The following is a 144,179-nucleotide window of genomic DNA, read 5'->3' as shown; positions in this document are numbered from 1 at the left end:
GCGGCGGGGAGGGGGAAGAACAACAACCCTCGCCCCCTACTTTGGAGCTGGGGTACTTGGAGGACCTGGAGAATTTCTTTGGCCAGGTATCTCCGTGTTCCCCGGTTCCTGGAGCGGAGGAGGAACCCCTTCCGCTGTCGCTTCCTGACCCAGCACCACTTTTAAAAGAGCCCAGTGGGGACTCCTCTGCCGATGATCCTGGGGGTGGGATCGGGGCAGAGCCAGGGCCGGATGGAGCGGCCATTTGCCGTACCTCGTGCGGTCGATGGGCCGGCTGCTAGCGGCGACCTCCCGGAGGGAGACGGAGACTCGGTGGGGGACGAGGGAGAAGATCTCGAGTCCATCGCCAGTGAGGCGGTGGATCTCCTCGTGCCCGCCGCTGAGTCCCCCCTCATACCTGCAAAGGAACTCCGGGACTTTTTGGTCCAGAGCCAGGGTCGCCGCAACCGAGCCCATCTGGCCCGGGAAAGATGGTCCGAGCCGGGGCTGCTCGTCGCGTCCGTCCGCGTCGCCGCTAAAACCATGGCCGCGGGCGGGCCCTTATCAAAGGCACAAGGCCTTGAGCTGCGCCGGCTCAAAAAGTTCCTCGCTGGGCTGCTGAAGGAGTGGAGGTCAACAAACGACTCCACTCCACCCCCCACAATAGGTTAGGTAGAGGTTGCACTATGCTTTTGCCATGAAGATAACCATAGCCAGCCTCAACATCAACGGCGGCAGAGAGGCACGCCGTAGATTTAACAATTTTTCGCTCCTGCGGGAGGGGAAATATGCGGTGTGCTTCCTGCAAGAAATCCATACCGTTCCGGGAGACGAAGCCACGTGGCTCCTGGAATGGCAAGGAGAGGTCCGCATGAGCCACCTCACCGCCACTTCTTGTGGGGTGGCCATCTTGTTGGCCCCGCATTTTCAGCCAGAGATCTTGGGGGTCGAGGAGCCCGTGCCAGGCTGCTTGCTGCACGTAACGGTTCGCCTGGGAGACGTGCCGCTCCATCTCGTGAACGTGTACGCCCCTCAGCCCGGCCCGCAGCAAACGCGCTTCTTCGAAGAGGTGTCCGCTCTTCTTGGCTCCGTCGACGTCGGCAACTGCATTGTCCTCGGGGGGGATTTTAACTGCACCCTCGAGGTGAGGGACCGCTCCAGTGCCCCGCAGAGCATGACGGCGATGGAGAAGTTGAGGGACCTGGTCGGGTCCTTCGACTTGGTGGACGTCTGGCGAAATCTCCATCCCGACTCCAGCGCCTTTACTTGGGTGAGGCCTGGAGTAGGATGGTCCAGAGTCGACCGCCTTTACGTGTCTCGGGCGTACGTTTCCTGCGTCCCGGCGGCCTCCATGCGGCCGGTGCCGTGTTCGGACCACCACCTGGTGTGGGCGGAGCTCGCTTCGCTCCGCGCGAGGACGGGGTCCGCGTACTGACATTTTAACAACCGGCTGCTGGAGGACGTGCGGTTCCAGGACTCGTTCCGTCGTTTCTGGGCCGACTGGAGAAGGAAGCAGGGGGGCTTCCCCTCCTTGAGGCGATGGTGGGACGTGGGCAAGGCTCACGTCCACGTCTTCTGTCAAGAGTACGCGAGGGGGTCGACCAGGAAGCGGGCGGCCAGAGTCGTGCGCCTAGAAAAAGAGGTGCTCGACCTGGGGTCCCGTCTCAGTCAAGTCGTCCAGGACCCGGCCCTGCGGATGGTGTACGAAGCGAAGAAGGCCGCGCTGAAGGACCTGCAACTCGTCGGATCCCGAGGCGCGTTCGTGAGGTCGCGAATCCGGTATCTGCGGGATCTGGACCGCGGCTCCCCCTTCTTCTACTCGCTGGAAAAAAGACAGAGTGTCCGTAAGCAGCTCTTGACGCTGCTGGCCGACGACGGCTCTCTCGTCTCGGATCCGGAGCGCGTCAACAACGGGGCCCTTGAATATTACGGGGCTCTGTTCTCTCCGGAGCCGTCCAGCGAGGAAGCGCGTAGAGGTTTGTGGGAGGACCTGCCGAAGGTCAGCCCGGAGGGCGCCGAAAATCTGAAAGCTCCGCTAAGCCTGGCGGAGCTGACCGGTGCCCTCGACCGGCTCTCGAGGGGAAAATCCCCGGGGCTGGACGGGCTGACCGTGGAGTTCCACAGGGCGTTCTGGGACGTCCTGGGGGGCGACTACGCGCGGGTCCTGGGGGAAAGTCTGGCGACCGGGGAGACGCCCCTCTCTTGGCGCTGGTCAGTCATCGTCCTGCTGCCTAAGAAGGGCGATCTCCGCCTCCTTAAGAAATGGCGCCCGGTCTCCCTCCTCAGCACGGACTACAAAATCTTCGCCAGGGCAATGTCTGCTCGTCTTGGCGCCGTGCTGGACCACATGATCCACCCCGACCAGTCCTACACGGTCCCGGGCCGGACAATCCACGATAACATCCATCTGGTCCGGGACCTCATCCATCATTCCCAGGAGGCTGGTCTGTCGGTCGCCTTCCTATCTCTCGACCAAGAGAAGGCGTTCGACAGGGTGGATCACGACTATCTGCTCGGAACTCTGCGCGCTTTCGGGTTCGGGACGCATTTCGTCGCCTGGATCCGACTTTTGTACGCCGCCGCGGAATGTCTGATTAAGGTTAACGGGTCTTTGATGGCGCCCCTTCGCTTTGGGAGAGGGGTGCGCCAGGGATGCCCCATGTCCGGCCAGTTATATGCCATCTGCGTGGAGCCTTTCCTGCGCCTCCTGTGGACGAGGTTGACGGGACTGGCTCTGCAAGGGCCGGGCTTGGAGGTCGTCCTCTCGGCTTACGCCGATGACGTGCTCCTCACGGTAGAGGATCCCGCTGACCTGCGGAGGATGCGTGAGTGCCAGGGGATTTACTCGGCCGCATCCTCCGCCAGGATCAACTGGGAGAAATGTTCCGGACTCCTGGTGGGTCAGTGGCGGGTGGACTCCCTGCCGGAGGAGCTCAGGCCTTTTGCCTGGAGCACGACCCATCTCCTCTATCTGGGAGTCTACCTTAGCCCCGATGAGGAAGCCCCTGGCCGGCGAACTGGCAAGAGCTGGAGGCCAAGGTCGCCGCTCGCCTAGAGCGCTGGACAGGACTGCTCCGAGTGCTGTCCTACAGGGGTCGAGCGCTAGTCATAAACCAGCTGGTGGCCGCCATGTTGTGGTACCGGCTGGTCACTTTGACCCCTCCCCCTGCGTTTGTCACCAAGATACAGAAGAAGCTGGTGGATTTTTTCTGGAACAACAGGAAGCACTAGGTCTCTGCCGCGGTCTTGAGTCTCCCGCTTGGGGAGGGCGGTCAGTCGTTGGTGTGCGTCAGCACCCAGCTCGCGACTTTCCGTCTTCAGACCCTGCAGAGATATCTTTACGTCGAGCCCCCTCCTAGGTGGCGTGATCTGGCGACGTATTTCTTCCGCCAGCAGCACGGCCTCAACTACGACACGCAGCTCCTGTTTGTGAGCTTGGGGGGCGTCAGGACCGTCTTCCAGGAGCTGCCTGTCTTTTACAAGGAACTCACCAGGGTCTGGAACAAAGTCTCCACCAAGCGCAGCTCTCCACTGGAGTGGCGGCTGTCCTGCAGGAGCCGCTGCTCGGGAATCCGTTCCTCCACAACCGAGGTTTTATGTGGCGGTCGGAGGATCGGGCTGTGGCTGGTGAGGTGACCAGGGTCAGGGACCTGCTCGATGGTGGAGGAGCGGGCTGGATGGCGCCAGACACGCTGGCGCAGCGCCTAAATTCCGCCAACGTCCGCCGCGCGGCCGATGCCATCGAGTCGCTAAAAACAGCTCTGGGCCCTGACTCCATTAGGTGCATCGAGGAGGTTCAAGCACGTGGGGAGATCCTGTCCGAACTGACCCCCGTCCGGTCGGAATTCCTCATCGGCGCCAAACCCCGGAACCTCCCTCGGGAGACGGCGCCTCACAACTTGAGCTGCCTCGGGGAAATCCCCTCTGTGCCTTTCAGTTCCGTGCGGATGGGTTTCCTGTACGGGCTGCTCCTGCACACTCTCAACTTTGCCATCCTCGCCTGCCGTCCGGACACGCCATGGCGTACCATCTTGCCGTTCGGAGGAGGCCGGGGTCCCCGATGGAGGGCACTCTACGCAGGGGTCCTTCCACTATTCATCGGGGACTTGGCCTGGAGGGTGGTGCACGGAGCAGTCCTGTGCAATAAATTTTTAAGCCGGTTCATGGGCTCCCAGGCCGCCTGCAATTTCTGCGGTCTGGAAGAGTCCGTGTTCCATGTTTTTATGGAATGCACGAGGTTGCAGCCCCTGTTTTATTATTTAAAGGGGCTGCTCCTGAAATTCTGGCTGCACTTCAGTCCCACACTCCTGATCTTTGGGCACCCTGTGCGGAGGGGAGCGGGTAGGTCCGAGGGCCTCCTCGTAGGACTGCTCCTGGGCACGGCCAAGGGTGCCATCAGCCGGTCCAGGCAGCGGGCGGTCGAGGGGGTCGTTCAACCTGACTGCCTGCCTCTCTTCCGCTCTTACATCCGGTCCAGGGTGTCCTTGGAGATGGAGCACGCGGTGTCCACCGGTACGTTCGAGGCCTTCCGCGAGAGGTGGGCACCGGAGGGACTGGAGTGCATCATCACGCCCGGCAACCAAATTTTAATTTGATTTTATGTTTTAAAGTTTAATTTGTTTTAATTGCCGGTGTTTTTAGTGTCTCCCTCCCCTTTTATAGGGGGCACTTGGAGAAAAAAAAATATATGATTTTAGTGCCCAAAAAAAAACTTTAAAAAAAAAACAAAAACACAAAAAACCCCACAAAAAAAACACAAAAAAAGGGCCTTGGAAATGTTTGGTGCGCCCCCCCCCCCAGATCGGGGGGACACGATTTAATGATTTAATGTTTTAATTTTCTCACAAAAAGAGTTCTGTTGACAAGCACGCCAAAGTCCCTTTGCTCATCCACTCTATTAAGTGGCTTACCGCTTAATGTGTATACCCTTTCCTTATTATCCCTCTCAAAGTGCATCACCTCACACTTCTCTGAATTAAATTCCATTTGCCACTGCTCTACCTACCTGACCAGTAGATTGATATCTTCCTGCAGCCCATGACTTTCCTCTTCATTATCAATCACACAGCCAATTTTAGCAATATAGCAATTAATAAAGCATATGTGATCCTGGACTTTATGAATAGAGGCATAGAGTACAAAAGCCAGGAAGCTATGCCAAATCTATATAAAACACTGGTTGGGCCCCAGCTGGAGTATTGTGTCCAATTCTGGGCACCACACTTTAGGAAGGATGTGAAGGGATTTACAAGAATGGTTCCAGGAATGAGGGATTATAATGATGTGGACAAACATGAGAAGCTGGGGATGTTTTCCTTCAAACAGAGAAGGCTAAGAGGTGATTTGATACAGATGTTTAAATTTATGAAGAGTTTAGATAGAGTAAATGAAGAGAAACAGTTTCCAATGCCTGAAAGGTTGATAACCAGAGGGCAAAAGAAGCGGAGGCAACATTAGGACCGACTTTTTAATGCAATGAGCAGTTGGGATTTGGATGGCACTGCCTGATCGGGTGGTGGAAACAGATTCATAAGAAGCTAAGATAAGAACATAAGGAATAGGAGCAGGAGTAGGTCATCGGTCCCTCAAGCCTGCTCCGCCATTCAATATCATAACTGATCTTTTACCTCAACTTTACCTTCGCACAATATCCCTTGGTTCCCTTAGTATCCAAAAATCGATCGATCCCAACAACTGAGCCTCCACAATCTTCTGGGGTAGAGAATTGCAAAGATTCACAAGCCTTTGAGTGAAGAAATTTCTCCTCATCTCAGTCCTAAATGGTCGACCCATTATTCTGAGACTGTGAAAAGAAACAGAAAGACTTGCATTTATATAGTGCCTTTCATGACCACCGGATGTCCCAAAGCGCTTTACAGCCAATTAAATCCTTTTTTTTTAAGTTCAGTCACTGTTGTAATGTAGGAAACGCAGCAGCCAATTTACGCACAGCAAACTCTCACACACAGCAATGTAATAACGACCAGATAATCTGTTTTTGTGATGTTAATTGAGGGATAAATATTGGTCAGGACACCCTGCTCTTCTTTGAAATAATGCCATGAGATTTTTTACATCCACCTGAGAGAGCAGCCAGGACCTCAGTTTAATGTCTCGTCCAAAAGACGGCACCTCTGACAGTGCAGCACTCCCTCAGCACTACACTGGAGCATCAGCCTAACTGTACTCAAGTCTCTGGAATGGATCTTAAAACTACACCTTCCAATCCGGAGGCGATGGTGCTACCAACCGAGCCATGGCTGACATGAGTTCTAAACTCCCCAACCAAATGAAATATCCTCTCAACAGCTACCCTGCCAAGCCCCCTTAGAATTTTATATGTTTCAATGAAATCACCTCTCATTCTTCTAAATTCTAGGGAATATAGACCTTATCTACTCAATCTCTCTTTATTGGAGGGTTTCAAACATGGATCTGCGGGAAAGCTGGGCACAGAGTTAGAAGGCTCTGGTCAATATGGTCAAAGGCTTTGGAGAGGATAGGGAGGTTGGAGGTGGGGCAGTAGTTTGCAAGGACGGAGGGGTCAAGGGTTGCTTTTTTGAGGAGAGGGGTGATGACGGCAGATTTGAGGGAGAGGGGGACAGTACTTGAGGAGAGAGGACCGTTAACAATGTCAGCTAAGATGGGAGCCAGAAAAGGAAGTTGGGTGGTCAGCAGTTTAGTGGGAATAGGATCAAGGGAGCAGGATGTGGATCTCATGGACAAGATGAGCTCGGAGAGGTCTTGCGCGGATATCGGAGACAAACTGGAGAAAGATGTGAGGTCAGGGCTAGGGCAGGGGGGTACCTTAGAGGAAGTTTGGCCCGGCGGGCTAGGGGAAAGAAGGGATGTGGCAGTGGTGTCTGAACGGATGGCCTCAATCTTAGAGACAATGAAGTCCATGAGGTCCTCGCACTTATTGTCAGAGGTGAGGTTGGAGACGGTGGAGAGGGGATTAAGAGGATGATTAGCAGTGGAGAATAGAAGCCGGGGTTTATCTTTGCATTTCAGAATGATTCTGGAATAGTGAACGATTTTGGCAGATGAGAATAGGACCCAATAATACTTTAAGAGGTCCAGCCAGATCTGGCGGTGAATGGCTAAACCAGTTGACTGCTATACTCGTTCAAGTCTGCATTCCTTGGACTTAAGGGATTAAGGATAAGGGCTGTACCAGGGGGAACGGCCAGGGTGAGAGAGAGTAATTGGGGGAAAATTGCGGTCGGAGGCTTCCTTCGTACAAACGCCTCCGACCCGACCCAAAAACAATTTACAAAAGTACCTGGTGGTCCCCGAGGAACGTAGGATCCCGGTCGGAGATCTAGATTCGCTGAACAGCGCTCAGGGAGATGCCTTTCACGTAAGTACGTACAAGCTGTAGTCAAGTGCGCCTGGACCACCAATCACAATGCAGATAAACTTGCTTTGGAAACAGTTCAGAGAAGGTTCATTAGGTTGTTTCCAGGGATGAAGGGGTTGACTTTTGAGGAAAGGTTGAGTAAGTTGGGTCTCTACTCATTCGAATTCAGAAGAATGAGAGGTGATCTTATCGAAATGTATAAGATAATGCTGGGGCTTGACGGGGTGGATGCAGAGAGGGTGTTTCCACTGATAGGGAAGGCTAGGACTAGAGGGCATAATCTTAGAATAAGGGGCCGCCCATTTAAAACTGAGATGAGGAGAAATTTCTTCTCTCAGAGGGTTGTAAATCTGTGGAATTCACTGCCTCAGAGAACTGTGGAAGCTGGGACATTGAATAAATTTAAGACAGAAATAGACAGTTTCTTAACTGATAATGGAATAAGGGGTTACGGAGAGCGGGCAGAGAAGTGGACCTGAGTCCATGATCATATCAGCCATGATCTTATTGAATGGCGGAGCAGGCTCAAGGGGCTGTATGGCCTTCTCCTGCTCCTACTTCTTGAAGGGACTGAAGGCCGATAAATCCCCAGGGCCTGATGGTCTGCATCCCAGAGTACCTAAGGAGGTGGCCCTAGAAATAATGGATGCATTGGTGGTCATTTTCCAACATTCTATAAACTCTGGATCAGTTCCTAAAGATTGGAGGGTAGCAAATGTAACCCCACTTTTTAAAAAAGGAGGGAGAGAGAAAACAGGGAATTATCGACTGGTTAGCCTGACATCGGTAGTGGGAAAAATGTTGGAATCAATTATTAAAGATGTAATAGCAGCGCATTTGGAAAGCAGTGACAGGATCGATCCAATTCAGCATGGATTTAGAGTGGATAAGGGAGAACCAGTGGATGTGGTGTATTTGGACTTTCAAAAGGCTTTTGACAAAGTCCCACACAAGAGATTAGTGTGCAAAGTTAAAGCACATGATATTGGGGGTAATGTATTAACGTGGATAGAGAACTGGTTAGCAGACAGGAACCAAAGAGTAGGAATAAAAGGGTCCTTCTCAGAATGGCAGGCAGTGACTAGTGGGATACCGCAAGGTTCAGAGCTGGGACCCCAGCTATTTACAATATACATTAATGATTTGGACGAAGGAATTGAATGTAATATCTCCAAGTTTGCAGATGACACTAAGCTGGGTGGCAGTGTGAGCTGTGAGAAGGATACTAAGAGGCTGCAGGGTGACTTGGACAGGTTAGGTGAGTGGGCAAATGCATGGCAGATGCAGTATAATGTAGATAAATGTGAGGTTATCCACTTTGGCGGCAAAAATAGGGAGGCAGAATATTATCTGAATGGTGGCAGATTAGAAAAAGGAGAGGTGCAACGAGACCTGGATACATCAGTCATTGAAAGTTGGCATGCAGGTACAGCAGGCAGTAAAGAAGGCAAATGGCATGCTGGCCTTCATAGCGAGGGGATTTGAATATCGGAGCAGGGAGGTCTTACTGCAGTTGTACAGGGCCTTGGTGAGACCACACCTTGAGTATTGTGTGCAGTTTTGGTCTCCTAATCTGAGGAAGGACATTCTTGCTATTGAGGGAGTGCAGCGAAGGTTCACCAGACTGATTCCCAGGATGGCAGAACTGACATATGAAGAAAGACTGGATCGACGAGGCTTATATTCACTGGAATTTAGAAGAATGAGAGGGGATCTCATAGAAATGTATAAAATTCTGACGCGATTGGACAGGTTAGATGCAGGAAGAATGTTCCCAATGTTGGGGAAGTCCAGAACCAGGGGTCACAGTCTAAGGATAAGGGGTAAGCCATTTAGGACCGAGATGAGGAGAAACTTCTTCACTTAGAGAATTGTGAACCTGTGGAATTCTCTACCACAGAAAGTTGTTGAGGCCAGTTTGTTAGATATATTCAAAAGGGAATTAGATGTGGCCCTTACGGTTAAAAGGATCAAGGGGTATGGAGAGAAAGCAGGAATGGGGTACTGAAGTTGCATGATCAGCCATGATCATATTGAATGGTGGTGCAGGCTCGAAGGGCCGAATGGCCTACTCCTGCACCTATTTTCGATGTTTCTATGTTTATGTTCTTATGTTATGTTCTTATTCTCATTGATAAAAATGAGGAGCTGTTTGTACGGACTCCGATTACTATCAATGAGGAAAACACCGAAACACAGCATAATAAATAAATAAAATTCTTCACATATTTAAAATTAATTGAAATTAAATGTTTTAGAAAAAATATATATTTTTGGGATATTTTTTTTTAATGTGTTTTAATAGTGTTAAAAATAAACTTACCTTAATGGACAGGGTTTATAATATAAAAATGAGTGTTTAAATTTATTTTTTATATGTTTTAAAACTCTTACTCTGGCAAAAGTAAGCTATGCGCCTGCTTTTACCAGGCGTAAGAGTTTGAAGGACATTTGCTGGGCATGACTTGGGAAAATCGCCCAATCTCTCCCACGCGAACATCCTTCTCCCGGGGTGCAGAGAATCAATCTAGAGAAATCTTGGCAGATCGGAAAAGTCGGATTTTGGTGCATGCGCATCACGCCCCGCAAACCGCAGACCTGGCCTCGCCAGGTCCATGCTCACTTCGTACAGACCTGGAGTGGCTGCAATTTGTGGCCCAATGTTTTAATCGAGACTAGGGCATCAGAGGTGGTGGTAAGGATGTGATTGATCAGCTGTGGAAATGTCATGGTGAATGGAGGGTGAAAGGCTGGGCAGTTGGGAGTTCACAAGTGCAGTTGTAAGTGAATTGGGAGAGTTTATTCCAGGAATGGACACAGAAGGAGGTAGGGTTGTGGGGGGGAGTGGGGTTGGTAGGGGGATGTGGGTGGGGAAGTCAGAGATGGCCTGCTCCGCCACTTTCCTGCACTGTCCCCATATCCCTTGAGCAGGTCTCCAGTCGTCCCGGTTAACCCTTGCCACTGGATAAAGGCCTAGCTCTGTCAACATAGAAACATAGAAAATAGGTGCAGGAGTAGGCCATTCGGCCCTTCGAGCCTGCACCACCATTCAATAAGATCATGGCTGATCATTCACCTCAGTACCCCTTTCCTGCTTTCCATACCCCTTGATACCCTTAGCCGTAAGGGCCATATCTAACTCCCTCTTGAAAATATCCAATGAACTAGCATCAAAAACTCTGCAGTAGGGAATTCCACAGGTTAACAACTCTCTGAGTGAAGAAGTTTCTCCTCATTTCAGTCCTAAGTGGCTTACCCCTTATCCTTAGACTGTGTCCCCTAGTTCTGGACTTCCCCAAGATTGCGAACATTCTTCCTGCATCTAACCTGTCCAGTCCAGTCAGAATTTTATATGTTTCTATGAGCTCCCCTCTCAGCCTTCTAAACTCCAATGAATACAGGCCCAGTTGATCCAGTCTCTCCTGATATGTCAGTCCAGCCATCCCAGGAATTAGTCTGGTGAGCCTTTGCTGTACTCCCTCAATAGCAACCTCAGATTAGGAGACCAAAACTGCACACAATATTCCAGGTGATGCCTCACCAAGGCCCTGTACAACTGCAGTAAGACCTCCCTGCCCCTGTACTCAAATCTCCTAGCTATGAAGGCCATCATGCCATTTGCCTTCTTCACCGCCTGCTGTACCTGCATGCCAACTTTCAATGACTGATGTACCATGACACCCAGGTCTCGTTGCACCTCCCCTTTTCCTAATCTGTCGCCATTCAGATAATATTCTGCCTTCATGTTTTTGCCACTAAAGTGGATAACCTCACATTTATCCACATTATACTGCATCTGTCATGCATTTGCCCACTCACCTAACCTGTCCAAGTCACCCTGAAGCTCTTAGCATCCTCCTCACAGCTCACACCGCCACCCAGCCCTTGTAGTGGCTGGTGTGCAACGGTCACCACACGTTAAAACAATCCACGCACAGGCATCTTCCACCCTTTCAATTGGATTTCAGGACTGGAACATCGGGTCCTTCATTGAAACATCTGTGTTCTCATGTGGAAGCAAGTCATCCTCGTTCGAGGGACCGCCTATGATGATCCTATATTGGCCCGATGGGAGTAGTGAGGCCACGAGAGATGGCAATTTCGAGGGGGCGGCCGTGAATATGGGTTGAGGAATTTACATGGAGGGAGAGATTAAGGGAGGATAGGGGGCTAGTGAACTCGGAGGAGAGAGAGCATGATGAATTGAGATGGAGGTTGAAATCACCGAGGTGCAGAGGCTGAGGGAGGAAAGCAGTAAAGAAATACCGGTAATAAAATGTCTATGGTACTTGGGTTGGTGGTAGAGAATGAGAGTTTTAAATCAGAGGTGAGAGGGATGGAATAGGGTGAGATGTTAAAAGGAGGAGAGAGTCCCGGAGGAGTCGGGGGACAGACCAAGGTGTGATTTGCTGATGAGAGCCTCACCGCCACCAGGGTAGTCTGAGTGGGGCAAGTGGTGGAAGGTATAGCCAGGCGGGGAGGCTTCATTTAAAGCTAAGGTATCATTGCCTCTCAACCAAGTTTCTGTCAGGGCCATGATGTCGATGCTGTCAGGACCATCCACGATAAGCTCATGGATGGCAAGGGCCTTGTTCGCAAGTGAATAAACATTCTGGAGGGAGATGTGGAGAGGGTTGGTGATGGCTGCCCCACTCCAGCATCTACGGGATCAGTGCTAGGGGGGGGTGAGTGGGATGGGGAGGGATTGGCAATATTAGCCCCCTGCTGGTGCGCTGAGCATGAAGGTTGACAAGCGAGTAGGATGGGCTGCTTTACTACAAGGTTATTCATTAACCCGGTCTCATTGCACAATACTAGATCTTAAATAGTCTGTTCCCTAGTTGGTTCATCAACATACTGATCTAAAAAACTATCTTAAATACATTCCATGAATTCATCCACCACACTATTGCTGCAAGTGCGGTTTTCCCAGTCTTTATGAGGCTTAAAGTCCTACATGATTACTGTATTACCCTTATTACATGCAACTCTAATTTCCAGATTTAGACTGTGCCCAACACTACAAGTCATAAACTACTCGCACCAGTGTTTTCTGCCCCTTGCTGTTTCCTCTCTTTGTAATGTATACACCTGTGAGGATGCTCATAGGTTGGTGGAGCTGTTGAGTTGGGAGTGGCTTAGCCAGTCATGTGATGTTCACAAGGCTCAATAAAACCCCAGCTAGTTGAGTTCGGGGATCCACGATGAGACACGTGATTGTGGTCCTGTTGGATGAACTGGTAATGTGTAGTGTTTATAAACCAACTAATTCTAAATAGCAATGTGTTGCCATGAATTCTTAAGCAAAGAAGCCATGAAGAAAGTACATTATGAACTGCATTCAAAATGATTCTACATTTTGATTTTCCAAGCTAAGATCTTTTGGACTACAAATTTGTTATAGTCCGGTTTGAGACGGTCCACTAACTTCAGCGCCGGGCGATGTTTACCGCCTCCAACTTCACCTTTAGTGCCCCAAGAGGGGAATGAAGCGCTAAGGGAATCGTTGCACACCCCTCTTAGGGCGCTAACCCTGATTCCTGGGGCGCTATCGCGGGAGCGCTGCTGGAGTTCTGCCGGGAGGAAACCGGCATCCCAGCGCCTGAAGGGGAGGTCAGCTGGACCGCGCGAAAAGTTACAGAAAAGCCAAAGCAATTAAATAACAGCGTCCAGCATCTGGGAGAGATGCAATAATAGAAAATAAAATTCATTTTCACCGCCTACCTGCTCCCCCTCGAACATATCGCCCCGGCAGCTTCTCCGTGACGTCTGCTTTCCCCGTTGGAAGACATGGCAGGCACTCCGGCAGGTGAAAGCAGTGAAGCTCATGACCGCAGTGCTACGGGGGCGTTGCACAGTCACTGACGTCACCCAGTGGGTGGCGCTAGAGAGCGCAGTGCTCACTGTTAGCGCTGCCGCTAAACCTCCACTGGAAGCACTGACAGTGCAGCGCAGCGCTCGGGTGGTAAGCGCATAGCGGCCCTTCCTGACCCACTCTTCTATATCTGCCCAAATCGCTATTCTGCTCTATAGCCTTGGCATTTCTCTTACTGGTTTTGAATTGACCCTTTCCTGAATGCTCCCCCCCTCCCCATTATTTTATAATCCTATCTACCGCCCTAGTTATCCGATTCACCAGGACACTGGTTCCAGCCCGGTTTAATGAAGCCCATCTCAATGGAACAGCTCCCTCTTTCTCCAGTACTGGTGCCAGTGCCCCGTGAACCCCCATGAACCCTGTCTCCCACACCACTCTTTGAGCCACACCTTCTAATCTGTTTGTCCCAGTGCTAACTGACAGGCAGTTTCTGTAAACTGTTGACTAACATGCAGTTTCTTTTATCGTTTTTAAAGTTCAAAGTTACATTCAAAATGTTAAACTAAATTTCAGTTTGAGCCCTGCTCACCAACTACTTACCAGAGAGTTCCACTCTCACCAAATTCCCACCTTTTGCACTCTGTTTGTGCTGCACTGAAATCTGAAAAGTCTGTCTGATCTCTCTCAATAGTAGCTTTCAAAAGGGAATTGGACAAATATTTAACGGGAAAAAAATGCATAGATCTGGGGAAAGAGTGGGGGAGTGGGACTCGCTGGATTGTTCTTTGAAAGAGCCAGCACAGACTCGATGGACCGAATAGCCTTCTGTGCTATACTATTCTGTGATTCTTTCGTCCGTACTTGCCCTTTTCCTTTGTGAAAACAGATGCAAAATATTCATTAAGAACCAGACCAACATCTTCCGCCTCCACACACAGATTACCCTCATGGTCCCTAATAGGCCCTACCATTTCTTTAGTTATCCTCTTGCTCTTAATATATTTATAGAACATCTTTGGGGTTTCCTTTATTTTACAGGCCAAGAATTTTTCATGCCCTCTCTTAGCATTCCTAATATCCTTTTTAATTTCACCTCTGAACTTTCTATATTCCTCCAAAGATTCTATAGTATTTAACCGTCGGTATATGACATAAGCTTCCCTTTTTTTCTTTATTCTCCCCTGTAAGTCCCTCGACATCCAGGGGACTCTACAGTTGTTATTCTCATCCTTTTTCTTTAAGGGCACATGTTTGGCCTGAGCTCTCCGGATCTCCTCCTTGAATGCCTCCCACTGTTCTGACACTGATTTACCCACAAGTAGCTGTTTCCAGTCCACTATGGCCAAATCACTCCTCAACTTAGCAAAATTAGCTTTTCCCCAATTCGGGACTTTTATTCCAGGCCTATCCTTGTCCTTATCAATAACCAACTTGAATCTGACTGAATTATGGTCACTGGCACCCAAGTGCTCTCCACTAATACCTCTTCAACCTGCCCAGCTTTATTCCCCAAAACTAAATCCAAAACCACCCCCTCTTGTGTTGGACTTGTTACATTCTGAATAAAAAAGTTCTCTTGAATGCATTTTCAGAATTCTACACCCTCTATACCCTTCACACTATATTTATCCCAATCAATATTAGGATTGTTAAAATCCCCTACTATTACTGCCCTGTGTTTTTTGAACTTTACAGCAATTTGCCTACATATGTGCTCCTCTATCTCCCTCCCACTGTTTGGGGGTCTATATTACATGCCTAGCAGTGTGATCGCCCCTTTTTTATTTTTCAATTCAACCCATATGGTCTCATTTGATGATCCCTGTAACATATGGAATAATAAGGGGAAAAAGTCACTGGTGGGCATAGTCTATAGACTCCCTAACAGTAACAACTCTGTTGGTTGGAGTATAAACCAGGAAATAATGGGGGCTTGTAAAAAGGGAACAGCAGCAATAATGGGGGATTTTAACCTTCATATTGATTGGACAAATCAAATTGGTCTGGGTAGCCTTGAGGAATATTTCATAGAGTGCATAAGGGATGGGTTGTTTGAGTAGTATGTAACGGAACCAACCAGGGAGCAGCCTATCTTAGATTTGGTCCTCTGTAATGAGACAGGATTAATAAACAATCTCCTAGTAAAGGATCCCCTCGGAATGAGTGGTCATAGCATGGTTGAATTTCAAATTCAGATGAGGGTGAGAAAGTTGGATCTCAAACCGCGTACTAAGCTTAAATAAAGGAGACTACAAAGGTATGAAGGCAGAGTTGACTAAAGTGGACTGGGAAAATAGATTAAAGTGTAGGACGGTTGATGAACAATGGCGTACATTTAAGGAGATATTTCATAACTCTCAAGAAAAATTTATTCCAGTGAGGAGAAAGAAGTGTAAAAGAAAAGATAGCCATCCGTGGCTAACTAAAGAAATAAAGGATGGTATCCAATTAAAAACAAGGACATACAAAGTGGCCAAAAGAGGACAGAAGATTGGGAAGCTTTTAAAAGCCAGCAAAGAATGACTAAAAAAATGATTAAGAAAGAGAAGATAGACTGTGAAAGTAAACTAGCACAAAATATCAAAACAGATAGCAAGAGTTTCTACAGGTATATAAAAAGGAAAAGATTGGCTAAAGTAAATGTTGGTCCCTTAGAGGACAAGACCGGGGAATTAGTAATGGGGAACATGGAGATGGCAGAAACTCTGAACAAATATTTTGCATCAGTCTTTACGGTAGAGGACACTAAAAATATCCCAACAGTGGATAGTCAAGGGGCTATAGGGGGGGAGGAACTTAACATAATCACAATCACTAAGAAGGTGGTACTCAGTAAGATAATGGGACTAAAGATGGATAAATCCCCTGGACCTGATGGCTTGCATCCTAGGGTCTTAAGAGAAGTAGCGGCAGGGATAGTGGATGCATTGGTTGTAATTTACCAAAATTCCCTGGATTCTAGGGAGGTCCCAGCAGTTTGGAAAACTGCAAATGTAATGCCTCTATTTAAAAAAGGAAGCAGACAAAGAACAGCAAACTATAGACCAGTTAGCCTGACATCTGTGGTTGGGAAAATGCTGGAGTCCATTATTAAAGAAGCAGTAGCAGGACATTTGGAAAAGCAAAATTCAGTCAGGCAGAGCCAGCATGGATTTATGAAGGGGAAGTCATGTTCGACAAATTTGCTAGAATTCTTTGAGGATGTAACGAAAAGGGGGGATAAAGGAGAACCAGTGGATGTGGTGTATTGGGACTCCCAGAAGGCATTTGACAAGGTGCCACATAAAAGGTTACTGCAAAGATAAAAGTTCACGGGGTTGGGGGTAATATATTAGCATGGATAGAGGATTGGCTAACTAACAGAAAACAGAGAGTCGGGATAAATGGTTCATTCTCGGGTTGGCAATCAGTAACTAGTGGGGTGCCGCAGGGATCAGTGCTGGGACCCCAACTATTTACAATCTATATTAACGACTTGGGAGAAGGGACCGAGTGTAACATAACCAAGTTTGCTGACAATACACAGATAGGAGGAAAAGCAATGTGTGAGGAGGACACAAAAAATCTGCAAAAGGTCATAGACAGACTAAGTGAGTGGGCAGAAATTTGGAAGATGGAGTATAATGTTGGAAAGTGTGAGGTTATGCACTTTGGCAGAAAAAAAATCAAAGAGCAAGTTATTATTTAAATGGAGAAAAATTGCAAAGTGCTACAGTACAGCGGGACCTGGGGGTACTTGTGTATGAAACACAAAAGGTTAGTTTGCAGATACAGTAAGTGATCAGGAAGGCCAATGGAATCTTGGCCTTTATGGCAAAGGGGATGGAGCATAAAAGCAAAGAAGTCTTGCTACAGTTATACAGGGTATTGGTGAGACCACACCTGGAATACTGCATGCAGTTTTGGTTTCCATATTTAAGAAAGGATATATTTGCTTTGGAGGCAGTTCAGAGAAGGTTCACTTGGTTGATTCCGGAGATGAGGGGGTTGACTTATGAGGAAAGATTGAGTAGGTTGGGCCCCAACTCATTGGAACTCAAAAGAATGAGAGGTGATCTTATCGAAATGTATAAGAGTATGAGGGGGCTTGGCATGGAGGATGTTTCCACTGATGGGGGAGACTAGAACGAGGGGGCATAATCTTAGAATAAGGGTCCGCCCATTTAAAACTGAGATGAGTAGGAATTTCTTCTCTCAGAGGGTTGTAAATCTGTGGAATTCACTGCCTTAGAGAGCTGTGGAAACTGGGTCATTGAATAAATTTAAGACAGAGATAGACAGTTTCTTAACTGATAATGGAATAAGGAGTTATGGGGAGTGGGCAGGGAAGTGGACCTGAGTCCATGATCATATCAGCCATGATCGTATTAAATGGCGGAGCAGGCTCGAGGGCTGTATGGCCTACTCCTGCTCCTATTTCTTATGTTCTTATGTTCTTATATTATCTCTCCTCACCGCTGTAATAGAATCTTTAATCAATACCGTGACCCCCCCTCTCTTTTTACCCCACTCTCTGTCACGTCTAAAAATCCTGTAACCAGGAATATTGATCTGCCAAACCTGCCTCTCTTTCCGCCATGTCTCTGTAATGGCTATAATGTCATGCTCCCAAGTGTCTACCTGTGCTCTTAGCTCATCCGCCTTATTCGCTATACTCCTTGCATTGAAGTATATAGCATTTAGCACAGGAAGACCTCCTTGATTACAACTTAATAACCCTTGTTTCCTCTGTCTTACAGATTTGCTTTCTAAATTCTTGCTATCCAATTTCAGCCTTACTTGCTTCCTTATTGAATTTGTTCTCAGGTTCCCAGCCCCCTGCCAAACTAGTTTAAACTCTCCCCAACAGCACCAGCAAAACTCCCCACGAGACTGTTGGTCCTGGCGCTGTTGAGGACCAACCAGTCCGGTTTGTAGACGTCTCATCTCCCCCAGAAGTGGTCCCAATGCCTCAGGAATTTAAAGCCCTCCCTCCTACACCAACTCTCCAGCCACGTGTTCATCCTCTCTATCCTTCTATACTTGTACTCATTAGCGCATGGCACTAGTAGTAACCCGGAGATTGCTCCCTTTGTGGTCCTACCCTTTAATTTTCTTCCTAGCTCTCTAAATTCTGCCTGTAGGACCTCATCCCTCTTTCTAACTATGTCAACGGTAGGAAGAAATGCTAATCTTTTATAAATCATTGGTTCGGCCCCACCTGGAGTAATATGTCCAATTCTGAGAACCACACTTTTGGAAGGATGTCAAGTCTTAGAAAGGGTGCAGAGGACATTTACTAGAATAGTACCAGGGATCTGGGACTTAGGTTATGTGGAGAGATTGGAGAAGCTGGGGTTGCTTTCCTTAGAGCAGAGATTTAAAGGGAGATTTAATAGAGGTACAAAATAATGAAGGGTTTGACAGAATAAATAAGGTTCCCAGTGGCAGAAGAGTTGGTAACCAGAGGACACAGATTTAAGGTGATTGGTGAAAGAAGCATCTCACTGAGCGAGATCCGAGCCTGAGAGCGGGAGAGCTCAGCAAATCACAGGCAGAAACTCTAAAGTGATAGGTGATTGGTTGGTGAGTATTAAGGCATCGAATGTAAGAGCAGGGAGGAGGAGGGGAGACCTGATTGAGGTGCATATAAATATGAAAGGCCTGAATAGAGTGGATAGGAAGGACCTGTTGCCCTTGGCAGAGGGGTCAACAACCAGAAGGCATAGATTTACAGTAATTGGTAGGAGGATTAGAGGGGACTTCAGGGGAAATTTTTTCACCCAGAGGGTTGAGGGGGTCTGGAACTCACTGCCTGAAAGGGTGATAGAGGCAGAAACCCTCATCACATTAAAGAAATACTTGGATATACACTGGGGGTGCAGTAACCTACAGGGCTACGGACCAAGAGCTGGAAAGTGGGATTAGGCTGGATAGCTCTTGGTCGGTTGGCACGGACACGATGGGCCGAATGGCCTTCTTCCATGCTGTAAATTTGTATGATTATGATAACCAGAAGCGAGATGAGGAGAATTTTCTTTACAAAGCAAATAATGCACTGCCTGAAAACATGGTGTAGCAAATTCATTAATAACTTTCAAAAAGGAATTGGGTAAATACTTGAAAAGGAGACATTTGCAAGAGGAGGCGAGGTGAACTGATTGGATAGCTCCTTCAAAGTGATAGCATGGACATGATGGGCCGAATGGCCTCTTCTGTGCTGTACTATTCCATGGCCCGAACGTGGTGGAAGCTAGGTTCCACCCAAGTGCCGCCCAAAGGACCCGCTGAGATCTTGACGGTACTTTGGGCAGGAGTTTGATAACAAGGTCCTGGAAAGACCGTCCAGTGGCAAAAAAGCAACACGCCCTGAATATAGGCGGCAATCTTGGCGGCAAATGCAATGCTCGGCAAAGTACCGTTGAGGATTGAGTCGGGCTCAGGGAGGGGGGAAGAGATAAAATAAAACATTTCCAACAAATAAAAAATACAACACTGGGAAACCTTCAGGGGACCCCATCCACCTGAATCACTGGGAAAAAAAATTAGGAAAAGAAGTTTCCTAACCTTTTTTTGCAGGACTTCATACTTACCGTTGAGGTTAGACCTCCCTCCACGCGGTGGTCTTTTCCCCTGCTGCAGTGGACTCCCGCCCGGACCAAACTGGCAACTCGGCGGGCGGGAGGACACTTACATGCGTTGCACGCCAGCGGATGTCAGTGGGTAGTCCCCAGCGGTCTTCCGTCCCCACCGGCGGGAGGCCTCCACCAAACTCGCTTGGAGGGGAGACTGCCCAGAAACCCAGCGTCAGCGGGCAGCAGTGGGCGGTAAGGCCACCAAGTTCGGTCCCTGTGATTCTATGAGCAACAGACAGAGGACGAGAAGAGGGAGAGAGATAAAGACAGGGAGAATGAAAAGTGAGAAAGAACAATAGAGGCCGAGGGAGAAAGACAGCGAAGAGAGACAGAGGGAAAGAAATTCACTTTGAAAACGGAATACTTGAGGCGGAACAATTTGCAGGACGATGGAGAAAGGGCAGGGGAATGGGACTAATTGGAGTGGAAAGGTCAGAGAGGGACTTGAATATTAAAATCAAAGTGTTGCCGGACCGGGAGCCAATGAGCACAGGGAGCACCTGGGTGATGGGTGAATCGGACATGGTGTGAGTTCAGATATGGGGAGCAGAGTTTAGGATGAGTTCCAGTTTATGGAAGTTTGTAACTGGGAAGCTAGCCAGGAGCACATTGGAATAGTCAAGTCTGGATTTAACAGGCATGCATGAGGGTTTATGCAGTAGGTGGGCTGAGGCAGGGGTACAGACGGGCGACATTACGGAGGTAGTAGTAGGCAGGATTAGTGCTGGAAAGGATATGGGGTCAGAACTCAGCTCAGGGTCAAAGAGAATGCTGAGGTTGTGAACAGTCTGATTGAGCCTCAGACATTGGCCAGGGAGGGGGATAGAGTTGGTAGATAGGGAACAGAGTTTGTCACGGAAACTGATGGATTTGGTCATCCCAATGTTCAAATGACAAGAATAATAATGCAGTGAAAAATGGTTTACAGGTCTAATGGATATAGAGACTTACCAGGGACACCAAGTGCAGCAAAAATGAGAGAGTACATTACAAGAACAGGAATGCAGTTAAACATTGTTCATAGAATTAACAGCTGGATAGAGACATTTATCAGAGACACCAACACAGGCGAGGAGAGGTAGTAAGTCTGTTCAATAATCAGAATTGCCCAATAGATCCGATCATCTAGTGATAGCTTATCATAATATGTAGTAAGAAAATCAAACTCCCAGGAGAACCCACTGCCCATTGTTGTAACATTCTGATCCATTGTTTTCAGATTCCGACCCATTGTTGTAACATTCTGATCTACTGTTGTCAGCTTCTGAACTATCCTCTCCCTCTCTGTAGAGCTGCTGATCCCTGTTTGTGCCAGAGGTGATGCTCCCACTAACACTGTGGAGTGACGTGGTGAAAGGATTCCCTTATTAATAGAAGTGACACAATTAGGGTCCATGGAAAGTGACATTAATTACAGTCACTGAACAAACAGCTTCAGTTAACCCCTTTCAATCCAACACAAATGTACATTTACCCAGTCTGGAAGGGATGTATGAGAGTTGCTGAGGGAAGGAATGGTGGAAATAGCAGTGTATTGTATAGGGTTAATCACATAGGGTAATTATGATATTCCGACATTTACAGTGTGTTTCTGCTTCATGCCTTGTGGAATGTTGTTGATGCAGAGAGAGAGAGTGAGAGAGACCTTGATGCACACACCATTTTTTTGGGGGGGACGATTGGTGCCTCGAGGTCTCATGCTTTGTGGAAGAACAGCTGGGGCCTTACAGATTAGGAGTTGGCCATAAGCCACATGCACCCATGTTTGTTCAATAGTATAAAGGAACAGAACTGTCCAGTAGCTCTTTGAACTTCACCTGGGACCGTGATTCGCGAGCGGTGCCGGGACCCCCAAGGCTCCTGACCAGCCATCGTTGTGGAGTTCCCGACGGGCCGAAGGCTGTGAGCTTTGTTGCATCTTATCATACTTCTCTTTTCTTCGTAAACTGTATTGTGTTTCTTTTCTCTCAGTAAACGGTGTTTTATCTTTACTTCATTTGTCTTGTCTCTTATTTAACATTCATCCAGATCCAGAACCTGGGTCTATTATTATCGATCCAAAACATTTTGGCGCAGTTGGCAGGATCTGGTAAAATGTTTAAGAGAAAAGTCAAGAAGCAGTCTCCTCCTGCGGGAGAGAAGTATAGAATACCAGGGTAGAGCACGAGGGATGAGGGTTTTGGCTCTCTTGCGGATGCATTGACAGTCATTGTCCAACATTCCATTGACTCTGGATCAGTTCCTCTGGAGGGTAGCCAATGTAACCCCACTTTTTAAAAAAGGAGGGAGAGAGAAAACAGGGAATTATAGACCGGTCAGCCTGACCTCAGTAGTGGGTAAAATGATGGAATCAATTATTAAGGATGTCATAGCAGCGCATTTGGAAAATGGTGACATGATAGGTCCAAGTCAGCATGGTTTTGTGAAAGGGAAATCATGCTTGACAAATCTTCTGGAATTTTTTGAGGATGTTTCCAGTAAAGTGGACAAAGGAGAACCGGTTGATGTGGTATATTTGGACTTTCAGAAGGCCTTCGACAAGGTGCCACACAAGAGATTAATGTGCAAAGTTAAAGCACATGGGATTGGGGGTAGTGTGCTGACGTGGATTGAGAACTGGTTGTCAGATAGGAAGCAAAGAGTAGGAGTAAATGGGTACTTTTCAGAATGGCAGGCAGTGACTAGTGGGGTACCGCAAGGTTCTGTGCTGGGGCCCCAGCTGTTTACATTGCACATTAATGATTTAAACGAGGGGATTAAATGTAGTATCTCCAAATTTGCGGATGACACTAAGTTGGGTGGCAGTGTGAGCTGCGAGGAGGATGCTATGAGGCTGCAGAGTGACTTGGATAGGTTAGGTGAGTGGGCAAATGCATGGCAGATGAAGTATAATGTGGATAAATGTGAGGTGATCCACTTTGGTGGTAAAAACAGAGAGACAGACTATTATCTGAATGGTGACAGATTAGGAAAAGGGGAGGTGCAACGAGACCTGGGTGTCATGGTACATCAGTCATTGAAGGTTGGCATGCAGGTACAGCAGACGGTTAAGAAAGCAAATGGCATGTTGGCCTTCATAGTGAGGGGATTTGAGTACAGGGGCAGGGAGGTGTTGCTACAGTTGTACAGGGCCTTGGTGAGGCCACACCTGGAGTATTGTGTACAGTTTTGGTCTCCTAACTTGAGGAAGGACATTCTTGCTATTGAGGGAGTGCAGCGAAGATTCACCAGACTGATTCCCGGGATGGTGGAACTGACCTATCAAGAAAGACTGGATCAACTGGGCTTGTATTCACTGGAGTTCAGAAGAATGAGAGGGGACCTCATAGAAACGTTTAAAATTCTGACGGGTTTAGACAGGTTAGATGCAGGAAGAATGTTCCCAATGTTGGTGAAGTCCAGAACCAGGGGTCACAGTCTAAGGATAAGGGGTAAGCCATTTAGGACCGAGATGAGGAGAAACTTCTTCACCCAGAGTGTGGTGAACCTGTGGAATTCTCTACCACAGAAAGTAGTTGAGGCCAATTCACTAAATATATTCAAAAGGGAGTTAGATGAAGTCCTTACTCCTCGGGGGATCAAGGGATATGGCGAGAAAGCAAGAATGGGGTACTGAAGTTGCATGTTCAGCCATGAACTCATTGAATGGCGGTGCAGGCTAGAAGGGCTGAATGGCCTACTCCTGCACCTATTTTCTATGTTTCTATGTTTCTATGTGCTAGCCCGGTTTGGACCCCCACAACATGGGGATACGCAGTTATTGGAACAGAACAAAGATGGAACGGTACCCCACGCGGTACTGTCTCTCCTCGAGGAAGTAGGCTTCCCACAGGAGAAAAATAGTTCCTCACAAATGGGATCAATTTTGTTGACAGCATTAAGGGCGATGTGTAAACAACTTAAGGAAAGTGAGGCAGAAAACCTACAGTTAAAAACAGCTGTTACGGTTTTGGAAAGTCAAAACTCGACTCTGACTGAAGCGGTCCGCACTGCACAAGAGCGGGCTGACAGGGTCAATGAACAATCAGAAACTTTAATATGCCGTCTGGCGACAGTACAAAATAAAAAGAAAGCCAGACAACGGAAATTAGAGATAGATCGGTCAAAGGTACGTACATTGGTAGCTGGACCCACTTGGGATCCGGCTCGTTGGGACGGAGACATCTAGTACTCCTCTGACTCAGAATATGAGTGGACAGATGCAGAGCGGGGGGAACGGGAGGAAACTAAAGACCCTCCCCCATATGCTCTGAGCACGGAATCTAGATCCCTTTTGACAAATAAGACGAAACAGCAAGATGGGGAACAGCCGGTAACCACTAGAGGGGTGCGTGACTTCACCACTAGTGAGTTACAAGAAATAGGGTCTCGATTTCGCCAAAAACCCGGGGAATCATTGTCAGAATGGCTAACCCGGATTTGGGACCAGGGAGCATAGAAACATAGAAACATAGAAAATAGGTGCAGGAGTAGGCCATTCGGCCCTTCGAGCCTGCACTGCCATTCAATGAGTTCATGGCTGAACATGCAACCTCAGTACCCTACTCCTGCTTTCTCGCCATACCCCTTGATCCCCCTAGTAGTAAGGACTATATCTAACTACTTTTTGAATATATTTAGTGAATTGGCCTCAACAACTTTCTGTGGTAGAGAATTCCACAGGTTCACCACTCTCTGGGTGAAGACGTTTCTCCTCATCTCAGTCCTAAATGGCTTACCCCTTATCCTTAGACTGTGACCCCTGGTTCTGGACTTCACCAACATTGGGAACATTCTTCCTGCATCTAACCTGTCTAAACCCGTCAGAATTTTAAACGTTTCTATGAGATCCCCTCTCATTCTTCTGAACTCCAGTGAATACAAGCCCAGTTGATCCAATCTTTCTTGATATGTCAGTCCCGCCATCCCGGGAATCAGTTTGGTGAACCTTCGCTGCACACCCTCAATAGCAAGAATGTCCTTCCTCAAGTTAGGAGACCAAAACTGTACACAATACTCCAGGTGTGGCCTCACCAAGGCTCTGTACAACTGTAGCAACACCTCCCTGCCCCTGTATTCAAATCCCCTCGCTATGAAGGCCAACATGCCATTTGCTTTCTTAACCGCCTGCTGTACCTGCATGCCAACCTTCAATGACTGATGCACCATGACACCCAGGTCTCGTTGCACCTCCCCTTTTCCTAATCTGACATCATTCAGATAATAGTCTGTCTCTCTGTTTTTACTGCCAAAGTGGATAACCTCACATTTATCCACATTATACTTCATCTGCCATGCATTTGCCCACTCACCTAACCTATCCAAGTCTCTCTGCAGCCTCATAGCATTCTCCTCGCAGCTCACACTGCCACCCAACTTAGTGTCATCCGCAAATTTGGAGATACTACATTTAACCCCCTCGTCCAAATCATTAATGTATAATGTAAACAGCTGGGGCCCCAGCACAGAACCTTGCGGTACTCCACTAGTCACTGCCTGCCATTCTGAAAAGTACCCATTTACTCCTACTCTTTGCTTCCTGTCTGACAACCAGTTCTCAATCCATGTCAGCACACTACCCCCCAATCCCATGTGCTTTAACTTTGCACATTAATCTCTTGTGTGGGACCTTGTCGAAAGCCTTCTGAAAGTCCAAATATACCACATCAACTGGTTCTCCCTTGTCCACTCTACTGGAAACATCCTCAAAAAATTTCAGAAGATTTGTCAAGCATGACTTCCCTTTCACAAATCCATGCTGACTTGGACCTATCATGTCACCTCTTTCCAAATGCGCTGCTATGACATCCTTAATAATTGATTCCATCATTTTACCCACTACTGATGTCAGGCTGACCGGTCTATAATTCCCTGTTTTCTCTCTCCTTCCTTTTTTAAAAAGTGGGGTTACATTGGCTACCCTCCACTCGATAGGAACTGATCCAGAGTCTATGGAATGTTGGAAAATGACTGTCAATGCATCCACTATTTCCAAGGCCACCTCCTTAAGTACTCTGGGATGCAGTTCATCAGGCCTTGGGGATTTATTGGCCTTCAATCCCATCAATTTCCCCAACACAATTTCCTGACTAATAAGGATTTCCCTCAGTTCCTCCTTCTTACTAGATCCTCTGACCCCTTTTATATCCGGAAGGTTGTTTGTGTCCTCCTTAGTGAATACCGAACCAACGTACTTGTTCAATTGGTCTGCCATTTCTTTGTTCCCCTTTATGACTTCCCCTGATTCTGACTGCAGGGGACCTACGTTTGTCTTTACTAACCTTCTTCTCTTTACATATCTATAGAAACTTTTGCAGTCCGTCTTAATGTTCTCTGCAAGCTTCCTCTCATAGTCTATTTTCCCTGCCCTAATCAACCTTTTGTCCTCCTCTGCTGAGTTCTAAATTTCTCCCAGTCCCCAGGTTCACTGCTATTTCTGGCCAATTTGTATGCCACTTCCTTGGCTTTAATACTATCCCTGATTTCCCTTGATAGCCACGGTTGAGCCACCTTCCCTTTTTATTTTTACGCCAGACAGGGATGTACAATTGTTGTAGTTCATCCATGCGGTCTCTAAATGTCTGCCATTGCCCATCCACAGTCAACCCCTTAAGTATCATTTGCCAATCTATCCTAGCCAAGTCATGCCTCATACCTTCAAAGTTACCCTTCTTTAAGTTCTGGACCATGGTCTCTGAATTAACTGTTTCATTCTCCATCCTAATGTAGAATTCCACCATATTATGGTCACTCTTCCCCAAGGGGTCTCTCATAATACTTCAGGCATCAGGCATAACCTCGAAGAGTTAACATAAATGGGGACTATATCTACGGACCACCATACCACAGCAGTGCTACGGAATGTCCAGAGCACAGGTTCGCTATGGGGCATGGTTCCTATAGGGGTCCGGCAAAAATATCCCTCAGCCGTTGATTGGGAAGGGGAGGTAAAACCTTGGAATACTATGGCGGAAGGTGCGATACAGTTGTGCAACATGGCAACACAGGGAGCATTATATCACCAACAATTATGGGGGGCCAGATCAGGAGCTCTTTATGACATGAATGCGGAGCAGGCTGATGAAGAATGGCCCTCCTATGATGAGGGGTGTGCTACTCGCATTACTGGGACCAGCCCAAGGGGCATGCTTGCCTATTGTTAGGACAGTTAGAGGATGCAGAAGATAGTGTGCGAGAGTCGAGAACGGCTAATGTAGGAGGGGATCGGGACCAGCGACAAGTTTCGACCTCTGGGAAAGGCACAGGGTCAGGAAAGACAAAAAAAAGAATTACGCGGAGGGACATGTTCACGGCATTACTGAAGGCAGGGGTCCCCATGGAAAAAATTAATGGATTCCCAACAGGAGTGATGTATTCTATGTGGTAGCAACACTGTGTCCCGGGAACAGGTAAGGATGAAAGGAGGGAGATAAGGGAGACTAAGTCGGATAGCGATAAGTCTGCGGATGCAGAGAAACCACCTCCCGTTAGCCTATACACCAACGTAGAAGAGCTGTGGAAGGCTAATAATCCCCTTGACTAGGGGTGTGGCCGGGATCCGGGAGTACTCCCTGTTATAACCACATCAACCCAAGCTCCCGGGGATCTGAGGCCACACATTCCGATTACGATACATTGGCGGGGGGGACATACAAAGAGATGTTGCTTTACTAGACACAGGGGCAGAAGTTACTGTTGTACATGGAAATCCTAGGAAGCACACAGGGACCTGTATGATGATTAATGGGTTCGGAGGGGCAGAAAGGCCCGCTGTCCGAACAACTATCAGAATGGCGTTGGGAAATGGGCCCCGAGCTGGGTAATGGTCTTAATATCGGCAGTAAAGGAAGATATTATTGGGATGGACCTTTTAAAGGGAACCACACACAACACATCGTTTGGCCGATTCTCATTTGGGATACGGGCGATCACTGTGATTGCAGGGGAAGCAAAGTGGGAACCAGTGGTAATACCACGGCCATCGTGTATAGTGACATTGAAACAGTACCGAATACCTGGGGGACTCAAAGAAATAGGGGAAACCATACAAGGGCTCTTGGACACGGATATCATTAGACATGCGGTGTCCCCCTACAAAAGCCCTGTTTGGCCTGTGCAGAAACCCGACAAAAGTTGGAGGATGACGGTGGACTACCGACAATTGAACAAATTTGCCCCTCCGCTGGCAACCGCTGTCCCAGATGTAGTAACTATAACTGAGCGGCTGTCTGAAGAAGGTGTGGAGTGGTATGCGGTAATCGACCTGGCCAATCCCTTTTTCTCCATTCCAATAGCGGAAGAATCCCAGGACCAGTTTGCATTCACTTGGGAAGGGAGGCAGTACACATTTAAACGCCTCCCTCAGGGTTACCTACATAGCCTTACCCTATGCCACGGATTGGTGGCTCGGGACCTGGACATGTGCACGTTGGCTCCTAATGTCTCACTGGCACACTACATCGATGATGTACTAATAAGGGGTCCCACCGAGGCAGTGGTGTCAGAAGCCCTAGCTACTTTAGTCCAACACGTGCGAGACAGGGGCTGGGAGATAAATCCGAAGAAGGTGCAGGGCCCTAGCCAGATTGTCCAGTTTCTGGGGATCCAATTGTCTCGGGGTGAGCGGATCATACCCGAGCCTGTGAAGAATAAAATTCAAGAAATGGCTACCCCCATGAATAAAACTGAGACACAATGGTTTGTGGGACTATTGGGTTACTGGAGGAGACACATACCTCACCTCACAATGTTATTAACACCACTGTATGCCGTAACATGAAAAGAGGCCCACTTCAAGTGGGGAAAGGAATAACAGGTGGCTTTTGAGCAGCCAAAGAAGCCGTAGCTCAAGTTTTACCCCTAGCCCCGCAAGTGCCTGGACAGCCTTTTGAGCTACAGGTATCCGTTACCAATGATACTACGGTATGGAGATTGTGGCAGGTGCAACATGGCATTCGTATACCGTGAGGGTTCTGGTCTAGAAAATTGACAGAAGCTGTTACTCGTTACACTCCATTTGAGAAACAATTATTAGCATGTTATTGGGCCCTAACAGAAACAGAAGGACAGACAGGGGACGACAAAGTCAGTTTAAGACCAGACCTACCCATATTATCCTGGGTTCTCTCAGAAAATGAGACACACAAGGTCGGGCGAGCGCAGCAAAGCTCCATAGTGCGCTGGAAATGGTATATCGCAGACAGAGCAAGTAAAGGAAAAGAAGGAATCACCCGACTACATGAGCATGTGGCTGAATACCCACAAACAGCTGAGAGTGAACTTACCCAGTCATCTGTCAGTTTAACCCAGGAGTCACCGATCTCCTGGGGCGTGTCTTTTGAACAGTTAACACCTGAAGAGCGTAGCCATGCCTGGTTCACAGATGGCTCAGCGGTCTGGCGAAACGGCCTTCGGCGATGGCGTGCTGCTGCCTTCAATCCAAAAACCCAGACAATTGTGCATGATGAGGGCGTGGGAGGCTCCAGCCAGCTAGCAGAACTAGCAGCTGTAGTCCTTGCGTTCGAAGAGGAACAGCAACAAGTACACATATATACTGACTCATGGGCAGTAGCCAATGGCATGGCGAGCTGGATGCAAAACTGACATGAACATAACTGGCAAATAACTGGGAATGACTTGTGGGGAAAGCACCTATGGGAACAAATATGGTCCAAAGCCCAGAAGGTGAAAATAACTGTGTATCATGTGGACGCTCACATGAAGAACACTTCAAAGACCTCTGAACATAATAACATCGTTAATAATATAGCCCGGGTATGGGCTGTCAAAGTGGTTCCAATATTTTCTCACTGCTGTTGATACCTATTCTGGACTTTTGATAGCTTATCTAGTGACTAAAGCGAATCAACAAAGTACGATTAAAGGACTGGAGAATTTAATCACATACTACGGTGAGCCAGCAGAAGTACAGTCCGATAATGGGTCACACTTCACAGGTCAAACAGTGCAACAGTGGGCGGTAGACAACGGGATCTATTGGATGTTCCACATACCTTATTATCCGCAAGCTGCAGGGTTAATAGAACGCATGAATGGACTACTTAAGCAACAGATTAAAATATTAACTCCCACTAACACATTACAAGGGTGGTTAAAGGTCTTACCACAAGCAGTGCGCAATCTGAATCACCGACCATTGCGGGAGGGGATCTCCCATAAGTCACGTGTTAGGCAAAGTTAGTGTCCCTATTATTGAAAAAGGAAATCAGACTCAGGACACAGTTTGTGAAGGAGGAAAAGTGTGGGTGCAGTACCCCCAGAAACCCTTACAAGCAGGGGAAATCTTAGCGAAAGGAGAAGGAAACACTTATTGGGTGCTCCTGACTGGTCAAGATATTCCTCTCTATGTTGACAAGGGTAAATTGACATTAACGGGGCTGAATTAACATACCTGTGCTTCCTCCCACAGGAATTCTGCCCAAAATGGTGACTTACCAACTCGTGCTGGCCAGTCTCTGTGTCTTGTTATCTGTGGCTGTGCTACATCCATCCTCAAACACAGCATGGGATGGCCGTATAAGGTGGCGGTTAGCTAACACTGATCGTATACAAGACAATTTTACCTGTCCTTCCGGGCAAGCCTGCACTATCGGACACTGGAACGTCACTTGTGACACATGCGGGTACTGGGGAGGCCCAGGACAGGTGCTATTAACAGTAAGCACGGGGGCCAACATCACGTTATCAATCAAGTGGTAAAAAGATATGTCAATGATATGCAATGTGCACTCCAATGTGTCGTTATTGCACAACGTCACATGGTTAAGGAGTTGGGCCCGCAACATTACGTCAAAGCAATGACACTATGTCAGACGAAATTACTGCTTGTATGTATTCTTTGGTGTAGATTGCGGGCGTTGCTTGCGCATACTCAACGTGTAACTGATGCATTATGCCTTCAACTTGATTATATTACTTAGAATGTTTAAATATCAAGGGTGGATTGTATTGTATAGGGTTAATCACATAGGGTTAATTATGATATTCTGACATTTACAGTGTGTTTTCTGCTTCATGCCTCGTGGAATGTTGTTGATGCAGAGAGAGAGAGAGAGAGAGAGACCTTGATGCGCACACCATCTTGTTTATAGGATGATCGGCGCCTCGAGGTCTCATGCTTTGTGGAAGAACAGCTGGGGCCTTACAGATTAGGAGTTGGCCATAAGCCACATGCACCCGTGTTTGTTCAATAGTATAAAGGAACGGAACTGTCCAGTAGCTCTTTGAACTTCACCTTGGACCATGATTCGCGAGCGGTGCCGGGACCCCAAGGCTCCTGACCAGCCGTCTTTGTGGAGTTCCCGACGGGCCGAAGACTGTGAGATTTGTTGCATCTTATCATACTTCTCTTTTCTTCGTAAACTGTATTATGTTTCTTTTCTCTCAGTAAATGGTGTTTTATCTTTACTTCATTTGTCTTGTCTCTTATTTAACATTCATCCAGATCCCGAACCTGGGTCTATTATTATCGATCCAAAACAAACAGAGGCACTAGATCTTTCTATCCTCCTTGGATATTGGAGCAGTGCCAGAGGAATGGAGGGTTACAAATGTTACACTCTGATTAAAAAAGGAGAGAGGGATAAATCCTGTAACTACAGGCCAGTCAGCCTAACATCAGTGGGAGGAAATTTCGAGAGGCCATAATCCAGACCAAAATTATTTGCCACTTGGAAAAATATGGATAAATAATTGACAAGCAGCATGGATTTGTTAAAGTCAATTTGTTTTTGACAAACTTGATCAAGTTCTATGATGAAGTAACACAGAAGGTTGATGAGGGTTGCTGAGGGTAGGGTAGTTGATGTTATGTATATGGACTTTCAAAAGGCATTTGAAAAAGTGCCATTTAATAGACCTGTCAAGAAAACTGAAACCCACTGGATTAAAGGGGCAGTGGCAACGTGGATACGACATTGGATAAAGGACAGAAAACAGAGAGCAGTAGTGAACGGTTGCTTTCAGATTGGTGGGAAACATATGGTGGTGTTCTGCAGGGGTTGATATTAGGGCCAGCGCTTTTTTTTTGATATATGTTAATGACCTGGACTTATGTATAAAGGGCATCATTTCAAAGTTTACAAATGACAAAAAGCTCAGAAATGCAGTGAACAGTGAGGAGGATAGTAACGGACTTCAGGAGGACAGACAGACTGGTGAAATGGGCAGACACATGGCAGATGAAATTTAATGCAGAGAAATGTGAATTGATGTATTTTGGAAGGGAGAATGAGTTGAAGCTATAAGGATTAAATGGTACAATCTCTGGTCGCACCTGTGAAGTACCCAATGGTCCTGCAACTGTGGCTCACACCCGCACACTTCCCCACACCCCAACAGCTCCGTGCAGAGAAGGTCAGGGGATCAGTGGGGTAGGGGGAGACGAGAGGGGATCAAAGGGGAGAGAGGAGAGGGGATCAAAGGGGAGAGAGGAGAGGGGATCAAAGGGAGAGAGGAGAGGGGATCAAAGGGGAGAGAGGAGAGGGGATCAAAGGGAGAGAGGAGAGGGGATCAAAGGGGAGAGAGGAGAGGGGATCAAAGGGGAAAGAGAGGGGATCAAAGGGGAAAGAGAGGGGATCAAAAGGGAAAGAGGGGATCAAAGGGGAGAGAGGAAAGGGGATCAAAGGGAGAGAGGAGAGGGGATCAAAGGGGAGAGAGGAGAGGGGATCAAAGGGGAAAGAGGGGATCAAAGGGGAGAGAGGAAATGGGATCAAAGGGAGAGAGGAGAGGGGATCAAAGGGGAGAGAGGAGAGGGGATCAAAGGGGAAAGAGGGGATCAAAGGGGAGAGAGGAGAGGGGATCAAAGGGGAAAGAGGGGATCAAAGGGAGAGAGGAGAGGGGATCAAAGGGAGAGAGGAGAGGGGATCAAAGGGGAAAGAGAGGGGATCAAAGGGGAAAGAGGGGATCAAAGGGGAGAGAGGAGAGGGGATCAAAGGGAGAGAGAGGAGAGGGGATCAAAGGGAGAGAGGAAAGGGGATCAAAGGGGAAAGAGGGGATCAAAGGGGAGAGAGGAAAGGGGATCAAAGGGAGAGAGGAGAGGGGATCAAAGGGGAGAGAGGGGATCAAAGTGGAGAGAGGAGAGGGGATCAAAGGGGAGAGAGGAGAGGGGATCAAAGGGGAGAGAGGAGAGGGGATCAAAGGGAGAGAGGAGAGGCGATCAAAGGGAGAGAGGAGAGGGGATCAAAGGGGAAAGAGGGGATCAAAGGGGAGAGAGAAGAGGGGATCAAAGGGGAGAGAGGAGAGGGGATCAAAGGGGAGAGAGGAGAGGGGATCAAAGGGAGAGAGGAGAGGGGATCAAAGGGAGAGAGGAGAGGGGATCAAAGGGAGAGAGGAGAGGCGATCAAAGGGAGAGAGGAGAGGGGATCAAAGGGAGAGAGGAGAGGGGATCAAAGGGGAGAGAGGAAATGGGATCAAAGGGAGAGAGGAGAGGGGATCAAAGGGGAGAGAGGAGAGGGGATCAAAGGGGAGAGAGGAGAGGGGATCAAAGGGGAAAGAGGGGATCAAAGGGGAGAGAGGAAATGGGATCAAAGGGAGAGAGGAGAGGGGATCAAAGGGGAGAGAGGAGAGGGGATCAAAGGGGAGAGAGGAGAGGGGATCAAAGGGGAAAGAGGGGATCAAAGGGGAGAGAGGAGAGGGGATCAAAGGGAGAGAGGAGAGGGGATCAAAGGGGAGAGAGGAGAGGGGATCAAAGGGAAAAGAGAGGGGATCAAAGGGGAAAGAGGGGATCAAAGGGGAGAGAGGAGAGGGGATCAAAGGGAGAGAGGAGAGGGGATCAAAGAGAGAGAGGAGAGGGGATCAAAGGGGAAAGAGAGGGAATCAAAGGGGAAAGAGGGGATCAAAGGGGAAAGAGGAAAGAGGATCAAAGGGGAACGAGGGGATCAAAGGGGAGAGAGGAAATGGGATCAAAGGGAGAGAGGAGAGGGGATCAAAGGGGAGAGAGGAGAGGGGATCAAAGGGAGAGAGGAGAGGGGATCAAAGGGGAAAGAGGAGAGGGGATCAAAGGGGAGAGAGGAGAGGGGATCAAAGGGAGAGAGGAGAGGCGATCAAAGGGAGAGAGGAGAGGGGATCAAAGGGGAAAGAGGAGAGGGGATCAAAGGGGAGAAAGGAGAGGGGATCAAAGGGAGAGAGGAGAGGGGATCAAAGGGAGAGAGGAGAGGGGATCAAAGGGGAGAGAGGAGAGGGGATCAAAGGGAGAGTGGAGAGGGGATCAAAGGGGAAAGAGGAGAGGGGATCAAAGGGGAGAGAGGAGAGGGGATCAAAGGGAGAGAGGAGAGGCGATCAAAGGGAGAGAGGAGAGGGGATCAAAGGGAGAGAGGAGAGGGGATCAAAGGGGAGAGAGGAGAGGGGATCAAAGGGGAGAGAGGAGAGGGGATCAAAGGGGAGAGAGGAGAGGGGATCAAAGGGGAGAGAGGAGAGGGGATCAAAGGGGAGAGAGGAGAGGGGATCAAAGGGAGAGAGGAGAGGCGATCAAAGGGAGAGAGGAGAGGGGATCAAAGGGAGAGAGGAGAGGGGATCAAAGGGGAGAGAGGAGAGGATCAAAGGGAGAGAGGAGAGGGGATCAAAGGAGAGAGAGGAGAGGGGATCAAAGGGGAGAGAGGAGAGGGGGTCAAAGGGAGAGAGGAGAGGGGATCAAAGGGAGAGAGGAGAGGGGATCAAAGGGGAGAGAGGAGAGGGGATCAAAGGGGAAAGAGGGGATCAAAGGGGAGAGAGGAAATGGGATCAAAGGGAGAGAGGAGAGGGGATCAAAGGGGAGAGAGGAGAGGGGATCAAAGGGGAGAGAGGAGAGGGGATCAAAGGGGAAAGAGGGGATCAAAGGGGAGAGAGGAAATGGGATCAAAGGGAGAGAGGAGAGGGGATCAAAGGGGAGAGAGGAGAGGGGATCAAAGGGGAGAGAGGAGAGGGGATCAAAGGGGAAAGAGGGGATCAAAGGGGAGAGAGGAGAGGGGATCAAAGGGGAGAGAGGAGAGGGGATCAAAGGGGAAAGAGAGGGGATCAAAGGGGAAAGAGAGGGGATCAAAAGGGAAAGAGGGGATCAAAGGGGAGAGAGGAAAGGGGATCAAAGGGAGAGAGGAGAGGGGATCAAAGGGGAGAGAGGAGAGGGGATCAAAGGGGAAAGAGGGGATCAAAGGGGAGAGAGGAAATGGGATCAAAGGGAGAGAGGAGAGGGGATCAAAGGGGAGAGAGGAGAGGGGATCAAAGGGGAGAGAGGAGAGGGGATCAAAGGGGAAAGAGGGGATCAAAGGGGAGAGAGGAGAGGGGATCAAAGGGGAAAGAGGGGATCAAAGGGAGAGAGGAGAGGGGATCAAAGGGAGAGAGGAGAGGGGATCAAAGGGGAAAGAGAGGGGATCAAAGGGGAAAGAGGGGATCAAAGGGGAGAGAGGAGAGGGGATCAAAGGGAGAGAGAGGAGAGGGGATCAAAGGGAGAGAGGAGAGGGGATCAAAGGGGAAAGAGGGGATCAAAGGGGAGAGAGGAAAGGGGATCAAAGGGAGAGAGGAGAGGGGATCAAAGGGGAGAGAGGGGATCAAAGTGGAGAGAGGAGAGGGGATCAAAGGGGAGAGAGGAGAGGGGATCAAACGGGAGAGAGGAGAGGGGATCAAAGGGAGAGAGGAGAGGCGATCAAAGGGAGAGAGGAGAGGGGATCAAAGGGGAAAGAGGGGATCAAAGGGGAGAGAGGAGAGGGGATCAAAGGGGAGAGAGGAGAGGGGATCAAAGGGGAGAGAGGAGAGGGGATCAAAGGGAGAGAGGAGAGGGGATCAAAGGGAGAGAGGAGAGGGGATCAAAGGGAGAGAGGAGAGGCGATCAAAGGGAGAGAGGAGAGGGGATCAAAGGGAGAGAGGAGAGGGGATCAAAGGGGAGAGAGGAGAGGGGATCAAAGGGAGAGTGGAGAGGGGATCAAAGGGGAAAGAGGAGAGGGGATCAAAGGGGAGAGAGGAGAGGGGATCAAAGGGAGAGAGGAGAGGCGATCAAAGGGAGAGAGGAGAGGGGATCAAAGGGAGAGAGGAGAGGGGATCAAAGGGGAGAGAGGAGAGGGGATCAAAGGGGAGAGAGGAGAGGGGATCAAAGGGGAGAGAGGAGAGGGGATCAAAGGGGAGAGAGGAGAGGGGATCAAAGGGGAGAGAGGAGAGGGGATCAAAGGGAGAGAGGAGAGGCGATCAAAGGGAGAGAGGAGAGGGGATCAAAGGGAGAGAGGAGAGGGCATCAAAGGGGAGAGAGGAGAGGATCAAAGGGAGAGAGGAGAGGGGATCAAAGGAGAGAGAGGAGAGGGGATCAAAGGGGAGAGAGGAGAGGGGGTCAAAGGGAGAGAGGAGAGGGGATCAAAGGGAGAGAGGAGAGGGGATCAAAGGGGAGAGAGGAGAGGGGATCAAAGGGGAAAGAGGGGATCAAAGGGGAGAGAGGAAATGGGATCAAAGGGAGAGAGGAGAGGGGATCAAAGGGGAGAGAGGAGAGGGGATCAAAGGGGAGAGAGGAGAGGGGATCAAAGGGGAAAGAGGGGATCAAAGGGGAGAGAGGAAATGGGATCAAAGGGAGAGAGGAGAGGGGATCAAAGGGGAGAGAGGAGAGGGGATCAAAGGGGAGAGAGGAGAGGGGATCAAAGGGGAAAGAGGGGATCAAAGGGGAGAGAGGAGAGGGGATCAAAGGGGAGAGAGGAGAGGGGATCAAAGGGGAAAGAGAGGGGATCAAAGGGGAAAGAGAGGGGATCAAAAGGGAAAGAGGGGATCAAAGGGGAGAGAGGAAAGGGGATCAAAGGGAGAGAGGAGAGGGGATCAAAGGGGAGAGAGGAGAGGGGATCAAAGGGGAAAGAGGGGATCAAAGGGGAGAGAGGAAATGGGATCAAAGGGAGAGAGGAGAGGGGATCAAAGGGGAGAGAGGAGAGGGGATCAAAGGGGAGAGAGGAGAGGGGATCAAAGGGGAAAGAGGGGATCAAAGGGGAGAGAGGAGAGGGGATCAAAGGGGAAAGAGGGGATCAAAGGGAGAGAGGAGAGGGGATCAAAGGGAGAGAGGAGAGGGGATCAAAGGGGAAAGAGAGGGGATCAAAGGGGAAAGAGGGGATCAAAGGGGAGAGAGGAGAGGGGATCAAAGGGAGAGAGAGGAGAGGGGATCAAAGGGAGAGAGGAGAGGGGATCAAAGGGGAAAGAGGGGATCAAAGGGGAGAGAGGAAAGGGGATCAAAGGGAGAGAGGAGAGGGGATCAAAGGGGAGAGAGGGGATCAAAGTGGAGAGAGGAGAGGGGATCAAAGGGGAGAGAGGAGAGGGGATCAAAGGGGAGAGAGGAGAGGGGATCAAAGGGAGAGAGGAGAGGCGATCAAAGGGAGAGAGGAGAGGGGATCAAAGGGGAAAGAGGGGATCAAAGGGGAGAGAGGAGAGGGGATCAAAGGGGAGAGAGGAGAGGGGATCAAAGGGGAGAGAGGAGAGGGGATCAAAGGGAGAGAGGAGAGGGGATCAAAGGGAGAGAGGAGAGGGGATCAAAGGGAGAGAGGAGAGGCGATCAAAGGGAGAGAGGAGAGGGGATCAAAGGGAGAGAGGAGAGGGGATCAAAGGGGAGAGAGGAAATGGGATCAAAGGGAGAGAGGAGAGGGGATCAAAGGGGAGAGAGGAGAGGGGATCAAAGGGGAGAGAGGAGAGGGGATCAAAGGGGAAAGAGGGGATCAAAGGGGAGAGAGGAAATGGGATCAAAGGGAGAGAGGAGAGGGGATCAAAGGGGAGAGAGGAGAGGGGATCAAAGGGGAGAGAGGAGAGGGGATCAAAGGGGAAAGAGGGGATCAAAGGGGAGAGAGGAGAGGGGATCAAAGGGAGAGAGGAGAGGGGATCAAAGGGGAGAGAGGAGAGGGGATCAAAGGGAAAAGAGAGGGGATCAAAGGGGAAAGAGGGGATCAAAGGGGAGAGAGGAGAGGGGATCAAAGGGAGAGAGGAGAGGGGATCAAAGGGAGAGAGGAGAGGGGATCAAAGGGGAAAGAGAGGGAATCAAAGGGGAAAGAGGGGATCAAAGGGGAAAGAGGAAAGAGGATCAAAGGGGAACGAGGGGATCAAAGGGGAGAGAGGAAATGGGATCAAAGGGAGAGAGGAGAGGGGATCAAAGGGGAGAGAGGAGAGGGGATCAAAGGGAGAGAGGAGAGGGGATCAAAGGGGAAAGAGGAGAGGGGATCAAAGGGGAGAGAGGAGAGGGGATCAAAGGGAGAGAGGAGAGGGGATCAAAGGGGAGAGAGGAGAGGGGATCAAAGGGAGAGTGGAGAGGGGATCAAAGGGGAAAGAGGAGAGGGGATCAAAGGGGAGAGAGGAGAGGGGATCAAAGGGAGAGAGGAGAGGCGATCAAAGGGAGAGAGGAGAGGGGATCAAAGGGAGAGAGGAGAGGGGATCAAAGGGGAGAGAGGAGAGGGTATCAAAGGGGAGAGAGGAGAGGGGATCAAAGGGGAGAGAGGAGAGGGGATCAAAGGGGAGAGAGGAGAGGGGATCAAAGGGAGAGAGGAGAGGCGATCAAAGGGAGAGAGGAGAGGGGATCAAAGGGAGAGAGGAGAGGGGATCAAAGGGGAGAGAGGAGAGGGGATCAAAGGGAGAGAGGAGAGGGGATCAAAGGAGAGAGAGGAGAGGGGATCAAAGGGGAGAGAGGAGAGGGGATCAAAGGGAGAGAGGAGAGGGGATCAAAGGGAGAGAGGAGAGGGGATCAAAGGGGAGAGAGGAGAGGGGATCAAAGGGGAAAGAGGGGATCAAAGGGGAGAGAGGAAATGGGATCAAAGGGAGAGAGGAGAGGGGATCAAAGGGGAGAGAGGAGAGGGGATCAAAGGGGAGAGAGGAGAGGGGATCAAAGGGGAAAGAGGGGATCAAAGGGGAGAGAGGAAATGGGATCAAAGGGAGAGAGGAGAGGGGATCAAAGGGGAGAGAGGAGAGGGGATCAAAGGGGAGAGAGGAGAGGGGATCAAAGGGGAAAGAGGGGATCAAAGGGGAGAGAGGAGAGGGGATCAAAAGGAGAGAGGAGAGGGGATCAAAGGGAGAGAGGAGAGGGGATCAAAGGGGAGAGAGGAGAGGGGATCAAAGGGAGAGAGGAGAGGGGATCAAAGGGAGAGAGGAAAGGGGATCAAAGGGGAAAGAGAGGGGATCAAAGGGGGAGACGAGAGGGAATCGAAGGGGAGAGAGGAGAGGGGATCAAAGGGAGAGAGAAGAGGGGATCAAAGGGAGAGAGGAGAGGGGATCAAAGGGGAGAGAGGAGAGGGGATCAAAGGGGAAAGAGGGGATCAAAGGGGAGAGAGGAAAGGGGATCAAAGGGGAGAGAGGAGAGGGCATCAAAGGGGAACGAGGGGATCAAAGGGGAGAGAGGAAATGGGATCAAAGGGAGAGAGGAGAGGGGATCAAAGGGGAGAGAGGAGAGGGGATCAAAGGGAGAGAGGAGAGGGGATCAAAGGGAGAGAGGAAAGGGGATCAAAAGGGAAAGAGGGGATCAAAGGGGAGAGAGGAAAGGGGATCAAAGGGAGAGAGGAGAGGGGATCAAAGGGGAGAGAGGGGATCAAAGGGGAGAGAGGAAAGGGGATCAAAGGGAGAGAGGAGAGGGGATCAAAGGGAGAGAGGAGAGGGGATCAAAGGGAGAGAGGAGAGGGGATCAAAGGGAGAGAGGAGAGGGGATCAAAGGGAGAGAGGAGAGGGGATCAAAGGGAGAGAGGAGAGGGGATCAAAGGGGAGAGAGGAGAGGGGATCAAAGGGAGAGAGGAGAGGGGATCAAAGGGAGAGAGGAGAGGGGATCAAAGGGGAGAGAGGAGAGGGGATCAAAGGGAGAGAGGAGAGGGGATCAAAGGGAGAGAGGAGAGGGGATCAAAGGGGAGAGAGGAGAGGGGATCAAAGGGAGAGAGGAGAGGGGATCAAAGGGAGAGAGGAGAGGGGATCAAAGTGAGAGAGGAGAGGGGATCAAAGGGGAAAGAGGGGATCAAAGGGGAGAGAGGAAAGGGGATCAAAAGGAGAGAGGAGAGGGGATCAAAGGGAGAGAGGAGAGGGGATCAAAGGGAGAGAGGAGAGGGGATCAAAGGGAGAGAGGAGAGGGGATCAAAGGGAGAGAGGAGAGGGGATCAAAGGGGAAAGAGGGGATCAAAGGGGAGAGAGGAGAGGGGATCAAAGGGAGAGAGGAGAGGGGATCAAAGGGGAGAGAGGACAGGGGATCAAAGGGGAGAGAGGAGAGGGGATCAAAGGGGAGAGAGGAGAGGGGATCAAAGGGAGAGAGGAGAGGGGATCAAAGGGAGAGAGGAGAGGGGATCAAAGGGAGAGAGGAGAGGGGATCAAAGGGGAGAGAGGAGAGGGGATCAAAGGGGAGAGAGGAGAGGGGATCAAAAGGAGAGAGGAGAGGGGATCAAAGGGAGAGAGGAGAGGGGATCAAAGGGGAGAGAGGAGAGGGGATCAAAGGGAGAGAGGAGAGGGGATCAAAGGGAGAGAAGAGAGGGGATCAAAGGGAGAGAGGAGAGGGGATCAAAGGGAGAGAGGAGAGGGGATCAAAGGGAGAGAGGAGAGGGGATCAAAGGGGAGAGAGGAGAGGGGATCAAAGGGGAGAGAGGAGAGGGGATCAAAAGGAGAGAGGAGAGGGGATCAAAGGGAGAGAGGAGAGGGGATCAAAGGGGAGAGAGGAGAGGGGATCAAAGGGAGAGAGGAGAGGGGATCAAAGGGGAAAGAGAGGGGATCAAAGGGGAGAGAGAAGAGGGGATCAAAGGGGAGAGAGGAGAGGGGATCAAAGGGGAGAGAGGAGTGGGGTCAAAGGGGAGAGAGGAGAGGGGATCAAAGGGAGAGAGGAGAGGGGATCAAAGGGGAAAGAGAGGGGATCAAAGGGAGAGAGGAAAGGGGATCAAAGGGAGAGAGGAGAGGGGATCAAAGGGGAGAGAGGAGAGGGGATCAAAGGGGAGAGAGGAGAGGGGATCAAAGGGAGAGAGGAGAGGGGATCAAAGGGAGAGAGGAGAGGGGATCAAAGGGGAGAGAGGAGAAGGGATCAAAGGGAGAGAGGAGAGGGGATCAAAGGGAGAGAGGAGAGGGGATCAAAGGGAGAGAGGAGAGGGGATCAAAGGGGAGAGAGGAGAGGGGATCAAAGGGGAGAGAGGAGAGGGGATCAAAGGGGAAAGAGAGGGGATCAAAGGGGAGAGAGGAGAGGGGATCAAAGGGGAGAGAGGAGAGGGGATCAAAGGGGAAAGAGAGGGAATCAAAGGGGAGAGAGGAGAGGGGATCAAAGGGAGAGAGGAGAGGGGATCAAAGGGGAGAGAGGAGAGGGGATCAAAGGGGAGAGAGGAAATGGGATCAAAGGGAGAGAGGAGAGGGGATCAAAGGGGAGAGAGGAGAGGGGATCAAAGGGAGAGAGGAGAGGGGATCAAAGGGAGAGAGGAAAGGGGATCAAAGGGAGAGAGGAGAGGGGATCAAAGGGGAGAGAGGAGAGGGGATCAAAGGGAGAGAGGAGAGGGGATCAAAGGGAGAGAGGAGAGGGGATCAAAGGGAGAGAGGAGAGGGGATCAAAGGGGAAAGAGGGGATCAAAGGGGAGAGAGGAGAGGGGATCAAAGGGAGAGAGGAGAGGGGATCAAAGGGAGAGAGGAGAGGGGATCAAAGGGAGAGAGGAGAGGGGATCAAAGGGGAAAGAGGGGATCAAAGGGGAGAGAGGAGAGGGGATCAAAGGGAGAGAGGAGAGGGGATCAAAGGGAGAGAGGAGAGGGGATCAAAAGGGAGAGTGGAGAGGGGATCAAAGGGGAGAGAGGAGAGGGGATCAAAGGGGAGAGAGGAGAGGGGATCAAAGGGGAAAGAGAGGGAATCAAAGGGGAGAGAGGAGAGGGGATCAAAGGGAGAGAGGAGAGGGGATCAAAGGGGAGAGAGGAGAGGGGATCAAAGGGGAGAGAGGAAATGGGATCAAAGGGAGAGAGGAGAGGGGATCAAAGGGGAGAGAGGAAAGGGGATCAAAGGGAGAGAGGAGAGGGGATCAAAGGGGAGAGAGGGGATCAAAGGGGAGAGAGGAAAGGGGATCAAAGGGAGAGAGGAGAGGGGATCAAAGGGAGAGAGGAGAGGGGATCAAAGGGAGAGAGGAGAGGGGATCAAAGGGAGAGAGGAGAGGGGATCAAAGGGAGAGAGGAGAGGGGATCAAAGGGGAGAGAGAGGGGATCAACGGGAGAGAGGAGAGGGGATCAAAGGGAGAGAGGAGAGGGGATCAAAGGGGAGAGAGGAGAGGGGATCAAAGGGAGAGAGGAGAGGGGATCAAAGGGGAGAGAGGAGAGGGGATCAAAGGGAGAGAGGAGAGGGGATCAAAGGGAGAGAGGAGAGGGGATCAAAGGGGAAAGAGGGGATCAAAGGGGAGAGAGGAAAGGGGATCAAAGGGAGAGAGGAGAGGGGATCAAAGGGAGAGAGGAGAGGGGATCAAAGGGAGAGAGGAGAGGGGATCAAAGGGAGAGAGGAGAGGGGATCAAAGGGAGAGAGGAGAGGGGATCAAAGGGGAAAGAGGGGATCAAAGGGAGAGAGGAGAGGGGATCAAAGGGAGAGAGGAGAGGGGATCAAAGGGAAAGTGGAGAGGGGATCAAAGGGGAGAGAGGAGAGGGGATCAAAGGGGAGAGAGGAGAGGGGATCAAAGGGAGAGAGGAGAGGGGATCAAAGGGGAGAGAGGAGAGGGGATCAAAGGGGAGAGAGGAGAGGGGATCAAAGAGGAGAGAGGAGAGGGGATCAAAGGGAGAGAGGAGAGGGGATCAAAGGGAGAGAGGAGAGGGGATCAAAGGGAGAGAGGAGAGGGGATCAAAGGGAGAGAGGAGAGGGGATCAAAGGCGAGAGAAGAGAGGGGATCAAAGGGGAGAGAGGAGAGGGATTCAAAGGGAGAGAGGAGAGGGGATCAAAGGGAGAGAGGAGAGGGGATCAAAGGGGAGAGAGGAGAGGGGATGAAAGGGAGAGAGGAGAGGGGATCAAAGGGGAAAGAGAGGGGATCAAAGGGGAGAGAGGAGAGGGGATCAAAGGGGAGAGAGGAGAGGGGATCAAAGGGGAGAGAGGAGAGGGGATCAAAGGGGAGAGAGGAGAGGGGATCAAAGGGAGAGAGGAGAGGGGATCAAAGGGGAAAGAGAGGGGATCAAAGGGAGAGAGGAAAGGGGATCAAAGGGAGAGAGGAGAGGGGATCAAAGGGGAGAGAGGAGAGGGGATCAAAGGGGAGAGAGGAGAGGGGATCAAAGGGAGAGAGGAGAGGGGATCAAAGGGGAGAGAGGAGAAGGGATCAAAGGGAGAGAGGAGAGGGGATCAAAGGGAGAGAGGAGAGGGGATCAAAGGGAGAGAGGAGAGGGGATCAAAGGGGAGAGAGGAGAGGGGATCAAAGGGGAGAGAGGAGAGGGGATCAAAGGGGAAAGAGAGGGGATCAAAGGGGAGAGAGGAGAGGGGATCAAAGGGGAGAGAGGAGAGGGGATCAAAGGGGAAAGAGAGGGAATCAAAGGGGAGAGAGGAGAGGGGATCAAAGGGAGAGAGGAGAGGGGATCAAAGGGAGAGAGGAGAGGGGATCAAAGGGAGAGAGGAGAGGGGATCAAAGGGAGAGAGGAGAGGGGATCAAAGGGGAGAGAGGAGAGGGGATCAAAGGGAGAGAGGAGAGGGGATCAAAGGGAGAGAGGAAAGGGGATCAAAGGGGAAAGAGAGGGGATCAAAGGGGGAGACGAGAGGGAATCAAAGGGGAGAGAGGAGAGGGAATCAAAGGGAGAGAGAAGAGGGGATCAAAGGGAGAGAGGAGAGGGGATCAAAGGGGAGAGAGGAGAGGGGATCAAAGGGAGAGAGGAGAGGGGATCAAAGGGAGAGAGGAGAGTGGATCAAAGGGAGAGAGGAGAGGGGATCAAAGGGAGAGAGGAGAGGGGATCAAAGGGGAGAGAGGAGAGGGGATCAAAGGGGAGAGAGGAGAGGGGATCAAAGGGGAGAGAGGAGAGGGGATCAAAGGGGAGAGAGGAGAGGGGATGAAAGGGGAAAGAGAGGGGATCAGAAGGAGAGAGGAGAGGGGATCAAAGGGAGAGAGGAGAGGGGATCAAAGGGGAAAGAGAGGGGATCAAAGGGGAGAGAGGAAAGGGGATCAAAGGGAGAGAGGAGAGGGGATCAAAGGGGAAAGAGAGGGGATCAAAGGGGAGAGAGGAGAGGGGATCAAAGGGAGAGAGGAGAGGGGATCAAAGGGAGAGAGGAGAGGGGATCAAAGGGAGAGAGGAGAGGGGATCAAAGGGAAAGTGGAGAGGGGATCAAAGGGGAGAGAGGAGAGGGGATCAAAGGGGAGAGAGGAGAGGGGATCAAAGGGAGAGAGGAGAGGGGATCAAAGGGAGAGAGGAGAGGGGATCAAAGGGGAAAGAGAGGGGATCAAAGGGGAGAGAGGAGAGGGGATCAAAGGGGAGAGAGGAGAGGGGATCAAAGGGGAGACAGGAGAGGGGATCAAAGGGGAGAGAGGAGAGGGGATCAAAGGGGAGAGAGGAGAGGGGATCAAAGGGGAAAGAGAGGGAATCAAAGGGGAGAGAGGAGAGGGGATCAAAGGGAGAGAGGAGAGGGGATCAAAGGGGAAAGAGGAGAGGGGATCAAAGGGGAAAGAGAGGGAATCAAAGGGGAGAGAGGAGAGGGGATCAAAGGGAGAGAGGAGAGGGGATCAAAGGGGAAAGAGAGGGGATCAAAGGGGAGAGAGGAGAGGGGATCAAAGGGAGAGAGGAGAGGGGATCAAAGGGAGAGAGGAGAGGGGATCAAAGGGAGAGAGGAGAGGGGATCAAAGGGAAAGTGGAGAGGGGATCAAAGGGGAGAGAGGAGAGGGGATCAAAGGGGAGAGAGGAGAGGGGATCAAAGGGAGAGAGGAGAGGGGATCAAAGGGAGAGAGGAGAGGGGATCAAAGGGGAAAGAGAGGGGATCAAAGGGGAGAGAGGAGAGGGGATCAAAGGGGAGAGAGGAGAGGGGATCAAAGGGGAGACAGGAGAGGGGATCAAAGGGGAGAGAGGAGAGGGGATCAAAGGGGAGAGAGGAGAGGGGATCAAAGGGGAAAGAGAGGGGATCAAAGGGAGAGAGGAGAGGGGATCAAAGGGAGAGAGGAGAGGGGATCAAAGGGGAAAGAGAGGGGATCAAAGGGAGAGAGGAAAGGGGATCAAAGGGAGAGAGGAGAGGGGATCAAAGGGGAGAGAGGAGAGGGGATCAAAGGGGAGAGAGGAGAGGGGATCAAAGGGAGAGAGGAGAGGGGATCAAAGGGGAGAGAGGAGAAGGGATCAAAGGGAGAGAGGAGAGGGGATCAAAGGGAGAGAGGAGAGGGGATCAAAGGGAGAGAGGAGAGGGGATCAAAGGGGAGAGAGGAGAGGGGATCAAAGGGGAGAGAGGAGAGGGGATCAAAGGGGAAAGAGAGGGGATCAAAGGGGAGAGAGGAGGGGGGATCAAAGGGGAGAGAGGAGAGGGGATCAAAGGGGAAAGAGAGGGAATCAAAGGGGAGAGAGGAGAGGGGATCAAAGGGAGAGAGGAGAGGGGATCAAAGGGAGAGAGGAGAGGGGATCAAAGGGAGAGAGGAGAGGGGATCAAAGGGAGAGAGGAGAGGGGATCAAAGGGGAGAGAGGAGAGGGGATCAAAGGGAGAGAGGAGAGGGGATCAAAGGGAGAGAGGAAAGGGGATCAAAGGGGAAAGAGAGGGGATCAAAGGGGGAGACGAGAGGGAATCAAAGGGGAGAGAGGAGAGGGAATCAAAGGGAGAGAGAAGAGGGGATCAAAGGGAGAGAGGAGAGGGGATCAAAGGGGAGAGAGGAGAGGGGATCAAAGGGAGAGAGGAGAGGGGATCAAAGGGAGAGAGGAGAGTGGATCAAAGGGAGAGAGGAGACGGGATCAAAGGGAGAGAGGAGAGGGGATCAAAGGGGAGAGAGGAGAGGGGATCAAAGGGGAGAGAGGAGAGGGGATCAAAGGGGAGAGAGGAGAGGGGATCAAAGGGGAGAGAGGAGAGTGGATGAAAGGGGAAAGAGAGGGGATCAGAGGGAGAGAGGAGAGGGGATCAAAGGGAGAGAGGAGAGGGGATCAAAGGGGAAAGAGAGGGGATCAAAGGGGAGAGAGGAAAGGGGATCAAAGGGAGAGAGGAGAGGGGATCAAAGGGGAGAGAGGAGAGGGGATCAAAGGGGAAAGAGGAGAGGGGATCAAAGGGGAAAGAGAGGGGATCAAAGGGGAGAGAGGAGAGGGGATCAAAGGGAGAGAGGAGAGGGGATCAAAGGGAGAGAGGAGAGGGAATCAAAGGGAGAGAGGAGAGGGGATCAAAGGGAAAGTGGAGAGGGGATCAAAGGGGAGAGAGGAGAGGGGATCAAAGGGGAGAGAGGAGAGGGGATCAAAGGGAGAGAGGAGAGGGGATCAAAGGGAGAGAGGAGAGGGGATCAAAGGGGAAAGAGAGGGGATCAAAGGGGAGAGAGGAGAGGGGATCAAAGGGGAGAGAGGAGAGGGGATCAAAGGGGAGACAGGAGAGGGGATCAAAGGGGAGAGAGGAGAGGGGATCAAAGGGGAGAGAGGAGAGGGGATCAAAGGGGAAAGAGAGGGAATCAAAGGGGAGAGAGGAGAGGGGATCAAAGGGAGAGAGGAGAGGGGATCAAAGGGGAAAGAGGAGAGGGGATCAAAGGGGAAAGAGAGGGAATCAAAGGGGAGAGAGGAGAGGGGATCAAAGGGAGAGAGGAGAGGGGATCAAAGGGGAAAGAGAGGGGATCAAAGGGGAGAGAGGAGAGGGGATCAAAGGGAGAGAGGAGAGGGGATCAAAGGGAGAGAGGAGAGGGGATCAAAGGGAGAGAGGAGAGGGGATCAAAGGGAAAGTGGAGAGGGGATCAAAGGGGAGAGAGGAGAGGGGATCAAAGGGGAGAGAGGAGAGGGGATCAAAGGGAGAGAGGAGAGGGGATCAAAGGGAGAGAGGAGAGGGGATCAAAGGGGAGACAGGAGAGGGGATCAAAGGGGAGAGAGGAGAGGGGATCAAAGGGGAGAGAGGAGAGGGGATCAAAGGGGAAAGAGAGGGGATCAAAGGGAGAGAGGAGAGGGGATCAAAGGGAGAGAGGAGAGGGGATCAAAGGGGAAAGAGGAGAGGGGATCAAAGGGGAAAGAGAGGGAATCAAAGGGGAGAGAGGAGAGGGGATCAAAGGGAGAGAGGAGAGGGGATCAAAGGGGAAAGAGAGGGGATCAAAGGGAGAGAGGAGAGGGGATCAAAGGGAGAGAGGAGAGGGGATCAAAGGGAGAGAGGAGAGGGGATCAAAGGGGAGAGAGGAGAGGGGATCAAAGGGGAGAGAGGAGAGGGGATCAAAGGGAGAGAGGAGAGGGGATCAAAGGGGAAAGAGAGGGGATCAAAGGGGAGAGAGGAGAAGGGATCAAAGGGAGAGAGGAGAGGGGATCAAAGGGAGAGAGGAGAGGGGATCAAAGGGAGAGAGGAGAGGGGATCAAAGGGGAGAGAGGAGAGGGGATCAAAGGGGAGAGAGGAGAGGGGATCAAAGGGAGAGAGGAGAGGGGATCAAAGGGGAGAGAGGAGAGGGGATCAAAGGGGAGAGAGGAGAGGGGATCAAAGGGGAGAGAGGAGAGGGGATCAAAGGGAGAGAGGAGAGGGGATCAAAGGGGAAAGAGAGGGGATCAAAGGGGAGAGAGGAGAAGGCATCAAAGGGAGAGAGGAGAGGGGATCAAAGGGGAAAGAGAGGGGATCAAAGGGGAGAGAGGAGAGGGGATCAAAGGGGAGAGAGGAGAGGGGATCAAAGGGGAGAGAGGAGAGGGGATCAAAGGGGAAAGAGAGGGAATCAAAGGGGAGAGAGGAGAGGGGATCAAAGGGAGAGAGGAGAGGGGATCAAAGGGGAGAGAGGGGATCAAAGGGAGAGAGGAGAGGGGATCAAAGGGAGAGAGGAGAGGGGTTCAAAGGGGAGAGAGGAGAGGGGATCAAAGGGGAGAGAGGAGAGGGGATCAAAGGGGAGAGAGGAGATGGGATCAAAGGGGAAAGAGAGGGATTCAAAGGGGAGAGAGGAGAGGGGATCAAAGGGAGAGAGGAGAGGGGATCAAAGGGGAAAGAGAGGGGATCAAAGGGAGAGAGGAGAAGGGATCAAAGGGAGAGAGGAGAGGGGATCAAAGGGGAAAGAGAGGGGATCAAAGGGGAGAGAGGAAAGGGGATCAAAGGGAGAGAGGAGAGGGGATCAAAGGGGAAAGAGAGGGGATCAAAGGGGAGAGAGGAGAGGGGATCAATGGGGGAGAGGAGAGGGGATCAAAGGGAGAGAGGAGAGGGGATCAAAGGGGAAAGAGAGGGGATCAAAGGGGAGAGTGGAGAGGGGATCAAAGGGGAAAGAGAGGGGATCAAAGGGGAGAGAGGAAAGGGGATCAAAGGGAGAGAGGAGAGGGGATCAAAGGGGAAAGAGAGGGGATCAAAGGGGAGAGAGGAAAGGGGATCAAAGGGAGAGAGGAGAGGGGATCAAAGGGGAAAGAGAGGGGATCAAAGGGGAGAGAGGAGAGGGGATCAAAGGGGAGAGAGGAGAGGGGATCGATGGGGGAGAGGAGAGGGGATCAAAGGGGAGAGAGGAGAGGGAATCGAGGGGGGAGATGGGATTGAGGTGGGAGAGGGCATCGAGGGTAGAGAGAAGAGCGGATCAAAGGGGAAAGAGGAGAAGGGATCGAAGTGGGAAAGCGGATCGAGGGGGTGAGAGGAGATCGAGGTGGGAGAGGGGATTGAGGGGCGAGAGGGGATCGAGGGGGAGAGGATATCAAAGGGGGGAGAGGGGATCGAGGGGGGAGAGGGGTTCGAAGGGATCAAAGGGGAAAGAGGAGAGGAGATCGAGGGGGAGTGAGCCGAGTGAGAGGGGAGAAGGAATCAAAGGGGGAGGGGAGAGGGGATCGAGCGGGAAGTGAGGGGTCAAGGGGAGGGGAGAGGTGATCAACGGAGGAAGGTAGGGGATTGAAGGGGAAGGGAGGGGATTGAGGCAGGAAGGGAGGGGATCGAGGGGGAAGGTAAGCGATTGAGGGAGGAGAGGGGATCGAGGGGGAAGGAAGGGTATTGAGGGGGAAGGGAGGGGAGTGAGGGGGAAGGGAGGGGATGGAGGTGAGTGGGGATTGAGGGGGAGAGGGGATCAAGGGGGGAGTGGAGAGTGGTACAAGGGGGTAGGGGAGAGGGGTTTGGGGGGGGGTGAGGAGGAGAGAGGGTATTGAAGGGGTTGCGAAAGATAATGGGGTATTGGAGGAGCGAGAAGAGGACAGGGGATCGAGGGGGACAGAGGAAACTGGATCAGTGCCACAGCTTCTGGGAGAGTTCAGACCGGCCACATTGTGCCTGATTAATGAAGACTAATTAATGGAGGGTCTGATTAATAGAGGGCCTGATTAATGGAGGGTGTCATTAATGGCGACTGATTAATAGAGACTGATTAACGGAGAGTCTGATTAATGGAGTGTCTGATTAATGGAAGGTCTGATTAATGGAGGGTCTAAATAATGGGAAGTTTGATTAATGGAGGGTCCAATTAATGAACTGTCTGATTAATGGAGGGTCTGATTAATGGAGGGTCTGATTAATGGAGGGTCTGTTAAATGGAGAGTCTGATTAATGGTGGTTTTGATTAATGGAGGGTCTGATAAATGGAGGTTATGTTTCAAGTGTTATGTATAAATAAAGAGTCTGACTGGATACTGTGAGCTCAAAGTAAGGTGTGTCCTTAGTCTTTTATTGCAGGTCTCCAGAGTGCCTCTCCAGCCTGTAAGGTCTCCTTAAATACAGGTGCTCCCAAGGGATTGTGGGATCCCTTGGGACTCCAGGGGATGAGCCCTCTGGTGGCTACACAAGGTATTTACAGGTTTACATATATAACAACACTCCCCCGCCCTCCCCAAAATCAATAGTGCAACTATTTACAAGGTGAGTCGATCTGGAGCCTTTCTTTCCCTGGTTGATCGTCTCGGTGCAAATACTGATTTTGGTGAATTGTTTGTTGGGCCCTCACTGGGCTGCTGTGCAGCTGGCCTTGCTGGGCTCCCTGGTGTGGTGAGTCCTGTTGGACTGCTGCGGGTGAAGAGTTCTGCTTCGTGGCCAACCGCGGTGTCGGTTGCCACTGGCGTGTATGTTGGGAGGTCAAAGAAGGTAGGGTCCAAAGTGGGTTGCTCTGGATATTCCGTGAATGTGAATTTGATTTGGTCCAAGTGTTTCCAGTGGATGAGTCCATTTGAAAGTTTGACCCGAAACATCCTACTCCCCTCTTTGGCTAAAACAGTGCCGGAAGCCACTTGGGACCTTGTCCATAGTTCAACACAAATACAGGATCATTGATTTCAATTTCGTGTGACACATTTCCGCTATCATGATATGTACTTCGTGAAGCCGTCTGCTCTCTACCTGTTCTTGTAGATCAGGGTGGACTAACGAGAGCCTTGTCTTAAGTACCCTTTTCACGAGCAGTTCAGCGGGTGGAATCCCAGTGAGTGAGTGGGTGTTTTGGATCGATAATAATAGATCCAGGTTCGGAATCTGGATGAATGTTAAATAAGAGACAAGACAAATGAAGTAAAGATAAAACACCGATTACTGAGAGAAAAGAAACACAATACAGTTTATGAAGAAAAGAGAAGTATGATAAGATGCAACAAAGCTCACAGCCTTCGGCCCGTCGGGAACTCCACAACGACGGCTGGTCAGGAGCCTTGGGGGTCCCAGCACCGCTCGCGAATCACGGTCCAAGATGAAGTTCAAAGAGCTACTGGACAGTTCTGTTCCTTTATACTATTGAACAAACATGGGTGCATGTGGCTTATGGCCAACTCCTAATCTGTAAGGCCCCAGCTGTTCTTCCACAAAGCATGAGACCTCGAGGCGCCAATCGTCCCCCCCAAAAAAATGGTGTGTGCATCAAGGTCTCTCTCACTCTCTCTCTCTGCATCAACAACATTCCACGAGGCATGAAGCAGAAACACACTGTAAATGTCGGAATATCATAATTAACCCTATGTGATTAACTCTATACAATACAGGTCTGCTTAATGAAGCATCTGATTAATGAAGGGTGTGATTAATGACGGGTCTGTTGAATGGACTGTCTGATTACTGGAGGTTCCGATAAATATAGGGTCAGTTTAGTGGAGAGTCCGATTAATGGAGGGTCAGATTAATGGGAACTCTGATTAATGGAAAGACTGTTGAATGGACTGTCTTCTTAATGGAGGTCCCAATTAATGGAGGGTTTGACTAATGGAGGTTCTGACTAATGGAGTGTCAGATTAATGGAGAGACCGATTAATGGGGTCTCTGATTGATGGAGAGACTGATTAATCGAGGGTATGCTTAATGGAGAGTCTGATTAATGGGAATGCATGTTGAATGGATTGTCTGATTATTGGAGGTTCTGATAAATGGATCTGATTAATGGAGGGCCTGTATACTGGTGGGGCTTATTAAGGGTGGTTCTCATTAATGGAGACTAATTAATGCAGAGTCAGATTAATGGAGTTTAATTAATGGAGATGCTGATCAAGGGACAATCTGATTAAAAGAGAGTCTGATTAATGAATGGTCTGATTAATGTCGGGTCTATTGAATGGACTGTTTGATTAAAGGAGGTTCCGATTAATGGAGGGTCCGATTAATGGAGGATCAGATTAATGGAGAGTCTGATTAATGGAAGTTCTGATTAATGGAGGGTCTGATTAATGGAGACTAATTAAGTTAATATAGATTAAAAAATGGGATGAGGTCCTACAAGATTAATTTAGAGAGCTAGGAGTAAAATTAAAAAGTAGGACCTCAAAGGTCTCAGGATTGCTACCAGTGCCACGTGCTATTCAGAGTAGGAATCCCAGGATAGCTCAGATGAATACATGGCTTGAGGAATGGTGCAGAAGGGAGGGATTCAAATTCCTGGGACATTGGAACCGGTTCTGGGGGAGGTGGACCAGTACAAACCGGATGGTCTGCACCTGGGCAGGACCGGAACCAATGTCCGAGGGGGAGTGTTTGCTAGTGCTGTTGGGGAGGGGTTAAACTAATATGGTAGGGGGATGGGAACCAATGCAGGGAGACAGAGGCAAGTAGAATGGGGGCAGAAGCAAAAGATAGAAAGAAGAAAAGTAAAAGTGGAGGGCAGAGAAACCCAAGGAAAAAATCAAAAAGGGCCATATTACAGCAAAATTCCAAAAGGGCAAAGTGTGTTAAAAAGACAAGCCTGAAGGCTCTGTGTCTTGATGCGAGGAGTATTCGTAATAAAGTGGACGAATTAACTGCACAGGCAGCAATTAATGAATATGATATAATTGGCATCACGGAGACATGGCTCCAGGGTGACCAAGGCTGGGAACTCAACATCCAGGGGTATTCAACATTCAGGAAGGATAGCCAGAAAGGAAAGGGAGGTGGGGTAGCGTTGCTGGTTAAAGAGGAAATTAACGCAATAGTAAGGAAGGACATTAGCTTGGATGATGTAGAATTCGTAGGTGGAGCTGCGGAATACCAAAGGGCAGTAAACGCTAGTGAGAGTTGTGTACAGACCAGCAAACAGTAGTAGTGAGGTTGGGGACAGCATCAAACAAGAAATTAGGGATGCTTGCAATAAAGGTACAGCAGTTATCATGGGCGACTTTAATCTACATATAGATTGGGCTAACTAAACTAGTAGCAATGTGGTGGAGGAGGATTTCCTGGAGTGTATTAGGGATGGTTTTTGAGACCAATATGTCGAGGAACCAACTAGAGGGCTGGCCATCCGAGACTGGGTGATGTGTAATGAGAAAGGACTAATTAGCAATTCTAGTTGTGCGAGGCCCCTTGGGGAAGAGTGACCATAATATGGTAGAATTCTTTATTAAGGTGGAGAGTGACACAGTTAATTCAGAGACTAGGGTCCTGAACTTAAGGAAAGGTAACTTCGATGGTATAAGGCGTGAATTGGCTAGAATAGACTGACAAATGATACTTAAAGGGTTGATGGTGGATAGGCAATGGCAAACATTTAAAGATCACATGGATGAACTTCAACAATTGTACATCCCTGTCTGGAGTAAAAATAAAACGGGGAAGTTGGCTCAACCGTGGCTAACAAGGGAAATTAAGGATAGTGTTAAATCCAAGGAAGAGGCATATAAATTGGCCAGAAAAAGCAGCAAACCTGAGGAATGGGAGAAATTTAGAATTCAGCAGAGGAGGACAAAGGGTTTATTTAGGAGGGGGGAAATAGAGTATGAGAGGAAGCTTGCTGGGAACATAAAAACTGACTGCAAAAGCTTCTATAGATATGTGAAGAGAAAAAGATTAGTGAAGACAAACGTAGGTCCCTTGCAGTCAGATTCAGGTGAATGGGGAACAAAGAAATGGCAGACCAGTTGAACAAATACTTTGGTTCTGTATTCAGGAAGGAAGACACAAATAAACTTCCGGAAGTACTAGGGGACCAAGGGTCTAGTGAGAAGGAGGAACTGATGGATATCCTTATTGGACGGGAAATTGTGTTAGGGAAATTGATGGGATTGAAGGCCGATAAATCCCCGGGGCCTGATAGTCTGCATCCTAGAGTACTTAAGGAAGTGGCCATAGAAATAGTGGATGCATTGGTGATCATTTTCCAACAGTCTATCGACTCTGGAACAGTTCCTATGGACTGGAGGATAGCTAATGTAACACCACTTTATAAAAATGGAGGGAGAGAGAAAACAGGTAATTATAAACTGGTTAGCCTGACATCAGTAGTGGGGAAAATGTTGGAATCAATCATTAAGGATGAAATAGCAGTGCATTTGGAAAGCAGTGACAGGATCAGTCCAAGTCAGCATGGATTTATGAAAGGGAAATCATGCTTGATAAAATCTTCTGGAATTTTTTGAAGATGTAACTAGTAGAGTGGACAAGGGAGAACCAGTGGATTTGGTGTATTTGGACTTTCAAAAGGCTTTTGACAAGGTCCCACCAAGAGATTGGTGTGCAAAATCAAGGCACATGGTACTGGGGGTAATGTACTGACATGGATAGAGAACTGGTTGGCAGACAGGAAGCAGAGTCGGGATTAATGGGTCCTTTTCAGAATGGCAGGCAGTGACTCGTGGGGTGCCGCAGGGTTCAGTGCTGGGACCCCAGCTATTTACAATATATATTAATGATTTAAATGAAGGAATTGAGTGTAATATCTCCAAGTTTGCAGATGACACCAAACTGGGTGGCGGTTTGAGCTTTGAGGAGGATGCTAAGAGGCTGCAGGGTGACTTGGACAGGTTAGGTGAGTGGGCAAATGCATGGCAGATGCAATATAATGTGATAAATGTGAGGTTATCCACTTTGGAGGCAAAAACACGAAGGCAGAATATTATCTGAATGGTGGCAGATTAGGAAAAGGGGAGGTGTCAGGAGACCTGGGTGTCATGGTTCATCAGTCATTGAAAGTTGGCATGCAGGTACAGCAGGCGGTGAAGAAAGCAAATGGCATGTTGGCCTTCATAGCTAGGGGTTTTGAGTACAGGAGCAGGGAAGTCTTACTGCAGTTGTACAGGGCCTTGGTGAGGCCTCACCTGGAATATTGTGTTCAATTTTGGTCTCCTAATCTGAGGAAGGACATTCTTGTTATTGAGGGAGTGCAGCGAAAGTTCACCAGACTGATTCCAGGGATGGCTAGACTGACATATGAGGAGAAACTGGATTAACTGGGCCTCTATACACTGGAGTTTAGAAGGATGAGACGGGATCTCATAGAAACATATAAGATTCTGACGGGACTGGACAGGTTAGATGCGGGAAGAATGTTCCCGATGTTGGGGAAGTCCAAAACCAGGGGACACAGTCTTAGGATAAGGGGTAAGCCATTTAGGACCGAGATAAGTAGAAACCTCTTGACTCAGAGAGTTGTTAACCTGTGGAATTCCCTACCGCAGAGAGTTGTTGATGCCAGTTCATTGGATATATTCAAAAGGGAGTTAGATCCCTTATGGCTGAAGGGATCAAGGAGTATGGAGAGAAAGCAGGAAAGGGGTACTGTGGGAATGATCAGCCATGATCTTTTCGAATGGTGATGCAGGCTCGAAGGGCCAAATGGCCTACTCCTGCACCTATTTTCTATGTTTCTATGTCTATGTTTCTAATGGAGAAGCTGATTAATGGAGGAGGCGGGAGCTCGGAGCAGCGCGAGTCCGGGGTCGGCGAGAGGCCTATAAAGGCCAGCGGAAGTCGAGCAGTTCGAGCAGTCAGTCGAGGAGGCGGGAGCTCGGAGCAGCGCGAGTCTGGGGTCGGCGAGAGGCCTATAAAGGCCAGCGGGAGTCGAGCAATTCGAGCAGTCAGTCGAGGAGGCGGGAGCTCGGAGCAGCGCGAGTCCGGGGTCGGCGAGGGGCGTGCCGGTGCAGCTATAGGGAGAAGGCAAAGAAACAAAGGTGACGTCACAGCCTAGGGGGTAAGTGATTGGCTGGTGATTGGTGAGTAGTTTTTCTTTTTCTTCTTATATTAGTCAGTAACTTTTAACATTGTTGTTGCCAATTTAAGTGTATCTAAGGGTTAAGTCATGGCAGGAGAGCTTGGTCGGGTGTTATGCTCCTCCTGTACCATGTGGGAACTCAGGGACACTTCCGGTGTCCCTGATGACTACGTGTGTAGGAAGTGTATCCACCTCAAGCTCCTGACAGTCTGCGTTACGGAATTGGAGCTGAGGGTGGATTCACTCTGGAGCATCCACGATGCTGAGAATGACGTGAGTATCACGTGTAGTGAGTTGGTCTTACCGCAGGGAAAGGGTCCACAGCCAGATAGGGAATGGAAGACCAGCAGGAAGAGTAGTGCAAGGAAGGTAGTGCAGGGGTCCCCTGCGGTCATCCCCATGCAAAACAGATACACCGTTTTGAGTACTGTTGAGGGGAATGACTCATCAGGGGAGGGCAACAGCAGCCAAGTTCATGGCACCATGGCTGGCTCTGCTGCACAGGAGGGCAAGAAAAAGAGTGGGAGAGCAATAGTGATAGGGGATTCAATGGTGAGGGGAATAGATAGGCGTTTCTGCGGCCGCGACCGAGACTCCAGGATGGTATGTTGCCTCCCTGGTGCAAGGGTCAAGGATGTCTCGGATCAGGTGCAGGACATTCTGAAATGGGAGGGAGAACAGCCAGTTGTCGTGGTGCACATTGGTACCAACGACATAGGTAAAAAAAGGGATGAGGTCCTACGAAACGAATTTAAGGAGCTAGGAGCTAAATTAAAAAGTAGGACCTCAAAAGTAGTAATCTCGGGATTGCTACCAGTGCCACGTGATAGTCAGAGTAGGAATCGCAGGATAACGCAGATGAATACGTGGCTTGAGCAGTGGTGCAGCGGGGAGGGATTCAAATTCCTGGGGCATTGGGACCGGTTCTGGGGGAGGTGGGACCAGTACAAACCGGACGGTCTGCACCTGGGCAGGACCGGAACCAATGTCATAGGGGGAGTGTTTGCTAGTGCTGTTGGGGAGGGTTTAAACTAATATGGCAAGGGGATGGGAACCAATGCAGGGAGACAGAGGGAAACAAAAAGGAGGCAAAAGCAAAAGACAGAAAGGAGATGAGGAAAAGTGGAGGGCAGAGAAACCCAAGGCAAAGAACAAAAAGGGTCACTGTACAGCAAAATTCTAAAAGGACAAAGGGTGTTAAAAAAACAAGCCTGAAGGCTTTGTGTCTTAATGCAAGGAGTATCCGCAATAAGGTGGATGAATTAATTGTGCAAATAGATGTTAACAAATATGATGTGATTGGGATTACGGAGACGTGGCTCCAGGATGATCAGGGCTGGGAACTCAACATTCAGGGGTATTCAACATTCAGGAAGGATAGAATAAAAGGAAAAGGAGGTGGGGTAGCATTGCTGGTTAAAGAGGAGATTAATGCAATAGTTAGGAAAGACATTAGCTTGGATGATGTGGAATCTATATGGGTTGAGCTGCAGAACACCAAAGGGCAAAAAACGTTAGTAGGAGTTGTGTACAGACCTCCAAACAGTAATAGGGATATTGGGGAGGGCATCAAACAGGAAATTAGGGGTGCATGCAATAAAGGTGCAGCAGTTATAATGGGTGACTTTAATATGCACATAGATTGGGCTAGCCAAACTGGAAGCAATACGGTGGAGGAGGATTTCCTGGAGTGCATAAGGGATGGTTTTCTAGACCAATATGTTGAGGAACCAACTAGGGGGGAGGCCATCTAAGATTGGGTGTTGTGTAATGAGAGAGGATTAATTAGCAATCTCATTGTGCGAGGCCCCTTGGGGAAGAGTGACCATAATATGGTGGAATTCTGCATTAGGATGGAGAATGAAACAGTAAATTCAGAGACCATGGTCTAGAACTTAAAGAAGGGTAACTTTGAAGGTATGAGGCGTGAATTGGCTAGGATAGATTGGCGAATGATACTTAGGGGGTTGACTGTGGATGGGCAATGGCAGACATTTAGAGACCGCATGGATGAATTACAACAATTGTACATTCCTGTCTGGCGTAAAAATAAAAAAGGGAAGGTGGCTCAACCGTGGCTATCAAGGGAAATCAGGGATAGTATTAAAGCCAAGGAAGTGGCATACAAATTGGCCAGAAATAGCAGCGCACCTGGGGACTGGGAGAAATTTAGAACTCAGCAGAGGAGGACAAAGGGTTTGATTAGGGCAGGGAAAATGGAGTACGAGAAGAAGCTTGCAGGGAACATTAAGGCGGATTGCAAAAGTTTCTATAGATATGTAAAGAGAAAAAGGTTAGTAAAGACAAACGTAGGTCCCCTGCAGTCAGAATCAGGGGAAGTCATAACGGGGAACAAAGAAATGGCAGACCAATTGAACAAGTACTTTGGTTCGGTATTCACTAAGGAGGATACAAACAACCTTCCGGATATAAAAGGGGTCAGAGGGTCTAGTAAGGAGGGGGAACTGAGGGAAATCTTTATTAGTCGGGAAATTGTGTTGGGGAAATTGATGGGATTGAAGGCCGATAAATCCCCAGGGCCTGATGGACTGCATCCCAGAGTACTTAAGGAGGTGGCCTTGGAAATAGTGGATGCATTGACAGTCATTTTCCAACATTCCATTGACTCTGGATCAGTTCCTATGGAGTGGAGGGTAGCCAATGTAACCCCACTTTTAAAAAAAGGAGGGAGAGAGAAAACAGGGAATTATAGACCGGTCAGCCTGACCTCAGTAGTGGGTAAAATGATGGAATCAATTATTAAGGATGTCATAGCAGTGCATCTTGAAAATGGTGACATGATAGGTCCAAGTCAGCATGGACTTGTGAAAGGGAAATCATGCTTGACAAATCTGGAATTTTTTGAGGATGTTTCCAGTAGTGTGCTGACGTGGATTGAGAAATGGTTGCCAGACAGGAAGCAAAGAGTAGGAGTAAACGGGTACTTTTCAGAATGGCAGGCAGTGACTAGTGGGGTGCCGCAAGGTTCTGTGCTGGGGCCCCAGCTGTTTACATTGTACATTAATGATTTAGACGAGGGGATTAAATGCAGTATCTCCAAATTTGCGGATGACACTAAGTTGGGTGGCAGTGTGAGCTGCGAGGAGGATGCTATGAGGCTGCAGAGTGACTTGGATAGGTTAGGTGAGTGGGCAAATGCATGGCAGATGAAGTATAATGTGGATAAATGTGAGGTTATCCACTTTGGTGGTAAAAACAGAGAGACAGACTATTATCTGAATGGTGACAGATTAGGAAAAGGGAAGGTGCAACGAGACCTGGGTGTCATGGTACATCAGTCATTGAAGGTTAGCATGCAGGTACAGCAGGCAGTTAAGAAAGCAAATGGCATGTTGGCCTTCATAGCGAGGGGATTTGAATACAGGGGCAGGGAGGTGTTGCTACAGTTGTACAGGGCCTTGGTGAGGCCACACCTGGAGTATTGTGTACAGTTTTGGTCTCCTAACTTGAGGAAGGACATTCTTGCTATTGAGGGAGTGCAGCGAAGATTCACCAGACTGATTCCCGGGATGGCGGGACTGACCTATCAAGAAAGACTGGATCAACTGGGCTTGTATTCACTGGAGTTCAGAAGAATGAGAGGGGATCTCATGGAAACGTTTAAAATTCTGACGGGTTTAGACAGGTTAGATGCAGGAAGAATGTTCCCAATGTTGGGGAAGTCCAGAACTAGGGGTCACAGTCTGAGGATAAGGGGTAAGCCATTTAGAACCAAGATGAGGAGAAACTTCTTCACCCAGAGAGTGGTGAACCTGTGGAATTCTCTACCACAAAAAGTAGTTGAGGCCAATTCACTAAATATATTCAAAAGGGAGTTAGATGAAGTCCTTACTACTAGGGGGATCAAGGGGTATGGTGAGAAAGCAGGAAGGGGGTACTGAAGTTTCATGTTCAGCCATGAACTCATTGAATGGTGGTGCAGGTTAGAAGGGCTGAATGGCCTGCTCCTGCACCTATTTTCTATGTTTCTATGTTTCTAATCCTATTTTTCGAGAATCTGATTAATGGAGAGCCTGATTAATGGAGGGTCTGATTAATGGTGACTAATTAATAGAGGGTCTGATTAATGAAGGGTCTGATTAATGGAGAGTCTGATTAATGGAGAGTCTGATTAATGGAGAGTCTGATTAAGTTCGGGTCTGTTTAATGTAGCGTCTGATCAATGAAGGATGTGATCGTTCGGGCTAAAGGGATCAAGAGTTATGGAGGGAAAGCAGGAATGGGGTACTAAAATTGCATGATCGGCCTTGATTATATTAAATGGCGGTGCAGGCTCGAAGAGCCGAATGGCCTGCTCCTGCACCTATTTTCTATGTTTCTATGTTTCTATGTGATTAATGACGGGTCTGTTGAATGGACTGTCTGATTAATGGAAAGTCTGATTAATGGAGGGTCAGATTAATGGAAAGACTGATTAATGGAGTGTTTAATTAATGGAGAATCTGATTTGATCAGGCAGAGTCAGCATGAATTTATGAAGGGCAAGTCATGTTTGAAAAATTTGCTGGAATTCTTTGAAGATATAACAAACAGGGTGGATAAAGGGGAACCAGTGGATGTTCTGCATTTGGACTTCCAGAAGTCATTTGACAGGCTACATAAAAGGTTACTGCACAAGATAAAAGTTCACGGGATTGGGGGTAATATATTAGCATGGATAGAGAATTGGCTAAATAAGAGAAAACAGAGAGTTGGGATAAATGGTTCATTCTTGGGTTGGCAATCAGTAACTATTGGGGTGCCGCAGGGATCAGTGCTGGGACCCCAACTATTTACAATCTATATTAACGATATGGAAGAAGGGACCGAGTGTAATGTAGCCAAGTTTGCTGATGTTACAAAGATGTTACAAAGATGGGAGGAAAAGCAATGTGTAAGGAGGACACAAAAAATCTGCAAAAGGACATAGACAGGCTAAGTGAGTGGGCAAAAATTTGGCAGATGGAGTATAATGTTGGAAAGCAGAAAAAAAATCAAAGAGCAAGTTATTATTCAAATGGAGAAAGATTGCAAAGTGCTGCAGTACAGCAGGACCTGGGGATACTTGTGCATGAAACACAAAAGGTTAATATGCAGGTACAATCGGGAAGGCCAATGGAATCTTGGCCTTTATTGCAAAGGGGATGGAGTATAAAAGCAGGAAAGTCTTGCTACAGTTATACAGGGTATTGGTGAGGCCACACCTGGAATGCTGCGTGCAGTTTTGGTTTCCATATTTACGAAAGCATATACTTGCTTGCAGTTCAGTGAAGGTTCACTCGGTTGATTCCAGGGATGAAGGGGTTGACTTATGAGGAAAGGTTGAGGAGGTTGGGCCTCTACTCATTGGAATTCAGAAGAATGAGAGGTGATCTTATCGAAATGTATAAGATTATGAGGGGGCTTGACAAGGTGGATGCAGAGAGGATGTTTCCACTGATAGGGGAGACTAGAACCAGTAGGCATGATCTTAGAATATGAGGCCACCCATTTAAAACTGAAATGAGGAGGCATTCCTTCTCTCAGAGGGTTGTAAATCTGTGGAATTTGCTGCCTTAGATAGCTGTGGAAGCTGGGACACTGAATAAATTTAAGACAGAGATAGACAGTTTCTTAACCGATAAGGGAATAAGGGGTTATGGAGAGCAGGCAGAGAAGTGGACCTGACTCAATATCGGATCAGCAATGATCGTATTAAATGGCGCAGCAGGCTCAAGGGGCTGCATGGCCTACTCCTGTTCCTATTTCTTATGTTCTTTTATTCTTATGATGAATGGAGGTTCTGATGAATGGGTATGATTATTGGAGGGTCTGCATACTGGAGGGGCTGCTTAAGGGAGAGTCTGCTTAATAGAGGGTTTGATTAATGGAAGCTCTGATTAATGGAGACTAATTAATGGATAATGTCTGATTAATGGAGGGTCTGTCTAATTGAGGGCCTGATTAATTGTCACAAATTAATGGAGGGTCTGTATAATGGCGATGAATTAGTGGAGAGTCTGATTAATGGCGTCCTGATTAATGGGGGGTCTGATTAATGGAGGGTTTGCATACTGGAGGGGCTGATTAAGGGAGAGTCTGATTAATGGAGGGTCTGATTAATGGTGACAAATTAACGGAGGGTCTGTTTAATGTGACTAATTAATGGACAGTCTGATTAATAGCGTTCTGATTAATAGAGGGTCTGATTAATCGAGGGTTTAATAAATGGTGCATCTGGTTAATGGAGAATCTGATTAATGGAGCCTCTGCATACTGGATGAGCTGATTAAGGGAGAGTCTGATTAATGGAGGGTTTTGATTAATGGAGGTCCTGATTATTGGAGATTAATTAATAGACAATCTGATTAATGGCGGATTTGAATAATGGAGGGTCTAATTAATGGAGAGTCTGATTAATAGTGTTTAATTAATGGAGATTCTGATTAAGGGACAAGCTGATTAATGGAGTGTCTGATAAATGAGGTCTGATTAATGAAGGGTTTGATTAAAAGAGGTTGTGATTAATGACAGGTCTGTTGAATGGACTATCTGATTAATGGAGGTTCTGATTAATGGAGGGTCTGTTTAATGGAAAGTCAGATAATGCAGATTTTGATTAACAGAGTCTGATTAAAGAAGCGTCAGATTAATGGAGGATCTGATTAATGGAGGGTCTGATTAATGGAGATCATGATTAATGCAGGGTCTGATTAATGGAGGGTCTGATTAATGGAGGGTCTCATTAATGGAAGATCTGATTAATGGAGGGTCTGATTAATGGAGGGTCTGATTAATGGAGATCATGATTAATGCAGGGTCTGATTAATGGAGGGTCTGATTAATGGAGGGTCTGATTAATAGAGATTATGATTAACGGAGGATCTGATTAATGGAGATTATGATTAATGGAGGGTCTGATTAATGGAGGGGCTGATTAATGGAGATTATGATTAATGGAGGATCTGATTAATGGAGATTATGATTAATGGAGGGTCTGATTAATGGAGGGGTTGATTAATGGAGATTATGATTAATGGAGGATCTGATTAATGGAGATTATGATTAATGGAGGATCTGATTAATGGAGGGGCTGATTAATGGAGATTATGATTAATGGAGGATCTGATTAATGGAGATTATGATTAATGGAGGATCTGATTAATGGAGATTATGATTAAAGAAGCGTCAGATTAATGGAGGGTCAGATTAATGGAGGATCTGATTAATGGAGGGTCTGATTAATGGAGATTATGATTAATGGAGGATCTGATTAATGGAGGGGCTGATTAATGGAGGGTCTGATTAATGGAGATTATAATTAATGGAGGATCTGATTAATGGATGGTTTGATTAATGGAGGGTCTGATTAATGGAGGGTCTGATTAATGGAGATTATGATTAATGGAGGATCTGATTAATGGAGATTATGATTAAAGAAGCGTCAGATTAATGGAGGGTCAGATTAATGGAGGATCTGATTAATGGAGGGTCTGATTAATGGAGATTATGATTAATGGAGGATCTGATTAATGGAGGGGCTGATTAATGGAGGGTCTGATTAATGGAGATTATAATTAATGGAGGATCTGATTAATGGATGGTTTGATTAATGGAGGGTCTGATTAATGGAGATTATGATTAATGAAGGATCTGATTAATGGAGATTATGATTAATGGAGATTATGATTAATGGAGGATCTGATTAATGGAGATTATGATTAATGGAGGATCTGATTAAAGGAGGGTCAGATGAATGGGTCTCATTAATGGAGACTAATTAATGGAGAATCTGATTAATGGGCTGTTTGGATAATGGAGTTTCTGATTCATGTAGAGTCTAATCAACGAAGAGTCTGATTAATGGAGAATGATTAAGGGAGATTCTGATTAATGGAGGGTCTGATTAAAGAAGGGTTTGATTAATGGAGAGTGTGTTTAATGGGGAGTCTGATTAATGGAGAGTGTGATTAATGGTCTTAATAATGTGATTAATGGAGGTTGATTAATGGAGAATCTGATTAATGGAGGGTCAGATTAATGAAGAGTCTGATTAATGAAGGGTCTGATTAATGGAGATTATGATTAATGCAGCGTCTGATTAATGGAGGGTCTGGTTAATTATCTCATTAATGGGGAGTCTAAATAATGGGGGGGCTGATTAATGGAAAGTTTGACTAAATGAGCTTCTGATTAATGGAGGGTGTGATTAATGGAGAGTTTGATTAATGAAGAATGATTAATGAAGAGGCTGATTAATGGAGGTCCCTACATTCCCTGCCCCCCGACTGTGCTCCCCCTGACTGTGTCCCGCCCCGACCGAGTTCCCACCCCGACTGTGTTCCCCTGCGAGTGAGTTCCCCCCGACTGTGATCCCCCGCAACTGTGACCCCCCCGAATGTGTTTCCCCTGATTGTGTACCCAACTGTGTTCCCCCGAATGTGTTCCCCTTGATTGTGTTCCCACCAACCTTGTCCCCCCCCAACTGCGCCCACCCCCGACTGCCCCCGCCCTCCCCGACTGTGTTGCCCCCCGACTGTTTCCCCCATTGTGTTCCGCCCCCGAATGTGTTCCCCCGGACTGTGTTCCTCCTGACTATGTTCCCCCGACCATATTCCCCCCTGACGGTATTCCGCCCGACTGTGTCCCCCTGACTGTGTCCCCCACCATACTGTGTCCCCCTGACTGTGTCCCTGCATGACTTTGTCCCCCTGACTGTATACCCGCCGACTGTGTTCCCCCTTAACTGTGACCCCACTCTCCGACTATTTCCACCTCCCCCCGACTGTTTTACCTCAGACTGTTCCTCCCGACTGTGTCCCCCCCCCATGATTGTTTTACCCCCCAACGATGTTCCCCCCCACTGTGTTCATAGAAACATAGAAAATAGATGCAGGAGTAGGCCATTCGGCCCTTCGAGCCTGCACCACCATTCAATATGATCATGGCTGATCATGCAACTTCAGTACCCCATTCCTGCTTTCTCTCCATACCCCTTGATCCCTTTAGCCGTAAGGGCCACATCTAACTCCCTTTTGAATATATCTAATGATCTCCCTGACTGTGTTCCTCCCAACTGTGTCTCCCCCACCGACTGTGTCCCCCCGCCCGACTGTCCCCATGACTTGTTTCCCCCTGACTGTGTTGCCCCACGATTGAGCTCGCCTCCAACACTGTGTTCCCCCGACTGTGTTCCCTCCCAACTCTGCCACCACCGACTGTTTTCCTCCAGACTGCGTTCCCCCAACTCTGTTCCTCCCGGACTGTGTTCTCCCCAGCTGTATTCCACCACGACTGTGTTTCGCGACTCTGTTTCCCCCTGACTCTGTTCCCCCACGACTGTGTTCCCTTGGTCCCCTAGTATTTCCAGAAGGTTATTTGTGTCTTCCTTCGTGAAGACAGAACCAAAGTATTTGTTCAACTGGTCTGCCATTTCTTTGTTCTCCATTATAAATTCACCTGAATCTGGCTGCAAGGGACCTACCCAACTGTGTTCCCGCCCCAACTCTGTTCCCCACTGACTCTGTTCCCCCCGGACTGTGTTCCCCCGACTGTGTCCCCGCCCCGACTGTGTCCCCTCGACTGTGTCCCCGCCCCGACTTTGTTCCGCCCTGACTGTTTTCCCCCTCGACTGTGTTTCCCCCGAATGTGTTCCCCCCTGACTGTGTTCCACCGACTGTGTTCCCCTCTGACTATGTTCCCGTCCCGACTGTGTACCCCCATTTGTGTTCCCTCAGACTGTAATCCGACTCCCAACTATGTTCCCCCAACTGCCTTCCCTCTGACTGTGTTCCGACCCTCGACTATGTTTCCCACCTGCCGACTGTGTTCCCCCGACTGTGTTCCCCCAAACTGTGTTCTGCCCAACTGTGCCCTGCCCCGACTGTGTTCCCCCACGACTGTGTTCCCCCTCGACTGTGTTCCCTGACTGTGTTCCCCCGACTGTGTTTGCCCCCGACTGTCTTCTCCACCGACTGTGTTCCCCCACGACTCTGTTTCCCCCTATTGTGCTCACCCAGACTGCGTCCCCCCCAACTGTGTTCCCCCATCTGTGCTCTCCCCGACTGTGTTCCCCTCCGACTTTTTCCCCCCTATCTGTGTTCCCCCATCTGTGTTCCCCACTGTCTTCTCCACCGACTGTGTTCCCCCACGACTCTGATTCCGTGACTCTGTTCCCCCCTGGCTGTGTTCCCCCCGACGGTGTTTCCCCGACTTTGTTATCCCTGACTGTCTTCCCCCTGACTGTTTTCACCACCCGACTATGTTCCCCCCAACTGTGTTCCCCTCCCCGACTGTGCTCCGGCGACTGTTTCCCCCCCCGACTGTGTCCCCACCCGACTGTTTCCCCACCCCGATTGTGACGCCCCCCCGGACTGTGTTCCCCCATCTGTGCTCCCACCAACTGTGTTCCTCCCGACTGTGTTCCCCTCCGATTGTGTATCCCCGACTGTGCTTTCCATCTGTGTTCCCCCAAATGTGTTCCCCCACCAACTGTCTTCTCCACCGACTGTGTTCCCCCACGACTCGTGTTTCCCCGACTGTCCTCCTCCCCCAGACTGTCTTCTCCACCGACTGTGTTCCGCCGCCGACTGTTTTCCCCCTCGACTGTGAGCCCCCGAATGTGTTCCCCCCTGACTGTGTTCCCCAGACTGTGTACCCCCATTTGTGTTCCCCCCGACTGTATTCCAGCTCCCAACTGTGTTCCCCCAACTGCCTTCCCTCTGACTGTGTTCCGACCCTCGACTATGTTTCCCACCTGCCGACTGTATTCTCCATCTGTGTTCCCCCAACTGTGTTCCATCCATCTGTGTTCCCCAACCGTCTTCTCCACCGACTGTGTTCCCCCACGAATCGTGTTTCCCTGACTGTCCTCCCCCCCCCCCCCAGACTGTCTTCTCCACCGACTGTGTTCCCGCACGACTGTTTCCCTGACTCTGTTCCCCCCTGGCTGTGTTCCCGACTTTGTTATCCCCGACTGCCTTCACCCCCGCATGTCTTTCCCCTGACTGTTTTCACCACCCGACTGTGTCCCCACCCGACTGTTTCCCCTGATTGTGTTCCCCGCCAACTATGTTCCTCCCGACTGTGTTTCCCCCGCCGACTGTGTTCTCCCCCGGACTGTCTCCCCACAACAGTTTTCCGCCCGCCTGTGTTCCCCTAAATGTGTTCCCCCTGAATATGTTCCCGCCCCGACTGTGTTCCCCCTGACTGTTCTCACCGAATGTGTAACCCCTGAATGTGTTCTCGCCCCGACTGTGTTCCCCCTGACTCTGTTCCCCCCTGAATGTGCCCCCCGACTGTTTCCACCCCCACACCGTCCCCCCCTCGCACTGTCCCCCCCCTGCACTGAACCCCCAACCACCCCGCCCCCCCGCACTGATCCAATCATGGACTCAGGTCCATTTTCCTCCACTCCGGTGGGGAGCTGGTTGAGCGTGAAATGGAGCATTGCAGCGAGGAAGATCGAGAAGAGTATTGGTGCAATGTACAGCCTTGTTTGACCCTGGTCCGGACATGAATTAGTTCTGTGATGGCTCCATTGGTCAGAATCACGGCTTGCATGTTATCGTGGAGCAAACGGAAGATGGTGACACTTTTGGGGGCAGCCAAAACGGAGGAGGTCGTTTCATAATCTCATAATCTCTCACAGTTGACAGTGTCAAAGGTCTTTGTGAGATTAAAGAAGACCATGTACAGCAAGTGATCAGTAAGGCCAATGGTATCTTGGCCTTTATTGCAAAGGGGATGGAGTTTCAAAGCAGAGAAGTCTCGCTATAGCTATATAAGGTATTGATGAGGCCACACCTGGAATACTCCGTGCAGTTTTGATTTCCATATTTACGAAAATATATACTTGCTTTGGAGGCAGTGCAGAGAATGTTCACTAGGTTGATTCTGGGGATGAGGGGCTTGACTTATGAGGAAAGGTTGAGTAGGTTGGACCTCTACTCATTCGAATTCAGAAGAATGAGAGGTGATCTTATCGAAACGTATAAGATTATGAGTGGGCTTGAGAAGGTGGATGCAGGGAGGATATTTCCACTGATGGGTGAGACTAGAACAAGAGGGCAGGATCTTAGAATAAGGGGCCGCCCATTTAAAACAGAGATGAGGAGGAATTTCTTCTCTCAGAGAGCTGTAAATCTGTGGAATTCGCTGCCTCAGAGAGCTGTGGCAGCTGGGACATTGAATAAATTTAAGACAGAAAGAGACAGTTTCTTAACCGATAAGGGGATAAGGGGTTATGGGGAGCGGGCAGGGAAGTAGACCTGAGTCCATGATCAGATCAGCCAAGATCGTATTAAATGGCGGAGCAGGCTCGAGGGGCCGTATGGCCTACTCCTGCTCCTATTTCTTATGTTCTTATAATTCTACCTTTCCCGAACTCTCTCTCTGTTTATGCCCACAAGGCATTTTCCAAGGGCAGGTCCACACTTCCTCCCAACTTAAACTGATAAACTTCATGAGTGGAGTCAATGGGCTATTCATTGGTGTAGTCGGAACAATTGCAGTTTGCTGAATTATTTTGCAATGGAATGCCCAGCATCTGGTCATGACTGTATCCATAGGTTGAAAATCATCATGATAACGTAGACCAACGCTAAAAATTATATTTATTGCAAAATGTAAATTTATACAGCAATAAATAAATCAGCAGGTATAAGTAGCAATACAGTATCACACTAGCATTTTGAACCATTTTCTCAAACCAAAGTAGCAAACATTTCACTGTTCTTCGTGTACTTTCCCAGAATGCCAACTGAATTGTGGATAATTGTAACATGGGTAGTACAACTCAAAAGGAGTTTCATCTCCTTGCCATTACATTGAAGTACTGTTGGGGCTAAATGAACTTAGGAAACTGGCACTATACAACCTTCATTTTCTTTGAAGGAAAGGTTGGGTTCTTTAAAGAACATCTTCCTCCTTCATTAAAGTACACGTTGTGTCAAAGGTATTAAGAGTGAGACTTATTTTGTATTTGTTCCTGGTATGTGGGCATGATTGCCCATCCCTAATTGCCCTTGAGAAGGTGGTGGTGAGCCACCTTCTTGAACCGCTGCAGTCCTTGTGGTGAAGTCACTCCCCCAGTGCTGGTAGGGAGGGAGTTCCAGGATTTTGACCCAACAACAGCAATATAGTTCCTAGTCACTTGAAGGGGAACTTGGAGATGATGGTGCTCTGATGCGCCTGCTGCCCTTGTTCTTCTAGGTGGTAGAGGTCATGGGTTTGGGAGGTGCTGCCAAAGAAGCCTTGGCGAGTTGCTGCAGTGCATCTAGTAGATGGTACACACTGCAGCCATGGTACGTTGGTGGTGGAGGGAGTGAATGATGAAGGTGGTAGATGGGGTGCCAATCAAGTGGGCTGCTTTGTCCTGGATGGTGTTGAGCTTCTTGAGTGTTGTTGGAGCTGCACTCATCCAGGTGAGTGGAAAGTATTCCATCACACTCCTGACTTGTGCCTTGTAGATGGTGGAAAGACTTGAGTCAGGAGGTGAGACACTCACTGCAGAATACCCTGCCTTTGAACTGCTCTTGTTGCCACAGTGTTTATGTGGCTGATCTAATTAAGTTTCTGGTCAATGGTGAATCCCAGGATGTTGATGGTGGGAGATTTGGCGATGGTAATGCCATTGAATATCAAGGGGAGGTGGTTACACTCTCGCTGGTTGGAGATGGTCATTGCCTGGCACTTGTGTAGTGCAAATGTTACTTGCCACTTATCAGCCCAAGCCTGAATGTTGTCCAGGTTTTGCTGCAAGCAGGCATGGACTGCTTCATTTTCTGAGGAGTTGGGAATGGAACTGAACACTGTGAACATCAGCGAACTCATGGTGGCTGTGTTCCTGCTATAAATTCACATGCATGAGTATAATATGGAAGTACTTAACAACATGTGATAGGGTGGAGCTGACATTCATCATAATCACATTATTCACAATGGCTATTGGCCGGAGAAATCTGGTGATCACATGGTTCCTATGAACCAATCAGCTTCAAGGCAAGAGGCTGGTAACCTTGCAAATGGGAGGTTTGAACAAATGTTTTATATGGCAGATGGGTAACCTGTGGAATTCTCTGCCACAAAACTTTTGATCAGAGTATGGGGAATTTTATAAGCCTGTGCTATGGAATCCTCACCCTCCTATTGTACATATTGGAGATTCGGGCACATGTGCCGAGTTATCTGACTAGAATCTTTACACGGCTAAAGATGATAGATGGACAAGGGAGGCAGTAACTCTCGGGAGAGCTCAGAGATTACAATTCTTTCCGAAATGATTTCTTCATCCTCCCCATTCGTGCATTTTTCTTGTGTGAATGGTCTGTTCACCCGTCTCTCGTGCAACAGAGTCCGCTGACCCTCCCTCCGTTTACCCGCTGGGCCGAGATCGGGATGCTCCCCATGTCCATGCAGGTGAGGACGGGATTGCGGCCCTGAGCCTGCATTACTCTGCTGATAGACTTTGTTTAAATGTCTCCTCCATACAGACTCTTCAGAGTCACTCTAGGGTGGAGTGGGTGCAACAGAAAAACAGGTTCCTGCAAGGCATGCTCCTAAACACTGGGCTCCTTTACAAGCAAAACAACAACAACTTGCATTTATAGAGCATGTTTAATGTACCAAAATGCCCCAAGTTGCTTAACAAGAGTGTTACCAATAAAAAATATGTTTTTGACACCGAGCCACAGAAGGAGATATTAGGACAGATGAACAAAGCTTGGTCAAAGTATTAAGGAGCATCTTAGCAGAGAGGCAGTGAGGGAATTCCAGAACTTAGGCAACTGAATGGTGCAGCGATTAAAATGGGGAATGTACAAGAGGCCACAATTGGAGAAGTGCAGAGATCTTGACGGCTTGTAGGTGATTACAGAGATAGCGGGAGTGGCGAGGCCACAGAAGGGGTTGTAAACAAGGATGAGGATTTTAAAATTGAGGCGTTGTCAGACCGGGAGCCAAGGTAGGTCAGCGAGCACAGGGGTGATGGGTGAATGAGACTTGGTGCAAATTAAGATACAGGCAGCAAAGTTTTGGATGAGCACAAGTTTATGTAGGATAGAAGAAAGGAGTCTGGCCTGGAGAGTATTGGAGTAGTCAAGTCTCGAGGCAACAAAGGCATGGACTACAGTTTCAACAGTAGGTGAGCTGAGGCAGGGTCGGAGTTGGGTGATGTTATGGAGGTGGGAGTAGGCAGTCTTGGTGATGGAGCAGATATGTGGTTGGAAACTCATCTCAGGATCAAACACACTAAGGTTGCGAACGGTCTGGCTCAGCTTCAGACAGTGGCCAGGGATGGTCGGTGGTCAGGGAACGGAGTTTGTGGCGGGGACCGAAGATAATGGCTTCAGTCTTCCCAATACTTAGTTCGAGGAAATTTCTGCTCATGCAGTACTGCATGTTGGTTAAGCAGTGTAACAATACTGAGACAGTGGCGTGGCCCAGAGAGGCGGTGGTGAGATAGAGCTGAGTTCGTCAGCGCACCTGATGAGTGTTTGGATGAATACCACTGAGGGGCAGTATGTAGATGAAAAATAGAAGGGGGCCAAGAATAGATCCTTGGGGGACTCCAGAGGTAATGGTGCAGGCGTGGGAAGAGATGCCATTGCAGGTGATTCTCTGGCTACGATTTGATAAATAAGATGGAAGCCAGCTGGACGACGGAGGAGAGTGTTGGGAGAGGATAGTATGGTCATGTGTCGTAGGCTGCAGATAGGTCAAAAAGGATGAGGAGGGATAGCTTACAACAGTCACATACAATGTCATTTGTCACTTTGATAATCTAGTGGGGCCAGAAACCTGATTGGAGAGATTCAAGCATGGAATTGCCGGATAGATGGGCAGGGATCTGGGAGGCAACAACATATTCCAAGGACTTTGGAGAGGAAAGGGAGGTTGGGGATGGGGTGGTACTTTGCAAGGACAGAGGGGTCAAGGGTGTTTTTTTTGAGGGGGTGGTGATGACAGATTTGAAGGAGAGGGGGACAGTACCTGAAGAGAGAGAACAGTTGACAATATCAGCTAACATGGAAGCCAGGAAGGCAATTTGGTGGCCAGCAGTTTAGTGGGAATAGGGTCGAGGGAGCAGGAGATGGATCTTATGGACAAGATGAGCTCAGAGAGAGCAAGGTAGGAGATGGGATATAATTTAGAGAAAGCTGAAAGCTCAGGGCTAGTGCAGCGGGGAACTTAGAAGAAGTTTGGATCGGTGGGCTAGGGGAAGGGAGGGAAGTGGCAGAGGAAGCTGGATGAATGGTTTTGACATTTGTGACAAAAAAATGCACGAACCCCTTGCACTTATCGGAGGCGACGACGGAGGCACAAGAGGGTGGTTTAAGACGGGGGTTTGTGGTCGGAGAGAGAAGCCGGGGGTTAGCTTTGTATTCCTGGATGGTGCTTGAATAGTGAGCAGGTTTAGCAATGAGACCAGGACCCGATAGTGCTTAATGTGGTCCAGCCAGATCTAGCAATGGATGGTTAAACCAGTCGTCCGCCAAAGGCGTTCAAATCTGCGTCCCTTGGACTCAAGGGAGCGGGGATAAGGGATATACCAGGGGGAGAAACAGAAAGCAAGCCTTGCATTTATATAGCACCTTTCACGACCACTGGACGTCCCAAAGCGCTTGCCAGCCAATGAAGTATTTTTTGAACTGTAGGCACTGTTGTAATGTGGGAAACGCAGCAGCCAATTTATACACAGCAAGCTCCCACAAACAGCAACGTGATAATAACTAGATAATCTTTTTTTTTATTAGTGATGTTGGTTGAGGGATAAATAACTCCCCTGCTCTTCTTCGAAATAGGATCTTTTACATCCACCTGAGAGGGCAGACGAGGCCTCAATTTAACATCTCATCCAAAAGACTACACCTCCGACAATGCAATACTCCGACAGTACTGTACTGGTGTGTCGGCCTAGAATTCTGTGCAAGTCTCTGGAGTGGGACTAGTGCGAGAGAGAGCCATGGTTTTAATGGGGACAAGGGCATCAGAGCTGTTGGAAAGTGTGTGATTTAGCAGATTGGTTGTTTCAGAATTGTCATGATCAATTGTGGACCAATGACTAGATGCTTGGGGATTTGAAAGTGCAGTTAAAGGTGACTTGAGGGAGACTTTTTCCAGGGCGGACACAGAAAAAAGTGGGGTTGGGAGGTGGGGGAGGAGAATATGTGTGGAAAGCCATACAATGATCAGAGATAGTTATAATGGGAGTAGCTAGGTCACGAGAGATAGCAAGAGCAATGGAGTGGCTGTGAATATGGGTAGGAGAGTTTACATGGAGGGAGAGATTTAGGGAGGAAAAAGAGAGAGCAGTGAACTCAGAGGAGAAGGAGCAAGGAGAGTTGAGATGGAGGTTGAAATCACCGAGGATGATTAGTCGTTTGGTGCAGAGGCAGAGGGAGGAAAGCAGAGAGGATATCTCAGTGAGAAACTTGGAAATAAAACACAGAGATTCTCTGTGGGTAAAAACATTCCCGCACATCCGACCACCATGAGTTTAGGATTGCTTTTTGCCATGCTTTGTGCCACATCAACATAACTCCTCCAAACCCTGCCATAATAAAAAGCAGTTCACTGGGTCCGTGAAGGACAACGCTCACAGTAAACGGAGAGGGCAGATGCTATAAAGGAACAAAACCAGACCATTGTGATGCAGTGTCCTGGCCACTATTTATCCCCCAATCAATATTAACAAAAACAGATTATCTGGCCATTATCACATTGCTGTTTGTGGGAGCTTGCTGCGCGCAAGTTGGCTGCTGTGTTTCCCACATTACAACAGTGACTACACTCCAAAAGTACTTCATTGGCTGTAAAGTGCTTTGAGACATCTGGTGGTCATGAAAGACGCTATATAAATGCAAGTCTTTCTTTTTTTATTATTATCCTTTCATATAAAATCACTGCAGGATTAAAGCCGTTTGATGCCAGGAGCTGGTTTAAATAATATCCCACCAGGCAGGGCCTTTACTCGCCCACCTATGGAAGATTTAACTTAAGTGGGCAAGGTTCTAGAGCATAGCCAGGGCCATCGGACTAAAGCCTGAGTGGGGAGGCAGTGCGGTGTGTCGGATGGAAAATTTTGGGACAACTTTGGAAAAAGTAATCCCAAACCTATGGTGGTAGGAGCTGCAGGAATGTTTTTACACAGTTACCATCGATTAATATAATACCTCGCCTATTTAACGGCACTCGCTGTCTACATTTCTCTTGTCTCATGCAGTCACTCTAGCAGGTTCAAAGCTTTATCTACAGTTGGCTGGGTGGTGATGTGTCACATTGGACGTACTCTTAAAGCTCTTGCCCTACCCCAAGCTGTACAATCGTCTTATCCCATTACGTGCACTGCATCACTACCATGACAAGTGAGGTACTGAAGGTGGCTGCAGCTTGTAGACCCTGCTGGGGCAATTGGGGAATATAGAATAAGACAGCAAAGGTCACTGGGACCACTCGGCCATTTCCATGCAGCCATTCTCTTTCACTTTCTGTCGGACTTTTCTCCAAGTTTGTCTTTTCTAGTGTCGCGTTCTCTTTCTCTTAAATTAAGAGCTCTAACTCATCTTCCTTTCATGTCTACGCTCAGGACATTTCCTTGTAATGGAAAGACATGGCAACAGATTGAGAGTGCTGGAATAATGTTGGGAAGGACGCAATTGGCATTTTTCACTGTACAAACACTCTGCCTGTGGAGACTCTATTCCCTTCTTGCCTGCGTGGATGAACTAGTCACACCATTTAACGGCTGTCTTGCAAATGGTGCACTGCCACAGTTTCTCACCCATGTGTATGCACGGACGGAAAGGGAGGTTGACAATGTTCCTGAAATTTGAGACAGAGGTTGCACTGGAACTGCCGTTCATCTCAGTGTGGGGGCGGGGATAAGAAACTTGGATAATGCTTTGAAGCTCTGCGCAGGTTGAGTATTTGAATTGGCTTCTGGCCTGTGTGAATGTGCCAGTGCTGAGAGAGAAGGAATCGGTTAATCAGTTCTGGCAGATGTCACACTGGAAGGGTGTCTATCCCGTGTTGATGCACTGGTGTATCTCTAGAGAGGAGGAGTAGGTGAAGCAGTTCTGGCAGCTATTGCACTGGAAGCGTCTCTCGCCTGTGTGGACACGCTGGTGTCCAGTGAGGTCCGACAACTGTGTGAAACCTTTGTTGCAAAACTCACACTTGAATGGTTTATCACCTGTGGGGACGCACTGGTGTTTCAGGAAGTACGAGGAGCTCAAGAAAGCTTTATCACAAACCTCACACCTGAACGGCTTGTCACCCGTGTGGATACGCTGGTGTACCACAAGGTAGGCCGAGCTGCAGAAATCTTTGTTACAAACCTCACACCTGAACGGCCTCTCATCTGTGTGGCTGCGCTGGTGTTGCAGGAGACTTGACGACTGGGTGAAACTTTTGTTGCAAAACTCACACTTGAACGGTCTTTCCCCGGAGTGGATGCGCTGGTGAACACGGAGGTACGAGGAGTTGCAGAAAGCCTTTTTGCAAATCGCACACCAGAACGCTTTCTGGTCTTTCCGACTGCACTTGTGGGCCAGGAGGCCCGACGACTTCAGGTAAGCTCTGCTGCAAATGTCGCAGCTGAATGCTTTCTCGGCGGTGTGAGTGCGCTGGTGTTTGAGAAGCAACGAGGAAAGTGTGAAAGCTTTGCCACAAGCCTGACACCGGAACGGCTTCTCCCCGGTGTGAGTGCGCTGGTGTTCCACGAGGTGCGACTGCTTCAAGAAAGCTTTGTCGCAAACCTTGCACTTGAACGGTTTCTCCCCGGTGTGAATGCGCAGGTGTTCCACCAGGCCCGATGCCTGTGAAAAGGCCCAGCCGCACACATCACACTTGTACGGTTTCTCCCCCATGGCGCCGCCCTGCTGTTGCACCAGACGTGACCCACCGCACTGAGACTTTGTTAAAATCCTCACATCGGAATACCTTCTTGCCCGCGTACACGCGCCTGTGTACCAGGAGGTCTGACAACGTGTAATTCTCTTCTCACACCCTAACAGCCTTCCATCTGTTTTGATGTGCCAGTGTTCAGGAGAATTGAATGACTGAAGCCTTTGTCACACACCTCTCACTTGGACGGCTTCTCACTTCTATGGATGTGCCAGTACGTCGGGAGCTTCACCGATTGTGTGAAAGTTGCTGCTTGGGCAATCTGTGACCAGCCCTGCACTTTTAAAGGTCTCTTCACCTCCCAGTGCAAACAATCTCAAGCCGCCCAGGCTTTTGGGACGTTGGTTTTGAAAGGGTGCTCGACACTTACTCGGTTTTATTTCCGACAATGCATCGAAGTTCCCCCGATTGAATGGATTTGCAGAAGGTGGTTGTACTGTGGAGCCATTCCTTGGGTGATGACCTGCATGTACCTCTGGTGCCTCCCCTCCCGATGTTTTCTGTGCAGGATCTGGTTTGGTACGGTATGATCCTTCTGTAAGACAATAAAAAAAATGATCATGTTTTTCCTCCAATTCTCTTCCCTCTCTGCTGAAGGTGCTAACTCCTCCCGGAGACAGCGCCACACAGTGTCAGCGCACTGCATGTGGCCATCAGAGCCACGTTTATGTTGCACCCATTCCACACCCACTCAGTCCAGGGGGGGATCACTGGATCGTAATCAGATGAACAGAAGAACAGAAGAAATAGGAGCAGGAGTAGGCCATGCGGCCCCTCGAGCCTGCTCCACCATTCAATAAGATCATGGCTGATCCGATCACGGACTCAGTTCCACTTCCCCGCCCGCTCCCCATAACCCCGATGATCTGGCTGATTCCGATCCCCACCCCCCCCACCCCCCGACCCGAGGGCCCACGTGGAAAAGGTAGTATAAATAATTCTAAAATAACCGAAAAGGAAGCGAGTAGAATACCAGTCAGAAATAGTGCAGCAGGCACTACAGGTAAAGGGAAAAATAAAAGATATATGGGGAGGGGGGTAAAATTCATTATCGGCCTGTTTGGGGGCGGGAAAATTTGAGAGGCGGGAAAATTAGCGGCAGGCACTAAAGTTTCCCACCCTCCCAAAAACTTTGGTTTCGCGCTCCCGGAAGGAAATGGAGAGCGAGCTCAAGCGCTCCACTTCCTTCCTGGAGTGCTACTGGGGCGGACGCCACAGCGGCACGGCAGACTGGGCCATGCAGCACTGCCGCGTCCAAAGGAGCCTTCCCTCCCTTAAAGGAAAGGTCCCACACTGCAGACTCTGCAATGAAAAAAGGACCGCCTTGGGCCATCTAGGGAGCGGGGGTGCCGCGCGATTAGCCCGGGGCTCAAGCAGTGCGCTGGGCCGAGCAATCGCGGCCAGGACCCTGCAAAGATAACAGAGCAGCACCGCGAAAAACAAGGCCACCTCGTCTTTAATTATCGCCCCGGTAGCACTCGGCCGGTAGATTCGCGCCTCAGGCAGCTGCCGGTGTTTTTACCTGGTGAATTCACAAGTGAATTTTGGGGCCGGGGCGCTAATGGGAGTGATGCGCATGGCGATGATGTCATGAAATCCGGGCGTGGGAGATCGGGGCGCAAAGCTGTACCGCCGCCACTAAACTCCCGCCCAATATGGCGGGAGATGTTGTCAATGCCGCGGTCGGACGATAACGCACTTGCGCCCCATTAACACCCCCAGGGGGGGCGCTAACAGGAGGTGCAAATGCATTGAATTTCACCCCCATAAAGTAATTAAATCAGAAGCAAGAAATAAGGAGAGAGAGAAAAACGTTAGGGCAGATTAGGGTGTGTGGCCCAAATAAGTGTTCTTTATAAAAAACACAACAGGGCAGAAGAAATAAACTGAATGGATTGCAGGAGCAAGTACAACTTAGAGGGTATGATGTGGTAGGCAATACTGAGACATGGCTGCAAGACAGTCAGGGCTGGGAACTGAATACACCAGGTTACAAAATCTATAGGAAAGATGGGGAAAATGGTAGAGGGGGAGGAGTAGCATTAGTGATTAAGGATGAAATTACTATTACATTTATAGCTTAACTAGTTAAACTAATCAATATAGCTATAAATAATCATTGAATAAAGACGTTAACTAATTAAATAAATAAAGTAAGGCCTGTCTAAGATATGGCAGGGCAGGTTGTGTGTCTGGACTGCAGTATGTGGGAGTTTGTGGACAGCGAGACTGTCCCGAGCAAACACATCTGCAGGAGATGTTTCCATCTCGAATCTCTCCGGCTCAGAGTCATTATGTTGGAGTGTGAGTTAGAGACACTCCGACACATAAGGGAGGGGGAGGAATTTCTCGACAGTTTTATCCAGAATACAGTCACGCCCCAGAGGAAAGCACAGGTTCAGGAATGGGAGGTGAGAGTGTTAGGGAACCGGGTAGCGGGAATTTAGAAGAGGTCAAGAAGGAGGTCCCACAGACAGTGGTCCTGTCCAACAGGTACGATGTACTCACTACCTGTGAGGACAAGCAGACGAACTGCAGGGAGGACAGCCAGAATGCAGACCAAGGCGCTCTGGCTCAGAAGGCTGTCCGGGGGTGGGGAAAGAAGAGCAGAATATAAATGTGGTAGTTATAGGGGATTCTATAATTAGGGGGATAGATAGCATCCTCTGTGGCCAAGAACGAGAATCCCGAAGGGTGTTCTGCCTATCCGGTGCCAGGGTAAGCGATATCTCACGGAGGCTGGAGGGGGTAAATCCAGTTGTTGTGGTCCATGTTGGAACAGGGAGAAGGTCTTGCTGAAAGAGTATCAGGAGTTAGGCTCTAAATTAAAAAAGCAGGACCTCAAGGGTAATAATCTCTGGATTATTGCCCGAGCTGTGTGCAAATTGGCATAGAAGCAGACAGATCAGGAGAATTAACACGTGGCTAAAGGGCTGGTGTGGGAAAGTGGGGTTCCTTTTCATGGGACACTGGCACCGGTACTGGACAGGGATGAGCTTCATCTGAACCGGGATGGGACTCATGACCTAGCGGAAATGGTAAATAGGGAGGTGGCAAAGGCTTTAAACTAGTAAGATGGGGGAGAGGGATCTGCAAGAAACGTAAGCAGCCTAAAGAAAAGAGAGCATAGGAAAGAATAAATTAAGGGAGGACAGTGATGGCAAGGGAGCAAATAGAGTTACAGAACACTAGTCTAAAACAATGGTTAAACATAAAGTGAGAGGACATCCTATTAAAAATGAGTTAAGCCGTCTGTACATCAATGCACAGTGTCCGTAATAAAACAGGAGAGCTGGAGGTAATCATGTGTTGTGAGGAACCAGACATAGTAGCGATTACTGAGACATGGCTACAGAAAAATCAGAACTGGGGATTAAACATTGCGGGTATAACATATTTAGAAAAGGTAAAGGTGGTGTAGCTGCACTTATTAAGGATAAGATAACATAATGGCTGCAGAAAAAAGGGACGAGCTATCAGCAAGACAAAAATAAAATCCATATGGATACAAATAAAAAATAGTAAAGGATCAATCAAAATAATAATAGTCTACAGACCACCTAATAGTGGAAGGGAGGTGGAGGAAGAAATATGCAAATTAGGGAAATGAATAAAAAACATAACACAATAATCATGGGGGAATTTCAACTACCCAGTTGGTTAATTGGACAGAAGAGGTAGGTAGTAAAGGAGATGAGGGAATGGAATTCCTGCAATGTGTACAGGACTCCTTTCTAACCCAATATGTAACAAGCCCAACAAGAGAGGATTCTCTATTGGATCTCGTAATGGGGTATGAACCAGAGCAGATAAGAGATATAAAAGTAGGGGAAAATCTAGGCAATAGTGACCAAAATATAATATGCTTTAAGATAATAATAGATAAGGACATAAGTATGATGAAAATCAGGTTAATAGTTTGGAGAAAAACTGATTTTGAGGGGCTGAGAATAGAATTTAGGAAAATAAAATGGACAACAATATTGGCAAACAACGATGTAAAACAACAATGGGAAACATTTAAAATGGTGTTCAACAGAGTGCAGGAAAAATATATTCCACTAAAAGGAAAGAACAAACTAATGAGACTCCACGGATGAATAAAGACATAAGGGAAAAATTGAGGGTAAGGAAAGAGGCATACATTCAGAACATGGACAGCAGAGGAGTGCATGATAAGAGAGAATACTAAGGGATTAGGAGAGAAGTAAAAAAAAAACAATTAGGAAGGCAAAGAGGAACTATGAAATTAAGTTTTCAAGGAACATAAAAAAATAGTAAAATATTTTACAGACACGTAAGTTTAAAAAAAAAGGTTGGGATGGGAATAGGGCCATTGAGGAATAGACAGGACAATATCACAGGTAATGATAGAGAGATGGCAGAAATATTTAATCATTCTTTTGCTTCACTATTTACCAGGGAGATAGAACAGGTGGGCACGACATTGGATGGTGAGATGAGCAATGAGATAGTGCCTTTAAAATAAAAAAGGGATATATTAATAAATGAATCAAACTCAAAGAGGAAAAAATCCTGGTCCGGCTGGATCGCATTCAGACATTTGAAAAGAATCTAAGGAAGAGATAGCAGAAGCATTACTACACATTTAATAATTCATTAGAAAAAGTTGTAGTGCCAGAGGACTGGGGGAGAGCGAACGTAATAGCTATATTTTAGAAGCGGGATAGAACATGTCCAGGGAATTATAGACCAGTCAGCTCAACATCGGTGGTAGGAAAAATAATGGAATCCCTACTAAAGGAGAGAAGAGAACAACATCTAGAAACGGAAAGTATAATAATGAATAGTCAGCATGGATTTCAAAAGGGAAAATCTTGCTTGACCAACCTTATTGAATTTTTTGAAGAGGTAACAGAGAGAGTAGACAATGGTAATGCAGATGTAATTTATCTAGATTTTGAAGAAGCCTTCGATAAGGTACCCCATAATAGACTAATGAACAAGGTCAGAGAATGCAGAGTCAGGGGACAAGTAACAGAATGGATCGCTAGCTGGCTTCAAGACAGAAAGCAGAGTGGGAGTAAAGGGAAGCTATTCAGTGTCAGAGGTGGGTAGCGGTGTTCCAGAAGAAGATAAGAAATAGGAGCAGGAGTCGGCCCTACGACCCCTCGAGCCTGCTCCGCCATTCAATAAGATCATGGCTGATCATCGACCTCAACTCCACTTTCCCACCCGATCATATCCCTTGATTCCCCAGACTCCAAAAATCTATCTATCTCAGCCTTGAATATACTCAGAGACTCAGCATCCACAGCTCTCTGGGGCAGAGGATTCCAAAGATTCACAACCCTCTGAGTGAAGAAATTCCTCCTCAACTCTGTCATAAATGGCCGACCGCTTATCCTGAGACTGTGCCCCCTAGTTCTAGACACTCCAGCCAGGGGAAACAACCTCTCAGCATCTACCCTGTCCATCCCATTCAGAATCTTGTATGTTTCAATGAGATTACCGCTCAGTCTTTTAAACTCCAGAGAGTATAGGCCCATTCTACACAATCTCTCATAAGACAGCCCTCTCATCCCACAAGGATCAGTGTTGGGACCACTGATGTACACGATTTATATTAACAATTTAGACTTTGGAATCAAATACACAATTTCTAAATTTGCGGGTGATACCAAATTGTGGGGGAGGGGGGGAGGGGCAGGTGGGGAGATGGTCAATACTGAGGAGGACTGTAACAAATTACAGGAAGACATTATTAAACTTGCAGAATGTGCATATAATTGGCAAATGAAGGTCATCACGAATAAATGTGAGGTATTACATTTTGGTAGGAAGAATCGTGAGGTCACTTATTATTTGGACAGTGAGTCTAGGTGGGGTAGAGGAACAAAGGGAGTTCAGAGTACATTAAAAGTTGCGACACAGGTTAGCAGGGCTATAAAAAAAAAGAAAATCAAGCACTCGGGTTTATTTCTAGAAGTATAGAATTGAAAAGTAGGGAAGTTATGCTAAACCTGTATCGAACCTTGGAAAGACCACACTAGGAGTACTGAGCACAGTTCTGGTCGCCATATTATAAAAAGGATATAGAGGCACTGGAGAGAGTGCAGAGAAGATTTACAATGACGGTACCGGAAATGCAAGGGATTCTTTTCTCTTGAAAAAAAGCTGAGGGGGTGTCATAATAGAGGTCTTTAAAATTATGAATGAGTGGATACCGAGAGAATGTTTCCACTTGTGGGGAAGAGCATAACTAGAGGCCATCAATATAAGATAGTCACCAAAAAATCCAATAGGGAATCATATCATAGGAAGTCTCTTAGAATCGAGGAAGACTTGCTTCCACTCTTAGCATGAGTTCTTAGGTGGCTGAACAGTCCAATACAAGAACCGCAGTCTCTGTCACAGGTGGGACAGATAGTTGTTGAGGGAAAGGGTGGGTGGGACTGGTTTGCCACACGCTCCTTCCGCTGCCTGTGCTTGATTTCTGCATGCTCTCAGCGACGATACTCGAGGAGCTCAGCGCCCTCCCGGATGCACTTTCTCCATTTAGGGAGGTCTATGGCCAGGGACTCCCAGGTGTCAGTGGGGATGTCGCACTATATCAGGGAGGCTTTGAGGGTGTCCTTGTAACGTTTCCTCTGCCCACCTTTGGCTCGTTTGCCGTGGACGAGTTCCGAGTAGAGCGCTTGCTTTGGGAGTCTCGTGTCTGGTATGCGAACTACGTGGCCTGCCCAGCGGAGCTGATTAAGTGTGGTCAGTGCTTCAATGCTGGGGTTGTTGGCCTGGACGAGGACGCTAACGTTTGTGCGTCTGTCCTCCCAGGGGATTTGCAGGATCTTGCGGAGTCATCGTTGGTGGTATTTCTCCAGTGACTTGAGGTGTCTATTATACATGGTCCACGTCTCTGAGCCATACAGAAGGGCAGGTATTACTACGGCCCTGTAGACCATGAGCTTTGTGCCAGTTTTGAGGGACTGGTCTTCAAACACTCTTTTCCTCAGGTGGTCGAAGGCTGCATTGGTGCACTGGAGGTGGTGTTGGATCTCGTCGTCGATGCCTGCTCTTGTTGATAGGAGGCTCCCGAGATAGAGGACGTAGTCCACGTTGTCCAGGGCCACACCGTGGATCTTGATGTCTGGGGGGCAGTGCTGTGCGGTGAGGACAGGCTGGTGGAGGACCTTTGTCTTACTAATGTTTAGCGTAAGGCCCATTCTTTCATACACCTCGGTAAATACGTCGAAGAAACTTCTTTACCAAAGAGTGGTGAGAATGTGGAACTCGCACCACAGGGAGTGATTGAAGTGAATAATTATCGATGCATTTAAGAGGAGGCTAGCATTTGAGGGAGAAGGGAATAGAGGGTTGTGCTGATATATTTAGATGAGGAAAGAGGGAGGAGGCTCGAGTGCAGCATAAACTCCGGCATGGACTGGTTGGGCCAAATGGCCTGTTTCTGTGCCGTATATCCTATGTAGTCCGATGAAAGTACTTCTATGATAAGAGAGGATATATTGAGAGTTAAGCAAGCAGTGGAGACTTTATGGGTGGAATTCAGAAATAGAAAAAGATTTAAGACTTGTGTATAGAGTTGTGTATAGGCCCCCCTAGTAGCAGCTATGAAGTGTCAGAATGTATTAATGCAGAGATCAGAAAAGCATGTACTAAAGACAGAGTGATTTTAATGGGAAATTTCATCTTCCATATAGATTGGAATAAGCAGACTAGCTCATGTCAGAAAGGTAACAAATTTCTTAAGTGTGTTCAGGACAGTTTTCTACAACAATATGTCCTAGACCCAACAAGGGGGCAGGCCATATTAGATTTAATACTGAGTTATGAGACAGATGTAGTTAACAGCCTAATACTGCGTGAGCATTTATCGAATAGCGACCTTAATATGATTGAGTTCAATGTTGTGTTTGAATGGGAGAAAGACAAAACAGCTAAGAATCTAGACTGGGGCAAGGCCGACTTCAACGTGATGAGACAGAGACTGTCCACAGTAAACTGGGCAAGTCTGTTAATGGATAAAACAACAGGTGGTCAGTGAGGGGTGTTCGAGAAAGAATTGAACGTGATACAGAGCCAGTTTATACCCCTGAGGGGCTTGGACTCTATTTGCCAAAAAAACAGCCATGGATGACTAAAGAGTTAAGAGACAACAAAAAGCTAAAGGAAAAAGCATTCAACAATGCAAAAAATAGCACAGATCCTGGTAAATGGGAGAGTTAAAAGAACAAAGGGTGACAAAGCAGATCGTAAGAGCTACAAAAAGGAGTATAAAAAGATACTTGCAAAGAATATCAAAATCAACACAAAAAACTTTTGCAATTATATTAGAAAAAAGTGATTGGTTAAGAGCAATGTGGACCCCTTAAAAACTGGTAATGGTGATATAAATGAAAATAAGGAAATGGCAAGCATGTTAAATAATCACTTTGCATCATTTCTTACAGTAGAGGAAGAGGATAGTATGCTGGACATCCCAAGGAAGTTCATTTTGAATCAGGAGCAGGGATTCATCATAATTATCGTAAGCAAATTAACATTAATAACGAAAATAATGGTACTAAAGAGTGACAATTCCCCAGGACATGATTCACTAGAATGATACCTGGCCTTCAAGGGTTAACTTAAAAGGAGAGAACACACAAACTAGGGTTGAAGATTAAGGGGTGATCTGATCAAAGTTTTCAAAGTGTTAAGGGGAACTGATAAGATAGATAAAGAGCAGTTATTTCTGTTGGTTGGGGAATCTAGGACTCGGGGTCATAGCTTAAAAGTTAAGAGTCAGACCTTTCAGGAGTGAAATTAGGAAACACTTCTACACACAAAGGGTAGTAGAAGTTTGGAACTCTCTTCCGCAAATGGCATTTGATGCTGGGTCAATTGTTCATTTTAAATCTGAGATCGTTAGTTTAACCAAAGATATTAAGGGATTTGGCACAAAGGTGGGTATACAGAGTTAGGTCACAAATCAACCATTATCACAGTGAGTGTTGGAACAGGGTCGAGGGGCTAAATAGCCTACTCCTGTTCCTATGTTCCATCCCCAACACCCCCCTCTCCCAGCCGAGGAGCCCTGAGGTCCGTGGGAGTGCCCAGCCTGACTGGATCAACTATCTCAGCAGAGAGTATGGAGAGAAACTGAATCTGTTCAATACAACTCAGTACCACACCAGGCAGTGCTCCCTTGGTCCTTGTCCTTCTTCAGCTTCACCCTGCATCTGGAAGCCACTATCTTTCCCTCTCCATGTAGCTCTTTAGCTCCCGGGCTGTGTCATTAAAACAGTGCAGTTTACCGAAGATAACAGGGCAAGATAGCCTCAAATAGTGTAAAAAGTGCACAGTTATTTACAAGCCCTAAAATTAGTCTTGGAATGTCGTTTAAATTAAGTAGCAGTGACACTGTGAGAATGCAAGTGGACAGTGAGCCATTTTGTAAATCAGGAAAATAAGTTTCTGTGTCAGTTTTCTGTTTTACTTTACTGAACAGATATTTTTGACTCTTCTATTTTGGACTACTATCGTAGGTGAGCCCTAGCTCGCTATGTCCTTGACAGCATTTTCATCTGTCCTCATTTCTCGGTATATGCACATAATAATCCTTATTTGTATTGCTTTCGATAAGGTTGCATCCCATGTTTCCACAACGACCTCCTTGACTTTGACAAGTGAGAGCATAACTCTGCAGGAGACCTTATTTCATTCAGGCTGTAACTGTCACAGGAAATCATTGAGCAAAATAAATGAACAAGCAAATAAATAGCAGGACAGTAACAATATTGCACATAGTGATCCAACTTTGCCAATTCCTCTCACTGTGGAAAGAGACAATAGTTCACATCTCTACTGCGACAATTTGTGGCTCGATTCCTTTTTTACCTATTGCTTCTGTAATCTTTTTCTCATCAATTACGGAAGTTGTCTCATTTATTTAATTCTCTTCAGACGTTCCAGGTTCTGCCGATCAAAAAGATTTGAAAACTACAGACTAATAAACTCTCCCTAAACAAGCCTTTATGAATTTAAATAAATATCTGCTCCAATTCAAAAAAGGAGCTACCAATCAGACACATGAATAACACAATCTGTTTGTGCCTAAATGGATCAGCTTGGAGCCTCCTTCAGGCCAGCTGCTCAGAGAAGAACTGAATAATATATTACAATAGTACGGAGTTAAGGCGGTGCATGACTCTGGTTTGTAACTCCTGATGTACTGTGAGTGAACGAAAACTAAGACTAACCTCAAATATAAGTCAAAAAGCTTATTTTCTGTCACACTTCACACCTTCTAAGAGATGTCTTCCTGTCTCAGTTAACATAATAAAACTATTTGTAGTTTGAAGACAAATGCCCTCTCCTGGAAGCTAGACACACTGCAGGCCATCATAGACCTCCTCATCCTACGGGGGGGGGGCGGGGGGGAAATTGGGCTTGGTAGCACCTTTTTTTTTGGAGTGCTATAAGGCCCCTTGAGGTTCTAAAATAGCGTCCATGACGCACGCACACACTTCGGACACAAAATGCCATATTGGTAAATGGGTTAGCGCACGTGTGCCTAACATCCGCCAAAGGTATGCAGAGCAGGCAGATTATATCAATCACCGTGCATCACTGATTTGATGCCAGCGCTGCCATTATGGAGCTCCACGCACCAGCCTACACCCTCTCTTGATCTTCCACAGCTGAACACATGTTCAATGGCATGAAGGACCCCCCCACATCCCCCATCAGCGCTATTTCAAGGGTTCATCAACTACTTACAGGTTAGTTGCTGGATTATTTCTTCTGCTTGCTGCTGCAATTTTATGCATTTTGGTGCTTTTCCATACTTGTTAAAAGTTTCAATAATCTACAGGGAGTGGTCTGGCTGGTGGCTGAAGTGCTTCTCTGGTGACAAACGCGTATGTACAAACCAGTTGCTTCCAGACATGGGTGGCCTAGTAGGGCTTCTTCTTGGTATTGAGCACGCCAGGGAAAATGAGCAGAGGCCATTCAGAGCAGGACAAGCTGCTAGAAGAGGAAGGAGAAGAGGGAATGGGGCTCTCAGCAGGGGGTCATATCTGCAGAGGGTCACTAGGGAGCAGATCTGTTGGAGAAACATAGAAAATAGGTGCAGGAGTAGGCCATTCGGCCCTTCGAGCCTGCACCACCATTCAATGAGTTCATGGCTGAACATGCAACTTCAGTACCCCCTTCCTGCTTTCTCGCCATACCCCTTGATCCCCCTAGTAGTAAGGATACATCTAACTCCTTTTTGAATATATTTAGTGAATTGGCCTCAACAACTTTCTGTGGTAGAGAATTCCACAGGTTCACCACTCTCTGGGTGAAGAAGTTTCTCCTCATCTCGGTCCTAAATGGCTTATCCCTTATCCTTAGACTGTGACCCCTGGTTCTGGACTTCCCCAACATTGGGAACATTCTTCCTGCATCTAACCTGTCTAAACCCGTCAGAATTTTAAACGTTTCTATGAGATCCCCTCTCATTCTTCTGAACTCCAGTGAATACAAGCCCAGTTGATCCAGTCTTTCTTGATATGTCAGTCCCGCCATCCCGGAAATCAGTCTGGTGAACCTTCGCTGCACTCCCTCAATAGCAAGAATGCCCTTCCTCAAGTTAGGAGACCAAAATTGTACACAATACTCCAGTGTGGCCTCACCAACTGTAGTAACACCTCCCTGCCCCTGTACTCAAATCCCCTCGCTATGAAGGTCAACATGCCATTTGCTTTCTTAACCGCCTGCTGTACCTGCATGCCAACCTTCAATGACTGATGTACCATGACACCCAGGTCTCGTTGCACCTCCCCTTTTCCTAATCTGTCACCATTCAGATAATAGTCTGTCTCTCTGTTTTTACCACCAAAGTGGATAACCTCACATTTATCCACATTATACTTCATCTGCCATGCATTTGCCCACTCACCTAACCTATCCAAGTCACTCTGCAGCCTCATAGCATCCTCCTCACAGCTCACACTGCCACCCAACTTAGTGTCATCCACAAATTTGGAGATACTACATTTAATCCCCTCATCTAAATCATTAATGTACAATGTAAACAGCTGGGGCCCCAGCATAGAACCTTGCGGTACCCCACTAGTCACTGCCTGCCATTCTGAAAAGTACCCATTTACTCCTACTATTTGCATCCTGTCTGCCAACCAGTTCTCAATCCATGTCAGCACACTACCCCCAATCCCATGTGCTTTAACTTTGCACATTAATCTCTTGTGTGGGACCTTGTCGAAAGCCTTCTGAAAGTACAAATACACCACATCAACTGGTTCTCCCTTGTCCACTCTACTGGAAACATCCTCAAAAACAGATTGTAGGAATGCTGTGACACTCTGGAAGCCCCTTTGCACAGGCAGCAACCTTCCTGTTCTGAAGCCATCCTGGCTGCTGTTGACTGGACTTGAGCACATAAATCCAGGTTGGCACTCCAGTGCAGTGCTGAGGGAGCGCTGCACTGTCGAAGGTACCGTCTTTGGGATGAGACATTAAACCGAGGCCCTGTCTGCTCTCTCAGGTGGACGTAAAAGATCCCACGGCACTGTTTCGAAGAAGAGCAGGGGAGTATCCCTGGTGTCCTGGCCAATATTTTTCCCTCAAACATAACAAAAACAGATTATCTGGTCATTATCACATTGCTGTTTGTGGGAGCTTGCTGTGTGCAAACTGGCTGCTGCTTTTCACACATTACAACAGTGACTACACTCCAAAAGTACTTTATTGGCTGTAAAGTGCTTTGAGACGTCCAGTGGTCGTAAAAGGCGCCATATAAATCCAAGTCTTTCTTTCTTTCTTTGTGATAGGTATAATTTTAAAGTTTAATCCTGACAATTGATTCCATTCTTTTACGTGGAACTGACGTAAGACTAATAGGTCTATAGCTGATGGTGACTGATGTTTCACATTATTGAATACGGCCATCAACCTTAGTCTGTTTCCAATCTACTGGCATCTCTCCAGTTTCCAGTGACTCCTTCATAAATCATTGTCAATGCCTCACAAATCTCCACATTTGTCTCTATTTAGAAGCTAAATAGCATCTATTCCTGCGTATATTAGTTTTAAAGAAATAACTTGCATTTATATAGCACCTTTCACGACCTCAAGATGTCAAAGTGCTTCACAGCCGATGAACTACAATATAATCACTGCTGAAATGTAGGATATGCAAAAGTCAATTTGCACACAGCAAGGTACCATGGACAGCAATGTGATAATGACCAGATAATCTGTTTTTAGATGTTGATTGAGGGATAAATATTGGCCAGCCCATCAGGGAAAATCCTCCTGCTCTTCTTCGAAATAATGCCATTGAATCTTTTACTTTACCTGAGGGAGCAGACAGGGCCTCGGTTTAACGTCTTATCCGAAAGATGGCACCTCTAACATTGCAGCACTCCTTCAGTACTGCACTGGGGTGTCAGCCTAGATTTTGTGCTCAAGTCTCTGGAGTGGAAGATGAATCCACAACCTACTGACTCAGAGGCGAGAGTGTGATCACTGAGCCAAGGCTGATACGGATAACTTTAAGTCTTCCATCTGGTTTGTACGAAAATCATTAATTTTGCTTTGGTTATCTCTGATTGGGGAGGGCATGTTGCTTATGTCTTTTCTAATGAATACTTGGAGGAAGTATTCAGAATATTTAAAATTTTTTGTTATCCTTGGTTTCGAGCATGTTTATACCTTTTATGGTTACAATCCTTTTTGACTGCCTTCTTACTGTTGTAGTGTTGAAAGAGTATTTTACTGTTATATTTTCCTCTACAGCTGTGTGCCTTTTTCTAGGTCTCTGTTTAGTTTGTTTCTCATGTTTCTATATTCATTCCAGTAGAACTCCCCTCCCCTTTCTCTAGATTGTATAAAATCATTTTTTATCTTTATTTCACTATTAATTTGATGGTTAATCCATTTAAGATCCTGTTTGTTTGAACTAAATCAAGTATTTAAATTGCATGCCCATCTTTATTCCTTTACAAAAGCTACACTTGTCCTCAAGTGCTGTTGAGCATTCTCTTCCACTCCATTTGCTTTAGTTATTCCCTCATTTCCAAGAATTTAACCCGTTTAAAGTTATACTGCTTGGCTCCCAGGTTTTGGTATAAATGAATCTCAAATCATGTTAAATGTGATAATTCTGTGATTGCTGTCCTCCAAAGCACGACTTTCATTTCCTGTATGGTATCTGGGTTATTTCAGAGCACCAAGTTAAGATGAGCTCTGCTTCTCAGGGCTTCCTCGACAGGTAAGGTAACATCACAGCTGTGCATTACATTTAGGAACTCTGACTCTAGACTGCTCAGGTTTTCCCAGTTTTCTATTTGCTTGCTTGAAGCCTCCCTGAATGTTTTACTCATTTCCATTCTCTGGGTTTGGCCATGTTTCTGATATTCCTGCAACACTGTAATTCCCCACTGCCACAACAACCTCTAGTTCTACCTTATTATTTCTAATGCTTCGAGCATTCAGGTATGTTATGGCTTGCTTTGGGAGTCTTGTGTCGGGCATGTGGACGATGTGGCCTGCCCAACAGAGCTGATCAAGTGTGGTCAGTGCTTCGATAATGGGGATGTTGGCCTGGTCAAGGACGCTAACATTGATGCATCTGTCCTCCCAGGAGACGACCAAAGCAAACGCTCTACTCGGAACTCCTACACAGCAAGCGAGCCCCAGGTGGGCAGAGGAAACTTTTCAAGGACATGCTCAAAGCCTCCTTGATAAAATGCAACATCTCCACCGACACCTGAGAGTCCCTGACCAAAGACCACCCTAAGTGGAGGAAGAGCATCCGGGAGGGCGCTGAGCACCTAGAGTCTCATTGCCGAGAGCGTGCAGAAAACAAGCGCAGGCAGCGGAAGGAGCGTGCAGCAAACCAGACTCCCCACGCACCCTTTCCTTCAACCTGTCTGCCCCACCTGTGACAGAGACTGTCATTCCCGTATTGAACTGTTCAGTCACCTAAGAACTCACTTTTCGAGTGGAAGCAAGTCTTCTTCGATTTTGAGGGACTGCCTATGATGATGATGATGTATAGCTTATTGTAGATTTTGAAACATCTTGGGGGCTAGATTTTGCTCAGAGATGGATTAACCAGCAAAATAGTATTGGAATTGTACTGCCATCTATCAGTGGAACTACACCGAGAACCAGTCCATATTTCCATGGTGCACCTTCATTACATATTTATCGTGCATGCCTGGTGCAGTTAGCACCTTTCAGAGTGTTGGGGGTCGGGAGAGAAAATTCAGTATATCTGAAAGGGCCATGTCAGCCGTTTTGTGTCCGCCACAGTGTGGCTCGGGCATGTCTAAAGCTTCAGGACAACTAGCCCAGAAATTTTAATTCATAAGGAAGGGGGTGTCATCTTCAGCAACCCCTGCAAAGTTACTTAATGCTGGAAGAAATGACCTGACCTCTCCGGGTCAGCCAAAATATTAAGACGCAGGCATATTTTGCAACAAAGCACTTTAGTAAACACATTACTCCTTTGCAATCACCTTGTCCTCACTCCACTGAATATCATCCACCATAATACCATTCACAACCCCTTCTATCTCCTGCAAGTGTACCTTTGTACCTTTACTCCCAGCTGAACGTGCGTGGAAGAAGTGAAAGACTAATGCCTATTCCTTCTACGTACCATTGCATTCTTTCCTCAACATTTCAAATTTATAATGGTAACATTCTGAAGTGAATACAATAATCTAGAATTACATACTTTAAAATATTGTAATTATCAAGGACATCAGGTTCCAGTGGGAAAAAGCCATCAGTACTTTCCCATAGCCATATCTCATGTTGTACTGAATCGGGTACTACATCCCAGCTCGTTACTCAATCCCATTGAAGGAGGGTTCCAGCTTCTCTGACCAAAGAACATGGCCATAGTGATGTGGACACTGGTTTCCCACACAAATCGTTCAATCACAAGCAATATTTTGGCCACTTAGAAGTATAGAATCTTACAGCACAGAGAGGCCATTCGGCCCAACGTGCCTGTGCTGACTCTCTGAACGAACAATCCAATTAGTCCCACTCCCCTGCTCTTTCCCCATACCTCTGGCTGTGTTAGAAAGTTAATGAGCTGGATTTTCCCGCCCTTTGTCCTCTGGGTTTTGCCCCGGAGCGGTGCAAAAGGCGGCGGTGAGGTTTCTTGCTCCCTGTTGCGATCCTCCTGTCGGGTTTTGCGGCGGGGCTGAGCAGTACCGCTGGGAAGAGCTGCGCTGGGTGTGCAATGCCTCGCGTTGAGACACCAGCGCGAGTTTTGACTCTTGCCCGATCCGTCCACCCGGAAGCGCGCTCGCCCGCAATGACCGCCTGGGAAATCAGTGCGGTCCAGCATAGCCGGCGGCACAGAGGGAGATAAAGTACTCCGAAGGGCAAGTGCGAGTGTTTGTTCTTTTAATTTCTTTAGCGTGGGTAATGTTTTGGGAATGTTTTTTTTATATAAAAGCCCCACCACCAGGCCTCTCTCGGAGTGCACTCGGCCCACTCTTTAGTTGGCGAGGTTCCCTTCCTTACGCCACGAAAAGTGTACAACGCCTCTTTTCATGCTGCACCCCCTGACACAGGGCTCAGATGCTGAAACTTCCTTACCAAAGCGCAAACTATTCCCGGCTGTTAACTTTCCCGCCCCGCCTCCGTTTTCACCCCGAAAGCAGCGAAGCCTAAAATCCAGCCCAATGTATTTGTGTTTCTTGTTCCTGTCTTAATCTAGATCTCTTTGGCTCTCTGCTTCGGATATCTTCCCTCCCGGACAGGAATGTCACTTTCCCTGATATTTGGGTACAATACATGCCATGCCCAGTGTAATATACAGGGAATGCTGTAAATCTCAGCGAGTCAGGCAGCACCTTTGGAGAGAGAAGCAGAGTTAACGTTTCAGGTCGATGGCCTTCCATCAGGTCATCAACCTGAAACAATAGCTGTTTCTCTCTCTACAGGTGCGGCCTGATCTGCTCAGTATTTCCAGTTTTTATTTCAAGTTTCCAGTATCCGCAGTATTTTGCTGTTGTATTAATGAACGGTGAACATTTGTCAGATTGTTTGTGTCTTGTCCCATCCTGTGCCTTCACAGGACTCTCCTACTCTTTGGATATTGGCAGAATAACAGTATCGTTATTCAGTAAGTGCAGGCAGCGGAAGGAGCGTGCGGCAAACCAGACTCCCCACCCACCCTTTCCTCCAACCACTGTCTGTCCCACCTGTGGCAAAGACTGTAATTCCTACATTGGACTGCATCATCATCATAGGCAGTTCCTCGAAATCGAGGAAGACTTGCTTCCACTCCAAAAGTGAGTTCTCAGCACCCTACCGGATGCACTTCCTCCAGTTAGGGCGGTCTTTGGCCAGGGACTCCCAGGTGTCGATGGGGATGTTGCACTTTATCAGGGAGGCTTTGAGGGTGTCTTTGAAATGTTTCCTCTGCCCACCTGGGGATCGCTTGCCATGTAGGAGTTCCGAGTAGAGCGCTTGCTTTGGGAGTCGCATGTCTGGCATGCAGACAATGTGGAGCTGGTCGAGTGTGATCAGTGTTTCGATGCTGGGGATTGTTGGCCTGGTCGAGGACACTGAAGTTGGTGCGTCTGTCCTCCCAGGGGATTTGCAGGATTTTGCGGAGACATCATTGGTGGTATTTCTCCAGTGATTTGAGGTGTGTACTGTATATGGTCCATGTCTCTGAGCCATACAGGAGGGCGGGTATTACTACAGCCCTGTAGACCATGAGCTTGGTGCCAGATTTGAGGGCCTGGTCTTCGAACACTCTCTTGAGATCTCACTTTTAGAGTGGATGTAAGTCATCCTCGACTCTTGAGGGACTGCCTATGATGATGATGACACTGGACTTTGCTTCAGACTTTAACTGCTAAACAAATGTATTAAACAGTAAGTGAATAAGTGAACAGTATCAATAATATAGCACTGTATTGTAAAAATAATGAATAGCTCCTTGATCTTGCGCTAAAATCTTATGGAGTGTTCCTTTTATTTTTCTCACCATCTGTGGACGCTGTGAGCTGACGGACGATGTGAGGTCGCTCAAACTCTCTTCAAAGGCTACCGACACAGTCACTGATTTGAAAAAGACAGGCTGTTGAGAGAGAAAGAACAAGTACACTTTCAGTAACTGGCTGCTCATTTATTTTAAAAAGCCGACTAACCAAACACACATTCCTTGGGGAAAAATCAACGGCATAACTTGGGGGAGAAATTGCAGTCAATGTAATTCAATATCGGGCTTTGCACTGCCTTCCAAGAGGAAATTCTACCCCCTTAACAAGTTAATAAAAAGTAACATTCTGCAGATCTGAAACATGAAATATCGTTTTTTTCCAGTTTTCTGTTCCAACATACAAACTGTCTCCTCGGAGTGAAGCTGCTGTTAACTACTGAAGAGACCTATAGAAGCTGAATTAATGTCAGAAGGCGGAGCCTAGGCTCGCCCTGGTTATAAACAGATGTATTTACAGTAAACTAGACAGTATCAGACTTCCCTGCACAGCAGGACTCCTCACAGAGAAATATCTCACTGAAAATGGATTCCCCTCACAGACAGGACACTAAGAATCCTCAGACCCTGTGTACCTCCCAGATAATCACACCTCACCTTCCCATTTTCAGCATTGACTCCTGAACAAAACCCAGCCTGTAAATCAGGAGAGAAATGCTGTGTACAAATCCCAGCTTCCAGTAAACACCTTCAATATCCAACACTCAGCCCCAGCCTGTCAGTGCAGCACAAAGCAGGGAGTAAACAGGCCAGTCAGCTGGATTCTCTCACACAGCACAAGGGGCATTTCTGTCCCCTTCCTGTTCCCCCACAGGATAATCAGACTGCTCTGAACATTAATGGGTGTTTCACTGTATAAAGTCAGTACAGACCTCATTCCCCGATCACCGACTCCACGGCTCTCACTTTGTTTGCAGATACTGAACAGGCCGCAGAAAGGAGGAGGAGAAAATTGTCGGAACGCTGGGTATACACTTTGTGATCGACATCAAGAGCAGCCAATCAACTTTTGCACTATATTTACAACCGACCGGCACTTAACATGTCAATCACAGTTCTTAGCCAATCAGACTGGTTTGGGAGTGGGAATCCTACTTCACACTGTAAAACCATGACAAAATTAAAGACAGCCCGTGTAATACTGGGTAAACCTTTCAATCAGTGGCAATTTTAAAAAGGCTAAACAATGATTGAGAGGGAAGATAGATTATGAAAGTAAACTTGCACGAAATATAAAAACAGATAGTAAGAGTTTCTACAGGTACATAAAAAGGAAAAGAGTGGCGAAAGAAAATGTTAGTCCCCTGGAGGATGAGACTGGGGAATTAATAATGGGGAACAGGGAAATGGCAGAGACTTTGAACAAATAGTTTGTTTCGATCTTCACGGTAGATGACACTAAAATCTTCCCTGTCATGTATCTTACATTATTATATATAACTGTATCCTAACATGCTATACATAACTGTAATAAGAGATGACCTGTAACCACCAGCATACCTTACCACCAGGGGTGCACTTGCAAGAGACAGGTATATAAGGACAGGTCTCAGGCAAGTGCAGCATTCCAGAGCTGTGAAATAAAGGTGCAGGTCCAGAGTGACCTTGACTTCACTACATGCCTCGTGTGAATCTGTACCGAGGGGACAGGACTTTACAGTGGCGACGAGTTACGGGATTACATAATCCACAGAATGGCGAACAACGGATCAGATGAAAAGTACAATGCGGGAGACAATTGGGAGGACTTTATAGAAAGGCTCCAGCAAAGCTTTGTAACCAAAGACTGGTTAGGCGACGATAAGGCAGACAAGAGAAGAGCCCATCTCTTGACCAGCTGTGGCTCGAAAACATACGCTTTAATGAAGGATCTGTTGGCACCCGAGAAACCAGCAAGCAAGTCGTTTGAAGAATTGAGCACACTGGTAAGAGACCACCTGAAGCCAGTGAGCAGCCTACACATGGCCAGACACAGGTTCTACAACTACAGACGCTGTGTGGGCCAGAGCACACCCGACTTCGTGGCGGAACTTCGGAGGTTGGCTAGTTTATGTGAGTTCTCCGATGAACTGAGGAGAGAAATGCTGAGAGACTTTTTCATTGAAGGAATAGGCCACGCAGGCATATTCCGAAAGCTCATAGAGACCAAGAACCTGACCTTAGAGGCAGCAGCACTGGTTGCACAGACATTCTTGGTAGGGGAAGAAGAAACGAGGTTGATTTACAATGCAGGTACGACAACTAACGAAATATCGGAACAAGAAGTTCACAGCACTAAACAAGCTTCTACCCCCACACACAGACAAAACCGGGAGAACAGGTTCTCGACAGCAGGCAGAAGCCATCAAGGTCCACAGGAACAGCCGTTCACACCTCATCAACCCACAATGCAAGCAATCAACTACAAACTGAGAGAAGCTCAGGAGAGATCAGCCAGACGAAGTTCATTCTTTGGGAACACGTTAAACAATGGAACAGGTCTGTGCTGGAGGTGTGGGGGTGGGCACTCGTCAAGGGGATGTCGATTTCAGCAGGCTGTTTGCAGAAATTGTGAATATACAGGGCATCTGGCCCGTATGTGCAAAAAAACGGCAGCTCGGCTGGTATACGAATCGGATGGGTCGGAAAGCGGACCAGAAGATGGTGGGGACAGTACCCAGGACACCGATGTACAGCGGGTCAACACGATCAATGGCCGCTGCTCCTACAACAGGATGCCTCCTATAATGATGAGGGTCCTACTCAATGGGATATCTGTCAACATGGAGCTGGATACGGGAGCGAGTCAATCTCTCATGGGCGCTCAACAATTTGAACAACTGTGGCCGCATAAAAGAGACAGACACCAAACTAAGGACCTATACCAAAGAAATCGTACCAGTCCTCGGCAGCGCCATGCTTTCTGTCACACACAAAGGGACAGTGAACCGACTTCCCCTGTGGGTTGTCCCCGGAGACCCCCCAGCACTGCAAAACTAAACTGGAAATGAGATGATGTCCATGCCATGTCATTAGAGGAACGGACCTCCTGCTCAACAGTTATAAAGTGATTTGAACATCTCTTTCAGTCAGGTGTGGGCACTTTTAAAGGGGCCAAAGTCAAAATCTACATCACACAGGATGCTAGACCGGTCCATCACAAGGCCAGAGCTGTACCCTATGTGATGAGGGAAAAGATTGAACACGAACTAGACGGGCTTCTGCGGGAAGGCATTATATCACCTGTGCAATTTAGCGACTGGGCAAGTTCCATCGTCCCAGTCATGAAGCCTGATGGATCCGTACGAATCTGTGGGGTCCACAAATATACCATAAACAGAGTCTCCCTACAGGACCAGTACCCGCTGCCCAGAGCAGAGGACTTATTTGCCACATTGGCTGGAGGTAAACTTTTCTCAAAATTAGACCTCACATCTGCGTATATGACACAAGAATTGACCGAGGAATCCAAACTACTCACCACCATCAACACACATCGAGGCCTTTTCATGTACAATCGATGCCCATTCGGCATCAGGTCGGCAGCTGCCATATTCCAGCGCAACATGGAGAGTCTGCTCAAGTCCATCCCGGGGACAGTTGCATTTCAAGACGACATATTTATCATGGGCAGGGACACCGACTCCCATATCGTAATTTGGAGGAAGTACTAAAGCGGTTGGATCGGGTAGGCCTACGAGTCAAGAAATCCAAGTGCCTGTTTCTCGCACCCAAGGTTGAATTTTTGGGCAGAAGGATTGCCACTGATGGAATCTGTCCAACAGAGTCCAAAACAGAAGCAATTTGCCTGGCACCCAGGCCCTGGAATGTCTCAGAACTTTTTCGGGCGACTCAATTACTTTGGGAACTTTATGCAGAACTTAAGCACATTGCTGGAGCCTCTCCACGTGCTACGCAGGAAGGGGTGCGATTGGTTGTGGGGGGACGCCCAGGAACGCGCCTTCAATAAGGCACGCAACCTTCTGTGTTCCAACAGTGTTTTGACTTTCTTTGACCCAGGTAAAAAGCTAGTTCTCACATGCGATGCGTCAGCGTATGGGGTCGGGTGTGTTTTGCAACATGTCAATAGTGCGGGCAAATTACAACCCATAGCTTATGCCTCCAGGTCACTTTCGCGGGCGGAGCGCGGGTACGGAATGGTAAAGAAGGAGGCGCTCGCGTGCGTGTACGCTGTCAAAAAGATGCACCAATACCTTTTCGGGGCCAAGTTCACGTTAGAAACTGACCACAAGCCCCTCACGTCCCTCCTATCTGAGAGCAGGGCAATAAACGCCAACGCCTCGGCGCGAATTCAACGGTGGGCACTCATGCTGGCGTCCTACGACTATACCATAAGGCACAGATCAGGCACAGACAACTGTGCCGACGCGCTCAGCAGGCTACCCCTGGCGACCACGGAAGGATCTGACGAACAGGACTGTGAGATAGTCATGGCAATCAATGCCTTTGAGTCCACAGGTTCGCCCATGATGGCTCGCCAAATCAGAACCTGGACGGCCAGTGACCCCACGTTATCCTTAGTAAAAACTTGTGTCCTAACCAGTGACTGGGCAGAGGCACGCGATGCCTGCCCCGAGGAATTAAAACCCTTTCACAGGCGCATGCATGAGCTATCACTACAAGCAGACTGCCTGATGTGGGGCAGTCGAGTAGTCATGCCTCTGCGAGGCAGAGAGGCATTTGTCCGGGAGCTCCACCGCGAGCACCCAGGGATCGTTCTCATGAAGGCCATAGCCAGCTCCCACGTTTGGTGGCCTGGTATTGACGCGGACTTGGAGCTCTGCGTCCGAAGGTGCACCATTTGTGCCCAACTCAGCAATGCCCCCAGGGAAGCTCCACTGAGCCTCTGGCCCTGGCCTACCAAACTGTGGTCGCGGGTGCACGTAGACTATGTGGGCCCATTCATGGGCAAAATGTTCCTTGTAGTTGTAGATGCATTTTCAAAGTGGATCGAATGCACCATTTTAAACTCGAGCACAACCTCCACCACTATGGAGAGCCTCGCAACCATGTTTGCAACGCACGGAATTCCTGACATATTGGTCAGTGACAATGGTCCGTGCTTCACCATGCAGAATTCCAAGACTTTATAATTGACCACGGCATAAATCACGTCAAGACTGCACCGTTCAAGCCGGCCTCCAACGGCCAGGCGGAGAGAGCAGTGCAAATCATTAAACAAGGCATGCTTAAAATCCAAGGTCCCACACTGCAGGGTCGCCTGTCGCGACTGCTGCTGGCATACAGATCTCGTCCGCACTCACTGACTGGGATCCCCCCCACGCAACTGTTGATGAAAAGGACTTTAAAAACAAGGCTCTCATTAATCCTCCCAGACATGCACAAAATCGTTGAGGCAAAGCGCCGTAAGCTGATTGAGTACCATGACAGAAATTCGAGGGGGAGATGGAATGAGGTAGGGGGACAAAGTGTTTGTACTAAACTATGGCAGGGGTCCCAAATGGCTTGCAGGGACAGTAACAGGCAAGGAAGGAAACAGGCTACTGGTAGTACAAATGGACAATGGCAAAACCTGCCGGAGGCATGTAGACCAAGTCAAAAGCAGATTTACCAACAACACTGCGGAACCAGAGGCAGACTACAATGTGGAACTCGCACCACACCTGGTGGACAGACAGAGGAAACAACCTGAGGAAAGGGCAATCCCAACAGACAGCCCAGGCGAGTCAACAACAATCACACCAATCGAAACAGACAGCCCAGGCAAGATACCAGCAACCACACCCAAAGAAAAACAGACACCAAGGCAAACAACTGAACCACAACTCAGACGCTCCACGTGAGAGCGTAGACCACCTGAGAGACTGAACCTATAAAGACAATAAGACCTTGGGGGAGGGTGATGTCATGTATCTTACATTATTATATATAACTGTATCCTAACACGCTATACATGACTGTAATAAGATATGACCTGTAACCACCAGCATACCTTACCACCAGGGGTGCACTTGCAAGAGACAGGTATATAAGGACAGGTCTCAGGCAAGTGCAGGATTCCAGAGCTGTGAAATAAAGGTGCAGGTCCAGAGTGACCTTGACTTTACTACATGCCTCGTGTGAATCTGTACTGAGGGGACAGGACTTTACAATCCCAATCGTGGATAATCAAGGGGCTATAGGGAAGTGGGATAACTTAATACAATCACTATCACTAAAGAAGTAGTACTTGGTAAAATACTGGGACTAAAGGCGGACAAGTCCCCTGGACCTGATGTCTTGCATCCTAGGGTCTTAAGAGAAGTACGGCAGGGATAGTGGATGCATTGGTTGTAATCTTGCAAAATTCCCTAGATTCTGGAGGGTGTAAGGTTCGAAAATCCACGGCCACATTTTCTTTTGGAACACCCTAAGGACAAGAAAACTAAGATGGGACCGTCCTTTACATTTTAAATGAACATTTTTGGCCAAGTAAAATCCCCAGACCAGGCAGGCTGGGAAACGTGTGGGCAGATACAGACATTGTGGAATCTGGCTCACAAGCGAGACAGTGGCACTGGCCAATGGGGGAAAGGTGCACAGGCCAATCAGGGGTCGATTCGGGCCTGAAGCGGGGAAATCCTCAACCAATGGGGACTACCCAGTTCGAAAATATGACTCATCCCTAATCAAATTATGAATGTGGACCATCATCTACCTAATTAATATGGACAGTGGACAATAGTCCCGTGATCACTGCGGTGATGGCCCATCAAAGGGGAGGCCCAAACCGATTGACTCCCAGGACTGTTACAATGGACCAGCAGACTTTGAGGCACCAATGTGCACTGAAACAATTCCCCTCTCCTCACACCCACCTGTACCTGTGACATCTTCAGATTAAATATTCAAAGCTATCTCCCCGCCCAAACTTACACAATGGACCACCAACTGAGTTTGGGCGCGAAAAGGCCAGAACTAAATTGGGTACAAATATAGGACCTAAGGAACCACCGACGGGAGAAGCAGCTGGAGCAGTAGGAGAAGGAGTCGAGGAACAGTAGCAGTCACAGACAGACAGAAACCGAGAGAGAACGAGACGGACTGTTACCGGCTGGGAAACCTACCATCGAACGGGCCCTGGACTCGACTGGTGTGTAGAATATACAACCCAACTACCGAGAGGCCCAATGTCACCTCAGGAAGCCGAGCCGCACACCGAACAACGCTCCGAGGCCAACCAGCTGAAGAACTGGAGACCGAAGTCACTGGGAGAGGCAATATTCACTCCAGCTACCCCGTAAACCAAACATCCTAAGGCTAGGAAAAAATAACTGTCTAAAGGGATCGTAAGTATTATCCTGGGGTTTCTTTTCCCAACTGTCAGCCTAGGTCAGTCATGTAAAAACGGGGGTGGGGGTGGTGTTGGAATTGTCTTGTAAAGATAAAATTGTGTAAGGTTTTCGTTGTGTCCGTTTCTTCCCATAGATTTTCATAGTTTATAAGTGTGTGTCAGATATGTGTTTTGATGAAGTTTGACCTTGTTGGAAACTTACCGTGGTTAATAAATTGGACTTACCCGTTTTTTTTCATTCCAAGGACCACTTGTCTCTGAGTGTTTTGTTTTCTCTTGTGGAAGCTCATAATCCACCAAAATTCTGAGGTTAGAACCAGATAGGGGTGTTAGGGCGCTTCGAAACCGACAGTTTAGTGGTCAGCGAGCCATAAGCTGCTGGACCGTCCCATAGAAGGGAGAGAGAGGCCCAACACACCAACAGCCACCAAAGACCCCCATAATTGGTCAGAGCAAAAACCCTCGACAGGAGGACCCAGCAGATTGGAAAACCGCAAATATAATGCCCCTATTTAATAAAGCAGCTGCCAGTGTTTGGAGCGATGCCTTGTATTTGCCCCTCTGGCTGAACAAGGTGTTGGTGATGACAAGTTCATGCTCTAGACATTTTGTCAGGAGTAGGGTATCGCTGGTCATCTTCCGAGCCATGGATTGCAAGGATGTGCGCATCACCCACGCCATGACAGGAGCTGACGACTGCTGGACAGACCACTGCCTAATCCGATCCATCATTGACATCAACATAGCCCCAAAGCGGAGCAGAAGCAGTGCTGCAAAAAAGTCAATGCCAGGGCACTTAAGGACCCAGCTAAGAGAGCCCTATACAATCAGTGCCTCACTGCTAACCTGGCGTACCTTGATAACCCCGAGACGCAGAATGCCCACAGCGCTTGGTCTGCCCTCCAGGCCTCCATAACCAGTGCCTGCAAAGAGACGCTCAGTCACTCAACCAGGAAACACCAGGACTGGTTTGATGAGAATGATCAGGAGATCCAAGAGCTAATATCGCAAGTGCAGGGTGTTTCTGAGCCTTAAACAACAATCCAACTCAGGAGCAGTAAAGCAGCATTACAGACAGCTCAAGGCTGAGATCCAACAAAAAACCTGGGACCTAAAGAACAGGTGGTGGATGGAGAAAGCACAGGAGATACAGCAGTTGGCCGACAGCGATGATGTGCGAGGATTCTTCATCGCAGTCAAGGCCACCTACAGGCCAAACACCCATGGCCCCACCTCACTGCTGGCCAAGAATGGGGAGACACCCATCAAGGACACCGAGGCAGTCAGGGCCCGCTGGAAGGAGCATTTCGAAGATCTCCTCAATCAAGACTCTGCCTTTGACTCGAGTGTTCTCGACTCCATCTCGCAGCATGCTACCTGCCACCACCTCAGTAAGACCCCAACACTGCACGAGGTAGAAAAAGCCATAAGACATCTTAAGAACAACAAGGATTCAGGAGCGGATGGAATCCCTGCTGAGGCATTGAAGTATGGCGGAGAGTCACTGCTGGCGCGTATACACGACCTCATCTCTATCTGGAGGGAGGAGAGCATGCCAGGGTGCAGTGATCGTGACCATCTTTAAAAAAGGGACTAGTCCGATTGCGGCAACTACAGGGGAATCTCCCTGCTATCAGTCACTGGGAAAGTCGTCGCTAGAGTCCTCCTCAACCATCTTCTCCCTGTGGCCGAGGAGCTCCTCCCGGAGTCACAGTACGGAATTCGTCCCCTACGGGGCACAACGGAAATGATTTAATAAAGGAGACAGACAAAAAGCAGGAAACTATTGACCAGTTAGCCTAACATCGGTCATTGGGAAAATGCTGGAGTCCATTATTAAGGAAGCAGCAGCAGGACATTTGGAAAAGCATAATACAGTGAGGCAACGTCAGCATGATTTTATGAAAAGTAAATATTGTTTGACAAATTAACTGGAGTTCTTTGATGATGTAATGAGCAGGGTGGATTAGGGGGAACCAGTGGATGTGGTGTATTTGGATTTTCAGAAGGCATTCGATAAGGTGCCACATAAGAGGTTACTGTACAAGATAAAAGTTCACGGGGTTGGGGGTAATATATTAGCATGGATAGAGGACTGGCTAACTAACAGAAAACAGAGAATCGGGATAAATGAGTCATTTCCCAGTTGGAAAACAGTGACAAGTGGGGTGCCACAGGGATCGGTGCTGGGGCCTCAATTATTTACAATCTATATTAATGACCTGGATGAAAGGACCGAGTGTAACGTAACCAAGTTTGCTGATGATACAAAGATGAGTGGGAAAGCAAATTGTGAGGACACAAAAAATCTGTAAAGGGATATAGACAGGCTAAGTGAGTGGGAAAAAATTTGGCAGGTGGAGTATAATGTGGGAAAATGTGAGATTATCCACTTTGGCAGAAATAATAGAAAAACAAATTATAATTTAAATGTTGAAAAATTGCAAAGTGCTGCAGTACAGAGGAACCTGGGGTCCTTGTGCATGACACACAAACAGTTAGTATGCAGGTACAGCAAGTGATCAGGAAGGCAAATGGAATGTTGGCCTTTATTGCAAGGGAAATAGAGTATAAAAGCAGAGAAGTCCCGTTCCAACTGTACAGGGTATTGGTGAGGCCATACCTGGAGTACTGCGTTCAGTTTTGGTCTCCATATTTAAGGAAGGATATACTTGCATTGGAGGCTGTTCAAAGAAGGTTCACTAGTGTTACATATGCAATAACTCGATAGATTGAGTACTGTAAGTTCCACACAGGTACAAACCTGGCTCTACTTTATTAGGGCCCAAAGTGAGTACATTACAAGATGGCTGGCCTTTTATACCTGGGCTGCACACATGTGCGCACAGCCCAACGGCCTCTGACAGTGGCACCACCTGGTGGCTAATAACCCCAAGCAGATATACATGACAATATCCCCTTTAAGATATTAGTAATAGTCTTTTTACAAATTGAGACGGTCCGGGGCTTTCCGCTCCAGAGTTGAACGTCTTAGTTCAACTCTAGTCTTGGGTAAGCGTTCTGAGTTAATTATGAGTGGGGGCTGGGTAGCCGATCTGTTGGGAGTGGCAATGACCATGTCAGGGATTGAAAGTCCAGATTCATTGACCATGTCAGTGTTTGAAAGTCCAGATTCATTGATGACAGCAGAGTCCTCTGATGACTGAGGGTAGGTTGGTTGGTCACTGATTGTGTCTTCCTCAGACTGTTCCGGTTCATCCGTGAGCCGCAGCTTTATCTGATCGACATGTTTCCTGCATGTCTGCCCATTCTTGAGCTTAATGATAAACACTCTGTTACCCTCCTTGGCCGTAACAGTACCGGCGATCCATTTGGGACTGTGACCATAATTCAATACATACACAGGATTATCAATAGAAATGTTGAGTAACATAGCAGCGCGATCATGATACCCTTATGACTTTGACGTCTGTATTCGACACGGTTATTTAAATCAGGGTGGACAAGAGAGAGCCTGGTCTTGAGACCTCTCTTCATCAATAGTTCAGCAGGAGAGACCTCGGTAAGCATATGGGGTCTTGTCCTGGAACTAAGCAATATGCGTGACAAGCGAGTTTGCAGTGAACCTTGTGTTACACATTTCATACTCTGCTTGATGGTTTGGACCTCACGCTCTGTTGACCATTAGATGCGTGTTTAAATGGTGCTGACCTCACATGTTTGATACCATTGAGTTTCATGAACTCTTGAAACTCCAGACTGGTGAAGCAAGATCCGTTGTCAGGCAGACCATGTGTGGCAAACATGACACGAAGGCTCTCAATGATAGCTGTGGATGTGCTGGATGACATGATTGTACACTCTCTCCACTTGGAATATGCATCTACCACAACTAAGACCATCTTTCCCAGGAAGGAACCTGCAAAGTCGATGTGGATCCTGAACCATGGGTTAGATGGCCATGACCACAGACTCAGTGGCAATTCAGCTGGTGTTTTACTAAGCTGCATGCAGGTGTTGCACTGATGCACACATGATTCCAGATCAGAGTCAATTCCAGGCCACCAAACCTGAGACCTGGCAATGGCTTTCATCATGACAATACCTGGATGCATGCTATGTAAATCCTATATGAATTTCTCTCTGTCTTTCTTGGGCAAACAACACAATTACCCCATAGTTTACAATCTGTCTGACTGGATAGCTCGTCTTTGCGATGGATGTAGGGTTTGGTCTCATCACCCATTGGTCTGCCACACCCAAGCAAATCACCACTTAGGATACAACGTTTCACAACCGACAATATCGGGTCCTGGCTGGTCCAGGTCTTAACTTGTTGAGCCGTGACAGGGATTCCTTCACTCTCAAAAGCATCCATGACTAACAGTAGGTCTGCCGGTTGTGGCGTTTCCACCTTCGGTGTGGGCAACGGCAGATGGTTCAATGCATCGGCACAATTCTCAGTGCCAGGTCTATGGCGAATGACATAATCATAGGCAGATAATGTCAGCGCCCACCTCTGGATGCGGGATGATGCATTTGTATTGATACCTTTATTTTAAGAAAACAATGAAATGACTGGTTTGTGATCTGTTTCCAATTCAAACTGAAGACCAAACAAGTATTGATGCATCTTTTTAACCCCATGCACACAGGCTAGTCCTTCTTTCTCTACTTGCTGTAGGCTCTTTCCGCCTTTGACAAACTTTTAGAAGCATACGTAACAGTTTGTAATTTGCCTGACTCATTAGCTTGTTGGAGCACACAACCGACTCCATATGACAAAGCATCACAGGCCAAAACTAGACGCTTACACAGATCATAATGTACCAGCAGCTTGTTAGAACAAAGCAGATTTGTAGCTTTCTGTCTTGAGACGCACCTCAAATCCAGTTGTCGCCTTTCCTTAGCAGCATGTGCAGTGGCTCTAATAATGTGCCCAATCTAGGTAAGAAGTTACCGAAGTAGTTGAGTAGACCAAGGAATGAACGCAGCTCCGTCACCCCATAGTTTACAATCTGAGGCTTGGGTGCATTTTTGATGGACTTGGTTTTCGAGTGTGTAGGCCTGATGCTGTCAGCAGCAATTTTCCTCCCCAGGAATTCGACTTTCGGTGCCATTAAGACGCACTTCAAGCGATTCAGTCTGAGTCCCACTTTGTCCAGACAACGTAGAATCTCTTCCAGGTTATTCAGATGTTCGGCGGAGTCACGAGCTATGACCAGGATGTCATCTTGGAACACGACGGTTCTGGGGACAGACTTCAGTAGATTCTCCATGTTCCTCTGAAATATGGCTGTACTGAGCGAATGCCAAAGGGCACCTTTTGTAGATAAATAGTCCTTTGTGAGTGTTGATGCACGTAAGTTTCTCCGACGTGTCGACCAGCTCCTGTGTCATGTAGGCCGACGTCAGGTCCAGTTTAGTGAATGACTTCCCCCGGCTTGCATTGTAATCAGGTCATCAGCCTTCGGTAATGGGTATTGATCCTGTTTCAAAACTTGGTTGATCATGTCCTTGTAGTCTCCACAAATCCTGACAGTGCCATCACTTTTCAATATGGGAAGAATGGGGCTGGCCCATTCACTAAATTCGACTGGTGATATGATCCCTTCATGCTGGGGTCTGTCCAGTTCGATTTCGACCTTCTCCCTCATCATATACGGAACTGCCCGAGCTTTATGATGGACGGGTCTTGCATCCGAGTCCACGTGGATTTTCATCTTGGCTCCCGTGAAATTGCTGATGCCTGGTTCAAACAGCGAGGGGAACTTGCTCAGCACTTGAGCACATGGAGTACCCTCCTCCGTCGACAACGCTTTGATATCATTCCAGTTTCATTTGATTGTTTCAAGCCAGTTCCTGCCGAAAAGCGTTGGACCATTGCCTGGAACGGTAAATCGTGAACCGCAACATCATACAACACCTTGATTACTGCACTGCCAATCACCGTTATGAGTTCTTTAGTGTACGTACGCAACTTGGCATTGACTGGACTTAGCCCAGGCCTCACAGCCTTAGTATCCCACAGCTTATCGAATGTCCTCTGGCTCATTATTGATTGACTCGCCCCCGTGTCCAGTTCCATCGATACCGGCACACCATGAAGTTTTACATTGATCATTATCGCTTGCTCAGTTGCGGACACATGCGCTGGGGATGCCCCACTCTTGATCAGCCTTTACAAATATACTGTTTAAATCGGCACTGATGATTTCCTCCACAAAACCAACACGGTGATAACGGATTCATTCCCATTGGCGGACTTTGGGCAGCCACAGGTTTTGCGTACACAGTCGGGTAGGCCCTGCCGTACACAGCTCTGCCAAACGACGATACTATTTTATTTACAGTACTTGCCGAATTCTAATTTTTCAATGATATCTGCTTTAAGCTTTTGTCCGTCATTATGCATGATTGGGCAATCATGATGGCCTTGCTCAAATTCAGCGTCTCCGCCGCCAGTAGCTTCCGCAGGATCAACTCGGGGTTGATGCCGATTACAAAGAAGTCCCGCAGCAAAATGGCTGGCCTTTTATACCTGGGCTGCACACATGTGCATACAGCCCAATGGCTTCTGACAGTGGCACCACCTGGTGGCTAGTAACCCCAAGCATACATACATGACAACTAGGTTGATTCCGGAGATGAGGGGGTTGACATATGAGGATAGGTTGAGTAGGTTGGGCCTATACACATTGGAGTTCAGAAGGATGAGAGGTGATCTTATTGAAACATAAGATAATGAGGAGGCTCGACAAGGTGGATGTAGAAAGGATATTTCCACTCATAGGGGAAACTAAAACTAGGGGACATAGAATAAGGGGCCGCCCATTTAAAACTGAGATGAGGAGAAATTTCTTCTCTGAGAAGGTTGTAAATTTATGGAATTCTCTGTCCCAGAGAGCTATGGAGGCTGGGTCATTGAATATATTTAAGGCGGAGATAGACAGAATTTTGAGCGATAAGGGAGTAAAGGGTTATGGGGAGCGGGCAGGGAAGTGGAGCTGAGTCCATGATCAGATCAGCCATAATTTTATTGAATGGCGGAGCAGGCTCGAGGGGCCGAATGGCCTACTCCTGCTCCTATTTCTTATGTTCTTAGGCCTGGTGGAACTATCTCATCTACTGTGTCGGTGTCAACTGTGGCTCAGTTGGGAGCAGTCTTGTCTCCGATATGGAAGATTGTGGGTTCTGTCCCACTCCACTGTAGTTCTGAGGGAGTGCCTTGTGGATGAAACGGTAAACCGAGGCCCCATCTGCCCTCTCAGGTGGATATAAAAGATCCCTCGGCAATATTCTAAGAGCAGTGGAATTCTCCCTGGTGTCCTGCCCAACATTTATCCCTCAACCAACATCATCATCATCATAGGCAGTTCCGCAAAATCGAGGAAGACTTGCTTCCACTCTAAAAGTGAGTTCTCAGGTGGCTGAACAGTCCAATACGGGAATTACAGTCTCTGTCACAGGTGGGACAGACAGTTGTTGAGGGCAGGGGTGGGTGGGACTGGTTTGCCGCACACTCCTTCCGTTGTCTGCGCTTGATTTCTGCATGCTCTCGACGACGAGACGCGAGGTGCTCAGTGCCCTCCCGGATGCACTTCCTCCACTTAGGGCGGTCTTTGGTCAGGGACTTCCAGGTGTCGGTGGGGATGTTACACTTTACCAAAGAGTCTTTGAGGGTGTCCTCAAATCGTTTCCTCTGCCCACCTGGGGCTCGCTTGCCGTGTCGGAGCTCCAAGTAGAGCGCTTGCTTTGGGAATCTCGAGTTAGGCATGTGGACGATGTGGCCCGCCCAATGGAGCAGTTCGAGTATGGTCAGTGCTTCGATGCTGGGGACGTTGGCCTGATCGAGAATAATTACATTGGTGCTTCTGTCCTCCCAGGGGATTTGCAGGATATTGCGGAGGCAGCGTTGGGAGTATTTCTCCAGTGATTTGAGGTGTCTACTGTATATGGTCCACATCTCTGAGCCATATCGGAGAGCGGGTATCACCACCGCCCTGTAGACCATAAGTGTGGTGCCAGATTTGAGGGCCTGGTCTTCGAACACTCTTCCTCAGGCGGCTGAAGGCTGCGCTGGCACACTGGAGGCAGTGTTGGACCTCGTCATCGATGTCCGCCCTTGCTGATAGTAGGCTCCTGAGGTACGGAAAATAGTCCACGTTGTCCAAGGCCGTGCCGTGGATTTTGATGACCAGGGTGGTGGGGAGTGCTGTGTGGCGGGGGCAGGTTGGTAGAGGACCTTTGTCTTACGAATGTTTAGTGTAAAGCCCATGCTTTCGTACACCTCAGTGAAGATGTTGGTGATGGATTTGAATTCGGCCTCTGACTGTGCGCAGACACAAGCATCATCCGCGTACTGTAGCTCGATGACAGATCCACCAACAACACTAAAACAGATATCTGGTCATTATCTTATTACTGTATGTGGGACCTTACTGTGGGCAAATTGGCTGCCATGTTTCCCACAGTGACTGTACTTCATTGCCTGTGAAGCACTTTGGGACATCCTGGGGTGGTGAAATTGGTACTGTAAATGTATGTCTGTCTTGATTTACTGAGTCCCAACACCAGTTACTTACAGTCTGTGAACCTGCACCTTCACTAATAAAACAACCCAGCCATGCTTTGTACTGTCTGTGAATTTGCTGCAGGAAGAAGTAGGAAGAAATTGTTGGAGCGGATTTTTGGACATATACTTGACTAGTATACGGGACCAAACATTTGTTTTTATTTTTTTTGTAAGGGACAATACTGATGCATTATGCTTTATATAAAAAAACACAGTTAGACTTCAAGGTATGCTGGTCTTGAGTTATGGAGATAGGAAAGTGAGATAATGAATGACTGGAGAGATAAGTGGGGGTATGTTTGTCTATACCGGTGCCAAAAAGCCTGCCACTTGTTTATAATGCCCTGTCACAATGCGAGGCTGGTTTATATCAAGAGCTCAGCCTTGGATAGTAAACCTTGTAATGTGATGATTAGACTTAAGGACTAGTGCTAAAGCATGTGATGTAAAGTGACGTAATTTGTAAGATAAAAGAACCTCACTGGAGATACCAAATTGAGAAGCTGGTTCAGAGACAGGGGTCTCTAACACTTCTCCAAAAGCTTTGTCTCCAATTTAATAAACCTCTCTTTATATATTATACAGTCTCAGAAATATTTTTCCACAACAAAATCAAAAGGTGACGTCACAGCCAAAGGGATAAGTGATTGGTGAGTAGCATTTCTTTTTCTTTTTTATATCAGTAAGGAACCTGTTAACATTGTTATCGGCAATTTAAGTTAATCTAAGGGTTAAGTCATGGCAGGAGAGCTCGGTCATGTGATATGCTCCTCCTGTACCATGTGAGAACTCGGACACTTCCAGTGTCCCTGACGACTACGTGTGCGGGAAGTGTATCCGCCTCCAACTTCTGATGGACCGTATTGCGGCCCTGGAGCTGAGGGTGGATTCACTCTGGAGCATCCACGATGCTGAGAATGACGTAAGTAGCACGTGCAGCGAGTTGGTCTTACTGCAGGTGAAGGGTCCACAGCCAGCTAGGGAATGGAAGACCAGCAGGAAAAGCAGTGCAAGGAAGGTAGTGCAGGGGTCCCCTGCGGTCACCGCCCTGCAAAACAGATACACTGCTTTGAGTACTGTTGAGGGGGATGACTCATCAGGGGAGGGCAGCAGCAGCCAAGTTCATGGCACAGTGGCTGGCTCTGTTGCACAGGAGGGAGAGTGGGAGAGCGATAATGATAGGGGATTCAATTGTAAGGGGAATTGATAGGCGTTTCTGCGGCCGCAACTGAGACTCCAGGATGGTATGTTGCCTCCCTGGTGCAAGGGTCAAGGATGTCTCAGAGCGGGTGCAGGACATTCTGAAAAGGGAGGGAGAACAGCCAGTTGTCGTGGTGCACATTGGTACCAACGATATCGGTAAAAAAACGGATGAGGTCCTACAAGATGAATTTAAGGAGCTAGGAGCTAAATTAAAACGTAGGACCTCAAAAGTAGTAATCTCGGGATTGCTGCCAGTGCCACGTGCTAGTCAGAGTAGGAATCGCATCAGGGTGGGATTCAAATTCCTGGGGCATTGGAACCGGTTCTGGGGGAGGTGGGACCAGTACACACCGGACGGTCTGCACCTGGGCAGGACCGGAACCAATGTCCTCGGGGGAGTGTTTGCTAGTGCTGTTGGGGAGGGATTAAACTAATATGGCAGGGGGATGGGAACCAATGCAGGGAGACCGAGGGAAACAAAATGGAGACAGAAGCAAAAGACAGAAAGGAGCTGAGTAAAAGTGGAGGGCAGAGAAACCCAAGGCAAAAAACAAAAAGGACCAATGTACAGCAAAATTCGAAAGGGTCAAAGTGTAATAAAAAGGCAAGCATGAAAGCTCGGTGCCTCAATGCGAGGAGTATTCGGAACACAGGAGAGGGCTTTGAGCTAGTTAGAGTGGGTGAGAGCGCAGATGAACAAGACCCCAAGAAAGAATGCAAAAGGCAGGAGGCAACAGAGCAGAGTAGCACTGGGGTAAGTGTAAACCACAAGGTGATAGGAAGGGACAATATGTATGAATATAAAGGGGCTGCAGGAGGGGTCAAAACTAAAAATCATGGTTTAAAAACTAGTATTAAAGCACTCTACCTAAACGCACGCAGCATTCGAAATAAAATAAATGAGTTGACGGCACAAATCATTACAAATGGGTATGATTTGGTGGCCATTACAGAAACGTGGTTGCAGGGTGGCAAGACTGGGAATTAAACATACAGGGGTATCTGACAATTCGGAAGGATAGACAAGAAGGGAAAGGAGGTGGGGTAGCTCTGTTAATAAAGGAAGATAACAGGGCAGTTGTGAGAGACGATATTGGCTTTAATGAACAAAATGTTGAATCATTGTGGGTGGAGATTAGAGATAGTAAGGGGAAAAAGTCACTGGTGGGCGTAGTTTATAGGCCCCCAAATAATAACTTCATGGTGGGGCGGGCAATAACCAAGAGAATAATGGAGGCATGTGAAAAAGGAACGGCAGTAATCATGGGGGATTTTAACCTACATACCGATTGGTCAAATCAAATCGCATGGGGTAGCCTTGAGGAGGAATTCATAGAATGCATACGGTATTGTTTCTTAGAACAGTATGTTACAGAACCTACAAGGGAGCAAGCTATCTTAGATCTGGTCTTGTGTAATGAGACAGGAATAATAAACGATCTCCTAGTAAAAGATCCTCTCGGAATGAGTGATCACAGTATGGTTGAATTTGTAATACAGATTGAGGGTGAGGAAGTAGTGTCTCAAACGAGCATACTATGCTTAAACAAAGGGGACTACAGTGGGATGAGGGCAGAGTTAGCTAAAGTAGACTGGGAACACAGACTAAATGGTGGCACAATTGAGGAACAGTGGAGGACTTTTAAGGAGCTCTTTCATAGTGCTCAACAAAAATATATTCCAGTGAAAAAGAAGGGCGGTAAGAGAAGGGATAACCAGCCGTGGATAACCAAGGAAATAAAGGAGAGTATCAAATTAAAAACCAATGCGTATAAGGTGGCCAAGGTTAGTGGGAAACTAGAAGATTGGGAAAATTTTAAACGACAGCAAAGAATGACTAAGAAAGCAATAAAGAAAGGAAAGATAGATTACGAAAGTAAACTTGCGCAAAACATAAAAACAGATAGTAAAAGCTTTTACCGATATATAAAACGGAAGAGAGTGACTAAAGTAAATGTTGGTCCCTTAGAAGATGAGAAGGGGGATTTAATAATGGGAAATGTGGAAATGGCTGAGACCTTAAACAATTATTTTGCTTCGGTCTTCACAGTGGAAGAAACAAAAACCATGCCAAAAATTGCTGGTCATGGGAATGTGGGAAGGGAGGACCTTGAGACAATAACTATCACTAGGGAGGTAATGTTGGACAGGCTAATGGGACTCAAGGTAGACAAGTCCCCTGGTCCTGATGAAATGCATCCCAGGGTATTAAAAGAGATGGCGGAAGTTATAGCAGATGCATTCGTTATAATCTACCAAAATTCTCTGGACTCTGCGGAGGTACCAGCGGATTGGAAAGCAGCTAATGTAATGCCTCTGTTTAAAAAAGGGGGCAGACAAAATGCAGGTAACTATAGGCCGGTTAGTTTAACATCTGTAGTGGGGAAAATGCTTGAAGCTATCATTAAGGAAGAAATAGCGGGACATCTAGATAGGAATAGTGCAATCAAGCAGACACAACATGTATTCATGAAGGGGAAATCATGTTTAACTAATTTATTGGACTTCTTTGAGGATATAACGAGCATGGTGGATAGAGGTGTACCGATGGATGTGGTGTATTTGGATTTCCAAAAGGCATTCGATAAGGTGCCACACAAAAGGTTACCACAGAAGATAAAGGTACGCGGAGTCAGAGGAAATGTATTAGCATGGATCGAGAATTGGCTGGCTAACAGAAAGCAGAGAGTCGGTATAAATGGGTCCTTTTCGGGTTGGAAATCAGTGGTTAGTGGTGTGCCACAGGGATCGGTGCTGGGACCACAACTGTTTACAATATACATAGATGACCTGGAAGAGGGGACAGAGTGTAGTGCAACAAAATTTGCAGATGACACAAAGATTAGTGGGAAAGCGGGTTGTGTAGAGGACACAGAGAGGCTGCAAAGAGATTTAGATAGGTTAAGCGAATGGCTAAGGTTTGGCAGATGGAATACAATGTCGGAAAATGTGAGGTCATCCACCTTGGGAAAAAAAAACAGTAAAAGGGAATATTATTTGAATGTGGAGAAATTACATCTTGCTGCGGTGCAGAGGGACCTGGGGGTCCTTGTGCATGAATCCCAAAAAGTTAGTTTGCAGGTGCAGCAGGTAATCAGGAAGGCGAATGGAATGTTGGCCTTCATTGCGAGAGGGATGGAGTACAAAAGCAGGGAGGTCCTGCTGCAACTGTATAAGGTATTAGTGAGGCCGCACCTGGAGTACTGCATGCAGTTTTGTTCACCTTACTTAAGGAAGGATATACTAGCCTGATTCCGGCTGATTCCGGAGATGAGGGGGTTACCTTATGATGATAGATTGAGTAGACTGGGTCTTTACTCGTTGGAGTTCAGAAGGATGAGGGGTGATCTTATAGAAACATTTAAAATAATGAAAGGGATAGATCAGTGATTGGAGCATGGGCAGGTACAGCAGGAGCGACGAGATCGGGGCGAAGAAGCAGCGAGTGACTGTAGAGAGATGTGATCGGGGCCCAGGAGTGGCACGAGTTCAGGGCCCAAAAGAGGTGAGGGTAAGGGGCAGCATGGGCCAGCCCACACTGCGATATGTGTGCACACTCGGTCCGTGCAGCAGAGCTGGTCTCCAATCGTCTTGGTTAATCCTTGCCACTGGACCAAGACCTAGCTCTGTCAAGCCCGTGTGGTGGCTGCTGTGTAACGGCCACCACACATTGAAAAAATCCATGCACAGGCGTCTTCCACCCTTCAAGATTTAGTTCGGGACCTGGAATTTTAGGTCCTTCATTGAAACACCTGTGAACTTTTTGACGTGGAAGCAAGTCATCCTCGATTCGAGGGACTGCCTATGATGATTATACCTCTGGTTAATGTGTGTTATTACCGTGTAAACATCAGGAGGAAGAGATTACCTCTGGTCAATGTGTGTTATTACTGTGTAAACATCAGGAGGAAGAGATTACCTCTGGTCAATGTGTGTTATTACCGTGTAAACATCAGGAGGAAGAGATTACCTCTGGTCAATGTGTGTTATTACCGTGTAAACATCAGGAGGAAGAGATTACCTCTGGTCAATGTGTGTTATTACCGTGTAAACATCAGGAGGAAGAGATTACCTCTGGTCAATGTGTGTTATTACCGTGTAAACATCAGGAGAAAGAGATTACCTCTGGTCAATGTGTGTTATTACCGTGTAAACATCAGGAGGAAGAGATTACCTCTGGTCAATGTGTGTTATTACTGTGTAAACATCAGGAGGAAGAGATTACCTCTGGTCAATGTGTGTTATTACCGTGTAAACATCAGGAGGAAGAGATTACCTCTGGTTAATGTGTGTTATTACTGTGTAAACATCAGGAGGAAGAGATTACCTCTGGTCAATGTGTGTTATTACCGTGTAAACATCAGGAGGAAGATTACCTCTGGTCAATGTGTGCAGCGACAGTAAACATCAGGAGGAAGATTACCTCTGGTCAATGTGTGCAGTGACAGTAAACATCAGGAGGAAGATTACCTCTGGTCAATGTGTGCAGTGACAGTAAACATCAGGAGGAAGATTACCTCTGGTCAATGTGTGCAGTGACAGTAAACATCAGGAGGAAGAGATTACCTCTGGTCAATGTGTGATATTACTGTGTAAACATCAGGAGGAAGATTACCTCTGGTCAATGTGTGATATTACCGTGTAAACATCAGGAGGAAGAGATTACCTCTGGTCAATGTGTGATATTACCGTGTAAACATCAGGAGGAAGAGATTACCTCTGGTCAATGTGTGTTATTACCGTGTAAACATCAGGAGGAAGAGATTACCTCTGGTCAATGTGTGTTATTACCGTGTAAACATCAGGAGGAAGAGATTACCTCTGGTCAATGTGTGATATTACCGTGTAAACATCAGGAGGAAGAGATTACCTCTGGTCAATGTGTGATATTACCGTGTAAACATCAGGAGGAAGATTACCTCTGGTCAATGTGTGTTATTACTGTGTAAACATCAGGAGGAAGATTACCTCTGGTCAATGTGTGCAGCGACAGTAAACATCAGGAGGAAGATTACCTCTGGTCAATGTGTGTTATTACCGTGTAAACATCAGGAGGAAGATTACCTCTGGTCAATGTGTGTTATTACTGTGTAAACATCAGGAGGAAGATTACCTCTGGTCAATGTGTGATATTACCGTGTAAACATCAGGAGGAAGATTACCTCTGGTCAATGTGTGTTATTACTGTGTAAACATCAGGAGGAAGATTACCTCTGGTCAATGTGTGTTATTACTGTGTAAACATCAGGAGGAAGATTACCTCTGGTCAATGTGTGTTATTACCGTGAAAACATCAGGAGGAAGAGATTACCTCTGGTCAATGTGTGATATTACCGTGTAAACATCAGGAGGAAGATTACCTCTGGTTAATGTGTGTTATTACTGTGTAAACATCAGGAGGAAGAGATTACCTCTGGTCAATGTGTGATATTACCGTGTAAACATCAGGAGGAAGATTACCTCTGGTCAATGTGTGTTATTACTGTGTAAACATCAGGAGGAAGATTACCTCTGGTCAATGTGTGCAGCGACAGTAAACATCAGGAGGAAGATTACCTCTGGTCAATGTGTGCAGCGACAGTAAACATCAGGAGGAAGATTACCTCTGGTCAATGTGTGATATTACCGTGTAAACATCAGGAGGAAGATTACCTCTGGTCAATGTGTGCAGTGACAGTAAACATCAGGAGGAAGATTACCTCTGGTCAATGTGTGATATTACCGTGTAAACATCAGGAGGAAGATTACCTCTGGTCAATGTGTGTTATTACCGTGTAAACATCAGGAGGAAGATTACCTCTGGTCAATGTGTGCAGTGACAGTAAACATCAGGAGGAAGATGAAATGATGAAGCATGAACAAGAAGATTTCCTCTGGTCACTGTGCAGTGACGCTGTAATCATCAGCAGCGAGGTTTCCTCTGGGCACTGTGTGTAATCACACTAAACGTCAGCAGGACGATTCCCTCTGGTCACTGTGGGTCGGGATACTAGACATCAACAGGAGGATTTCCTCCCATCAATGCCTACAGTGTAAACATCACCACGGTTATTATGCCCTTTTTTGCTGTGTTATGACAGTGTAAATGTCCGGAGGAAAATTCATATTTGCATTTTTAAAATACTTTTTGAGGCTATTTTGTTTCCAGCTCCTCCCCAGGTTGTTCCTTCCTCTCCTACTCTGGGCTGGAAGAACGAGAAAGACAAATTGCTGGTGTCAGACAGGCTTTTCCATGTTAATGTGGATGTGCAGGCTGCCTCCTGGTCTCTGGGACTGGAAAGGGACAGCCTGTCACTGGTTCATGGGTTCCCCAGGAGAGACAGCCTGTCACTGGTTCATGGGTTCCTGAGGAGAGACAGCCTGTCACTGGTTCATGGGTATCCCAGGAGAGACAGCCTGTCACTGGTTCATGGGTTCCCCAGGAGAGACAGCCTGTCACTGGTTCATGGGTTCCCCAGGAGAGACAGCCTGTCACTGGTTCATGGGTTCCCCAGGAGAGACAGCCTGTCACTGGTTCATGGGTTCCCCAGGAGAGACAGCCTGTCACTGGTTCATGAGTTCCCCAGGAGAGACAGCCTGTCACTGGTTCATGGGTACCCCAGGAGAGACAGCCTGTCACTGGATTATTGGTTCCCCAGGAGAGACAGCCTGTCACTGGTTCATGGGTACCCCAGGAGAGACAGCCTGTCACTGGATCATGGGTACCCCAGGAGAGACAGCCTGTCACTGGTTCATGGGTTCCCCAGGAGAGACAGCCTGTCACTGGATTATTGGTTCCCCAGGAGAGACAGCCTGTCACTGGATTATTGGTTCCCCAGGAGAGACAGCCTGTCACTGGATTATTGGTTCCCCAGGAGAGACAGCCTGTCACTGGATTATTGGTTCCCCAGGAGAGACAGCCTGTCACTGGTTCATGGGTTCCCCAGGAGAGACAGCCTGTCACTGGATTATTGGTTCCCCTGATGAGCCAATCTGTCAATGAGTCATTCAACTCCCCAAGGAGACACAGTTGTCAATGAGTCATTGTTACCCAGCAGATGCTGTCAATTCATCATCTTATCGAAACATATAAGATACTGAGGGGGCTCAACAAGGTAGATGCAGAGAGGATATTTCCACTCGTGGGGGAATCTAGAACTAAGGGGCACAGTTTAAGAATAAGGGGTCGACCATTTAGAACCGAGATGAGGAGGGATTTCTTCTCTCGTAAATCTGTGGAATTCTCTGCCCCAGAGAGCTGTGGAGGCTGGGTCATTAAATGTATTTAAGGCGGAGATGGACAGATTTTTGAACGATAGGGGAATAAAGGGTTTGGGGGAGTGGGCAGAGAGTCCATGATCAGATCAGCCATGATCTTATTAAATGGTGGAGCAGGCTCGAGGGACCAAATGGCGGACTCCTGCTCCTATTTCTTATGTTCTTATCATCAATATTGAAACACAGGCAGCCTGTATCTTCATCATTACTACCCCATCTCTGCATCATTGGTACCCCATCTCTGCATCACATTGATACACCATCTCTGCATCATTGGTACCCCATCTCTGCATCACATTGATACACCATCTCTGCATCATTGGTACCCCATCTCTGCATCACATTGATACACTATCTCTGCATCATTGGTACCCCATCTCTGCATCATTGGTACCCCATCTCTGCATCACATTGATACACCATCTCTGCATCATTGATACAGCATCTCTGCATCATTACTAACCTATCTCTGCATCATTGGTACCCCATCTCTGCATCATTACTACCCCATCTCTGCATCATTGGTACCCCATCTCTGCATCATTACTACCCCATCTCTGCATCATTACTACCCCATCTCTGCATCATTACTACCCCATCTCTGCATCATTACTACCCCATCTCTGCATCATTACTACCCCATCTCTGCATCATTACTACCCCATCTCTGCATCATTACTACCCCATCTCTGCATCATTACTACCCCATCTCTGCATCATTACTACCCCATCTCTGCATCATTACTACCCCATCTCTGCATCATTACTACCCCATCTCTGCATCATTACTACCCCATCTCTGTATCATTGGTACCCCATCTCTGCATCATTACTACCCCATCTCTGCATCATTGGTACCCCATCTCTGCATCATTACTACCCCATCTCTGCATCATTACTACCCCATCTCTGCATCATTACTACCCCATCTCTGCATCATTGGTACCCCAGGGATATATCATTAGTAACCCATCTATGCATCATTAGTACCCCAGGGATGCAGCCTATCAATGGATAACTGGTATCGGTCACAAATCTCTCATCCACCCTAGATAGTCTGATGGGTTCAGCACCACTAGTCTCTCCTGTATCAGAAACCCATATCCCTCATGATGAGTTTCCCTGTACTACCCAATGTCTAGTTCTATGATACCATGACTGAGGAATGTAACAATTAATAGTTATGAAGAACTGAATACAATGATCCTCACACATGCTCCCACATGAGTTCCTCTCATCTTACAAGATTCTCGTAAAAAGAGGTTAACGTAAAATCCACAAGTTTATTTTTACAGATTATTGATCAGTATTAACCCAGACTTTTAGCTTCTTCTGTAATGCTTTTCATAACAAAAAAACAATGAATCTACAATGGTGGAGCGATTAAAATCGGGGATGGGCAAGAGGTCAGAATTGGAGGAACGAAAAGCTCTCGGAGGGTTGTGAAGCTGGAAGAGATTACAGAGATAGGGAGGGGCGAGGCCATGGAGGGATTTGAAAACAAGGATGAGAATTTTAAAATCGAGGCATTGCCTGACCGGGGACTAGTGTAGGTCAGCGAGCATGGGGGTGATGGGAGAATGGGACTTAACGGATATGGGCAGCAGAATTTTGGATGAGCTCAAATTTATGGAAGGTGGAAGATGGGAGGCCGGCCGGAAGAGCATTGGAATAGTCAAGTCTAGAGGTGGATGAGGGTTTCAGCAGCAGATGAGCTGAGGTTGAGACAGAAACGTTGCAGAGTTTGTTGTTATAATCTTGCTGGTAACAGGCCAAAAAGGGAATCTAAAATACAGTTTTCAAACATACCAAGACTTTCTGATTAGTTCAGTTTGTATTTGATTGAGCAGTTTCTTTGAGTTTGAGTGGCTTGTTCACAAAATCCATAAAATTCCATTAAACTTTTTCTAGAATATTAAAATATCAGTTCTGCTCAATAGAGGGGTCGTTCGAAAACCTTAATAAACCCAACAGGTTGTTTGAAAAGCTGTAAAAAGGCAGTTTGATATTCCTTAAAAAAGATAGAGAAATACAGACCCGGCTACTTTTAGCGAGATCGGGGTGTAATTGTGACATTGAGCCATTCCCAGAATGGGATTGGAAGCGGCATGTTCTCACTGGGTTTCTGCCTATGTAGTCTGCCATTTGTTGTGGGGAAGTTGTTGGTATCTATAATTAAGGACAGAGTGACTGAATACTTAAGAAATTTGAGCTGATTAGAGAGGGCCAATATGGATTTGTTAAGGGTAGGTAGGTCATGTCTGACAAACCTAATTGATTTTTTTTGAGTAAGTAATTGAAGTAGGAGACAGGGGTATGTCTATGGATGTAGTTTATATGGACTTCTGGAAAGCATTCGATAAGGTTCCACATAAGAGACCATTAGCTAAAATTAAAGCTCATTAGTTGAAGGCAAACTATTGATTTGGTCAGGCAGTGGAAAACAGAGAGTAGGGATGATGGGCATGGATTCGAATTGGAAGGAAGTGATGAGTGGTGTCCCACAAGGGTCTGTGTTGGAGCCTGAACTATTCCGTATATTAATGACTTAGATAACACAATAGGGAGCCATATATCCAAGTTTGCAATGACACAAAGATTCGTGGTATAGTAAGCAGTACGGACGGGTGCATACAATTACAAAGGCATTGATAGATTAAGTGAGTGGGCAAAACTGTGGCAGATGGAGTTCAACGCAGGTAAGTATGAGGTCATCCATTTTGGACCAAAAAGGGATCGATCCAAGCATTATTGAAATGGTGAAAAACTAGGAACAGTGGAAGACCAAAGAGGTTTAGGGGTTCATGTACACAGATCACTAAAATGTAGCAGTCAGGTACAAAAAATTATCAAAAAGGCTTGTGGAATGTTAACCTTGATAACTAGAGGTCTAGAATATAAAGAGGAGGAAATTTTGCTGCAGCTATACAAGTTAGACCACATCTGGAACACTGTACAGTGCAGCGCAGATTCACCAGAATGCTACCAGTCCTCCAAGGCTTAGATTATGAGGAGAGATTACCACACAAGAGGTTATTACACAAAATTAGGGCTTGTGTGTTTGGGGGTAATATATTAGCATGGATTGAGGATTGTTTAACTGGCAAAAAAGAGAGAGAAGGAATAAATGTGTGATTTTTGGGTTGGCAGGCTGTAACCAGTGGGGTACTGCAAGGATCAGTGCTTGGGCCTCAGCCATTTACAATCTATCTCAATGACTTCGAGAATGAATGGCTTGGATTTATATGGCGACTTTCACGACCACCGGACGTGTCAAGGTGCTTTAGAGCCAATGAAGTCATTTTGGAGTGTAGTTACTGTTGTAATGTAGGAAACGTGGCAGCCAATTTGTGCACAGCAAGCTCCCACAAACAGCAATGTGATAATAACCAGATAATCTGTTTTTTTTTGTTATGTTATGAAAACGGGGGCAGGGATCGTGATGCATGATTACAGTATTGCAGGCAGCATGTAAATTTGGTGTTGCCTGCTAATTTAAATGATAATGGCAAGCTGCCCAGCACTAAACGTGCAGCTGAATGGCTGCACACACAGCAGGGGGACCAAATTCATGTGAGGCGAGCACCAATAAAGCTAGCCTCCACTTCTTAAAGCCAGCCTGTTCTTCTTAAAGGGGAGGTGCAGGAAATAATTCCAGCAGGCAGTTTCACCTGGGAAACAGTCAGCAATGGCACAGCTGGCCATGGAGAGGGCTCCAAGCTTCTCAGACGCAGCACATAAGAACATAAGAAATAGGAGCAGATTAGGCCAGTTTTCCCCTCAAGCCTGCTCTGCCATTCAATAAGATCATGGCTGATCTGATCTTGGCTTCAACTCCACTTTCCTGCCAGTTCCCCATAACCTTTGACTCCCCTGTAGTTCAAAAATCTGTCTATCTCCACCTTAAATATATTCAATGACTCAGCCTCCACAGCTCATTGGGGCAGAGAATTCCAAAGATTCACGACACGCTGAGAGCAGAAATTCCTTCTCATCTCCGTCTTAAATGGGCGACCCCTTCTTCTGAAACTATGCCTCCTTGTTCTAGATTCCCCCATGAGGGGAAACATCCTCTCAGTATCTATCCTGTCAAGCCCTCTCATTATATGTTTCAATAAGATCACCTCTTATTCTTCTAAATTCTAATGAGCATAGACCCAACCTGCTCAACCTTTCCTCATAAGACAACCCTTTCATTCCAGAAATCAACCTAGTGAACCTTCTCTGAATAGCCTCCAATACAAGTATATCCCTCCTTAAATATGGAGACCAAAACTGTATGTAGTACTCCAGGTGTGGCCTCACCAATACCCCTGTGCAGTTTTTGCAGGACTTCCCTGTTTTTATACTCCATCCCCCTTGCAATAAAGGTCAACATTGCATTTGCCTTCCTGATTACTTGCTGTACCTGCATACTAACTTTTTATGTTTCATGTATGAGGACACCCAGATCCTTCTGTACCGTAGCATTCTGTATGCTCTCTCCATTTAAATAATATTCTGCTTTTCTATTCCGCCTACCAAAGTGGATAACCTCACATTTTCCCACATTATACTCCATTTGCCAAATTTTTGCCCACTCACTTAACCTATCTATATCTCTTTGCAGATTATTTGTGTCCTCCTCACAACTTTCTTTCCCACCTTTCTTTGTATCATCAGCAAATTTGGCTATATTACACTCGGTTCCTTCATCCAAGTCATTAATAGAGATTGTAAATAGTTGAGGCCCCAGCACTGACCCCTGTGGCACCCCACTAGTTATAGTTTGCCAACTGGAAAATGACCCATTTATCCCGACTCTCGGTTTTCTGTTAGGTTAGCCAATCCTCTATCCAGGCTAATATATTATACCCAACCCTGTGAGCTTTTATCTTGTGCAGAAACCTCTTATGTGGCACCTTATCTAATGCCTTTTGGAAGTCCAAATACACGACATCTATTGCTTCCCCCTTATCCACCCTGTTCGTTACATCCTCAAAGAACTCTAATAAATTTGTCAATCATGATTTCTCTTTCATAAAACCATGTTGACTCTGCCTGATTGTATTATGATTTTCTAAATGTCCTGCTACTAATTCCTTAATAATGGACTTCAGCATTTTCCCAATAACAGATGTTAGGCTAACTGGTCTATAGTTTCCTGATTTCTGCCTCCCTCCTTTCTTGAATAGGGGCGTTACATTTGTGATTTTCTAATCCGCTGGGACCTTTCCAGAATCCTGGGAATTTTGGTAGATTACAACCAATGCAACCACTATCTCTGCAGCCACTTCTTTTAAGACCCTAGGGTGCAGGCCATCAGGTCCAGGGGACTTGACCACCTTTAATCCCATTAGTTTGGAGGCACTGAAGGCCTTAGTCCAGGAGGAGGAGAGTTCTGTTTCCACAGGGGTCCAGGAGGCCCTGCAGACAGACACTGCAAAGGCCACAGAGTTCATAGCCAAGCTGGATATCGTGCTGGGAAAAGTTTAATGACTTCACATGAGTGGTCAAGGTCAGTGAATGCATTTTCAAATGTCATATCTCATAAACTGCACCACTAGCCTCACACACTGCTCGATTCACCACACCCCATTACTTACCTACCAACAATCTCTATCAATTGTGACTCATACCTCACACTCACATGCTCTATCCCACCCTCAGACTTACCACTGCTTCAAGCCTCACACCCACATCTCACAGCTTACACATGCTGCCAGCTCTTAAGAACATAAGAACATAAAAAATAGGAGCAGGAGAAGGCCATTCAGCCTCTTGAGCCTGCTCTGCCACTTAATATAATGGCTGATCTTCTACCTCAATTCCATTTTCCTGCACTATCCCTATATCCCTTGATTTCATTAATATTCAAACATCTATCATCCCTGTCTTGAATATACTCAACGACTGAGCATCCACAGCCACATCTGCCAAACTCAGTGAACCACACTCTCTGACACACTTCCCTACCCCTTGTAGGCAGCTACAGCAAACCAGAGGGGATGGGCATGCCTCCATATCCTGGCCCCACTCGAGTCGTCGATGCTCGCCATAATTAGAGTTTCTGTGACCGAGGCCGCGGCCAGCAGGGGCGTGGAAAGCATTGAACATGATGGTCTGCTCATACCTAATCCTGCTCCTCACATCCCACTTCCCTCTCATCCCACAATCTCTTGTGATGTACAAGCTGCAGATGGTGTAAGCACGCACCTCTAACTTTCTCCCTACCCTCCCCTTCACCACACCATGTTTGTCCATCACTGAGGAGACCCTGACCAGTGATTTACAGAGGATGGAGGGCTACTTCTGCTGATGGCGACTCCGGCCAAATCCGCAAAGACAGTCACCTCGATATTCCACCCATCAAGCAAACCAAGTTGTGAAAGTCTCCATTTGCGGCACAGAGGTAAATCATGCCCAAAAAACCCTCCTGTTTAGAAATCATACTCAATTACACCCTGTCGTATAGACAGCATCTCCAGAGTCTTGGGAAGAAACAAAAGAATCGGGTCAACCTGATCCAAAAACTCGCCGGAGCCACATGGGGAGCAGACGCTCAAACCCTCCGTATGGCAGCACTTGCCCTGGTGTACTCTACAGCCGAGTACTGCTCTCTGGCATGGCTGTCAAATCCGCATGTCAAATCCGTTGCTGTCCAGCTGAAATCTACTCTGAGAATTATCACCAGTACGCTTTTATCAACACCAACACCTTGGCTGCCCGTGCTTGCAAACACGTATCACCACACCTGCGCTATGAATATGCAGTCTCCAGAGAATCCAACCTCGACACCAGCAAATTCATGCCAATCCAGGCCGACTGAACAACGTGCCACCAACCCATCTCAAATCTAGAAGGCCATTTTGGACCGTCGCCGAAGCCCTTCAGTGATCTCTCCTCAGCCTTCATGACCGATGGTGAAATGCTTGGAAGAACTGCGGCATACGGGATGGATTCCTTATAGAGGACCCCACAGTGCAACCTGAAGGATCAAACCTTCCTTGTAAACAGCGGACAACCATCAAACGCCTCAGAACTGATCATGGTAGATTCTGCCACCTTGTCCATAGGTGGAAGATTAAAGCACCCCCATCATGCGACTGTGGAGCTCCTGATCAGACCCTAGAGCACGTCATTGTGCACTGCCCTCAGAGGAAATCTGTAGGCAGCCTACAACATATCCACAATTTTATACCGGAATCTTTGGCCTGGATATCCAACTTGGATACTGACATTTGATTTGCTTTGCTACTATCTTCTTAGGCAGACCCCCGGAGTCGAGGATGACTTGCTTCCACACTATGAATTCTCAGGTGACTGATGAGTCCAATGCGGGACCTACAGTCTCTGTCACAGGTGGGGCAGACGGTGGTTGGAGGGACGGGTGGTTGGGGTGCTTGGGTTGTCATGTGCTCCTTCTGTATTTCCACTTGGCTTCCGCTTGCTCCCGGCGACGAGACTCGAGGTGCTCGGCGCCTTCCCGGATGTTTTTCCTTCACTTTGAGTGGCCTTGGGCCAAGGATTCCCAGGTGCCAGTGGGGATGTTGCACTTTTTCGAAGGAGGCTTTGAGGATGTCTTTCAAACATTTCCTCTGCCCACCTGGGGCTCGCTTGCCGTATCAGAGCTCTGAGTAGAGCGCTTGCTTTTGGAGTCTCGTGTCGGGCATGCGGACAATGTGGCCCGACCAACGGAGCTGATCAAGCGTGGTCAATACTTCCATGCTGGGAATGTTGGTCTGAGCAAGAACACTAACTTTGGTGCGCCTATCCTTCCAATGGATTTGCAGGATCTTGCGGAGGCAGCGTTAGTGATACTTCTCCAATACTTTGAGGTGTTTACTGTACATAGTCCATGTCACTGAAGCATATAGGATGGTGGGTACTACCATATGAAAGAAGACGACCACAATCCTACACTCCATTCAGAGACACAAGAAATCCACCCTGGCCAGCAGTGGTGCAAGAGGAAGAGGTGAGTGAAGATGAAGAAGAAACACCATAATTCGATCTGACACTCGCAGCCACCGGCTCAGATACCGACAGCGCGAGGACTTTAGCGGGTAGCGCAGACGTTAAGGACGCCAATGGTCTGCTCTATCAAATTCCGTGTGGCAGCATGGCTCTCATTGTACGCATGCTGCCCATGTGTACGTGGGTTGTGCAGCGGGGTCATGAGCCAGGTGGTCAGCAAATAGCCCTTGTCACCCAGTAGCCAGCCTCTGCTTTGTCGTGGTGGCTCAAATGCTGATGCTCTAGCAGACTGCCGCAGAATTAAGGCACCATGGGAGCAGCCAGGATACCGAGCATTGATAAGCCAAGTTTGATCGCGCACCAGCTGGACATTGAGGGAGTGGAATCCCTTCCAGTTGCGGTACATCTGCGAATAGAGATGTGGCGTCCGCAAAGCGACATGTGTGTGCAGTCAATGGCACGCTACACCATGGGGAGGCCTGTTATCCTGGTAAAGCCGCATGCTCGCTCCGCCTGCTTCTCTCTGGCAGGAGACTATTAAATGTATTCAGCTCTCCTTGCAAACAGAGCCTCACTCACCTCCTTATACAGGACTGGACGGCAAACTGGGAGATGTTCCAGATGTGGCCTGCTCCAGCCTGGAAGGAGCCCAACACAAAGACATTCAAGGCCACGGTCCCCCATAAAGCCAATGCTGTCCTCACCTTGGACTGAGGCTGCAGGTCTACCAGCAGCAGGGGGCAGATTTCAGTGAGCACCTCCGGAGTAAAATGCAGATATCGCATGCAGTGTTCATCCCCGAGGTTGCAGTAGGAGAATTATTCCCTGCTGAGTCCTTCTCCCCCTCCTCCCCCTGCCTCTACAGCAGCTTGTCCTGCTCTGTGTTGCCTCTGCTCATTCTCCCTGTCACGCTGCAGGCCAAGGGGGATACAAACTACTGCACCCATGTCTGGGAGCGACTAGTTTGAACAGCCCCTTGCAAGTCAGTACCAAGTCCTTGACTACTTGCAACACCACTCCTTGTAGACTTTAGGCAACTTTAAAGACGTCTACACAATTAGCAACAGCTAGTAGAAATCAATCAGCAACTAACCTGTAAGTAGGTGAGGATCCCTTTAAATAACACGGGCGTGGGGTCCACCCTGCTGCTGAACACGTGTTGAGCTGTGCGAGGTTGAGAGAGAGCATTAGCTCCATCGTTGAGGTTGTATATGGCAGCACTGGCATCAAATCAACGTTACACGCTGATTGACATCACAATCTGTGTACTCTGCAAACAACCCCTAAACAATGGGCGCTATGCAACCACATTTTTAACCCAGGAAGTTATCCCCTTTTTAAAAGGTGAGACACGAGAAAATGTTGGCACTCAGAGGGACCTAGAATATAAGAAATAGGAGCAGGAGTTGACCATGTGACCCCTCGAGCCTGCTCCGCCATTCAATAAGATCATGGTCTGATCTGATCTGATCATGGACTCAGCTCGATTTCCCCGCCCGCTCCCCACAACTCTTTATTCCCTTATCGCTCAAAAATCCATCTCTCTTTGCCTTAAATATATTCAATGACCCAGCCTCCACAGCTCTCTGGGGCAGAGAATTCCACAGATTTACAACCCTCTGAGAAGAAATTTCTCCTCATCTCAGTTTTAAATGGGCGGCCCCTTATTCTGAGACTATGTCCCTTAGTTTTAGTTTTCCTTATAAGTGGAAATATCCTCTCTGCATCCACCTTGTCGAGTCCCCTCATTATCTTACATGTTTCGATAAGATCACCTCTCATTCTTCTTAACTCCAATGTGTATAGGCTCAACCTACTCAACCTATCTTCATAAGTCAACCTCCTCATCTCCAGAATCAACCTCGTGAACCTTCTCTGAACAGCCTCTAATGCAAGTATATCCTTCCTTAAATACAGAGACCAAAACTGTATGCAGTACTCCAATTGTGGCCTCACCAATATCCTGTATTGTGGTGTCCTTGTAAACGGTCATATCTTCAGAGAATGCACATCACACAGCTTGTAAGATGGTTGCAGGTTCCGGAAACTTCCCCTGCTGGTCAGGTGACCTGCTCTTTATTCAACAGCACTAGCTGCAATAACACAGGTCGTCCACAGTGTGGAGCTACAGACAATATATAAACAAATCATAGAACGTTAACATGCAGGTATAGCAAGCAATTAGGAAAGCAAATAGTATGCTAGCCTTTATTACAAAGGGATTGGAGTATAAGAGTAAAGAAGTTCTCCTGCAATTATATAGGGCCTTGGTGAGACCGCACTTGGAGTACTGTGCAGTTTTGGGCTCCTTACCCAAGGAAGGAGATACTTGCCTTGGAGGGTGTGGAACAAAAGGTCGCTACATTGATTCCTGGGATGGGGGGATTGTCCTACGAGGAGAGATTGAGTAGACTAGGCCTATATTCCAGAGTTCAGGTGATCTAATTGAAACAAATTAAATTCTTGAGGGGCTTGACAGGGTAGATGCAGGGAGGATTTTGTCCTGGTTGGGGTGTCTAGAACATGGGGCCACAGTCTCGGAATAAGGGTTTGGCAATTTAGGACAGAAAGGAGGAGAAATTTCTTCATTCAAAGGGTTGTGAAACTTTGGAATTCTCTACCCAGAGGGCTGTGGAGGCTCAGTCGTTGAGTATATACAAGATTGAGATTGATAGATTTTTGGACACGAAGGAAATCTAGGGACAGGACAGCACAGTTAGATTGATGTAGAAGATCAGCCGTGATCTTATTGAACGGCGCAGCAGGCTCAAAGAGCTGAATGGCCTACTCCTGCACCTATTTTTTTGTTTTTAGATTACATAAACTAGGCTTGTATACCATGGAATATAGAAGGTTAAGTGGTGATTTGATTGAGGTTTTAGGATTTTAAAAGGAATTAATAAGGTAGATAAAAACTTTTTCTGCTGATGAGGTGGGAGTAAGAGTCTCGGACAAGAGAACATAACCTTAAAATCAGAGCCAGGCCATTTAGGAGAGAAGTCAGGAAATATTTCTTTATGCAAAGCAATAGATGCTGTCTCAATTGATAATTTTAAATCCGAGCTTGATAGATTTTTGCTAGCCCAGGGTATAAAGAGATATGGAGTCAAGGCGGGTGAATGGAGTTAGTGTGCAGATCAGCCATGATCTCATTGAATGGGAGAACATGCTCGAGGGGCAGAATGTCTTACTCCTATGTTCATTATAGTCAGAGCTCTTTACACTTCTTCCAGCACAGCCTGCAATCTTGGGTGCGAGGGGAGATGAAACTCAGAGTCACTGCCACTTCCTTCCACATGGCTCTCGCGATTCCTTTCACTGGCTTCTTCCATGAGGACAAGGTAATGTTTCCTGTACATTCACATCTCCCCGTTTGCACCTCTAGTCTGCACCTGCACAATTATGAGCTCTACGCTTTGTCTGCTCTTTTACCTGTCAGGGGATTGGCCGGAGCTGCTGGCACTTGTGATGAAAAGTTACTGGGCGCGTGAAATGCTTCCGTCTTCTCTGAACCTCTTGTAGTAGCCTTAAAAAGTTAGGCAGGTATGCAATGGAGCTGTTATATACTGCTCAAAGCTGCACGAGACTTCACTCCAGGAATCTGCAGCCACTTTAAATTACTGCAGGCTGCTAACCTCTGCAGCAACAAGTTTATGATCATGTGCTGGCATTGTATATTCTGGTGCGGTAAGCAGGGCGCGTCATTGGTGTGTTAACGTCCACCCTGCTGCCATTCTGGGGTTGCCACAGGCCCTGACAATATTTGAGGAAACTGTTATTTAAAAGATATCTACAAAAATTGTGATTTTTTTAAAAAAATGATTTTCTTTACCAGAGTTAGATAAAATACAGGCTGTTCTAAATATATAATTATATCACTGTTAGATTATTTGCTTATTCATTGAAGTTATTCAAAACAGTTACTATTTTAAACTTCAAAATGAGAGCTGATTCGATCCTCAGGGCACTGTCCTAGGCCCAGCCATCTTCAGCTGCTTCATCAATGACCTTCCCTCCATCATAAGGTCAGAGTGGGGATGTTCGCTGATGACTGCACAGTGTTCAGTGCCTTTCGCAACTCCTGAGATACTGAAGCAGTCTATACCTGCATGCAGCAAGACCTGGACAACATTCAGGCTTGGGCTGATAAGTGGCAAGTAAAATTCATGCCACACATGTGCCAGGCAATGACCATCTCCACCAAGCGAGAGTCTAGCCACCTCCCCTTGATATTCAATGGCATTATCATTATCGAATCCAACACCATCATCCTGGCTGTCGCCATTAACCTGTAACTTAACTGGACCAGCCATTTAAATACTGTGGCTGCAAGAGGCTGGCTGTTCTACGGTGAGGGAGTCACCTCCTGACCAATGTTCCCTGGAATTATTTTTTAGGTGCGCGAGCCATTAAATAAGCTGCACGGCCCATTCACTTTTTCATGCATGCACGTAATCTCCAGACCTCTGCACAGCCACGCAGCTTACCGGGAACGTTGCTCCTGACTCCCCAAAGCCTTTCCACCATCTACAAGGCCCAAGTCAGGAGTGTGATGGAATACTCTCCACTCAGTGCTTGGGCCTCAGCTATTTACAATCTACATCAATGACTTACATGATGGGACTGAGTGTAACGTATCCAAGTTTGCTGACAATACAAAGCTAAGTGAAAATATAAGTTGTGAGGAGGCTGCAGTGGGATATAGTCAGGTTAAGTGAGTGGGCAAGAACATGATAGATCAAACATAATGTGGAGAAATGTGAAGTTATCCGCTTGGTAGGAAAAATAAAAAAACATTTTTAAAAAGGGGAGAGACGAGTAAATGCTGGTATCCAGAGGGACCTGGTTGTTAACATGCAGGTACAGCAAGCAATTAGGAAAGCAAATGGTATTTATTACAAAAGGATTTGAGTATAAGAGTAAAAATGTCTTACTGCATTATATAGGGCGCAGGTGAGACCACACATAGGAGTACAGCGAACAGTTTTGGTCTCCTTACCCAAGGAAGGATATACTTGCCATTGAGAGTGCATCGAAGATTCACCAGACTGATTCTCGGGATGGGGGGATTGTCCTATGAGGGGAGATTGAGTAGACTAGGTCTGTATTCTCTAGAGTTTAGAAGAATGAGAGGTGATTTCATTGAAACATATAAAATTATTAAGGGGTTTGATAGAGTAGATGCAGGGAGGATGTTTCCTTTGGCTGGGGAGTCTAGAGCCAGGGGTCACAGTCCCAGAATAAGGGGTCGGCCATTTATGACTGAGATGAGGAGAAACCTCTTCACTCAGAGGGTGATGAATCTTTGGAATTCTCTACCCCTCAGTTGCTGAGTATATTCAAGACAGGAATAGATAGCTTTTTGGATACTAAGGAAACCCCGGGGATATGGGGATAGTGCGTGAAGTTGGAGTTGAGATAGAACATCTGCCATGATCTTACTGAATGGCGGAGCAGGCTCAAAGGGCCGAATGACTGACTCCTGCTCCTATTTCTTATGTTCCTTCAATACTCTTCATATGTGCGAGTGGCAACGAGGCACTTTCCTTGAGAAGATTCACACCCGTTACCAACTGAAAGTGATAAAGCTTGTAGGTAGAAAGCACGGGCTAGTAAAATGCAGCTGAAATAATAACAATTTGTGCAATAGAAGATGTATGGGACACTTAATGTATGTTCCTGATTGTTTCAATGTGTGGAAAAGAGCACACTACCAGATCATATAGGTAGGCTAAAGCTAAATATCAAATTTATTGCAAGGTGTAAATGTATACAGAAGTCAGCAGATAAATAGCAACAAGATATTTTACTGACATCAATATTTAAACCATTTTCTAAAACCAAAATATTTCAGAATTCTTATGAGTTTTTTCCTGTCTTTAAAAGAGTCCTGAATAGCTTAAACGTGGGTTCTACAGCTCCAGGCAGTTATAGCAGCCTGTGGTTATGTTGAAGTTCAGTTGGACTAAGCAAACTCATTAAATGGAGGCAGCCCCCAGATATATAACCTTACTTTTGTTTGAAAGACCATGTTCCTTGAGGGATGCCTTCCTCTTTGATCAAAATACACCTGTTTTGTCATCGATGTTAATATTGAACCAACTACTTCCATCATTGAATATCCTTCTGAGAGTCAGCCAATAGAGATAATGGCCCTGTCTGCTCTCACAATGGTAAATGTGCAAACATTGTCCAAAATAGGAGTCAAACAATCATGAAATGTTAAGCATGTGTCTATTTGTCATATCACAAACAAATTAGGTATCCTTTCTGAATTTGAATTGCCGCTCCAAAACAGTTTGTGCAGATTGCTTCTACTCAGCCCTCACATTAAGATAAAATTATGTGAACTTAAAGCTCTACTTAAAAATTCCAGTGTTGTGGTTCTGCTACAAATACATATGAAGAAGTATAATATGGGAATTCTTTACAGCATGAGATAGGGTGCTGTTCCCGTTCATCATAGCATCATTCAAAATGACCAATGGCTAGACAGATATGGCCAATCACATGGTTCCCATCGACCAATCGAATTTAAAGCAAGATGCCAATAATTTCGCAAATGGAAAGTTCGAAAAAAAATCTTCACATATAGGGTCGTTAGACTGTGGAATTCTCTGCCACAAATCTTTTGTTTAAGCAGAGTAAATAGGAAATTTCGTAAGTCTGTGTTGAGGGGATTGTCGCCCTCTTGCAGCACATATCGGAGATTCAGGCACATGCTGGCCACTATTTCTTGACAAGCGTCTCTACACGGCTAAAGATGACAGAATGGGCAGCGGAGGAGGTAATAATGGGGTGCTCAGTCTGTTTACAACGTTTTTCTTAAATCATTTCCTCATCCCCCTTCAGAGTGTGGATATCATCATAGGCAGTGCCTCGGAATCGAGGAAGACTTCCTTCCACTCTAAAAATGAGTTCTTAGGTGGCTGAACAGTCCAATACGAGAACCACAGTCCCTGCCACAGGTGGCAGAGTCATTGAGGGAAGGGGTGGGTGGGACTGGTTTGCCGCAAGTTCTTTCCGCTGCCTGCTCTTGTTTTCTGCACGCTCTCGGCGACGAGACTCGAGGTGCTCAGCGCCCTCCCGGATGCACTTCCTCCACTTAGGGCAGTCTTTGGCCAGAGACTCCCAGGTGTCAGTGGGGATGTCGCACTTCATCAGGGAGGCTTTGAGGGTGTCCTTGAAATGTTTCCTCTGCCCTCGTTTGCCGTGAAAGAGTTCAGAGTAGATTGTAAGAGAGTAGTTGGCAAAGCAATTCTGGTAGATGTCACACTGGAATCATAGAAGGAGCACATTCAGCCCATCGTGCCTGTGTCAGCTCTTTGAACGAGTCCCATTCCCCTGCTCCTTCCCCACAGGCTTCCAAATCTTTCCTTTTTACAAATATATATCAAATTCACTTTCGAAAGTTACTATTGAATGTGCTTCCAACAACCTTTTCAGGCAGTGCATTCCAGATCACAAGCGGGTCAGATGAACTCAATGGACTGGGAGGAAGGATGGAAGGGTGTCTATCCCGTGTTGATGCACTGGTGTATCTCTAGAGAGGAGGAGTAGGTGAAGCTTTTGTGGCAGAAGTCACACTGGAAGCGTCTCTCGCCTGTGTGGACACGCTGGTGTCTAGTGAGGTCCGACAACTGTGTGAAACCTTTGTTGCAAAACTCACACTTGAATGGTTTATCACCTGTGGGGACGCACTGGTGTTTCAGGAAGTACGAGGAGCTCAAGAAAGCTTTATCACAAACCTCACACCTGAACGGCCTCTCCCCCGTGTGGATACGCTGGTGTACCACAAGGTAGGCCGAGCTGCAGAAGTCCTTGTTGCAAACCTCACACCTGAACGGCCTCTCAGCTGTGTGGCTGCGCTGGTGCACCCGCAGGTAGGCCGAGTTGCAGAAATCTTTGTTGCAAACCTCGCACCTGAACGGCCTCTCAGCTGTGTGGCTGCGCTGGTGCATTCGAAGGTATGATAAGTTGCAGAAATCTTTGTCGCAAACCTGGCACCTGAACGGCCTCTCCCCCGTGTGGATACGCTGGTGTACCACAAGGTAGGCCGAGCTGCAGAAGTCCTTGCCGCAAACCTCGCACCGAAACAGCTTCTCACTTTTACGAATGCACTTGTGGTCGAGGAGGCCCGGGGACGTTACGAAAGCCTTGCCGCAGGCTTCACACTTGAACGCTTTCTCCCCGGTGTGGGTACGCCGGTGTTCCGCCAGCTGCGACTGCTTCACGAAAGCCGTGTCGCAAACCTTGCACCTGAACGGCTTCTCGCCCGTGTGGATCCGCCAGTGTTGCAGGAGCGTTGATGCTTGCGCAAAGGACTTCTCGCACACCTTGCATTTGAACGGCCGCTCGCCCGTGTGGATGTGGCGGTGTTTGACCAGACTCGATGAGTGACTGAAGCCTTTATCACACACCTCACACTTGAACGGCCTCTCGCCCGTGTGCATGCGCAGGTGGCTCACAAGCTCCGATGACTGTGCAAAGGCCCAGCCACACATGTCACACTTGTTTGGTTTCTCCCCCATGTAGCTGCCCTCACGTTGCAGGGCACACACTGGCTGCGCTCAGGCTTTTGGGCAAAAGAAACTCACACCCAACGTAGATTCGCACTTTACTGTGAAGCCATTCCTTCCATGACGACCAGAATCTAGCTGCAGAGTGCCTCCTCCTTTTAATCCTAGTCGGGTTTATTGCAGTGCAACCATTCTGTAAAACAAAAACACAAATCATGCATCTCCTCCAATTCGTTCAGGTCTCTGCCGAACACGTGAACTCCTCACCAGGAGGCTGCGACACAGAGCTCCATTCTGCCTTCACGGTGATAAAATGCGACATCCCCACTGACACCTGGGAGTCCCTGGCCAAAGACCGCCCTAAGTGGAGGAAGTGCATCCGGGCGGGCGCTGAGCACCTCGAGTCTCGTCGCCGAGAGCATGCAGAAATCAAGCACAGACAGCGGAAAGAGCGTGCGGCAAACCTGTCCCACCCACCCTTACCCTCAGCGACTATCTGTCCCACCTGTGACAGGGACTGTGGTTCTCGTATTGGACTGTTCAGCCACCTAAAGACTCATTTTAAGAGTGGCAGCAAGTCTTGCCTCGATATGAAGGACTGCCTATGATGTCCTCACAGGAGGCTGTGACACAGAGCCATGCCCCATTCTGTTCACAGAGCCATGCCCTATGAACCCCTCACCCAACACCCACACATTTGCTCTTTTCAACAAATGTCACTGGACAGCGATCAGGAGTGGACACGCTGGTTTATTTTTCCTCCCTCCTGGACCAGCAGCCCTGAGGTTCGTGTCAGTGAACGACCAGAGACCATTCAAGATTCGTGACCAATATCGTGAGGAGTTATGAAAGTGAATGGGCAATTAAATATAAAATTAGAAATACAACCCTTTCCTTGTACAAGACCTTTGTCTGGCCACATCTAGAATATTGTGTCAGTGTCCAAGAGACAGTGAGAGTGCAGGCACTCTAAAGACCATCCTAGTTTTCAATGGAAAGGAAAATTATGCGGTTTCTGTAATGAGTGGCTCACCTGCAATGGCACCTTTACACACGGGCAGCAAGTTCAAAAATACACCCTCATATTTCTAAATTTGTAGGAACCCATCTTCCAGCATTAAATTACTTCCTCAACAAATGTACATTTAGCCCTTCCAATCTGTTTCCAAGTGTTCTTCATTTCTAACCCCCATTCCTTCGATATACCGTGGTGTTCTTTCCCCAACCGTTCAATTTTATAACGGTAAGATGCTGAAAAGGTTAAAATAATCCAGTATTGCATACTTTAGAACATCAGTCACCGCACAAATCATCATACATAGGGAGAAACCATTAGAGCTTTCACACTAAGTGAGACTTCCCTGTCCAGGTCACCTAGTCCCACTGAATGAGGGTCTCTGCGTCCTTGCTCAGATTACTTGATCCTATTGGATGAGGGTTGTAACTTCTCTACCCAATCCAATCAGCTAATGGGTGCGGGTCCCAGGTTCCCTTTCATTTCGCTGAGCTCCACTGAGTGCAGAGTTCAGCTTCCCTGACTTGGTTGCACTGAGTGAGCAGCTCAAGCCCGGGAATGCTTGCTCCAATAATAATCTGCATTACAAAGAATTGCATAGAGATTACAGCACAGAAACAAGCCATTCCGCCCAACTGGTCTATGCTAGTGTTTATGCTCCACACCCACCCTTCTTCATCTAACCCAAGAGCATATCCTCGGTTCCTTTCTCCCTCATCGATCAAGCTTCCCCTTAAATGCATCTGTACTATTTGCCTCAACTACTCCCTGTGGTAGTGAGTTCCCACCACTCTCTGGATAAAGAGGTTTCTCCTGAATTCCTTGTTGGATTTATTACCGACTGTCTAATATTTATGACCACGAGCTTTGAACTCCTCCCACAAGTGGAAACATCTTCTCTTTGTCTACCCAATCAAACACCTTCATAATTTTAAAGACTTCGATCAGGTCTTAGCCTTCCGTTCTAGAGAAAAGAGCCCCAGCTTGTTCAGCCTTTCATAATAGTTATAACCTCTCAGTTCTGGTATCACTCTTGTAAATCTGCTTTGCACCTTTGTCAGTGCCTCTACATCCTTTTTGTAATATGGAGACTACAACTGTGCACAGTACTCTTAGTGTAACACAGTGTGGTTTAATTACAGTGAACATAAGAACGTAAGAAATAGGAGCAGAAGTAGGCCATATGGCCCCTTTAGCCTACACTGCCATTTAATACGATCATGGCTGATCTGATCATGGACTCAGCTCCATATCCCTGCCCACTCCTCATAACCCTTTATTCCCTTATCGCTCAAATATTTGTCTATCTCCACCTTAAATATATTCGATAACCCAGCCTCCACAGCTCTCTGGGGTAGAGAATTCCATAAATTCACAACCCTCTGAGAAGAAATTTCTCATTTCGGTTTTAAATGGGCAGCCCCTTATTCTGAGACTATGTCCCCTAGTTTTAGTTTCCCCTAGGAGTGGAGATATCCTCTCTGCATCCACCTTGTCGAACCCCCTCGTCATCTTATAAGTTTCAAGAAGATCAACTCTCATTCTTCTGAACTCCAATGTGTATAGGCTCAACCTATCTTCATAAGTCAACCCCCTCATCTCTGGAATCAACCGAGTGAACCTTCTTTGAACAGTCTCCAATGTAAGTATATCCTTCCTTAAATACGGAGACCAAAACTGTACACAGTACTCCAGGTATGACCACACCAATACCCTGTACAGTTGCAGAAGGACTTCCCTGCTTTTATACTCTATTCCCCTTGCAATAAAGGCCAACATTCCATTTGCCTTCCTGATTACTTGCTGTACCTGCATACTAACTTTTTATGTTTCATGCACAAGGACCCCCAGGTCCCTCTGTACTGCAGCACTTTGCAATTTTTCTCCATTTAAATTATAATTTGCTTTTCTATTATTTTTGCCAAAGTGGATAACCTCACATTTTCCCACATTATACTCCATCTGCCAAATTTTTACCCACTTACTTAGCCTGTCTATATCCTTTTGCAGATTTTTTGTGTCCTCCTCACAATTTGCTTTCCCACCCATCTTTGTATCATCAGCAAACCTGGCTACATTACACTCGGTCCCTTCATCCAAGTCATTAATATAGATTGTAAATAGTTGAGGCCCCAGCACCGATCCCTGCGGCACCCCACTAGTCACTGTTTGCCAACCGGAAAATGACCCATTTATCCCGCCTCTCTGTTTTCTGTTAGTTAGCCAATTCTCTATCCATGCTAATATATTATCCCCAACCCCGTGAGCTTTTATCTTGTGCAGTAACCTTTTATGTGGCACCTTATCAAATGCCTTCTGGAAATCCAAATACACCACATCCACAGGTTCCCCCTAATCCACCCTGCTCATTACATCATCAAAAACTCCAGCAAATTTGTCAAATGTTATTTCCCTTTCATAAAACCATGCTGACTCTGCTTGATTGAATCTTGCTTTTCCAAATGTCCCGCCACTGTTTCCTTAATAATGGACTCCAGCATTGTACCAACGACAGACGTTAGGCTAACTGGTCTATAGTTTTCTCCTTTTTGTCTGCCTCCTTTTTTTAAATAGGGGCGTTACATTTGCGGTTTTTCAATCTACTGGGACCGCCCCAGAATCCAGGGAATTTTGGTAGATTACAACCAATGCATCCACTATCTCTGCAGCCACTTCTCTTAAGACCCTAGGATGTAAGGCATCAGGTCCAGGGGACTTGTCCACCTTTGGTCCCATTATTTTACCGAGTACTACTTCATTAGTGATTGGATTAAGTACCTCCCTACCTATAGCCCCTTGATTATCCACTATTGGGATGTTTTTAGTGTCTTCTATCGTGAAGACCAATACAAAATATTTGTTCAACATCTCTGTCATTTCCCTGTTCTCCATTATTAATTCCCCAGTCTCATCCTCCAGGGGACCAACATTTACTTTAGCCACTCTTTTCCTTTTTATGTACCTGTAGAAACAGTGCTGTACAACTTTAACTTAACATCTCTGCTTTTTAATTCTATTCCTCTAGAAATGAATCCGTGCTTTGGTTGCATTTTTAACAGCCTTGTTAACCTGCTTTGCCACTTCTAATGATTACCCCACATCTACCCCATTTAGACTGAATGTGGTCTCCTTATTCTTCCTACCAAAATGCACCATCTTACACTTATCTGTAATCAAAATTAATTTAGATTTACAGGTCCATTCTGAAAGTTTATTTATGTCTTGCATTTTGTCGCAGTGTTCCTCAGTATTAACTATACCCCCAATCTAGTGTCATCCGCAAAATTTGAAATTGTACTTCCACTTCCTAAGTCCAATTCATTTATGTGAATGCTTTCAAATAACCATCTATGCCATGATGTTGTTATATCTGGGGTTCAGGTTAGATTCAATCAGTGTAATCACAACGCCGTTAAGGGCTGGAAATTCTGAGCTCCCACTTCTCTTTTTGGATTTCTTGTACAGCACATTTCTTATTCTAGATATCCTGATCTCTGTGTTGCAGATAATCTCATAGGTGAACACTCACTCCCTCCATCCAAGAAGTTTTCGTTTGCATTACGTTTAGGTAAAATTCACAGCAACCCCAGGTAATGAACAGAAAACCTTTTTCAGATGATTTCAGTTTCTGCTTCCTGTTCCAATTGTCACCACAGACAGAAGGTGGCAGAATAACACTACACTGGGCCTGGTCGTAAACTAAACCACAAACATATTGATTAAACATCAATAGAACAAATGAACAGTCCCAAAAACACAGCATATATTTTACAGGAATTGATAATCTTAATTATACAGGGTATTGGTGAGGCCACACCTGGAATACTGCGTACAGTTTTGGTTTCCATATTTACGAAAGGATATACTTGCTTTGGAGGCAATTCGGAGAAGGTTCACTAGGTTGATTCCAGAGATGAGCGGGTTGACTTATGAGGAAAGGTTGAGGAGGTTGGGCCTCTACTTATTGGAATTCAGAAGAATGAGATGTGATCGTATCGAAACGTATAAGATTATGAGGAGGCTTGACAAGGTGGATGCAGCGAGAATGGCCCCAAGTTTCCACATCATTTGCTCCTGATTTTTAGGAGCAACTGGTGTAGAACGGAGTATCTTAGAAATCGGAATTCTCGTCATTTAGTTTGCTCCAGTTCTAGTCAGTTAGAACAGTTTCACTTTGGAACAGAATTTTTTTTCAAAAGGGGGCGTGTCCGGCCACTTACGCCTGATTTCAAAGTTTCGGCAGTGAAAACTTACTCCAAACTAACTTAGAATGGAGTAAGTGAAGATTTTTGTACGCTCGAAAAAACCTTGTCTACACTTTAGAAAATCAGGCGTAGGTTACAAATCAGGCATAGGGAATGGTGGGGGGGGGGTGTTTAAAGGGAAGTTTACAAACATTAAACACTTAAGTTTTACAAATAAAGAGCCATCGTCAATAATAAATGATAAATACAGCAATAAATCAACCAATAAATCAATCAAAAAAAATTAAGAAGAAATAATTTTTTTTTTTTAAATCAATAAATAAAACATTTTCTACTTACCGACTGCAGCATCGGGAGCCCTCCAACAGCGTGCTGGGATGCCCCCCCCCCCCACCAGTGTGTCTCTGTCAGTGTCTCTATCTCTCTGTCTGTCTGTGTGTGTCTCTCATTCTCTGTCTGTCAGTGTCTTTGTTTCTGACAGCGACGGGAGAGGGAGGAGGGGGGGATAGAGGGAGAGAGGGGGGGGAGCAGATGGGGAGAAGGGGGAGGGATGGGGGAGAAGGGGGAGGGATGGGGGAGAAGGAGGAGGGATGGGGAGAAGGGGGAGGGATGGGGAGGGATGGGGGAGAAGGGGGAGGGATGGGGGAGAAGGGAGAGGGATGGGGGAGAAGGGGGAGGGATGGGGGAGAAGGGGGAGGGATGGGGGAGAAGGGGGAGGGATGGGGGAGAAGGGGGAGGGATGGGGGAGAAGGGGGAGGGATGGGGGAGAAGGGGGAGGGATGGGGAGAAGGGGGAGGGATGGGGGAGAAGGGGGAGGGATGGGGGAGAAGGGGGAGAAGGGGGAGGGGTGGGGGAGAAGGGGGAGAGAAAAGAGATGGGGGGAAAGGAGATGGGGGGGGAGAAGGAGATTGTGGGGGGGAAAGGAGATTGGGGGGGAAGGAGATTGGGGGGAGGGAAGGAGATTGGGGGGGGGGGGAAGGAGATTGGGGGGGGGGGAAGGAGATTGGGGGGGGGGGAAGGAGATTGGGGGGGGGGAAGGAGATTGGGGGGGGGAAGGAGATTGGGGGGGGAAGGAGATTGGGGGGGGAAGGAGATTGGGGGGGGGGAGGGAAGGAGATTGGGGGGGGGGGGAAGGAGATTGGGGGGGGGGGGAAGGAGATTGGGGGGGGGGGGAAGGAGATTGGGGGGGGGGGGAAGGAGATTGGGGGGGGGGGAAGGAGATTGGGGGGGGGGAAGGAGATTGGGGGGGGGGGGAAGGAGATTGGGGGGGGAAGGAGATTGGGGGGGGGAAGGAGATTGGGGGGACGGGAAGGAGATTGGGGGGACGGGAAGGAGATTGGGGGGACGGGAAGGAGATTGGGGGGACGGGAAGGAGATTGGGGGGACGGGAAGGAGATTGGGGGGACGGGAAGGTGATTGGGGGGACGGGAAGGAGATTGGGGGGGGAGGAGATTGGGGGGGGGAAGGAGATTGGGGGGGGGAAGGAGATTGGGGGGGGGAAGGAGATTGGGGGGGGGAAGGAGATTGGGGGGGGGAAGGAGATTGGGGAGGGGAAGGAGATTGGGGGGGGGGAAGGAGATTGGGGGGGAAGGAGATTGGGGGGGGAGGAGATTGGGGGGGGAGGAGATTGGGGGGGAGGAGGAGATTGGGGGGGGGGAAAGGAGATGGGGGGGGGGGGGAAGGATATTGGGGTGGGTGGGGGGAAAGGAGAAGTGGGAGGGAGGCTGAACGGGCCGGGCCAGAGACTTCGGGCAGGGCCCGTCCCCAGCACCAGATTTACAGGTAGGTGGCGTTGGGTCGGGTCGAGGGGATGGTGGGAGGGAGGTTGGTTCGGTTCGGTTCGGGTCGGGGGGAGGGAGGTCAGGTCGGATCCAAGGGGCAGGGGGGGAGCGGGTGTCGGGTCCGCGGGTGGGGGGGGGGGGTGTCGGGTCCGGTCTGGGGGCGGGTGTCGGGGCGGGTCCGGGGGCCGGGGGGGGTGTCGGGTCCGGTCCGGGGGCGGGGGGCGGGAAGCGGGAGTCGGGTCGGGTCGGGAGGAAGCAGGAGCTGGGCGTGGGAGGAGCCTTATTCACGCAGCCCCAGTGAGGCCATTCGGCCAGGGCTAGGGGCTGCGTGCTTCGGGTCCCTCCCACAGAGTTTCGGGCGCCTGGAGCTACTGCACTTGCGTGCCCACTGTAGCGCGCATGTGCAGAGGTCCAGGCACTGTTTTCAGCGCAGGGACCTGGCTCCGCCCCCTACAGCTCGTGCTGCGCTGCGCCGAGGGCCAGAGGACCTGCAGGGAGCTGGAGAATACGGAGGTTTTTTTTAGGCGCACTTTGTGGTGAGAAAAACGGGCGTCCAGCTCGGGACTGCGCCGTTCTAAGTGCGGCTCGAAACTTGGGCCCAATGTTTCCACTCATCGGGGAGACTAGGACTAGGGGGCATAATCTTAGAATAAGGGGCTGCCCATTTAAAACTGTGATGAGGAGAAATTTCTTCTCTCAGAGAGTTGTAAATTTGTGGAATTCACTGCCTCAGAGAGCTGTGGAAGCCGGGACATTGAATAAATTTAAGATAGAGATAGACAGTTTCTTAACCAATAAGGGAATAAGGGGTTATGGGGAGAGGGCAGGGAAGTGGACCTGAATCCATGATCGGACCAGCCATGATCGTATTAAATGCCGGAGCAGGCTCGAGGGGCCATATGGCCTACTCCTGCTCCTATTTCTTATGTTCTTAGCTCTTTGTGTAGTAAAAATAAAAGTCCTGTGCTAAAGTGAAAAATCAGTCAATTCCTTATGGAGTGGTCCTATTACTTTTCTCACCATTGATGGAAGTTACCTGGCTTGAAAAACTCAAAAGTCACATGCGAATTCTCTTTAAGGGCTACAGCTACTGATTTGAAAAGACAGGCTGCAAAAGCAGAGCAGAAACAAGCAGGGTCGATTTTAACCCTATTCGTTTAACGAAAACGCGGCAAGCGAACAGTTGAAGTGACTGTGGTCCCACTGCCTTCCTGATGTTCGGAATTTTAACATCTTTTGAGCCGCCGAGCGAGACATCCGCCAGAAGGCAGCTGGGTCCTGCCTTAAATATGCAAATAGGATTTCGATTATGTTATTGGCGCGACTGCAATTTTAACCTGAAGCTTGTGCAGGGATCCCGTCATGGTTTCCCTGCAAGGCCAAACAGGCAGAAAGGAGCGGGGTTAGAAGAGGCGCAGATAGGTGAGCATCTTTAATTTAGTTTTGTTTCACTGTGGGCTGAGTGGAGTAGAGGTGCACCTCCAGGCCCCAGGGGAGCTTGGACCTCCCCTGCCCTAGGCTTCGCTCCCCTTCCTAGGGCAGCCTCCTGTTGCCCATCAGCCAGCTCGTGCCTTGTGTTGGCTTGGCTCAGTGGATAGCACTTCCACCTCAGTCATGAAAGTTGTGGGTTCAAATCCCACTCCAGGAACTTGAACACATAAATCTAGGCTGGCACTCCAGTGCAGTGCTGAGAGAATGGCTGCACTGTCGGAGGTGCCGTCTTTCAGATGTGACGTTAAACCGAGGCTCCTGCTGCCCTGATCCCACGGCACTATTTCGAAGAAGAGCAGTCCTGGCCAATATTTATCCTTCAATCAGCATAAAAAAACAGTTTATCTGGGCATTATCACATTGCTGTTTGTGGGAGTTGTTGTGTACAAATTGGCTGCCGCGTTTCCCACATTACAACAGTGACTACACCTCAAAAGTACTTCATTGACTGTAAAGCGCTTTGAGACAACTGGTGGTTGTGAAAGGCGCCAAATAAACGTAAGGCTTTCTTTCTTGTTACAGGTGGGAGATGGACATGGGCCCAGGAGTTAAAATCCCCAACCCTCACCTGCAAGAGTCCTGCCGAGAGTTATAATCCGGGCTTAAATAACTGCTCATTCAAAAAGGGCATTTGAACAAATCACGCAGCATTGAACAAACTGCCCCTCTCCTGGACAAAGTATGTAACAAGTCAATAAAAAAATTCTGCAAACGTTGCAAATCAGACACAAAAAATGTCTGTGGTCTTGATCGATACCTGCTGCATTACCAGTTATTTATGTTTTTGATTCAATATAGTAAGTTATGAACATTTTCTTGGGAGTAAAGCTCATTTTAACCCTGCATGTGCTGTGGCAAAATTAAAGGAACCAATACCAATCTTAATCTGTGAAGAGAAACAGAGTTAGCATTTCAGGTCGATGGCTCATCGTCAGAATTGGTAACGATGCAAAGGTTCATTGACCTGAAGCATTTACTCTGTTTCTCTCCACAGATGCTGCCTGACCCGCTGTGATTTCCAGCATTTTCTGTTTATATTTCCAATTCCAGCATCCACAGTATTTTGCTTTTGTACCAATCTTAATCTTACAACCATGTCAGAAGACTAGAGCTTGTCCTGGTTATAAACAGATGTATTTACAGTAAACTAGACAGTATCAGACTTCCCTGCACAGCAGGACTCCTCACAGAGAAATGTCTCACTGAAAATGGATTCCCCTCACAGACAGGACACTGTAAGAATCCTCAGACCCTGTGTACCTCCCAGATAATCACACCTCACCTTCCCATTTTCAGCATTGACTCCTGAACAAAACCCAGCCTGTAAATCAGGAGAGAAATGCTGTGTACAAATCCCAGCTTCCAGTAAACACCTTCAATATCCAACACTCAGCCCCAGCCTGTCAGTGCAGCACAAAGCAGGGAGTAAACAGGCCAGTCAGCTGGATCCTCTCACACAGCACAAGGGGCATTTCTGTCCCCTTCCTGTTAACCCACAGGATAATCAGCCTGCTCTGAACATTACTGTATAGAAGCTGTACAAACCCCATGCCTGCCCTCACCGGCTCTCACTTTGATTGCAGACCCAGGCAGGAACTGAAGCTGCGGTAAAACAGGGAGAAAATGAGGGAAGCCTGAACACACTGCTATGATTGGCATTGCTAACGGCCAACCAGGGGCTGCAGCACACCGAGTACATCCTCAGCGTGACATGTCAATTGCACTTCTCAGCCTGCACTGGGAGCGGGACTTCCGCTTCTCTTCACTGTCACGATATTAGAAAGAGCCAGTGTATTCGCTGGGTAAACCTTTCAGCTGGAGGACATGTAAAAATATATTGCTTCCATCTGTGAACCTGGGCACTCTCACCAATTTAGGTAGCGACCCTAAAGCATAGCAGCAGAATATGTTACACATTTTCTCAGTGTCACAACAGTACGATCACAGTCAGACAAAAGAT

The 144,179-nt window shown here is 47.7% G+C and overlaps 1 pseudogene; it reads right to left on the bottom strand.

Moving 5' to 3' along the window:
• Window positions 1-74,039: 74,039 nt before the first annotated feature.
• Window positions 74,040-143,838, bottom strand: LOC139230224 (zinc finger protein 91-like; annotated as a pseudogene).
• Window positions 143,839-144,179: the final 341 nt, after the last annotated feature.

The sequence above is a fragment of the Pristiophorus japonicus genome, chromosome 19 (genome assembly GCF_044704955.1).
Source record: "Pristiophorus japonicus isolate sPriJap1 chromosome 19, sPriJap1.hap1, whole genome shotgun sequence".
In the NCBI taxonomy this organism is placed as follows: domain Eukaryota; kingdom Metazoa; phylum Chordata; class Chondrichthyes; family Pristiophoridae; genus Pristiophorus; species Pristiophorus japonicus.
This window is presented reverse-complemented; position numbering and strand designations above follow the sequence as displayed.